We start from the raw sequence: 144,179 nt of genomic DNA on the forward strand, positions 1-144,179 counted from the left end.
CCATATGGGATGCTGGCACTGCAGGCCATGGTTTTAACCTGCTGCACCACAGCCCTGGCTCCTATTCTAGGATTTTTTATCTCTATTTAAATTACAGAATCTGACTGCCAATATTCACTAAAAGCTGCTAGAATTTTGTCTGGGTTAACATTCAATATGTATTAAGTTGAGGCGATGGAATTATCTCTCCCAATTTATTACAATACTGGCTCTTCTAATCCATGGACTTGATACATCTCTTCAGATCATGCAATTTTCTACTGTATTCAAATAATATGTAAATGACATAATTTTATATAATTATATGAAATTCTATGATTTTATACAATTACATGTAAGTTATACAATCTGTGGGTTAAAGAATATTTACATAGCATCAAAATACATATGGGATACTTGCAGTTGAATCTCCAAAAGTTGTTAAAGACTAGGCACTAAAACTTGTATGCATTACTGAAGCAAATTAAAGAAAACTTATATAAAGGGAGAGACATATAATGTCCATGTGTTGAAAGACTCAATGGTAAAATGTTAGTTTTCCCCACATTGATCTAGTGGTCAAGAGTCAAAAGAATATCAATTAAATTCTTTAAAGGAATTCTTGTAATAATTGATAACCTCAATTTAAAATTCATATGCAAATGCAAAGGAACTAAAATAGCTAAGAGAATTTGAAAAAGTAGACTACAGTTGGAGGATACCACTACTTGGTTTTAATATTTATGGAGCTGCTGTAGTGATGACAGCAAGGTACTGTTATAAGGGTAGACTGGATTAGTAGAACAGTGGAGCAGAACAGAACGTCCAGAGACAGATCCACACTGAACTGACTTTTGATAAAGATGGAGATACAGTCAGTGGAGAAATGACCTCCCTTCCAACAAATGGTTCTGGAACAATTAATCAAGTTAACTATGATATAAACCTTATATCACGTAAAAAATGGAAAATGTGTCAGAAAGATAAATGTGAAAAACTCCAAACTATAAAATTTAATTTAGAAACTAGAAACTTTGTGAGCTTTGATGCGGCCAAAATTTTCTTAGATAGAAAATCACACAACCTATTAAAGAAAGAATTGATAAATTGGACTTCATATAGATGTTAAACTTCTATTCAAAAGAGAATGAAGAGGGGCTGGTGTTGTAGCATATTGGGTTAAGCTGCTGCCTGCAGTACTAACACCCCATGTGGGTGCTGTTTCTGAGTCCTGGCTGCTCCACTTCTGATCTAGCTCTCTGCTAATGTTCCTGGGAAAGCAGCAACAAACCCAAGTCCTTAGGCCCCTGCACCCACATGGGAGACCCAGGTGAAGCTCCTGGCTCCTGACTTCTGTGGCCACTTGGGGAATGAACCAGAGATGGAAGACATCTCTCTCTTTCTCTGTCACTCTGCCTTTTGAGTAAATAAAATAAATCTGTTTTTTAAAAAAGAGAATTACAACAAGTAACATAAATGGGGACATATTTGCAAATTTATTATCAGGTAAAGGAATTGCATCCAGAACTTGAAAAGAACTCCTCAATAGGAAAAATAAAACATAGTCCCCTTAAAAATTGACCAGAGATTCAAACAGACACTTTATCAAAGAAGCCATGGGAACATCAGCAAACACAGTATCTTTATATGAAGTATTTGCAAGGATGTGGAGGAAACAGAATATTAATGGTACAACCACTCCAGAAAGTCAATCAGTGGTTTCTTTAAAAGCTTATGATAACCTGTCATATCACCCAACCATTCTACTCCCCTATGTTTACCCAGGAGAAGTCAAAGTTCGTGTCCATACAAAGATTTGCCTCTGAGTATTCATGGAAGTCTTATTTGTAGTGGCCAAAATTGGAAGTAATCCAAATATCTCTTCAAAGATGAGTAGAAACACAAATTGTGGCATATCTATAGGATGCAATGCTCCTTTGCAATAAAAAGGAACACACTACTTACTTAGGTAACTACATGGATGAATCTCAAGATAATAATGCCAAGTGAATGAAGATAGATTTTTAAAAAGAACATATATTATGTGATTTTAACTATATATAAAATTTTAGAAAATACAAATGACTCTACAGTGATGAAAGATGATTGGTTGTTGCCAGGAACCATGTGAGGAAGCAGTGACAGGGAGAGAGGGAACACTTGAATACTTTGGTATTTTATATTCTATATATAAAGGTACTTGAGGAAACTCTTGGAAGTCTGGATATATTCATCATCTTGGCTGGGTTGATGGTTTCACTGGAGTATATATATATATGTCAAAATGTATCAAATTGTATCCTTATTTACAATCTTCACAAATCATTATAAAAATGAATCATTTATATAGTTATTTATGACATTTGTTAACTATCTCACAGCAAGACACTTACCACTATATTTCCCTTTTTTATTCATTAATTCATTGAGCAAACATTCAAAGTGTCAGACATCAGGGTGCTAAAGAAACAAAGATAAAATTTTCTCACTAGTGAGACAGAAAACTAGCATATATGGAGTGCCTATTATATAAGAGCTACTATTTGTTCATATATCCCTTCATTCGCTTTGTATAAAATAGAAGACATACATTTGCATATACACTTATTTTACAGATGAAGAAATTAAGCCCAAAGAAGTTAACGATCAGAGAGCAGCAAGGGGCTGGCACTGTGGCGCAGTGGGTTAAAGTCCTGGCCTGACACGCCAGCATCCCATATGGGCCCTGGTTCTAGTCCCGGCTGCTCCTCTTCCAATCCAGCTCTCTGCTATGGCCTGGGAAAGCAATAGAAGACGGCCCGCATCTTTGGGCCCCTGCACCTTCGTGGGAGACCCAGAGGAAGCTCCTGGCTCCTGGCTTCGGATCGGCACAGCTCCGGCCGTTGCGGCCATCTGGGGAGTGAACCAGCAGATGGAAGACTCTCTCTCTCTCTTTCTCTTTAACTCTGACTTTCAAATAAATAAAATAAATCTTTTAAAACAAAACAAAACAAAAAAGAGCAGCAAAGCAGTCTGAAATCCAGGTTTCTGTTTTTTCAAAATCATGGTGTTTTCCATCCAACCACAATACTGAACTTTTACAATCACACCTACCAAGTTCTGGGGGTAGTGGATCAAGTTCCGAATACTCTCTGAGGAAGTCAGTGAAGGCTTTGCTGTTGGGGTGGTCGTTGGCTAATGCCTTGAGCAGCTCACGAGTCTCTATCGAGGCTCATTTCAAAACCATCAAAGCTCATGATGTTCCCTAAGGTTGTCTCTCATGTTCTCAGTCATATACTAGAGATGCAATCAGCAGCCACCCTGGATGGTCCATACCCAGTTGCAAGAGGGTCAGAAAGTATCCGAAGGTCATCCTGTTATAGGTAAGGTGATAGGGAGCCCAGAAAGAGCAGAAGCAAATCTGTCACCACACCCTCCCCTAGGCTGCCTCTGAAACTCTTCCCACGGCCAATAATCTGAAATTGCTGTCGTAAGGGAAGCCATTGTGCAGAACTGGCAATGGCCGAACACATCCAAATGGCTGCTGACTGCCTCCTGTGATGACCTATAGACCATGATAACACCATTATTGTAAAGTTATGGCTGACACTCCCACTCCCACCATGTGCCTGTTGCCATGACACCTCTGACACTTCCTAAAATGGGCAGTCACCAAATTCCTAGAACTCTTCCCACTTTCCTGGAAAATCCCATCTAAAACATCACTCCCTCTGCCTCCAGATCACATTAAGGGATGGCCCCAGTCTGTCAGGTTGCAGCTCACTCTAGAGGGAGCCAGCACTTTTGGCTTTGCTAATCACTCTTACTCCTCTGCTGCTCTCTATCTATGTCTTGTCCTTGAATTCTTTCGTGCATCCTTTGTTACTCAGAGACGAGAATCCAGACCCTTCAGCCCCGCAACAATCCTTTGCTTCATTTTAATACTAAAATCTCAACCCAGGAAGAGTCTAAGCATTATTCCCATAACACATAACCTATGTTGGAATATGTTTCTCAACTGTGCCTGTGTGCACTTGTACACATCTCTACATGTGATGACAAGACGTTTTCCTCTTACATATTCATTTTTCCCTAAATTAAAAGACAGTCATTTCCTCAGTTTGTTGAAAATCATTCCCTGTGACTTTCTTATTTGTGGCAAATAATCACTATAATCACTTTATGCGACATCCTTTAGGAAGGAAGTGAGCTCATGATTTTGGGTGGGTAGTAGGGCTTGCTATAGTTTGAACAACAGTTGGCTTTCCAATTCATACACATACCAAAACCCCAAGGTCTTATACTAACAGCGAATGAATGCCACTGGAAGAAGAGTTGAAGGTGGGGACTTGCTAAAATTATGGTGTCTAGTGCTGGGCCCAGTGGGAGGTCTTGTCAGTTCCCAACTGAGTCACTTTGTTCCTCAACAAGTTCTGTTTGAATTTTTAATTGATAATTACAGTGGGTTAGAAGCTGCCATTTGTATTTTAATATTTTTAAGCACCTACCATGATGCATGCTAAATTATCTTACATGGATAAATCATTTTTTACAACTCTGTGAGTTACTATTACTACCTCTGCTATACAAAGTAACAGGTTGCAACAGAAGAAGCATGTAAAAGTGTAAAATAAAGGGGCAGGCATAGTGGCACAATGGCTTAAACTACTATTTGTGACCCCTTGCATCCCATGTGAGGGTACAGGTTTGATTTCCAGCTACTCCATTTCCAGTCCAGCCTCCTGCTAATATGCCTGACCAGGTAGCAGATGGTGGTTCAAGTACTTGGACCCCTGCCACCCATGTGGGCAACAGGAACGGAGTTCTTGGCTCCTGGCACAGCCTCACCCAGACCTAGCTATTGCAGGCATTTGGGGAATAAATCAGCATTTGGAAGATGTTTTGTTCTCTGTTACTCTCTCTATTACTTTCAAATAAATACATAAATCTTTAAAAAAAAACACTTAAGCCATAGAAAGTTAGCAACTATACTTCTGAATAGATTTCGTCTTAGAGTTATAGTAAACACCAATGGTGGTTAAGAACAACTATTTGGTAGACTGACACATTCAAACGCGTGTATAAATTATATTCAAAGTCACTTGCAGAAATAAATCAAATTTGTTTTACTTTTATTAGTATTCTTTTCTACCATGGATAACAGAAGGCTTAGCAAGCTTTTACTTAACTTCCAGAATTTGACTTTTGCCTTTGATGTGAAGTATCACCATTTCAAAACCGCAAGCTAAAACCGGAAGTGGTTTGTGCAGCATGATAATGAGGTTAGTTTTTTTTACATAGCACTCCTGACTTTATGTCCTAGGAAATGAAGACATTTAATAGTAGGTTATAGATGTATGCATCAGCATCACTCATCATTACCACCTAAGGCCAGCGATATGCTTAAAAACCCGTATTTAATACTCAGCAGGTGCACATGGTTATGTCCAAGGAATGCTCAATGAATACTTTTTATGATGCTGATGAAGATGATTTACATGACTAAGAGCAGATACTTATTTACTGAAGGCAGTAGTGCAGGATCCAGCTTACAGTCGACGTTATGAAATACACAAAAGCATGATGACCTATTGTCCTCAGGTTCTCAATTAATCATGGAAGAGGGTACTTGTAAAGCTCATGAAAAATGCAAATGGTGAATAAATGGTTTCAAACATTTTTGCACCAAAATAAGTTTATCTTTTAATTCTATTGTCCGCGAAAATTTTGAAGTACCCTCCTACACCTGCTTAAAAAGCTCTTTTCTCCTCTAAAGCTTGGACTAATTCTTACACCAAATGTACACAGGTTGAATGCCATTACATGACTAACTAGACCTCAAAGGTGAAAGGTCATAAAACAAGCTCGATGTTTTTATTGAGCACACTGTCAGTTTTTTCAGTAGCTTATCGGAAGCCACATTTGGAAAATCATCCTGAACGCGCCGCTCGCAGTATTTCACTCTAATAAAGTGTACGTGGCGGGGATTCCCCCTCGGAAGGCGCGTCAATCTGCGGCCCTATGGGCGGGGCCAACCCCACAGCACACTCCCCCCCCCCCCCCCCCCCGGCCCGGCGCAGAATGCGCATGTCTCCCCAGCGAGGCGGACAGTGACCCTGAGAGGTTGCCGTCGCGCAGTGCGCACACAAGTCTTTGCGCGTGCGCAAGCGCTCGGCGCAGAGGCCTGCCGGAAGCCAAGATGGCGTACAAGTGGTCGCCAGGCCGCAGTTGGCGCCTAGTCAGTGTCTGAGCGGGGTGTTTTGGAAGGGGCGGTGGCGAACGCCTTGTCCGCCAACATGGCCCGACATCGGAATGTCAGAGGCTATAACTACGATGAAGGTAGGTGTCAGGGTCCTGCCGAGACGTCCTTTTGGCTCTTCCAGCTGGCATTCCCCCGCATGTGTGAACTGGACAGGGGTGCCAGGCTGGAATTCGGAGGCCCAGCTGGGGCAAATAATAGGAGGTCCGAGTGCCAGCGAGTGGCGTTAGGTTGTGGTTTCCGCCCTCCGGAATGGATCTTTTTTGGGGGGGAGGAGGAGGTGCTGCGGAGCGTCGTATGGGAAGGGCGTTTGGCGAGTCTGGATCTGGCGATGTTTATGCACTCACCCCATGAGCAGATCTCCGATTGTCGCCCCCAGGTTGGGCACTCACTGCCGCCTTTTAGCCCCTCTCCCCGACCCCCCTCTCGAAAATGTTCGTGAGACGTAACTTACTTGCAAAGACGAGTTGACTTAGTGCTTTAACATTCAGTTGACCTGGTGTGACCGTGTTATTTGTACATTTAAAGGAAAAATGTACACAAGGTATATTCGTATATATTTAGGTCAGAATCTCGTTTGAGCTGATTGAATATTTTTCAGCAAATTTCGAATTGGGGCAGTAAAAACAGATACATATTTTTAAAAAAGCCCAAAGTAGATCACATGATCCCGAGTGTTTACTCAGTTCTTGGCTGGTAATGCTTACTATAAATGCATTTGAAATGGAAATAAAGAGCAGTGTGTAGTAAGGAGGGCATGGGATAGGATTTAGTGGTTTTTAAAAAGTAAGTAGAAGAAAAATGTATGAATGTTCTCAAAGGGTTTAAAAGGAGTTGGAATTAGTTTTAGGAGAGCACATCTCTCTTCAAGTACTGGATAATTACAGGCATCGCCACGCGAGACACAAACTGAGAACAAAAACAATCATGAACGACTGCAGAATAAATTAAAGACCTGTTGCTTTGTGGAGTGCAGAGGTTGTAGTGCATAATATGTTGGTGGTTATTGGCCACCCCAGTAGATTATGCTAGGATGCTAGTGTGCTTTCAGCTTAGTGGAGGGCAGCTAACAGACACCCTGTGCTAGGTTTGGAGGCTGTGAGCTGGTCTGTCAAGTTAATTTTGTGGTGGTGACTTCTGAGTGGTGGCCTTTTCAAGTAAATATTGTAGCGGCTGTAGGCATTACATGTGGACCACTGCCACTTGAGAAATGACTTCGGACTGGGAGACATCTTTGCCCATAGAATATAAAGGGCATGAAAAACTTATGTCATGCTCATTTCTGTAATAGTCATTTATCATTTCCTCAATTCTCACTGAGTGCTTAGAGTGCTGTTCTAAGCCCTGGGGACTGGCAGTGGGCTTTTGAGAGTAATTTAAAGGCGGAGCTAACACAAATTGTTACCAGATGATTAGGGTATGAGGTACTTGGAAAGTACTGATGAAGAGCTGTGGGGGCTACTTAAGTGAGAACCTCAATCACAGTGGCCTGGAGGAGTTGATGCAGGATTTATGTGAAAGAAGACTTTGTAGAGGCGAGGGGCCAGATCTGAGGGAGTAAGTGCCAAATGTCTTTTCTCCTTGTCCAGCCAAGGTCAGGTTGTCATGTTAACCGGGTTTCTTTTGGAACAACTGCTGACATCATAACCAGGTTGTTCCTCTGTAGCAGAGGAGCTCCATCCCCTTTCCCTGCTTGTAAAAGTTCTCCTCATCTTCAGAATCCAGTTTATTTCTCCCAACTTAAGCTTTCTCTTGGACTTAGAATACTAATTTAAAATTTTCCCAAAAGTGATATAACCTCCTGAGAGTTTGTGCTCTGCAGCCTAGTGGAGCTTCTATTTAATTCCTACTTTGTTTTTCTTTGTAATTAGGATAGTACATTACATGATTGCCTCAACTACTAATTTAAAAATCTCAGGAAAGCAAAATCCATACTTTATTTTATATTTACTCCAGTGTCTGGCACAAAACTTTCCATCTAGTAAATACTCCAAAATATTGTTGAGGAAAAGAACCACTTTACAAAGATTACTTGAAAAGAATTCTGTTCATCTTTTACATTATGACACTTTATGGTCATTTTCAGTATTGAGAAACTGACCTAGTAAAAAATATTTTATTGCCTTTAATACCTAAATACATGTATTTGTGAATGATGTCTCATTTACTAATAACTTGTCACTTATTAACTTGTCTTTTGGGCATGGTATCCCTCCCGTATGAGTACCATCAGAAATTAACTAATTGTTTCCTGTGGAATTGATTTGGATATTGTATTCCTGGGGACCTTTCCCCTGCCACACCACTCTCAGTTCTAGTTTTGTTTTTTGTATGTGTGTTCCCCAGTTGCTTGGTATTTCTCATGCTGAGCACTTGTCATGTGGTTGATGATGCCTATTTCCTTGTCTGTGTTCCAGTCACATTTTGGTTTGGAGAGAGTTGGGAGGGTGCTCACTATTGTATCACGGATGTGTCTGGTAGTCCCTGACATAACATGAGTATTTGTCAGATGAATAAGTGAATACATTTATGTAAATGTATTCATGATCCTTGTTAGTTTTTATTGGTAAGTAGCTTGATTCATTAACATGTAATAAAATAAATATTAATTTAGTGCCAAGTAGCTGCTTAAACCAAGTCTTTCTCTGAAGAAGCTGATAGGCTCATGGAGTGAACTAGGTGTCAGTGCTTTGAAGACACTGAATTGGAGAAGTGTGCTAGGGGTAAAGGTGGCAGGGAGGCTCACTTCTTACTGGTGTCTTCTGTAAAGAGATGACATGAAAGCTGGGACCTGAGCTGGAAGAAATAAAGAGCCTTGGGAAAATCTGATCAGCAAGCATATTCCAGTCATTAGAGAGAAAAGTCGTTAGTCATCAGTGGAGTGAGCACACTGAAGTTTAAAGAGACAGGCAGGTTTATATAGAGGTTACCCAGCTCCACAAGAAGAGAAACTGCTCTCATTGTACATCCTAGGCTAGTCAGTTCTATGGAAAGAGCTGCTTTGGTTATTGGAGAGCAGTTAGTGAAAACTGGGGTGGATTGCTTGTTTCAGGTCTTTGTCAACACTGGAAAGACAATTCAAGTATATTGTTTGTAGGATTAATTTTTTTATATGAGGTGAAAACTTGGAAAAATTTGTTAAAACCCACTTGGTTTAAAAACTGAAGAGCCATGCATATCTTTACTTATATAGAATGTCAGTGAATACTTTGTGAGTGAAATTCTTACTTTTTGGAAAAATAGACATTTCAGGTTCCTTTGCTTTTGATGAACAGTTTATTTGGGAGAGAATTCAGATACTTCCTCACTAATAAATATAGAAAATTATAAGTGAATTTATCTCTTTTTTTTGTTTCAGATTTTGAAGATGATGATTATTATGGCCAGTCTGTGGAGGATGATTACTGCATTTCTCCATCAACAGGTGAACTTTATTTAAAAAATTTTTTTTATTTATTTGAAAGGCAGAGAGAGCAGACAGAGATCTTCCATCTGCGGGTTCACTTTCTAAGTGCCTGCAATAACTGGGTCTGAGCCAGGCTGAGTTTAGGAGCCAGAAACACAATCTGGCTGTCCCACACGGGTGGCAGGGACTCAAGTATGTGAGCCATCTCCAGCGGCCTGTCAGGGTGTGCATTTGCACCTAGCTGGATTGGACGTGAGAGCTGAGTTTCAAACCCAGACACTCTGAAACAGGATACTGGTGTCCCAATTGGCGTCTTAACTGTTGGACCAAACACCTGCCCCTACAGGTGAATTTTAAGAAATATGATTTTCATGATTTGAGTTGTCAAAATGTCAAGTAGATACTTTTGTCATTCTAGGGTTAGAGTATTCCCTAAGACTGTAATACGTAACACTTAGAAATATAATTTATGTTAATTTTTAAATGGACATAAAGAGTTCATCCATGAGTAGAATAGAAAGTCTCGATTCTATCATTTAGTTTTAAACATTTTGAAGAAAATGCTGAAGATCATTCTTTTTGCAGTATTCTTGGTAGCACTGTATTCAATGGTAATTTAAACATTTATTATTTATTTGAAAGGTAAAGAGAAAGAGAAAGACCAACAGAGATAGAGAAATTTTCTATGTGCTAGTTCATTCCCCAAATACCCACAGTAGCTAAGGGTACACCAGACTGAAGGTAGGAGCTGGGTACTCAATCCGAGTCTTCCATGGGTGGCAGGTACCCAGGTACTTGGGCCATCACTGGTTGTCCCCCAGGGTGCACATTAGCAGGAAGCTGGAATTGAGCAGAGCTGGTGTCCCATTTGGCATCTTAATTATTATTCCAAATGCCTGCCCCTAAAATGCTAATTTAGTCAATAGTGAAAGTTTAAAGTCTGGAGTCTGTGGAGCAGTTAATTGTGTATTACCAAGAATCTTTTAAATATTAGAAATTGTGAGGTGTTTTGCCTAGACTTTTCTTTGTGATCCTGTGGTGGTGTTTTCTTCTTCTTTAAGTTGTCACATAATAATTGTACATATTTATGGGTACAGGGTAATAATATTTCAGTTTACTGTTAGCTGTCTGATAAATGAACCAAATACATTTCAGAATTCTGTTAGAGCTGAGAGGGATTTAGAATTCGAATTCCTGTGTGATTGATTCCACATCAGAGTTTTATCTTCTATCTTATCTGCTTAAAGATTTCTTTGCTACTATATCAGGATCTGTATAAATTCTTTCCAGCAAAGAGTGAGTCTTTGATCCTGGCCTTTGGCTTCTGCATTTTCCTAACAATACAGTTGTCTTCAAATTTCAGGCTACTATATATACAGTAGATGAAAATACCTAGTAACTTAATCTGGCTTTATTTATTTATTTTTTTAAAGATTTATTTATTTATTTGAAATTTATTTATTTGAAAGTCAGAGTTAACTCACAGAGAGAAGGAGAGGTGGGGCGGGGGGTCTTCCATCCACTGGTTTACTCCCCAAATGGCCGCAATGGCCGGAGCTGTGCTGATCCGAAGCCAGGAGCCAGAAGCTTCTTCCAGGTCTCCCACACAGGTGCAGGGCCCAAGGACTTGGGCCATCTTCTACTGCTTTCCCAGGCCATAGCAGAGAGCTGGATCGGAAGTGGAGCAGCCAGGACTTGAATTGGTGGCCCATATGGGATGCTGGCACTGCAGGTGGTGGCTTTACCCACTATGCCACAGCGCCGGCCCCTAATCTGGCTTTAAAAGAAGGTGCATGTTACCCATAGTTGAGTGTAGCATAAATACAGGTATACTTCAGAAAGTTCATGGAAAATGGGATTAAAAGATAAGCTTATTTTGGTGAGACTTTGTTAGAAATGCAATTTTAAGGGCCCCCACCCAGCAGTCAGAAAATTTGGGAGTGGCACAGCAGCTATTCACTATTTATAGCATGCATTGAAAATTTTTGGCTTAGAAGACTCTGTGACAAAAAATATCCTACACGGAGGATCTCTGTGAGACCTCAGAGGAAAGAAAGGGTCATCAAAGAAGGAGACACTCTTCTCTGAAGGGAGGGGAGAATATCCCCTTATGGCCATGTCCAAATACCGACGGAGTCTATGGTCACAAAGGCTTCCATAGCCTTAGCAGCCCATGGCAAGAGCCTCGGTTGATCACTGATGTCATAAAAAAAGAGTGTTAATTGTTAAATGACCAACAGTTGTCACTGTGCTCTTTCTCCTCATGTAGGACCTCTGTCCCTAATGAATTGCAATATGTGAATCGACTGTAAATTTTCTCCCCAAACGGTACTCTATATATATTGTGTGTGTGGGTGCAAATTGTTGAAGTCTATGCTTAGCATGGAGTTGGTCCTCTGTATATAAAGTCATACTAAAAGTGAACCATAATGAAGAAGGAGATGGGAGAGGGAGAAGCAGGTGGGATGGGAGCTGGGGGCGGGGATAGGGGGAAAGAACCACTATATTCCTAAAGTTGTATCTATGAAAAAATGCATTCATTTTATTCATTAAAAAAACCCAAAAAAGTCAAAAGCACCTTCAGGCTGGCACTGTGGTGTAGGAGATTAAACCTCTACCTGCAACACCAGCATCCCATATGGGTGCTGTTCATGTCCCAGCTGCTCCTCTTCTGATCCTGCTCTCTGCTGATATCCTGGGAAAGCAGTGGAAGATGGCCCAAGTGTCTGGGCCCCTGCACCTGTGTGGGAGACCTGCAAGAAGCTCCTGACTCCTGGCTTCTCATTGGCCTAGCTCTGGCCATTGAGGCTGTTTGGGGAGTGAACAGTGGAAGGAAGACCTCTCTCTTTCTGACTCTCCCTCTCAAAAAAAAAAAAAAAAAAATTTAAAAGAAGAGCATCTTCAATTATAAAAACAATTTTTTTTTTTTTGGCTTAGGACAAGAGTGGTAGCACTGGATTTGGAAATGGATTCAAGAGAAAATTTATAGGAGTTGAAGTCTACAGGATTTGGAATTTGGTTGAATATGGTTTGCATAAGACTGGAACCCTTTCTATAGAGAGAGAGATAGCTGAAAGGCACTTTATTATTGCAGGATAATGCAGTCATATATCTAGGCTTATGTGGGGACATAGCATGCAGTCTTGAGTAATGCATTGATGAATAACAAGGTTAGACTTTCATAGGTTGTCATTTCTGAGGTGTGCTTTAATGACCTAGCTTTCTAGATCAGGGTTTATCCATGAGTCTTAGCTTTTGATGTGTGTCATACCTATGGTTTGTATTCTGGACAGTCCAACTGAAAGTTTGTAATTCTGAACAGTCTCATTCTAAGAGTTTGTTTTGTACCAAGAATCACTGACATTGTCAAAGCAGGAGATAGTTGAGTTTGGAGTTTCTTCTGTTGACAAACTGGTATTTTTAACGCAGTTTGTAATTTTGGATTTTTTTTTTTTAATCTATCTATTTGAAAGAGTTAGAGGGAGAGAGAGAGAAAGAGAGATGGATGGATCTTCCATCATGCTGGTTCTCCCTGCAGATGGTTGCAATAGCCTGGCCTGAACCAAACAAAAGCCAAGGGCAGGAGCTTCATCTGGGTCTCCCACATGGGTGGTAGGGGCACAGACATTCATTCAGACTTTCTGCTGCTTTTCCCAGGCCATTAGTATTGAGTTGGATTGGAAGTGGAGCAGCCAGGACATGAACTGGTTTGGGATGCTGGCGTTGGCATTGTAGGCCAAGGAGACCCGCCATGCCACAGTGCTGTCCCCTGGATTTTTTTGTTTCAAATCATTTATAATATAGTGATATCAGATCAGACTTGCTTTCCTGTTTAATGATATATTTTTCCAAAACATGTGAGTAGTTTAAGAAGCATGCTTTCGTGGAGGATGGCCCAAGTGCTTGGGCCCCTGCACCCGCATGGGAGACCTGGAGGAAGCACCTGGCTCCTGGCTTTGGATCGGCGCAGCGCTGGCCGTAGCAGCCATTTGGGCAGTGAACCAACGGAAGGAAGACCTTTCTCTCTCTCTCACTATCTATAACTCTACCTGTCAACTAAATTAAAAAAAAAAAAAATGCTTTCTGTTCTCAAAGAAGCAACTAATGTCGTTTAAGACGTGATGAAATTCATGGTGTCATGTGATAATTGGATGACTTTACCAATTAATATAATTTTTTCCCTAAAATTCTGCAACACATACATATGCTTTTGAATTCTGTTAAACACTTTTTCTGATGGATAGGTGATTTCTAAACATAACAGCTTTTTGGTTTCCTTCAGAAAGATTTCCTTTGTTATTGAGCACTGAGTATATGTCAGAGAGTGAGGATAGCAAAAAGCACCTATATATTAAGCTTTATTTGAATGGTTATGTATTTTGTTTCAGCTAATATGACTTGAAGTTATTCTTACTTGGTCCATTCCAATCTAAAACCTTTGTTAAACATCAATTTATGTATAAGAAATTTGTTAATTTCTTTGACATAAGGCAGCTTGTCTAAAATGCCATTCAAATAGCTTGTCATAACAGTTGGGTAGATAAGAAACTAAGGCATCTGGGAAAGCTTCTAAAAGGATATGGGATGGTTCTGGTAAATTTGTGAGTAAGAATGATGTCCCAGTAGAGTCCAACACTTGTCAACCAACGGCTTTTAAGTGAGGCTTGTTTTCTAGACCTGAATTCATGCTAGTTGCAACAGGACAGAGGGCTAGGAAGAGAGATAAGAGCCAGGGTGTTTTAATAGTGTTTAATTTGGTTTGTACTGTCAGTCTATTGGAGGTTACTTAGTACCTTTTAGGCAGGTAACTGATGATAGAATACTGTAGAGTGGACTACAAGTGGAAGAGCTTGTAGGCCAGTGGTTTGTAATATTCCCTGATGATATAAATCAACTGTGAATAATTCTTAAAAATACAGATTGCCTGCTCAGTTTCAGCACTACTCAATCAGAATCTTCAGGGAAAGAAGCCTAGAAAGCTATTTTAATGAGTGTCTCACAGATGATTTTTATTTTAAGATGTTTAGAAAGCAATTTTGGATAGTTTCAGGAAATAAATATTGAATTCTTTGAACTTTTGTGCTTTTCAAAATACCGTAAATCTATATTTAAAAAATTGTATTTGAGAGGGAGAGAGGGAAAGTGAGAGAGAGAGAGAGAAGGAAAGAAAGAAATCTTCTGTCTGCTGGTTTACTCCCCAAATGCCCACAACAGCCATGACTAGGCCAGGCCAAAGCCAGAAGCTAGGAACTTAATCCAGGTATCCCTCATGGGCTGCAAGGAGCCAACCAGTTGAGCCATCAATCACTGCCTCCCATCAAGAAGCTGGAATTGGGAACAGAGCTGGGATTCAAACCTAGACACTCTGATATGGGATACTGGCATCTCAGGTGCACCGAATGCCTGCATCAAAATGCCTTAAATTTAAAGAGTCACAATAGATGTGCATTTTTTAGAAGGCATTTCCATCAAAGTTTGTGATTTAAAAGTTGTATTTATTGTTTTTCTCATCATTGTTATTCTCTTTGTTTTTATTATATTTCTTGCCTTTTGGGCTTTCATTGGAACTTCAAAAGTTTGGACTACTTTTACCTTCTTGGGAGCTATTTTCCTAGCAAACCCAACCATTTCTACTTGCAAAACAATGGCCCAAGTCTCAGTTGAATTTATGGTGTTTGGGTTGTTGGTAGTAGGAATACTGTACTCCCCAGCCCCAAAAAGTAGCTCCTAGGAGGTACAGTAGAAATCTTAATTGAGAACTTCCTCTTGTCTGTCAGTATTTCTCAAGTGAAACTTGTTGAGGGAAGCATCTGCTTTCTTGGCTCACTTGATATTTTTATTTAAAAGTTTTATTTATTTATCTTATTTGAGAGGCAGAGAAGAGAGAGACAGAGATAGACGGAGAGAGACCTTGTATCTGCTGATTTATTCTCCAAATAGGAGAATGGAACTCAATCTGGACCTCCCATATGGGTGGCAGGGATCCCAGTAGTTGAACCATCACTTGATCCTCCCAGCGTGTGCATTATCAGGAAAGTAGAATCTGAAGTGGAGCTTGAATGTGGACTTGAACCTAGGCACTTCAATATGGGATACAGGTGTCTCAAGTGGTATCTTAACCACTGAACCAACTACCCATTCCTCACTTAGTATTTTGGTTTGTCTTAGATTTCAGTTTTCTTCTTCACAGTTCTGAGAAGAAGTTGAGGAAAATATATTTTCAGGCTAAACTGAATACAGTTTATTAAACCTGGAAAAACATTTTGTAGATCATTAGGCACAAAATGACCCCACTTACATTTTTAGTACTATTATATTTTATTAAATCTGATGTTATGGACTGTGAGGCATATCATTATTTTACTGACCTTCAAAACAAAAGGCTGTTGCTCTAGGATTACATTGTAATGAGATGGTATCTGATGGTAAAGCATATTTCTAATTTTGAGATTTTAAAATGTGAAGAAAGGAGTTCTTTTGGAGAATTTATGAATGGGGTGACTCTTACTATTTAGGCATACTGACTTTATAAGATAGTGTTACTACTACTTTGAAAAACAGGGATATATATATACACACACATATACATATTTGTAAGTGAATATGTGCATTCTTGAAAAACTTTGTGTTCTTCTAAATTATATACTAAGAATAACAACTTATGGCAAAAGATAGGATTAGGACTGACTGCTTATCTATAGAGTACCTACAAAAACAGTAATTATCTTAAAAATGCTTGTATGTTTGAAAAGATATGTAACTTCCTAATAAATATTCATTAAATAAAAGACTTTACATTAAAAGAAAATGAACGCTTGATAGAAGGACCTGGAAGAAGTGTTGGATCTAATGAGTAATGTTGCAAAGGTCAAATGCACCCAGGCCTGGAGAACCGTGTAGTAAAGGGTTCCAAAAACAAGGCACCTGAAGAAATTGAGCCAAGCGGAAGAATGTGAGGCTATGTAGAATTATAGTATCATCAGAATTACAGTATAATATTACAGTTTGGTTGGTGTTATTGGATTTCATATCTGCTACCATTATGTGGTGAGAAAAAAACGTTGAATTGTTGGGGGGAATATTTCATCAACTAAAGCATCTTCAGCACCCTCATCATTCCCTTATTTGCCAGTTAGTATGAGAAAGCATGTATTTAGCAGAATAGGTTGAATTGCCTTCACTGCTCTATTTTTTTTTGTTATTCTGTTCTTTTCCCTAGATACATTCTCCCCTTTAGGTTTTCTGAAGTGGAGCTTGAACGTAGGACTTGAACCTAGGCACTGTAGATTAAGCTTTATTTGAATGGTTATGTACCTTTTTTGTTACAGCTACTGCAGTGTTCAGTGATTGCTTAACCATCTGTGCTTCTGTGGCACTTTTTTATTCAATTGACTCTTCAAATAATTTCATTTTTCTTCTTTGCCTTTCCTGCTAACCTGACTAGAAAGCTCTTATGCCATGGCCTTCTGAGTTTAGGTGTTACACATAGGCTATAGGTTCATATTTTGTGTATTTTTAATAAATTTTAAACATAAATTCTCTTTCATAAGTAATGGCTTCTGTGGGGAGCAGCCCGGACTGGACTGAGTTACTGGAATTAAGACTTATTCTATGCATCTGCTCTCCCACAATATGGCGCTGGGAGAGAAGTAAACAGCTTCCGCACAGCTGCCTCCAGTTCAACCAATAAACTGTAGGACTTGCTCCTGATTGGAGAGCAGCGTACTCGGCGTGTGGGCAGCCGAGTTGGGATTGGCGGAGGAGGACTATAAAGGAGGAGAGAGACAACATGCACCGGGAACATCTAAGGGGAACATCTAGCTGAAGGAACACCTGTGCAGCCCCCGAGAAAAGCCGGCCGGCGGTGTGCCGCTCCCCTGCGGAAGTGGGGAATGTGGCCAGGGGGAACTGCCCTTCCACGGAGGTGGAAGGGATAGTAGCCAACCCGGGAAGAACCAGCAGCAAACCCGGGGAGGGCCGAGCAGACGAAAGAACAGCGCAGGGTCCTGTGTCGTTCCTCCACGAAGAGGGGGAGCGACATAATGGTGCCGTGACTCGGATATGAAGCCTAGGCAGGGCTTGGTGTCGTTCCTCCACGAAGAGGGGGAGCGACAGCTTCCTGAAAAACCGTACAGAAGCCAAATGTGGGAACTCTTAAGCAGCATGTTACATGATCTGACAGAAAGCTAATCATTATAAAATCCCTAATAAAAACTTGCCTTTTGTTGACAGTTTCTGTCCTTAATATATTCTTTAATTTTATTCCTTCACAACTGAATATTGTCTTCAGAATTGAGTTCAGTGGAGGTGGAAACATCAATGCTTGTATTTCGTTTATGATACTCCCACATATATGGACACCTTGATAATCTGTCTTTCCTCTTTTTAATAAAATACATAATATTCCAGCTATATTTTGAGAGATGGCACTGCCAGTATTGCAGAGTCACACACATTGATGTCTGAAGTCAAAGGTAAATATATGTCATTCATTAGTTTATAGTATCAGTGTGGGACTGAAAGCTTAAATCGTTCGAAGTTTAAGACCTAGGTTTTTGGTGAACTTTTGGACTCAGGGGGAGTGAAAATTAGCCTAGTATTTTCTTAGTTATGAAAACAGGAAGTTTCTTATATCATGTAAAATATTTGTACCAGAGAAGAGAAAATTTCAGGCAGCACAGAAAAGTAGGCAAGGATGAGGTAAAAAGCTAATGAGAAATGGCTATATTACAGCATTCTTTAATCATTTTATATTTTAGCTGCTCAATTTATTTACTCACGACGTGACAAACCTTCAGTTGTTGAGCCTGTAGAAGAATATGATTCTGAAGAACTGAAACAATCTACCAACTCTCTTTCAAACCATCAGCTAAGTGGAATTGATCAAGGTATAGTGTAGAGGTTGTGTGTTGTATGTCTTCACTGAAAATGATTAATAACCAAATCTACCAGACTGTTTCAGTTTTAATTTGTAATTATTCCTAATTGGACAGTAATGATACAAATTATATCTTTAAGAAAAATTGTTTTGTTAAGTATATAATGTCAGTAGTATATTTAACTATGTTGTTGAAAAATTGATTGGCTTTGTTTAGTAACTGTAAGTTTTGGTTAACTGTCCCATTTCATTTTTATCATAAGAGAGAAGCTCCAGTGATTTGTTATAGGAACATCAAAAAATTTTGTTTCATAAGCTGTATGGTGGAGCAAATGATTAGTTTACAGAAATTCTTTTACTCACAAAGATACTAAGTGCCAAAAGGCTAACAAAAAAAAAAGTTTAAGACCATAGTAGACTTTTATGTGTGTCCTGATTTTTCACATCCATGTAAATTTCAAGATAAGAGCTTTTAATTTATGATGACATTGGTTCTGAGTTTATTTTCAACTCTGTTGAATTAGCAAAGATATTTATATTTTTGCTTTCTTCTCAAAATATGACATTTGTCAAACATTAGTGAAGCCATAGGTTGATAGCAGAACCAAAATGGCATGATACAACAGGAATATCATCTGCTGATAGTGTACAGGGCTGAGGTGATTTGTTCTTTTCTTTGGAGTGTGGCTTTGTTCTGCAAGTATTTTTAAATTAAAAATTTATAATAATTTCAAAATAGAAAAAATGTAGGAATATGAATTAATCTTTGAATAAAGTAGTAAAATATCAGCTGCTAACCAAATCAAGAAAAATGGGAAAAAAAGCATAAATGCACAAAATGAGAAAGCAAGTAGTGAAACAACAGATGTAGAAGAAGTAGAATTTCCTTATCAACTCTGAAAATACATTTGAAAATCTAGATAAAAGTGCATAGAGGAACTGTCGTATGAACTTCTCAGTAAGACTGAACTGTATTTTTAAACAAACATTATGGTTAACATGGGTGAAAAGGTAGGGGTAGAGTAGACGGAGAGGGGGAGGGAGGGGGGAGGGAGGGAGAGAGAGAGAGAGAGAGAGAGAGAGAGAGAGGTCTTCCATCCGCTGGTTCACTCCCCATATGGCCACAATGACTGGAGCTACGCTGATTTGAAGCCAGGAGCCAGAAGCCAGGAGCTTTCTCTGGGTCTTCCCACGGGGGTGCCGGGGCCCAAGGACTTGGGCCATCTTCCACTGCTTTCCCAGGCCATTAGCAGGGAGCTGGATTGAAAGAGCAGCCTGTACTGGAGCTGGCACCCATATGGGATGCTGGCATTGCAGGAGGTGACTTTACTCGCTACACCACAGTGCCCGCCTCATAAATTTTTTATTTTTAAGATGAATATTTATTCTTAATCTACTTACTCCCTTCTTAATAAGGATTTCCTTGTTATTAGATTGATTTGCTCATTTTTTAAAAATTTTATTTGGAAGACTGAATTACAAAGAGATCTTTCATTTGGTGGTTTACTCCCCAAATGGCCACAACAGCTGGAGCTAGGTCAGTCTGAAAGCAAGAGCTTGGAGTTTATCTGGGTCTCCCACACTGGGGGTTGCAGGAGCCACCGCACTTTGCTGTTCTCCACTGCTTTTCCAGGCACATTAGCTGGTAGTTGGATCAGAAGTGGAGCAGCTGGGACTCAAACCAGTACCCACGTGGTTTGCCGGCACCACAGGCAGTGGCTTTACCTGCTACAACACAGTGCTGGCCCTAAGAATGTTTTTAGTTGACTTGAAAAAATTGAAGTTAGCTTAAAAGAAAATTTAAGGTAATAATATAAGAAATGTAAGAAATATACTTAATTATTCTTTGGTTCACTAATAAGTTAGAATTAGTCCCACCCTTATTTCTCCCTTCCTGAATTTATGAAAAATGATCAGTGCAGATACCATCATCATCATCTGAAATTAGAAAGTACTGTGTGTATTTTTCAACCATTAGTATTGTTCTGGTTATATTTATCCTTATTACTGTAAAGTGTATATAGTTGGTACATTTTTGAACATTGGTATTATGAGACTTTTATTATAGTGATTTTATTTATTTACTTCCATTCCACTTGAGAGGCAGAGCAACAGAGATCTTCCATCTGCTGATCCACTGCTCAAATGACTGCAATAGCCAAAGCTGGGCCAGATGAAAGCCGGGAGCCTGGAATTCAATCTGGGTCTCTCATGTGGGTGGTAGGAGCTCAAGCACTTGAGGCATCATCTGCTTCTTCTTAGGCTTCATTAACAGGAAGCTGGATTAGAAGTGGAGGTTCTGGAACTTGGACTGGCACTCAGATATGGGATGCAGGTATCCCAAGTGACTGCTTATCCTGTTGCATCACAACACCCATCCCTATAGTAATTTCTTAATAAATGAAGTTATTCCTGTGATTTAGGAAAATAGGTGTTTTATAGATAAAAATATGATCATTATAATTAATTTTTGCCAAAGAAGTTAAATATCTTAGTATGGTTTCAGATCCTTTTGTCAGATTTGAACATGGAAAATTCCTTCATGGCACCATTTAGTTTTGATCATTGTTTTTAGGTTTTATCATTGTTGTTGGTTTTTTGATCATTGTCGTCTATTTTAGCTCGTCTCTATTCATGCCTTGATCACATGAGAGAGGTACTTGGAGATGCTGTGCCAGATGAAATACTCATAGAAGCAATTCTGAAGAACAAGTTTGATGTGCAGAAGGCTTTGGCGGTGGTTCTGGAACAAGATAACCTACCGAATTTGAAGGACAAGAGAGAGAGAGTAGTAACTACGGGAAAGACAGCAAAAGGTATGCCTTTACTACTTCTCTGTTAATTGTTTTAAATAGTTAATACTTTGAAAAGAGGTTTTAATTTGCTTGAGCTGTTAAGGAAAAAATTTAAATTTCTTGAGCTCTTCAGAAAATCACGCATGTTACAGTTAACTCTTGAGATTATCATTAGATTTTCTAGTTTGTAAATTTTTAAAGCTGAGTACTGTGTTTCTTTCCCTCTATTGAAGCCTTTTTTTTTTTTTTGTTATTTTACTACTTGTTTTCATAACTACCAGAACTTAGGAAAAATAAAATCAGATAAAATAAGACATTTTTTCTCTCATGTTGGTTCAAAATTTATGTTGTTTTTTAACTGTAATGAGATAGGAGATGGAAATTAGTAGTTAAACAGTTAATGTTAAAAATCTCTGTGTGCTTATATCATAAATAAAGATAATTTTATATACTATTAAATATCATAAAGATCATAACTTACTAGTCCTGCATTTCATAGCCAAATTTTAAATTTTAAATTTTTAGGATTTGGGGTTGAGTTTGAAAGCTAGTGGAAGAAAGAAGGAAACTATTGAGTGATTGATACTGTATTAGTCCTTACTGAGTTGGTGTTTCTTTTACCTGAGGGCTAGATATTTGCTATAACAAAAGTTGCACACAATCTGTTACCATGAATTAACAGTGTTTTTTAAAGTGCAGGATGGGGCAAGGATATGTAGTTTCAGTTGCCCATTATGGGAATGTTTGTTATATGTCATCTGTATTAACAGTGTATTCAGATCACAGTAGACATTACAGAGTGTTTTTGTTTGCTAGTTTATATTTAATGCATTAAAATTCAAAAGAAATTGAACCTAATTTTTTCAGAATTTTGAATCTGAGACAGCCTTGATTTAATGTAATTCTGGTAAAACTTCACATTGTTAGATTCATTTAAAATCAGAATTTTTTTTAAAAAAATTATTAATTTGAAGGGCAGAGTGACAGGAAGGGAGAGACAGAGAGGATCTGCTGTTTCACTCTCTAATGTCCACAACAGCTAGGGCTAGGTCAGGCCGAAGCCAGAAGCCAGGACCTTCATCTGGGTCTCCTACATGGGTGGCAGGAATGCATTGACATTGATTGACTTGGTACTTACATTTGTATGTCAGTGAACAATTAGAAGGTCACTTTAGATTGCTTGATGGTATGTAATATTCCTTTATTAATGTTTTTTAGAGTGTTCACTTAATGATCAAGTATCACTTTATTATATCATAATCAGAAGAAAGCATTTAGTAATTAAATGCCTCATTTCATGTTTCCTTTTGGTTGCTGTGGCTGTCCTCTGCGTATGTTAACCTGTTCATCTGGAAATTAATGGCTCTTGTAAGGTAAGGAGTCTTATTTTCTTCCTCTGAAGTTTCAGCTGATGATGGTCAAAATTCTTACTTTCAATCAGGAAACCATTTGAATTGCAGTAGCAAACCCTTTGATTTTCCTAGTTCTGTAGCCAAATGTGGATTATATCATAAACCTTCAGTTGTACCAAGTCACTATTTACCCCATAGAAAAAAGAAACTTGACAGGCCTCAAAGTGAGAAGAAACTAGAATCATGTAAGTTAACAAGAGAGCTTTCAGTAGCTGACCTAATTCATGATATACCAACAGATTCTTATAAAAGTCCGCCATCAGTCAGATTGTCATCCACAGATAGTTTGGAAAATCTGCTTTCAAAAAATCCAGATACTGATTTGTTGAGACATCATGTGTCCGAATGTGTTTCCAAAGATGATTCTGCTTTCAAAGGAGTCCCAGACTTACAGTCCTTAATGATAAAGAGTACACCACCTGATAATTCTGTATTAATTCAAAATAATTTACTACCTGATTTACAAAACATTCCAGTACAAAGCAATTTAGTAAGTTTAAATAATCATTTGCACTTAACTAGCTCATTGGAAAATATGACTCTTGATAATTTAAATGCTAGTAAAGAGACTGAAGTTGCAAGTGTTTCTTTAGTTGGGCCAGGTGACAAGAATCACATCTTAAAAGAGGACAATTCACAGTTGCCCCAGCGAGAAAGTCCATCCCTAGCTGAACTGTTTCAGGAGAACAAAGGAAACAATCCAAGTCACTGTTTTACTTTATCTGATCTTTGTAACCAGCAGTCATCTTCCAGTTTCACAGATCTAAGTTTGGGATCCTTTCCCCTGTCACAGCTGGCAAATCGCTGTCAGTCTTCAACAGGAATATCAGAATTAACAGGATCTCTCTCATCTTTGGCATTTCATAAAGCTTCTCCCACAAGAGACCTCGAGAATTTGTCACTTTCTGATTTGATTGCAGAAACCATTGCTGTAGACAACTCTCAAATTAAGAAAGATTCCTTGGAGCTCAGTTCATCTGAAATGAAGTCTCCTGGGATAGATTCAAATATTGATCTTAGTGTCCTCATAAAAACATCAGATGTTGTTCCAAAACCTATAGTAGATGAATTGGTTGCTCCAACAGCAGGAGCTAAAGTTCTAAGTTCAAAGTTAGGAAAAACTTCCAGTTCTGTTAAAGATAATAAGAAAAACAGAAAAGGCTCTCTGACTAGAAAAATACCCTTTTCTCTCTCTTGGACCAAGGCCCTTGCTGCTAGACCTTCAGCTTTTGCTTCGACACTGTGTCTTCGTTACCCACTGAAAGGCCGCAAGCAACGCACCCTTGACCTCTATAAGACTTTTCTTTATAGTAGACAAGTCCAAGATGTAAAGGACAAAGAAATGAGTCCTCTTGTAGCAATAACGCCATTTGACTTCAAATCAGCTTCTCCTGATGACATTGTAAAAGCTAATCAAAAGAAAGCATTTACTAGAGAATAGTAACAAGGAAAACTTGATTACTGTTGTAGAGCTTTTTATTTAAAATTAATTTACTCTTTATAGGATCACTTCATAATATGGGATTCAGGTTGTGAATTTTATATTAAAATTGTCTAAGTCAGTAGGTAATATGTTTTTGCACTGAAAATTTTTTTTTAACTCTATCTTTTAGTGATAACTGGCTCCAAGTTGATAGCCTATAATGAGTGTATGTTTACAAAGGGCATATGAAAACTTGATATTGTGAAATCAGACCTCAGATATATTTGTTTGGCATTCAACTTTATAAGTTTTACAGTGAGATACTTTCTTTTATAAAATATTTTTGTGCTTTGTTCTTAAAAAAATGCCAACACGAGATTATTCTAGTTTAGTGTAAGGATTATTCTTCTGTGTGGCATAACATAGCTGAGATAACATATTTTAAATATTATTGATATCATTCCTAGTTTAATTATTTTTCTGTAGGTGAATACTAAAATTTTTCTATTAGAAAATCTTTAAATTCCTGACTTTTAAGAATACCATGGAAGTTGTTGAAATACATTTTGATGATAATAAAATGAAAATCTTTTAAGGGACCATGTAAATATTGAAGTTGGATTAATTCAGAAATTATTTTTATACATTTTCAGCACTGTTTATCCTAAATGTACACTTTAAAATAAAGACATAGAAAGTGTTTTCCAGTATGGTTGCATGTTGTTTGAAAGATAATTTTACCAAATCTCTTTAAACTTCTTTTTTACATTAAGTAATGAAAAGTGAAGTTCTCCTGTTTGCTACTGAAAGCTTTGTGCCTTGTAATGGTAAAGTTTCAGCAACAGCCAATCAAATAAGGGCTCATCTGGTCAGTAGAATAAGAGTCTCATTCATTTCTTAGACCTAGAGCACTGGTTCTCAACTAGCATTCGGAAATCACTGAGGGTGGCGGGAGGGGAATGTTTTTAAAACACAGGTGCTGTGGCGTTACTCTAGGCAGTCCCTGTGAGATGTCACCTGGGAGTGTATGTGCTCAAAATGATCACCAGGTGATGCTGATGTATAATTAAGCTTGAGAACCACTGCCTTAGAGAAGGTAGTCAGTTTAATGAAATTACTAGTACTAAGGATAATACTAATAACATAGGATCAATTTGATTAATAATTTCTAGAAATTAGGAATACCAAAGAAAGTTGCCAATTAAGAATTATGACCGTTTGCATAAAATAATGCATCCAGTTAATATTTCTTGCCAAAAATAGTAATATTGTAATGAAAGTAAAATAGCCTTTTCCCAGTGCAGAAATATTTTTCTCTGGCAGTCTTTTCACTATACGTTTCATCAGGTTTTTTGTATTCCTTCTTGTTTTGTTTATTTCTCAGAATGACATTCCAGTAATTTTAGCTCTGTGTGATGTTTTTTTATTTAGTATTCTGATGGGAAAAGTTAAGGTGGCATAGTATATCTTCATTATTCTTGACCAAACACTTCTTGATTTCTTGTGATGTCTTCAGATTTTGTTTTTAATTGCTATTTCCAAGCACATAATACTGATGTTAAAGAGACCATAAAAATAACAAGCTGTATTTTATGATCGATTTTAAAATTTGAATTACCCCAACTGCTGAGTTTGTTTTTCTAGTCTTGAACCTTGATCAGACATTTTGGTAATTTGGAGCTATTAGTATATGACTCATCAACTAGATTTATGTATGTGCAGTCTCTAATTTAGAAGTGGATCGTATTCTAAGAGTTTGTAACTGACAGTAATTCCTGGTAGATTAAGTACCACATAAGTGGTCCACTTTGCACATGAATTCACAATACTTATTTAACACATATTGAAGTTGAATAGTGGTATTATTTTACCTTCTTGTGTAACAAACTCATTTTCAAGTGGAAACATAGTAGTTTTTAAGCCATGTAGCCGACCTAGTAGAGTGAGCTGGGTCTCCCTTTAATGGCTGATTAGGATTGTAAGTACCATTTATGAGATGTCTTTCTGTGGGGAAAAAATTCTATATTACAGGGTGGTAAGGGAAAGCAGCAGTATTTTAGATAGGAGCAAGTGTTTGGTGTAGTGGTTAAGATTCTGCTTGGGACATCTGCATCCCATCTTGGAATGCCTAGGTTCAAGTCCTGGCTCTGCTTCCACTTAGCTTTCTATTAAGGTGCATTCTGGGAGATGGTTCAAGTAGTTGAGTTCTTGCTACTCATGTGGGAGACCTGGTATAAATTCCCAGCTCCCTGAGACAGCTCAGTCCTGGTAGATAAGAGCATTTGTGGAGTGAACTAGCAGGTGGGAGAGATATCTCTGTCTGTCTCTTCTCTGTTTTTCAAATAAATAAATAAAAATTTAAAAAAAAATTTTTAAATAAGTTTCCAGTGTCCCTGTTTTCCTTCTGGCCTGTCATGCTTGTACATGACAAACATTTGCCCTGTTGACTAAGGAAATGTTGAGATTCAGAGGGTAAAACCAAGAAGACCCCTTCTTCTGCCAGCATTGGTCCTTGGCCTTTCATGAAAGACAAGTGCCTTGTTTGTTAATGGCTACATTCTTTGTGACAGTGAATGTTTGTTCTAAGTACGTATTCTGTTCTAGCAGCTGTTTATTGACTGACTACTGTTGTAGTTTAGGTATTGTTTGTGTTATGATCAAGTGCATTAGTGTTTTACTTTAGGAATATAATAATACCTTACTTAGATTCTGAATCCTATAAGTCACAGAAGATTCAAAAACTCATTTTTGCTCCTCACTTTTTGTTTTTGTAAAAAAACTCTCATGTTGTCCATAACTGTTCTTTCCTGTTGCATTCTAAAGTGTTTAGTTTGCTTTATAATTGTCAAGATTCTGGGTTTCATTTCTTAATAGAACATTTTCTTTAACATTTCTTTCCTTTTTTTCTTTTTTTTTTATTTTTTTTTATTTTTGATAGGCAGAGTGGACAGTGAGAGAGAGAGACAGAGAGAGAAAGGTCTTCCTTTGCCGTTGGTTCACCCTCCAATGGCCGCCGCTGCAGCCGGCGCACCGCGCTGATCCGATGGCAGGAGCCAGGATCCAGGTGCTTTTCCTGGTCTCCCATGGGGTGCAGGGCCCAAGCACCTGGGCCATCCTCCACTGCACTCCCTGGCCATAGCAGAGAGCTGGCCTGGAAGTGGGGCAACCGGGACAGAATCGGGCGCCCCAACCGGGACTAGAACCCGGTGTGCCGGCGCCGCAAGGTGGAGGATTAGCCTATTGAGCCACGGCGCCGGCCTCCTTTTTTTCTTTACTCTTTACTACTTTTCCTACTTAAGAAACTGGTATCTCACCTTTTTCCTCTCTTTAGTTTTGAATTTTCCTTTCTTGAATTTTTTAATCCTCTTTCTTTTCATACCAGTAGTAATAACATTTTTGGTATTTTATTTTTAATATTTAGTACTTAGTGGAAGGTCATGCCACAAATTGTTATGTGAAGAAAGAACCAGTAGGGTGCTTTTCATGAAGAAGGAAGCACATGAAATAAATCTACTTAAGGAAAAAAATATTTCTTATATGATTACTTACCTTTTAAATTGACCCTAAATGTATATGTGAGCCATTGGAAAGAAACAAGTACACATTATATATTGAGAAAGAACTGTGTATCAGCAAGTTTTCTGTTTTGTGTTATAAAATCACCTATATAATATCTCAGAAATTGTTTTCTATTAACTTATATAAGCAGAACATTTGTAAACAAAAAGTGTTGACTAGACAGGGAAGGATAAATATGAATTTCTGTACTACTTTTCTCTTACCCTGTAGGCATGTAATTACATAAAGCTCAGTTTATATAGTTGTATAGTTTTAATTTGTAGATTATAAAAGGTTGGTCATATTTGGAATATATACATGAATTTTTGTAAAAGATACATTGAAAGAAATTATAATTCTGAGGCTTTCTTAAACCAGTGTAAAAACATAAATTTGTCCTCTAGGATTTTTTATATAAACTTGATGTTTCAGAGTGATATTTTAATAATTTATGTTGACAGTACTGCTTTAAATGTTTCTATAAACAAATTAAAAAACAATGACCTGGTTATGAAGAATTTCTTCAAATATACGTGTCATTTAGAATTCTTTCTTTCCACAGGGTAAGAATGTATGTATTTCTACTTTTTAGGAATTACGTGGAAACACTATTAAAGTGTAGGTTATGGTAAATATTGGTAATGTAATTGCAGAGATGACAGGTACAGTTGAAAAAATTGATAAAAGTACACATTTCTGACATTGACATGCCTGATTTATAATGCACAATTTAAAAGAGGGAATTTTAGATACAGGAGATACACCAAGATGAACAAAAATATGATTCTTACTTACAAGGGGAGTGTACAGACATAATCACATAAGCATACTCTTGTTTATTACAGAGTTGTATGTACGACATTACCTTCTCCAAAGCGGACATCTGTGTCTTCCTCATCTGAGCTGCCAGCTCCTCCTCAGTTTCCTATGTTGTTGGTTTCACCATCCTCCACTTGCCAACACTTGAAACCTAGCATCATCTATGATTTGTCTCTCCCTCACCTTCTACTTACAGTTGATTGCCTTTTCTGTTTTTTTCTGTTATTTTCTGTTATTTCTACCTTGTGTTAGTAAATGTGTGTGTGTACACGCACATGTTCATGCAAAGACAAGTGTAGTCACTTGTTATTTGATGTAGTTATATACAGTCACTGAGAACACTGGGTTAGCCAATACTGAACCTTTGCTTCTTCGAGAAATGGAGAGCTAGATTCCTAGTAGCCTGCGGTCTTAATATTTTCATTAGCCAATCAGTACATAACCTTGTTTTGTATGTGCCTATATTTAAAAATATTTTAATTATTTAATTCAGGTTAATCTGCAATTTTGAAAGCTTAAATTCTCCAAAATCTGAACATTTTTTAGTGTTGATGGTAAAATCTAGGCAAATATCCCAAGATCCAAAAAACAAGTGTGAAACATTTCCAGTCTGAAGAATTTCAGATAAGCGATATACAGTCTGTATGACTGCAAATCTGTGGTGAGTGGTATTAAAATAAGTTGAGCAAGTAGGTGAATTCACAAATGTGGGATACACTAATAATGAGGATCATTGTATATCTTAGTCCATTATTTTCTCTTTTGTTTTTAGATTTTGTTTATTTGAGAGGTAGAGTTACAGAGTTACAGACAAAGAGAGGGAGAGACAGAGAGAAAGGTCTTCCATCTACTGGTTCATTCCTCAAATGGCCTTAATGGCTAGAGCTAGGCCATCTGAAGCCAGGAGCTGGGAGCTTCTTCTGTGGACTCCCACAGGGGTGCAGCGGCCCAAGCACTTGGGCCATATTTATTGCTTTCCCAGGCCATAGCTGGGTCGGAAGAGGAGCAGCCGGTGTCCATATGGGATGCCAGTGCCACAGGAGGAGGTTTAGCCTGCTATGCTACAGCCCTGGCTCCTACTCTCCATCTTTATAGCTACTTTTTCTCTCTCTTTTTTTAAAGATTTATTTATTTACTTAAAAGAGTTACACAGAGAGAGGAGAGGCAGAGAAAAAGAGGGAGAGAGAGAGAGGTCCTCCATCCGATGGCTCACTTCCCAATTGGCTGCAACAGCTGGAGCTGCACGGATCTGAAGCCAGGAGCCAGCAGCCTCCTCCGGGTCTCCCATGTGGGTGCAGAGGCCCAAGGACTCAGGCCATCCTCTACTGTTTTTCCAGGCCATAGCAGAGAGCTGGATTGGAAATGGAACAGCTGGGACTCGAACCGGTGCCCATATGAGAAGCTGGTGCTTCAGGCCAGGGTGTTAACCCACTGTGCTACAGTGCCGACCCCTACTTTTTCTGTTAAAGGCATTAAGTTTTGACAGAATTACTGAAACTAATGTTTAGTGATTTTTCATTTTATTTTCTCCTAAAGTGTTGTCTATGCTAGAGCCAGAAATTTTCAGTTTTCCTGTCTAAATCCTTTTCTTCTCTAGGCCTCTATAATCTGTATACTTCCCAAATTTAAGAATTCCATGCCCAGAAAGCCTGTCACCCGCTGAGACACCCCACAAAGGGAGGAGGGAGAGGGCCCATAATCCAGTGCATAAAAACTACTGTCTGAATCCAGACTGGGCTCTTGGTTCTTCCCTAAGACATCCACCTGGTCTGTCAGGTGTATTTCTTTTTAGTCAGCTTGGTCAGCTTACTGCTAAAACAAAACAACCATGTACCGTGCTACCTAAACCCACCCAAGAAAACCTTCCAAGTTTCTGCTTCCATAATTGTCACCTTCCTTCTCTTCCTCTGCCTTTTAAATTGTAGTTCAGATATTACGTATCCTAATCATGGGGTAAGGGAACCTTTATGTGTACCCCTTTGTTCACTGTACTCCTCTTATTACTACCCCACTCCATGTGAAATTGTAACCCCTTACCCCCCAATTTTTTTTTTTTTGACAGGCAGAGTTAGAGAGAGACAGAGAGAAAGGTCTTTCTTCTGTTGGTTCACCCCCCAAATGGCTGCTATGGCCAGTGCACTGCGCCAATCCGAAGCCAATCCGAAGCCAAGAGCTAGCTCACCCCCCATTATATATGGACTCTTTCTCTTGTGACCTTGCTTTATCCTTCATAGCATTTCACGGTATCATCTGGCATTGTCTCTGTGTTGTGTATGCGCTTGTTTTTGTCCTACTGTTCCCCATGTGCCCTCGCTTCACCATGTAAGTTCTGTAAATGCAGGAATTTTGTGTACTCACTACTGTATCCCCAGCATGGAATCTGTGTAGTATTTATATGTAGGAAAAGACTTAAAGTCAAAAGTGAGTCTCTGTATTTAGTAAAGTCCCCCACAATCTTATTTCCATGAGAAAGCCACTTTAAACAATTTGTTTATTCTGTTATTCTAGGAACATTACTTCTTTGTTAAATGTATATGAACATGTATACATATTTTTACCCAAATGAGAGGATACTATAATGCTTCTATATCTGTATCACTTAGTGATTTTGTGCATTCTTCACAATATTTAGTCGTAGGGGTCAATCTCATTCTTCTTCAGAACGGTAGAATTCTGATTGTGCCATCATTCATTTTAACAACCCCCATTGATGAACATTTTTAAATGTTTGTAGTTACTGTGGTTAATATAAAAATGCACATCCTATATTTCTAATAATTGAATTTCTGGGTTAAAATTTTTGATCCTGTCTAATTGCCTTTCATAAATAAACTTGTACTGTTTTCCTTCCCACTAGTTTGTATTTCCGCTGGAATTCTCACAGATAATCTTTTCATTTCATTTTGATTTATAAGTGAGGCTTAACTACCTTCTCATACATTTAAATCTACTTAGATTTTTTTTCCAGAATTTGTTGATTTTAATCATTTTCCTCAATTTTAGTGATATGTGTGTATAAGAATCTGTAAACACATACATCCAATATACAAATGAGTGGGTCTTCCAAAAGTTCTTGGAAGTGTGCGTTATGAAAAATCTTTGTGTAGATTTCAAGAAATTTTTGCTCCAAAATAAACTTACCTTTTAATTTTATTTTCTACTGATTTTCTGAAGTATCCTTGTATTTACATACTAAAGATATTAGTTCTTTTTTTTTAAAAGATTTATTTTTATTTATCCGCAATACAGAGTTACAGAGAGATAGAGACAGAGAGAGAGGTCTTCCATCCGCTGGTTCACTCCCTGAATGGCTGCAACAGCTGGAGCTGCGCCGATCCAAAGCCAGGAGCCAGAAGCTTCTTCCGGGTCTCCCACGTGGGTGCAGGGGCCCAAGGACTTGGGCCATCTTCTATTGCTTTCCCAGGCCATAGCAGAGAGCTGGAAGGAAGTGGAGCAGCTGGGACTAGAACCTGCGCCCATATGGGATGCTGGCGCTTCAGGCCAGGGCATTAATCTGCTGCACCACAGCGCTGACTCCCAGGATATTAGTTTTTAAAAAAATACTACATGCATGGAAAATATTTTTTATTTTGCTTTCCAGTTTGTTCTTAGATAATTTTTTAGAAGATGTATTTTAATTTTTATGTATTGAAATTTTTTAGTCCTATGGCTTTTTATTTGAAAATGCTGCTCTGTTACAAGTTGTTAAAAAAAAATTTACCATTTCTTCTAATACTGTTGACGGATTCATTTTCTTACATTTGTACCTTTAATACCTGATATTAAGGACTATTGTAGGAATATACTTTCTCTGCTAACATTTTCCTTCTTTATGGAAAGGTAGATTTATCAAAATACCTTTTTGTTGAATTATACATGTTTTTGACATTTACTAAGTTCTTCTTTGTTCATCTGTGTGTTTTAAAGATCTGTTCTAACCTTTAAATTACTGTAGTTTTTTGTTCCTGTTTTTTTGTTTGTTTTTAAGATTTTATTTACTTTAAAGGCAGAGTTACAGAGAGAGGGAGAGAATGGAGACAGAACGATCTTCCATCTGCTGGTTCACTCCCCAAATGGCTGCACCGTCCCGGGACTGGCCCAGGCCTAAGCCAGGAACCTGAAACTCCGTTGGGTTCCCTCATATGGGTACAGAGGCCCAAGTGCTTGGGCCATCTTCTGCTGCTTTTCCAGGTGCTTTAGCAGGGAGCTAAAAGATTGGAAGTGGAATCGAACTGACGCCCATATGCAGTGTGCCACATTGCAGGTGGTGGCTTAACAAGCTGTGCCACAATTCTGGCTCCTCCAATTAGGTTTAAAATTTAGTAGGCTGTCTTATTTTGTTCTCGTCTTTTTTACAATTTTCTTAAGTTATTTCAGATGTCTGTTTTTCCTATAAGAGGTTTGGAAACATCTGGCAAAGGTTATGGGAAAAAAAGCCAGTTGTTTTTATTGGGATGTTTAATGAGATCAAGAGATTGTTTTTCAGGGAAGAAATACTGTCTGTATGGATGCCAAAGACCTTGCATACCATTAAAGAGATTATTATTATCTTTTAGAATTTCTAGAATTGATCTAGTTTTGTAATACTCAATTGGACTTGGTGGGTTATTTAATGTGATAAATTTTTATTTGCTAGCATTTCATTTAAGGTGATTCCATCTTTTTTAAAATTAGTTTGCAGTTGTAAATGTGTGCATACTGTTTCTTGGATTTTGGTTTCACTTGGGCTGGCGTATGGAAAATACAGAAAGTTTTTCTTTATTCTCAAAAAGTTAAATAGCATTGAAATGATTCATTTCATGATGGAATTCCTCTTCCTGAATAGTTTAGAGTCTGTTTTAAAAGTTTTATTTTTCTTAGAAAATCACCCATTTCATCCAGGTTGACTTACGTATTAGTTGAGCATTGTATCAAACATTGTCTTGTTCTTTTAGGTTTTTCCACACCTGCAGTTGGTTGCCCTATTCATATTTTATAGATATTGTTTTTTCTCCTCTGCTCTACCTACCCCCGAATTTTTCTTAGTTATTGCCATGCAGTTGATTTCCCCCCTCACTCTGTGATTGGCCCCTAGATCAGATATTCATTCCATTGGTTTTAATTCATTGCTCCATGAATTGGTTTATAAATTAAAACTTAGCTATATGTAGGATGTTGGAATTTGTTCTAGCAATTTAGGCTAGTTCTTTTGTATGCCTGTGAACTTAATGCTGCTATTTGTCCTTTTCTGCTTTGACTTCGGTTAAGCAGAGGCTGTTACATTAATTTTCTATACAGAAGTTGAATTTTGTTTGCAACCTTTAGCTAAGGAATTTCTCCAGTAGGTGCTTAGCTACTTAAAAACAAAACTGTTCTCAAACATTCATCATTAGACAATAGGAATTTTTGCTGGTTTTGTAACCTAAAATGGATAGGCCGTTGAACATTCCACATACAAAAATTTTGTAGGGTAGTGGGGAATAGGGGATCTTTAGTATTTATTTTAAAACAAAGCAAAAGAATTTCTTGACTTTCCACAAAGATTGTACTCTTCAAAGTTATACTTTGTCCTCCCCCTTTATCTCCTGAGATACTTGTTCATATTACCTGCATATTGTCAAGATTTATGGCATTTTTATTTTATTGTATCCTTAAAATATCCTTAGTTGTAAAGCACAGTTATTTTGGAATTGAGTTCTTGTGATTAGACCACTGATTGACTTGACTTGTCATCTGGTTCAATTCCTCTCTTTCTATCTACCCAAAGTATGCATGTATAAAATACTTCCTGAGTTATTAATATTTGAAAGTGGTTTTCTGGTCTATATTTGCATAGCTTTGAGTCCCTCTTTCTTTCCTGGAGGGTGTTATAGATGTTGCTCTGTCTTTTCTATTAGTGCGCCTTGCTAAGTAGTCCCATTCTGCTGCCTCTAATTTGGTTTTTATTTCTGTAGTAGCTTCCCTGCGCTCCCTCAGTTTTTCTCTTTTTAAACTCTACTGGTTTACTTTTTAACCTTTTTTCCTGTTGTTTTTAATCATCTTTTCTTTTATCTTCTGTTTCCTTTTTGAGAATTGGTATCTTTGCTCTATTTGATATTATACTTTCTCTTTCATATGTTGTATATTTTTCATCTTCTTTTTTTTTTTAAGATTTATTTGAATGGCAGAGTTACAAAGAGAGAGAGAGAGAGACAGAAAGATCTGTCCGCTGGTTCACTCCCCAAATGGCTGCAACAACTGGGGCTGGAATAGACCAAAGGCACCAGCCTGGAACTCCGTCTGGGTCTCCCACATGGGTGCCAGGCCCAAACACTTGAGCCGTCTTCCACTACTTTCTCAGGAGCAATAACAGGGAGCTGGATTGTAAGTGGAGCAGTCAGGACTGGAATTGATGTCTTGCAGGCAACAGCTTAACCCACTGCTCCATAACACTGGCCCTTTCATCTGTTTTAAAATTATTTTCATAATTTATTATTGGGTATATTTCTGTAAGCTTCTATGTCTTGTCCCGTTTAAATATTTCTCAGGCTTTAAAAGGGGCCAGTTTTCTTCCTGATAGCATTGTACGAAGAATAATGTGGGCAGGAGTGTGGAGATTGAGCTCTCTGAGTATCTTAGACTCTTGAACTTGTTGTATGCTGTTCCCTTAGGTCATACTTCAGCAGTTTGTTAGCATTCCCCTTGTTTCTTCCTTTTTGAGGCAAAATACGACCTAAAAACTAACAAGTTAAATTCTCTACTGAGGATTATTATTGTTATTTATTTATTTATTTATTTATTTGAAAGGCAGAGAGAGAAACACACACACACACACACACACACGGGGACATAGTGGGGAAGAGAGACAGACAGACCAGGACAGAGAGAGAGACAGACCTCCTATCAGCTGTTTTCCTCCCCAAATGCTGGATCCTGGACCAGGCTGAAGCTGCTCAATCCAGGTCTCCCGTGTGAGTGACAGCAACCGAAGTACTGGAGCCAACACCTTTTGCCTCCCAGGGTGTATGTTAGCAGGAAACTATAATTAGAAACAGATAGGGATTTGACCCTAGACTCTCATATGGACTTTTAAGTATCCCAGTTGCTAGGCCAAATGCCTGTCACTTCCCAAGATTTTTATAATTTCCTTGTACTTGATGTGAGTAGGTCCTGAGATTGCTCCTCAGCCTTCACATTTCTCTGGATCTTGCTGTTTTCATGGTGGCTGTTGCCTTGGGTCTTCAGAGATAGGCCGTCACTGGTGGAGAATGGTGCCTTCCTGGCACAGTCTGCACTTGTAGGGATCTTGGTGTTCTGCCAGTTCAATCCACGTTTCTGTTTGGCAGAAGCTCTTCATAATCTGTGCCACTTTTCACTTGAGGAGAATTGGAATAGAAAAGACTTTGTTTTGGCCAGCAACAAGAATTAATAGGCTAATCCTCCGCCTGCGGCCCGGCACACCGGGTTCTAGTCCCGGTCGGGGTGCTGGATTCTGTCCAGCTCTCTGCTGTGGCCCGGGAGTGCAGTGGAGGATGGCCCAAGTGCTTGGGCCCTGCACCCGCATGGGAGACCAGGAGAAGCACCTGGCTCCTGGCTTCGGATCAGTGCAGTGCACCGGCCACAGCGCGCTGGCCACAGCGGCCATTAGAGGGTGAACCACCGGTTAAGGAAAACCTTTCTCTCTGTCTCTCTCTCACTGTCCACTCTGCCTGTCAAAAATAAATAAATAAATAAAACACTTTGTTTTGCCTTTTTAAAACTGGATGCTTTTTTTCCTAATGGCAGTTTTCAAGTCTGAAACTAGATATATATGAGAAATTTACGAATAATCTCTTTCTGGAAATAGGATACGATGAACTTTGTACTAAAGGATTTGAGGGTTGAGTATAATTATTCCACTATCCATATCAACCTGATGCTGCTAAGCAGTCTAGAAGAGAATGTACTGTATTTCTCATTAGGGGAATTTTGCAGTATTTTTGTACAGTTTTGGAATGAGAACTTTATAGTATTGATATAAAAATTAGCCTTTTATGGCAACAAGTTAGGACTAATTTCTAAATATACTGAATGTTAATGTGTCATCTTAATTTAGATAACTTTTTAGTTAATTATGTTAATATATATAATGAGAGTCACAAGTAGCAGATACATATAACCTTGGAATATGTTAATGTAATTTGCTGTGCATTCATATTAATGTACTGCCAAAAGAACATTTATTTGGGGAGCAAATGAAAATCTTGACAGAAAAGTATTATGAATTAAAATTTTATGATTAGTCAACATAACTGGAAGATAATTTTTAACAGAATATGTATAATATTCATATGGGAAGTAAAATTTTATGATTACTATTTAGGCTTTTTTCCAATATTGGGTTTAGTTTGAGTCTTTTATGGAAATTCATTTATGTTACAAAAGTTAACATTGAGAAAAAATAGTTGATCCACAAATCTGGAAAAAGAATCATGTAATTTTAGCATTTTTTGTGGTTCTCAAAGTGATATTTCCATTGCTTCACAAATTAAGTGTCTGATGTCTGTTTATCATAATCAGATCATTAAAAGAATTGGTTCTTTAAAAGTTGTGCATGCTCTAGAGAAGTATACTTCAATATTTTACTTTTTGGTTGAGTCGCTGTCTTTGATAAAATTTGCTGCAAGTAACCTTGGTTTTCATATACTGGTTAAAAATCTGTCCTGCATAATTTTTCTTTCCCTTTGAATTTCATCTACTTTCCCTTTAAGTGAATCTTTTCTTTAGAGAAATACAGTCTAATTTTGTATAGTGAGGATATAGTTACTTTTTCTAGCAGTGTTTTCCTATTTTCACAGAATTCACCGTTGGTTAAATAAACTTTATTTGGTATATCTGTATATTATAATTGAGATTTCTATACAGTATTCCCATATTCAGATGATGATTGTCATACGTTTGGGTCTTAATGGCAGGCTGTTCTCTAGAGCAGATCCAAGACATTAGAAAAAGATAAAACAGATTTGTAAACAGTTGGAACAGGTCTCCACCCTCCCCCTTGTGTTTTGTGCTGTGTGTCAGTGTTTCTCAGACATCACCAGAGTAATAACTGGCAAAGATAGTGAACTTAGGTTTTTATGAAGAGGTGCTTCTTCTTTCTCCTCTCAGATCAAATGTGTTAAAAAGTTTTTAATGTCATCCTGGAGGTAAATCTCATGGGTAATTTGAAAAGTCTGTTTTACAAAGAAAGATTATTAATGTGAAATATTATGAATACTTTAAGATCTATATGAACTTCTCAATAGTGCACTTAAAACATGTTTCATTGTACTTTAATTCTTTTTTGTAACTAAAGTAGACATAATTAAGTACCAGTGTTTTTGGTTTCTCCTTTAAGTATTTTTCTTTGAAAAAAATTTTTTCCTCTAACTTTTCCATCACTGAGTACTTTGGTTCAAGCATTTAGAGGAATTTTATATTTCTTATACAGATAACTTCAAAATTAATTGACTTTCTCGATTTAAAATTATGTGGGTTTTTTTTTTAAAGGAAGTGGTTTATTTCACTGAAAAAACTCAAGCAGTTCAGAATGTTTTCAGATATGTGTTAAGATTCTCTTTCTATATACACCTACACTGGAAAAACTGAAACACTAATTGCTTAATTTAAAATTATTTGCTTTAGCATCTCATGACAGATATCGTCTTCGTGAATAGCCAGCATCATATATGAATTACATTAATGGTAAATACAGAGTGTTCTTTTAATTCTAATTACCTTGCTTTTGTTTTTAATGTTAAAATTACAACCAGATTTTACATATGTATATATGTATTTGTGTATACTTTCTTGTTTTATTCAAAGATAGCAGTGGATCCTCTTACTAGATAATTTTTGAGCACTTGTATGCTAAGCATTGCTAAATAGCAAGGGACAGCATAGAGGGAGGTGAAAAATACAGTTTTAACTAGTGTTTATTGCTTGATCCTTCTTGTATCAGAAAAATGGGCTAGACATTGAGGATATAACATTAAAGCATAGATTTTTCCCTCCGTATAGCTCTGTATAGCTCCTCAGAAGCTAGCTAGCTCTCTGGTTTAATAGAATTATCAAATAGAACCAAGATCTTTCACTCTGAACATGTTAGCTGCTTCTTTTTTCTTGGCTACGTGTCAAGTTTTCTGTTCTACAAGATGCTGCCTCTCAAGAGAAGACAGGGAAGTGCATTAATATGTTGGATACTAACTATGTGTCATGCTTTGTATTTGGTTATTCTTTTTTTTTTTTTTTAATTTTTTTTTTTTAAAGGCAGAGTGGACAGTGAGAGAGAGAGACAGAGAGAAAGGTCTTCCTTTGCCGTTGGTTCACCCTCCAATGGCCGCCGCGGCCGGCACGCTGCAGCCGGCGCACCGCGCTGATCCGATGGCAGGAGCCAGGTACTTATCCTGGTCTCCCATGGGGTGCAGGGCCCAAGCACTTGAGCCATCCTCCACTGCACTCCCTGGCCACAGCAGAGAGCTGGCCTGGAAGAGGGGCAACCGGGACAGAATCCAGGTGAAAGAAGTTGAGGCTCATATGAAATAAATGAATAGCTTTGTTTTATATGGGTTTTATGAGGCAAATTATAATTTGAACAAAATTCTTTGGACATCTAATACTTTTTTTATTGTTTCATGTTATTTCCTTGCAGCAAAATTTTATGTGCAATAATTTAACCTCTTGGTGTTTGGAGATGAGTATCCTAGTCCTGTGTTATCATTACTGAAGTGTCCAAAAATTTTCTTTGTACCTGTTTCTTAACAAAGAAGCTTGTGATTCCTATATAAAGAATTGTGGCCTCAATTTCTTCTTTTTTCTTTTCTTTTTTTTTTTTTTACTATTATTAAGTTTTTAAAAATTTATTTGAAAGGCAGAATAACAGAGAGGAAGGGAGAAGCAGATCTTCCATCCATTGGTTTATTCCCCAAATGGCTACTATGGGGTGGACTGCCCAGAACTTCATCCTGGTCTCCCATGTCTGTGGCAGGACCCCAGGCTCTTGGGCCATTTTCTGCTGCTATCACAAGCACATTAGGAGCAGCTGGGACTGGAATCAATGTTCAAACAGGATGCCAGTGTCGCAGGTGATATCTTAACCCTTGGCATCCCCAGGTATCAATTTTGAAATCCTTATAAATTAGCAGTACTAAGAAATGAAGTAATTTTTTAGTCTGTTTAAATTTCAAATTACTTTTGTGGTCTTAGTTAAGTTACTTAAAACAACGATTCTATTTGGTTCAAAATACTATAGAATTATTTTTATGGTTGCTAGCTTGATGCCATTTTTAAGCACCATATTAAATAAATAATAGTGTTTATGGATAAAAACAGAAAATTCAAATGGATCAACATAAGAAAGAAGCACTTATTTAATACCATTATCTAGAATTTAGAGATAATTAGCATTTTGATGGCATTTAAGCAATAACTGGCAATATTAGCATTTACTGTACCCCAAATATTGTACTAATTTTATGTGTCTACCATCTTAGTTAATATTCATAATACTTTAAAGATTTATTTAGTTATTTATTTGAAAGGTAGAGTGACAGAGAGAGAGAATATCTTCCATCCTCTGGTTCCCTCTAGTTGGCCTCAAAGGCCAGGACTGGACCAGGTGGAAACCAGCAGCCAGGAACTCCATTCTGGTGTCCTCCAGTGGATGGCAGGGACTCAGGTTCTTGGACCATCTTCTCCTGCCTCCTGGGCATGTTAGCAGGAAGCTGGATCCGAAGCAGAGTAGCTGGATTTCTGAACTGGTGCTCTGATATGGGATGCTGATATTGCAAGGGGCGATTTCACCCATTGCACCACAATGGTGGCCCCTAATGTTCACAATAGTTAAATAGGGGAGAGATGATTTTTTTTCCCAGTTTTATAGTTGGGGGATTTGAAGCTCAAAAATGACTCAACATCTTGTCTGAGATCACAAAATTAGTAAATGGGGGAACCAGCATTCAGAGCAATATGTTTTGACTATCGAGGTCCTCATTTTTATACTGCACATATGTATCTATTTATAGGGTATTTTAGTCCCCCCCCCTTTTTTTTTTTATTTTTTGACAGGCAGAGTGGACAGTGAGAGAGAGACAGAGAGAAAGGTCTTCCTTTGCCGTTGGTTCACCCTCCAATGGCCGTTGTGGCTGGCGTGCTGCGGCCGGCGCACCGCGCTGATCCCATGGTAGGAGCCAGTTGGCTCTCCTGGTCTCCCATGGGGTGCAGGGCCCAAGGACTTGAGCCATCCTCCACTGCACTCCCTGGCCACAGCAGAGAGCTGGCCTGGAAGAGGGGCAACCGGGACAGAATCTGGTGCCCCGACCGGGACTAGAACCCGGTGTGCCGGCGCTGCAAGGCGGAGGATTAGCCTAGTGAGCCGCGGCGCCGGCCTTAGTCCCCTTTTTAAAAAGTGAGGTTGTAACTAAGTTTTTAAAAATTATTTTAATCATGTACCATAGTAAGTGTTTTTAATTTTTAAAATTTTATTTTTTGTTGTAAAATACAATGAAATCTACCAAGTTGGCCATCTTTAAGTATACAGTTCAATAGTGTTATGTATATTCACACTGTTGTCTAACCGGTCTTCAGAGCTTTTTTCATCTTGCAGAACTGACCTCTACTCATTACATAACAAGTCCCCATTCCACCTTCTTTCTAGCCCCAGCAACCAATCTTGGGCCTTTTTTATACTGGGTAACATTGCTAACATTATTTTTATAGTGAACAGTTATATACCACCAAAGGATTTTATATTTGTATCAAAGTTTTTATTCATTTGTGACAGAGTAAGAGTCAAAGATATATTACGCAGTTTTTCTTGAGCCCACTGTAATGGCAGTCATCTATATGTCCCTGAAAGTTCTGTCCATGGTTCACTGGGCATGCTGTTATAAGTTGGCATTGCCAGGAACTTATTTTCCTTGAGAAAATAGTCTACCTTACAAGCTTCTATGAAAATTAAAATAATTCTGGTGAAACAGTTAGCACAATGTCTTATACATGTGAAATGCCCAAGAAGTGATAACCGAACTTAATTCAGTGAAGCAGTGTTCTTTTATTAAGGAACTTAAGGACAAGTGCTGTAAAATGGTGGATTGTTGGGTTAATGTCTGATGAGTTAAGGCATTCAAGTTACTTTCACTGACTTATTTGGTGATTTTTAAAATCATTCATGGTACTTCAACAGAGGCCCTTTTTGGGAGATTACTTGTTGCTCTTTTCTTCATTTAACCACTTTTAAAAAAACACTTTGATACATATTATTTAATATAATTATGCATAAAAATAGATGTATACAAGGAGGAATTTTTAATACGTTTTATATAATAAAAGGCATGCTATATTTTCTTTTATAGCATACTGTCAAGTAGTTTAACCTACTCTTTTTTTTTTTTTTTGTGATCATATATTTCATGATACAGCTGTTCTGTGGCTCATTCAGCACTCCCCATATTGAAACTCATTGGTTTTTATTTCTAGTTTTTGCTTCTGTGAACATGGCTCTTCATTTACGGTCCTTGTACATATCTTTACAAAGTAGGGCTTTTTTTGCTGGGAGAGACCTCTAGTGAAATTATGAGTGGAAAGGTGTACTGCTTAAGTAGATACAGCCATTGCTTATGGAAAGTATTCCTCTTAGTAGTTTTCTTGACTTTGGACAGTCTGAATAAGAGGTGGGCATCTCGTTATTACACTACTTTGCATTTCCATGACCATTACTAAGTTGAGTAGTTTTTCATATATTCATTTGTGATTGAATTTTTTCTCTAAGTTGCTAATTGTTTGCATTCCCTATTTTTTAAATTGAGTTGTCTTTTATTTACTTTAAGCCTGATTGTATTATAGATATTTACCTTTTATTAATCATATGATTTTCCCATTTTATCTTTTTTTTTAAATTTATGATCTTTTTCCTGTAGGAAAACTTAAACCCTTATGTCATCATATATATCTTTTATTCTTACCAGTTTCCAGTCTCAGATTAAAAATGAACCTCTCAGTTATACATATTCTCAATTTGCTTTTGAAAAATTTATTGCATACATTCAGAAAATTTAAGCTTAATTTCACTTTTGTGCCGGGGTAAGGGAGGATGGTATTTATTTTTTTCCCAGATTTTCATTAGACTTCTAAGAATACATCAGCTTGTGTGTTATGACTGGTAGTGTGTGATACAGCAGAAGGGGATGGTAGCTGTGAAATTGGAGAAATATTTTGCAGCTTAGCTCTGCCATTTGCCATCTCTGTGACCTTTGTTGTTAAGCTATGAGATTTTCTGAGATTTGGGCTTATTTCTTCTTTGAAATGATGATAATATTATGGACCTCAAAGTTAGTATGATTTTTCCTTTTACTTGTTTCTGTTATACAATGGTGCTTCAAAAAGCTCTTTGAAAAAGTGGAATTATCAGATTTATTTTGATGCAAAAAATTAGTAATCAATATGTAGTTTTTTCGTAGCACATTTCCCATGAACTATTTGAAAGCCCTTTATTTAAAACTGTTAATTTCCCCTTCTTTCCCTTTACTGATGGCTTTAAAATTCATTACATTTTACTCTGATATTATTTCTGGATATTGGTGTCATTACTTAAAACATCCAGAAATGACTCTTGGCCCTGCATACGAATTCATGATGGCATTGGGAGATGGTCTATTGCATACTGTATATTTTTTTAAATGTAAATTTGTTTAGGATTGTTCAGATATAGTTGCCTTTTCCTGTCTTTAAGGTTGTGCAATGTCCCAATTTAGAATTTAGAAGAGGAATTGAAGATGAGGTTGAAATGTACACTGAATTTATGAAGGCCTGTGTAGGTATGGTTTACTGCCACTATAAACAGAGCAAATGGCATCTGCATGAAGAGAAAATTGATGAAATTTAGTGTCTTTTTAAAATTTGAATAATACAGTTTTTGTTCATCTTTAGATAGTTAGAGCACTTTCTTGGAGTTTTTGGCAAGGTTCTTGTAAATTCTTTGGTTCATTTCCAGGTCATTTTTATTTCTCTTGAACTTTCTTCTGTCTTCAAATGCCATGTTTTGTAACTCTATGAGTTGAAGTTGGAGATTCTCAATGCTGATTTTCACAGTAATTTAGAAGAGCACAGCCACTTGTGTTGCATTGCTGGGATTTAGATTCTAGCTAAACCAACTACTAGTAAGCTGTATGACCTTTAGCAAATTAACACCATGCCACAGTTTCCACATTTGTAGTAGAGTAATCATTCTTATTTCTTAAGGTGGTTGTGATGTGAAAGAGATCGTATACTTGTATATGAAAGTATTAACAGCATTTCTTGACACATAGTGGGAGCTTGCTAAATTTGGCTTATTCTGTTATTGGGAGCTATTTCTCAAATTTGCAATCTTGGTTTTGCCCACAATTTTATACTGAAAGGATAAATGGGATTTGTTAGTGAGAGGGTCAAGAATAAATATTTCCAGGAATGGGGATATAGATGGAAATTCCAGAGGGAGTTTAGCATAAGTGAAACAGAAAGCTTTTGGCAGAATGCTCAAGTACATCAGTGAATTTATTTAGTGTTTTTATTTTTGCTATTGAAGGATTTATATTGTTTCCTTATAGCAAAAGGGCTTCGTTTTGTTGTCTACCCTATTTCTGGGCTAACAAGCAAAAACTTCAGTCACAGCAATAATAAAATAAAATGTATTAAATAGATTTTTTAAAGGGGAAATTATTAGTACCTTGGTATTGCCTTTATTCCCTATTGAACTAAAAGGAATTCTTATTGCTGTAAAATATATCATATTTTAAGTTTATTGTATGTGTCTATAAATTTTGTATACACTACCTTTGTTCATAATCCAATTTAATATACAGGTTGGAATCTGTTCACTTAAATTTGTTTTTAAAAATTGTTGGTTTGATAACATAAAATTGAAACATAGTTCCAGTTCACCTTTTTTGTTTGCTTGTTTTTTCTACTTTTGTGTAATAGAAGATGGGTGCCACATGCTAAATTAGACACAGGTTTTGCTATGAAGGTATTTTAAAGTGAATAAAATAATTCATGCTGAATAAATCACAGCCAGAACACTGATTCTCTTGAAGGAAGTGGTTTGTTCTGGGTAGCCAGGTTGGTGTGCTTTCAGAATGTACATCTGGGAACTAGATTAAATTTTAGTCAGATTCAGTGAAGTGATTTCATATTTGAAGTGGTTATTTTTCCATTGAAAATCTAACACTGATTTCTTTGAAATTTTGAAAGTCTTAATTTCTTATATGTATAACTATACGTACTGACATTTTGAAACATTTATAGGAAAAATGATTGATGGTGAAAAGTATGCTTACCTGGAAAACTTTTTTTTTAATAACTGTGAATGTTTTTAAACCTAAGATGTTTTGATCTGAATGACTTTAAATTGTGAATTTGTCTCCCACCGAGTCTACTGTGAATTCATTTGAATGTATCTATATCATATAAATATTTAAAAAGTCCTCCTTTTGAAATATTTGAAATTATATACTGCAATGTCAAAGTAATATTCTTAATGTAGTTAAAGGGGAAAAAAGTCACTCCTGATTTTCATTTCTAAAAGCAACAATCATAGTTTGTGTTTTTAATTTTTTTCTATTTTTTCTTTGTTATTTCAATTGTATATACAATTTTTTACCCCCTACTTTCCTTCCTTATACATACCCACACACATATACCCACACAGGAGATTTATGACAGAAAGTTCATGGGCAGTTGAATTAAAAGATAAGTTTATTTTGGTGCAAAAAATTGAAAGTTATGCATATGCAGGGTCTTCAAAAACTTGATGGAAAATGTGTGCTATGGAAAAACTGCATGGATTTCAAATACACACTTCTCATGAACTTTTTGAAGGCCCCTTGTATGTATGGAGTTCAAATTTTTTTGAATTGTTATTTAATTGAAAGGTGCAGTGATAGAAACAGTCGGGGAAAAGAGAGTGCAAGCAAGCTTTCATTTTCTGGTTCAGCACCAGATGCCTGCAGTAACCATGGCTGCGCCAGGCTGAAGCCAGGGGCCAGGGACTCCTTCTGTGTCTCCCATGTGGGTGCAGGGGCCCAAGCACTTGGCCATCTTCCACTGCTTTCCTAGGTGTATTAGCAGGGAGCTGGATCAAAATTGGAGCAGGCAAGACCTGAACTGGTGCTCTAGGATACTGACTGGCATTGGAAGTGGCAGCTTAATATACACTGTGCCACAGTGCTGGCTGCTAAAGTTATCTTTTAATTCCAGTTTTCTATGAACTTTTGAAGTATCCTCATGTATACACACACACACATGTAGAATTGACTTTTAGATCCCAATTTGCTTCAGAGAATGCCTTCAGAATATTGGTTAAAAGTATTAAGATAAAAAAGGCACTTTTTATTTAAAACAGAAACTGGTGTTTTGTATTACATCTTTGTAAGTACTACTTAAATTAGAAATTACTCAACACCACATATTTACTTTTTAACATTATCCTTTGTAATATTTCTCACATTTAGTTGTGGATTTTATGTAAAAGGGAAAAAAACCCCTTCTTGATTGGTTTGATTGAATTTAAGAATGTTATTTCCTAGATAATAGTTTTTATCGTCTGTTACTCTATTTTATATTGTTAGTATTAAAATGTTAAAGTGATTTTTGTTTGATGTTATTTAGAGATTAAGGCTTTATATGAGTGTGGGAGAGATTCTCTCAGAATAGGCCAAGTAGTTATTTTTAAAAATAGGATTAAGAGAGAGAAGCCTGAAAGATGAACTAAATTAGTTTTTTGACTTGAAGCAGATTTTCAAACATCTTTTTCATTATGAACCTGAAATCAGTCAATAAGAACCTGGTGGTTATGATTTGCAAAGCATGTCCATTGGTGTGGACAAGTTGTTTAATTTACACGAGCCTCATATCTTAATCTGTGAAATTCATTTTATACCAAATAAGAAGTTCTCAATCTTTTTTTCTGTCCCAGTACATCTGAGAGAGAAAACATTTGTCAGCATGAGTCACAGTAATTTTTAAAGGAGCAGTCACAGTAATTTTTAAAGGAACAGGAGCAAAGAGATCCCCTGAGCTGAGAATCACTAAATTAGAGAATATGTGACTTTTCTCTGTGTATAAAATGATCTGATTTGACCAGGTATTTGAGTGCTTAGCACCTGGCACTGGACCGGATGTTGTGTAAAATGCAAAAAAGTAACCTGGAGCTCATAGGTTAGTTGAGGGGTAAGACTCATGCTCTCTTTTCCTTATATATAATAAAGACAGAAAATAATATATGCTGATGGCATGAAGATAGTAGTAAAGATCTTTGACATTCACAGACCTTTGATTTTGATCTGGAGCTGTCGTTTTTAGCAATATGGGATTTATTATATGTGATCTAAAATTGATATCTTTTTCCTACCTCCTAAAGTCAGCATGAGCAAAAGATAAAGAGGACACTGTCTTGGTGTTTATTATTAAGGGAAAACAGCCCAGCCTTCTAATTGCCCCTTTCTTAAGCAGAGAATAGTCCAACTGCTAGACTCTGATCTTACTAAATTCACAAAATCATGCTCTGGACAATGCAATAATATTTTCTAGAGGCACTCGATTAGCAGTATTTATATATACAGAACAGCAAAACGATCTCGGTTCAGTCAGAAGGGGAACACTACTTCTATGAGGTCCAGAGGAGGTGCAGCCCTAAGACATGGAGTAGAAGGGGGCCGGTGCCTGGGAAATAGCCTGAAGAAAAGAAGAGCATCATTCCCACTAATCAGCTTTATGCTCTTTGGAAATTTATTTAGATTTTCGTCTGTAAAATGATGGCCTGAACTTAATGATCTCTGAAGATGTGACTCCTCCACCCCCAAATTCCATGCTGTGTGAATCTCGATTCTATGTAAGGAATCTCTAAGAAAGATGATTCCTTATTTTCTGCCTCCTTAATTAAGCATTGGAGTTCTTTCCTTGGCTGTCTTCTCACCCTTCATTTTCTGTCAGCTGTCTAGGTTTCTTGTTGTATCATGTGTTTTAAAGGTACCCACATTTCTATAAACCTGATTATCCAGCTGTTTGTGTATGTGTGTGTGTGAATTTCTTTCCACATGTTTTGAAGGATCTCAGACTCATTAATAGCATCTGAATTAGAATCTTAGCAGTCATTGAGGTTCCTATGCCTTCCTAACATTTAATTCATCACCATGTCCTATTAATTCATTTTTTATGCTGTGGTACTTGGTTAGCTGCAGTCATTGTATTTGTAGTCTCCTATGAAACCTTAATTTCCCTATCTCCATTTTCTTTCCATCTTGTCTATCATGTTGTTACAATGAATCCTGTCAGAAAACATATTTCTCACCTGTGTGTCCTTAGTGCCAAGAACATGTGATAATTTAATCTGCAATACCCTATAAAGACCCAGGATAGTATTTAAGAAAATCTTTGGTAGCAGTCCCCATCTGTTTCAGAGGTGGAAGCGGAGTTCCTGCGTGGACTGCTATAATTTTGCAGTGGATGAAAGGACTGTCGTAACAGAAGCAGATTTTGGCCAGCAGACTGCTCTTAGTTCCTTGGAGAGCATTCTTCATTTGCTGATGGCACCACCATCTGCTCTTTGTTTCTTGGCTGAAAATCTGGGGATGATTTTTTTCTATTACTTCCTGTATCCATTTAGATACCAAGAATTCCTGAGTTTGCCTTGTATTTAAATATCCCTTTCTCTATCTCCATCGTTTTAACCTTAGGTCAATCCATAGGATTTGTTGCATGTCTCCGTTCAACAATTTTCTGACTGCTTTTGCTTCAGTCTTGCTTTAAAAATCCATTTTCTATTTTTTGGCCATGAATTTTTTAAAAACACAATATGATATGCTACTCCAATGCTTAGATTCCTTCATTTACCCTCTTCATGTCTCCAAATCAAGTTTAGTGCCCTAAATGTCACATGACCTTAAACGAGTTCTCACTTTTCTAATCTGTATTCTCACCACTTAGTCTCCTTCTTTGGGTCCAAGCCATGATGATCTTTGTAGTTTGTCCTACTCCTTGATGCCCCTTTTTCTCTTCAAAATTCATTAGGAATATTCCGAAGGCCACCTTCCCTTATTCTTCCAGTTGCGGGTGGTTTTGTACCTTTCCGGTGCACTTCATTTGTCTGCATTGTAACAGTTCACATTGTATTTGTGTGTTAACTCTATTTAGACATATGATTCTTGAAGATTGGGATCATGTCATTTTCTTTGATGTATTTGTTCCAGTATCTATTTCTGTCACACAGTTGACATTTTGCTCATTCCCATCAAGAATAAATATGTGATTATGCTATAGGTTCCATGGTGTCAAATGAGAAAAACAAGAAGAAAGTTGATACATTAGTGATATCAGACACTCCCCAGAATGTGCATTCTATTGGTGGAATGAAGCATAGAAGTACTGAATATATTCCAGACATTTCCCTAAGCACTTCACATGTATTGTCTTGTTTAATTCTCCTAACATCCCTAGTAGGAAAATGCTAGTATAATTTTATAGATGAGAAATCTAGACACAGAGAGAAGGTAAGTGAGTCACTTGAGGCCATGTGGCAAGGCATGGCTCCCAATTCAGGCCATGTAAAGGCAGAGTCCATGTTTTACTACTTTGCCTCACCTTTAAGTGACAGGCGAATTAGAGGCTTTTGATGGAGAATGGTTATTGTGTTTCTTCTGCGGGAGCATGAAAGTATGCATGAGAACTTATATATATGTTATTCTGTTGCTACTTACATATAGGAAACAATTCAGTAAAACTTTGTGTAATGAACCCAAGAGTCTTTGATCATACTATGCTAAAGTTGGCCTCTGTGATTCATGCATTATCAAGATGCCTTGACTTCCTTATATTAACGACAAATATTCTTGCAATAAAATTAGAATATAATTTTCACACAAGTAATAAAATTTGCATAGAACATGGAAATAGCATGAGCAGTGCCATGAATGTTAGAAAAGCTTGAGTTTTTATGGCAGAGAATTCCAGTCTGTTCATGGGAGTAGCAAGGAAGAGATGGGTGGTTGAAAGGTAATTGAGGTTATTTTGCAAAGGACTACACATAATTAGATTTTTTGTGTGTAAACAGTCACACTGAATATATTTTATCAGGTTAGTGAAGAGGAAGATAGAAACCATAGTGTACAGAGAGAGGCTAGTTTGCCGAGCTGAAGGTTGACAGCACAGAGACACCATATCAGACACTATGGACACTGTCCTAAGGGCCTGGCCTATGTAGGTGGGAAAGGAGAGGACACATTTGAACAAAATTAATGGAATTAGTATTAATTCAATATAAAAGTTGTGAGAAACAGAAGAATCAGAAATAAATGACTCCAGAGTTTCAAACTTGTCTGGATAGGAAAAGAATATTAAGGATTGTTGGGTTTGTGGGCAAGGGGATGAATTTAGGAGAAGCTGCATGAATCTGGGGTGGTGCTTGTATGAAGTGTGTATACAACTCTTGCTAATTACCCTTGTAGAGCAGTAGTTCCTAATTGGAGGTAATTTTGTTCCACAAGGGACATTTGGCAATGTCTGGAGACATTTTGGGGAAGCTGCTAAACATCCTACATTGCAGAGGACAGCACCTCACCCAACCCTGTCAAAGAATTATCTCATCCCAAATGTCAAGAATATCAAGGCTGAGAAATCATGGCTTTGAGAATCTTATGTGTGCAGGATCAATTGTACCATGAAATTCTCATCTAGTAATTGAGCACATGTCAAAGAATGCACATTTACACTTCCCTTTTAACTTTCACTTTCATTCCTTTAGGAATCTTTCTTTCTTTCTTTTTTTAAAATTTATTTGAAAGCATTACAGAGAGAGGTCTTTCATCTACTAGTTCACTCCCCAGATGGATGCAATGGCTGGAGCTGAGCCGATCTGAAGCCGTATGCCATATGGGATGCTGGTGCTTCAGGACAAGGCTTTAACCCACTGCTCCGCAGCGCTGGCCCCAGGAATTTTTTAGAACACTGAAAGAACTGTTGAAAACTGATGATGTTTGTTTATTTAGCACTCAGAAACGTGAGTAGGAGATATTCACTATATCAAATACTTGCTGAAACAGAGAAATTAAAGTTGCAGTTGTCAAAGAGCCTTGCAGTTTGAATGCGTTGCTTGATACACAGAACAGTTTAGAGTATTGCTTGCAGCTATGAGAGTTTGCTGAGTATAGGGTTGTTACTGAATGTTTGATTAGATAAGCTCTGTTCCTTTGTTTTGTTTTAATTTATTTGAAAGGCAGAGTTAGAGCCAGAGGGAAATTATCTTCCATCTGCTGTTTACTCCTCAAATGGCCACAATGGCTGGGGCTGGTCCAGTCTAAAGTCAGGAATCCAGAACTCCTTCCAGGTCTCCCATGTGGGTGGGAGTACTTGGGTCATTCTTTGCTGCTTTCCCAGGCACATTAGCAGGGAATGGATCAGAAGCAGAGCAGCCAGGACTCAAATGGGTGCTGCAGTGTGGTTTGTCCCAGGCAGCAGCTTAATCTGCTGTGCCCCAGTGCTGGCCCCTGTACATTTATTTCAAAGCAAGGTCTTTTTTAGTGGATGTTTTCAGTAATATGTTGTGTTGTTCAGAGTCATTGATGTAGAGAAAAAGTTGGATTGTGATATACCAATTCCAAGTGTTATTGCTAGGGTTTTACCTTATTGACTTCTGAGAAAAATTGAGACTCTAAAGAGTAATGTTTCGCATTAGATTTTTTAAAATGTTTTTTACTTTAAAACATTTTTATTATAAAAGTAATTTTAGTGTAGAAGTATATAAAGTTTGAAATGAATGTTACACTTTCTCTTTCCTAGTATTACTCTCTAGAAGTGATTATCTTTAAAAGTTCACTTACATGCTTTTGAACTTTTTAAAGCCAAAAGATAATGACAGGAGATCATAGTTATATAATACTGCTATTTTTTTTCTACTTAACGTATCAGGGTTATCTATTTATGTCTGTGGATCTTTTATATTTGTAGCATACTAGTCCATTGTTTGGATGGATCGTGATCTATTTAACCATTCCCTTTTGATATATATCTAAAATTTGTTTAGCCATTGCAAACAACACCATGCTAAACAATCATATGTGATTGCATAGTATTATTAATATTTCTGTAGACCACCATTATCAGAAGCATAGGGTACATAGTAAAATTGTTGATTTTGTCAAATTTTTCTGTGCTAAAGGTGGTACCAGCTGCACTCTTGCCAGTAGTATCAGATGGTGCTATTTTATCCCTTTCCCTTGGCAACACTAGATGCTCATGAGAAGTAGAAATATTTTTTATTCCTAGTCCTCGTGTCCTCTGTCTTCCATTTCTTCCTCTCCTCCCTCTCCCATCTCCTTCTTCCCTCCTCTGCCACTTCTTTCTTTGACTTGTGTTTGTTGAGCTGCTGTATTTCTCACTCACTCTCTCTTTCTGAGTTGTTTCTTCCTCTTGGTTTGCAGGAACTCTACCTTTGTTAACAACTTGCATTTATATTTTCCCCACAGACTTAGTGTTTGCTCATGGCATCTTTAATCAGGGGGAAAATTTAAATTTTGGTATTGAGCTTTTCAGTCTTCTTTACCTGAAGATTATTAATATATTTATGTCTTTTTACTTTATCTTCATATCTTTAATTAATAAGGAATTTCTATATGATACCCCATAGACATGTGATAGAGCCTTTTGTTCAAATGAATTGCTAATATTCCCAGTACAATATGTTGAATAACCTATCCTTTTTTCACTGATAGGAAACACATCTTTCCATACCGAATTTCTATAATTATTAAAATGTATACATTCCTATTCCTATATATTTTCCATATACTTAATTCCTATTAGTTCCTATATACAACATACATATAAATATATTCTTGTTAAGTGGTCCATTTGCAGAGATCTGTTCCAATTCATTGAGCTATTATTGTGCCATTGCCAGATTTTAGTTTCCTCCAGCTTTATATGAGATCTTGATATCTGGTAGTTCAAACTCTCTTAACTAATTTAGATTCATTCTTTTTTTGTTTGTTTGTTTTTTTTGTTTTTGTTTTTTTTTTTTTTTTGACAGAGTGGACAGTAAGAGAGAGAGAGACAGAGAGAAAGGTCTTCCTTTGCCATTGGTTCACCCTCCAATGGCCGGCGTGGCCGGTGCGCTGCGGCCAGTGCACCGCGCTGATCCGATGGCAGGAGCCAGGTACTTATCCTGGTCTCCCATGGGGTGCAGGGCCCAAGCACTTGGGCCATCCTCCACTGCACTCCCTGGCCACAGCATAGAGCTGGCCTGGAAGAGGGGCAACCGGGACAGAATCCGGCGCCCCGACCGGGACTAGTACCCGGTGTGCCGGCGCCGCAAGGCGGAGGATTAGCCTAGTGAGCCAAGTACCCGCATGGGAGACCAGGATAAGTACCTGGCTCCTGCCATCGGATCAGCGCTGGGCGCCGGCCGCAGCGCGCCAGCCACGCCGGCCATTGGAGGGTGAACCAACGGCAAACGAAGACCTTTCTCTCTGTCTCTCTCTCTCTCACTGTCCACTCTGCCTGTCCAAAAAAAAAAAAAAAAATTATTGGTCATTCTCTCACATTTACTCTTCCAGATGAACCTCAACATCAACTTGGCATGTTTTCCCCTAAAATAGTCTCATTGGATTTGTACTGTCAGATCATTCTTTTTTTTTGTTATGTACTCTTGAAACTCATTTGCATGACACTTACTTAAAAACACTTGAGTTCAAAGCAAGGTAAGGTACTTTGTTTTGCTGTCTATATGTGGCTAGGTGGGTGTTTGTTTATTTTATCTTTTTAAAGATTTATTTATTTATTTGAAAGAGTTACAGAGAGGTAAAGGCAGAGAGAGAGGTCTCTTAGCCGCTGGTTGCTGGTTTACTCCCCAGACGGCAGAAGCTGGGCCAGTCTGAAGCCAGGAGCTTCTTCTGGGTCTTCCATACAGATGTAGAGAACCAAAGACTTGGTCCATCTTCTGTTGCTTTCCCAGGCACAGTAGCAGGGAGCTGGATTGGAAGTGGAGCAACTAGGACTGGAACCAGCACCCATATGGGATGCCAGCACTGCGGGCAGCCGTTTTACCCTCTATGCCACAGCTCTGGGCCCCAGTGCATGTTTATTTGAACACTTGATCCTAAACTCAACTGGAGTCATTTAAAAACTAATAGAATTAATGGGTGCAGAAATTTCCAAACCTTAATGTTACTGTAAATGTTATTGTAAAGCAGCAGTTTTTTTTTTGTTTTTTTTTTTTTTTTTTTTGTTTTGTTTTAAGATTTATTTACTAATTTGAAAGATTTACAGAGAGGCAGAGGCAGAGAGAGGTCTTCATCCGCTGGTTCACTCCCTACATGGCCGCAATAGCTAGAGCTGTGCCGATCTGAAGCCAGGAGCTTCTTCCAGGTCTCCCAAGTGGGTGCAGGGGTCCAAGGACTTGGGCCATCTTCCACTGCCTTTCCAGAAAGCCGGATTGGAAGCGGAGCAACTGGGACTTGAACTGGTGCCCATATGGAATGCTGGCACTGCAGACTGCAGGCGGCGGCTTTACCCACTATGCCACAGTGCTGGCCCCAAACAGCAATTTTTTTTTTTTTTTTTTTTGACAGAGTGGACAGCGAGAGAGAGAGACAGAGAGAAAGGTCTTCCTCTGCCATTGGTTCACCCTCCAGTGGCCGCCATGGGCGGCGCGCTGCGGCCGGCGCACCGCGCTGATCCAATGGCAGGAGCCAGGCACTTAGCCCCGTCTCCCATGGGGTGCAGGGCCCAAGCACCTGGGCCATCCTCCACTGCACTCCCGGGCCAGAGCAGAGAGCCGGCCCGGAAGAGGGGCAACCGGGTGCAATTATTTTTAATTTAAGAGTTTTCTTCCAAGGACATTATTATACAGTGATAACTTAAAGGACTTTTTAGTTTCTTTTTTTTTTTGAGAAGAATTTTTAGTGCCCTCACAAATTACATCATTGTGAGGGAGATGATATTTTGCAAATGTGGTAAACTCAGTCTTTTGAATATTCGATGATGAAGTCAAGGCTCAAGTTCTATGAATGTTCTGGTGGGAGAGCCTTGGAGTTCCAGACATACTAGATGCATTAGAAGTGATTGCTTCTGGGTAAAAGATAGCTGTAGGATATAAATAGGATTCTAGGGCTGAAGTTTGAGGACTGCCTGATTAAAGACTTGGTAAAAAATAGAGGAGTTCTGGAATAATGAGACATGGCAGCATATTTTATGGAAAAATCATTATCACATAAGTTTCTATGATTTTTCTTTTACCAAATCTAATTTGGCTTTCTGCATTTCTAAACAGTTTGAGTAATTATTCTTCCTAAGAACATTTGATACTTTTTCTGTTTTACTTTGCACTTATTAAACAAGAAACGGAGTCCTTAAACATAAATTTATAAAATATCTTTTTTGAAAACTGTTTCATTAGAAGTTTTAGTTATATAATATTTAAAAGTTTGTCACCCACTCTCCAGTCATTTTTAGGGTTTTTGTTCCATTGACCTCCATAGATGCTTTTTGTTTTTCATGTAATTTTTGCCTCCTTACTTTTCAGTGTGGTCAAATATTTAATTTGTTAAGCGTTCTATAATTACTCAGTTACACAGTTTGAACTTTTCTTGCTTATGGTCTCTGTAACTCCTCTCCATAACTTCTATGACTTCCTCAGAACAGTGTATAAGCTCTTTGAGAGCAGCCACCTTATGATTCGTCTATCTAGCTATGTCCCAGGCCAAGGTTGTGTGGCATCTGGCAAGTCAAGCCTTTTAAACCCCAGTTTCCCTAAAACAAAGGGAGAATGGTGGTATCTATTCTGCATGTTGCTGTGACCATGAAAGCACTTTGCAGAAGAATGTATGAAAGTGCCCAAGAGAATGCCAGGTTGGCTTACTAAAGTCTGTATCTCTGAATATTATGGCTGGTGGTAGGTGTAAGAAGTGAGTAGAGAGTAAATTGAGAAGGTAATTGTCTGAAGATGAGATCTAAGATAGCTTGTAAAACCAGTAATGGTTAACTTGTGACTTCAAAATTTAAATCCTTAGGGGTCAGTCATTAAACTGTTTATATTGAATGCATATTATTGGCATAGCTTTTGTTTTGTGAGCTGTGAACTATGTGAACATGTGTATCAGGCACTTCCTGCCTTCAAAGAATTAGCCATCTTATAATAGTGAATGTGCCTAAAGACCAAAGGAGTGAGTTGGAAGAGTCAGTCAAGGAGGAGCAAGCAGAGGGTTTCATTAGATTCAGCAAGAGTGTGAGGCTAGAGAGACATCGCATTGTATCATTTACATAGGAATATAGACGTGGGGGGGGGGGACTTCATGACAAGAGACTTAGATCATTTCATGTTCAAGAGAAAACCTAGACACTGGACACTTCTGTTTAGATGTTAGCCCTAGAGACAAGCAGAGGAGCCCTGGAGGCAGCAGCTGATCAAAGAGTAATCACTAGGAAGAGAGGCAGTCAGTTTGCAGTTGTGCTTGACTGCAGAGGTAACAGGAGTGTGAACAAAGTGAACTGGACAGGCAAGTCTGAAGTCACTTCACTTCTTTGTATATAAAATAAGCAAATTAGACTTGTTCAACAGGAGGGCTGTTTTTCTGGTTGACTGAAAAATTTAATGAATGAGCAAGTCTTCTCTATTCTAGTAGAGACCGAACACTAATAAGCAGTGTGAATTTTCAGAATGCATGTCTCTGGGCTGACCATGATTTAATGGTGGGTATATTTTAAGAGCTTGGTCTTCTTTTAGAATGGACATTTTACTTTTACCTCATAAAAGGCTGTTGGATTTAAAGGATGCCCTAGCAGTTTGAGAAACATGCAATCACAGAGCTGGAAATCATTCAAGTTCAATTCATTATAAGAAGTGAAAATTTCATGTACTTCACTTAAAGTTCAGAAGAAACTAGTTCATTAATTTAAGGGAACTGTTTTAAGCTGTTAGAGAACAGCTAATTAGTGTCAGGACAGGGACCAGAATCCAAATTACCATTTTTTTTTATTCATTCTTGCTGCCATATTTTGGGACCTACTCAAAATTTCATGCTCAATTTCTTGAGATTGTTATACAGTGAATGGACTTCATTTGGTTGGAGAGTATGAGAGAACACACAATAAACATTTTATATTTTTTTCATTTTTCCTATGATGAATTTGAATACATACATATGTAACCCTTACTGATCTGTGACTGATGATTTTAGTCATTAGTTATTTCTGACCCATGTCAATAGTTTTCCTGCCATCTGGCCGATGCTAGTTTTGAAGGGGACTTTATAATATGGCTGGATAAGAAGAATGACATCACCTTGCTGCTCAGTGGATAATTGTGTTCTTGTTTTTGACTATGGATAAACATCAATAATTAGAATTCAGATATTTCCTAAATAGTCTAAGCAAAGGTTATCTCTGAAAGGGAAGATTGACTTCTCCCCTCTGCTTTGACATAACCAAAGTTTGGAAATGTTGCATCTTGGGTTTGATATCTGATAAGAATCACCAAAAAGAAAACAATATATTTATTGTATCCCTGGAAATCACATTATTTTTTCTCTATGCTTGGGAGATTTTTTTTTTTATTTTTTATTTTATTTTTTGACAGGCAGAGTGGACAGAGAGAGAGAGACAGAGAGAAAGGTCTTCCTTTGCCGTTGGTTCACCCTCCAATGGCCGCCGCGGCCAGCACGCTGCGGCCGGCGCACCGCGCTGATCCGATGGCAGGAGCCAGGAGCCAGGTGCTTTTCCTGGTCTCCCATGGGGTGCAGGGCCCAAGCACCTGGGCCATCCTCCACTGCACTCCCTGGCCACAGCAGAGGGCTGGCCTGGAAGAGGGGCAACCGGGACAGAATCCGACGCCCCGACCGGGACTAGAACCCGGTGTGCTGGCGCCGCTAGGCGGAGGATTAGCCTAGTGAGCCGCGGCGCCGGCCAATGCTTGGAAGATTTTTTATGCCATTTTATGGCCTACATTTTTAAAGTGAAAATTGTAGAATTTCATTGGACTAAACATAAAATAGAAGTGGATTAAGATATGTTTTACATGCAAAATAGTTTGAAGATATTAAAACACGCCCTGGCCTGAAGCACCAGCATCCCATGTGGGCGCCGGTTCGAGACCCAGCTGCTTCACTTCCAATCCAGCTCTCTGCTGTGGCCTGGGAAAGCAGTGGAAGATGACCCAAGTCCATCCAGCAGATGAAAGACCTTTCTCTCTCTCTCTCTCTGCCTCTCCTCTCTCTGTGTAACTCAGACTTTCAAATAAATAAATCTTAAAAAAATAAAATAAAAAATGCCTGAAAGGGAAGTTAGAATTAGTCCTTGAAGAGCCTGAACTGAGATAGTTTCCTGCCTTCCAATATTTTTCTCCCTGTTCTTTTGATAGCAGAATCCCCCATACTCTTCTTGTTTTGTTCAGTGTGTCTCCTCCATTACTCCCAGCGTGTCCCTCCCCCATCCCTCCAGTATCATCATAGCGCTTTAAGAATCCTCATCTCTTTAACTAGTTTCCTAGCATTTTCTTCACTTTCTTGTTTTATTTCACTTATAGCCTTTCAAACCTCAGAGTCTAGATGGGCAACTTTGTTCTGTTTCCTGCCTGTCCAGCGTTATTAATCTTCTGTTCTTTTTTTCCTCTTAATCTCCGCACAGTTGAAGTTCTTGTTTTTGACCTGAGCCAGCCTTTGTTAGTCCCCATTACTGTCATCTACTGAACAGCCTCAGAGCCACTTCTCCTTATTCATCAGAGTTCAGCAGTTGTCTTACAGTTTTCTTCTTTACTCTGCTCTTTATGAACATAGCTGACTACTGCCCCTCTGTAGAAAACAGCAGCAAATCCAGCACGCTGGACTTTCAGTAACTTGACTACATCATATCCAGTGGTCTTCCCCACCTCATCAGCAATTCACCATAATTCCCTTTCCTTCAAAATCACTAATTCGCACATCCCGTTCTGATCACAACTATTTCTAGCTATTCTTATACCTATAGATCCCTCTACTTTCTCCTAGTATTCTTCATTTGTCACTTATTATTTTTAAAAAGTTTAGATTTTATGATTTTAATCTTAATACCTGGGGTTTTTTTTGAGGGGGGGAAGGAGTATTTCAGCTAGCCTGTTGCTTTGTCCTTGCACTTGTTAGCTAGAACAGTTAATGCCTTCTCTCTGTATTTTTTTGAATGGTTGAATCTTGCTAGAGAAAGTCACACAGAAAAGTGGTTTGATTCCATTAATAGATTCATTATCAAAAACTTAAATTGGCCCCCAATATTAACACTTTTCCTAAATCATTTTTAGTGGTAAACTTTGTTGAACAATTATTGAAAATATTACTTAAATTTTTTACCTCCCTTATCCACCCTAAGTCTAAACCAATAACTAATGGCTGTGTTGTAGAGAAAACAGAAGCCACTCTTTTAGTTCCTAAAAATACAAATCTGCCCTCTTCCCAATAAGTCTCCTATTCAATTTCTGCCTGTGCTTTGGATCTCCTCATCTTTTTTTGTTTGTTTGTTTGTTTATTATTATTTGATAGAGTTAGACAGTGAGAGAGGGAGACAGAGAGAAAGGTCTTCTTACCGTTGATTCACCCCCCCAAAATGGCCACTATGGCCAGAACTACGCCGATCCAAAGCCAGGAGCCAGGTGCTTCCTCCTGGTCTCCCATGCGGGTGCAGGGGCCCAAGCACTTGGGCTATCCTCCTCTGCCCTCCCAGGCCACAGCCGAGATCTGGAGTAGAAGAGGAGCCACTGGGACTAGAACCTGGCATCCATATGGGATGCCGGTGCTGCAGGTGGAGGATTAATCAAGTGAGCCACGGATCTCATCTTCTAATCTGTTTCTGTCTTCTCAGAAACTTAGATATTGATGATCTTTGTTCCTAATATGTTCAACCATGCCATCTCAATATCACTTTTTTCATCAACTTGATCCCATCTTCCACTTTTATTACCTTTTTACTACATTCCTTCCTTTCCAGCCAAACTTTTTACACAAGTTGTTTTTACACATCTACAGCCTTATCTGAAGATCATGGGGTAGACTTGACACAATTTTTTGGATTTAGAAAAGGATTAACATACACATACTAGACATGGTGTAATTGCCCAGTGATTGGTGAAGTACTCTGTAATCAAACACATTACTAATTTTTGCCCTGAAATATGTAGCTTTTTACTTCAAATGGGATAAAGACTATAGATAAAATGCTTCATGTCAGTCTGTGTTACATTTACTTCCAAATGAGTTATTAAAAAGCCAAAAAAAGGGAGCAAAGGTGGTACAGCAGGCTCAGCTGGTCACTTGGGACTCCCTCATCCCTTATCATTGTGCCTGGGATCAGGTTCTACCTCTGCTTTTGATCTAGTTTTCAGCTAATATGCCTGGGAGGCAACAGTTGATGGCACAAGTACTTGGGTTTCTACCACCCACATGGGAGACATCAGGCCTGGCCCTGTCCTGGCTGTTGTGAACATCTGGGAAATGAACCAGCAGATGGAAGATCTCTTTCTCTCCACTCCCCATCCCGTCACTCTGCCATTCAAGTAAATAAATAAATAAGAATAAAAGAAAAAACTAAAATGTTGTTATTGCAGTGTCTTGGGGTATAAAATTATAGAAGAGAAGTGGTGGTGCCACCGGTGTTGTGGTACAGTGGGTTAAGCCGCTGCCTGCAATGCTGACGTTCCATATGAGTAAGGGTTGAGTCCCGGCTACTCCTGATACAGCTCTCTACTAATCCACCTGGAAAAGCGACAGAAGATGGCCCAAGTCTGTGGGCCCCTGCCACCCACATGGGAGATCCAGATGAAGCTCCTGACTTTTGGCTTCCATCTGGCTCAGCTTCAGCTGTTGTGGCTGTTTGAGGAATGAATCAGTGGATGGAGAATCTCTCTCTCTCTCTCTCTCTCTCTCTCTCTCTCTCTCTCCTTGTCTCTCCCTGTCTCTATGTAACTCTGCCTTTCAAATAAATAATCTTCTTTAAAAAAAAACCCTCAAAAACAAACAAAAAGTAGTGTATATATACTTTTGCCTCTTTTCTTATCTTTCTTACATTTTAACATATTCTGGCTTTTCTTTCCCTCACGTCTTTCAAATGACTCTTGCTAGCTCTACCCCAGACCTTTATCTAAAGTGCTTATGTCACCAGTGAATGTTTTCAGTACTCATCTCAACTGACTCAGCCTCAGATCTTGGTGATGCTACCTTCATCAAATGCTCTCCTCCTTTAGCTTCCTTGGTGCTATCTTCTGTTGACTTGCCTTCACCTTGTTGTAGGTGCATTGTCCCCTACCTTGTGATTAAATGCTGGGATGCTTCCAAGATCTTGTTCTAGGACCACCCCTCTTCTTATTCTCTCCCTTGGTGATCTCATCTAGATCTGTGTCTTCAACTGTTGATTATGTGCTCATGAATCACAAATATGTGCTCCAGCTGAGGCCTCTCCTTTGAGCTTGACCAGTGTGTTGAACTGCCTACTTGATGTTTCCTTTAGAAAGCCTCACATGGTCCAAATTCCCAATATTTCCCACCCCTAATCTGTGTATTTTCAGTTGTTCCTTTACTTTAGTCTTCCTTCTCTATTTCTTCTTCCTCCTCTTTCTTACCTCATTTTGGTAGTCCCTGTTGATTAGCTCAGAATCTGAGATACGGCCTCAATGTCCTGCTGGGCCTGCCCAACTCTTCAATTTCACTTGGTGCCCCTTCTGCTCTCCCTGGTTCCGAAGCACTGCAAGTTCCTCCTCTAAGGGCCATTATGGCAAGCTACTCTCCATGTTTGAAATGCTTTTCCTTTCTGTACCACTTAATTTCCAATTTTTTTTGGAAGATTTTAATTTATTTGTTTGAGAGACAGCTAATGAGAGGGAGAGGCAGGGAGGGAAAAGGGGGAGGGGAGAAAGAAAAGAAATCCTTCATCTGCTGATTCACTCCCCATATGCCTGCAGTAGTCAGGTCTGGGCCAGGCTGAAGCCAGGAGCCAGGAGCTCCATCTGGGCACGTTAGCAGGAAGCTGTATTGGAAAGGTGGGGTACCCAGAATTCAAACCAGGTACTCTGATAGGGGAAACAGGTATCTCAGCCAAAGGCTTAACCTGCTTCACCACAAAGCCTGCCCTGTACTAGTGAATTTCTACTCATTTTGGTATCTTACCTCCAATTCTTGCTTTCCTAGGAAACCTCTCTCATTCATTTACATTATCAAATCTTATGGCATCATATATAAATTCTTTGATACTAGTGACATTTATAATTTTATGGTTTTTGATTATTTGATGTTTTCCTCACTACACTGTAGACTCTTAGCACAAGTACTATGTCTGCTGTTGTTCACTCTTGTGTTTCTAGCGTATGGTAGTCACATAGCAGACATTTTGAATGAGTTCTGTACATTATCTCTTTTAATTATTTAGTAGTTTCTGTTTATATGTTTACTATTATAGCAGATGCATTTTCCATAGTTTTATGTAGATCCAATCCTCATGATAATCTTTTTGCAGATTATAAAAATTTATTAAAAAATGATTATAAGGATCAAATGCAGTAAAGTCTTTCATATAGTTCATAATTCATTTTTCTGAATTCATTTATTCAACAGTGACCTTTCACCCATATTGTTTATAGATGTCATGTATCTAACTCAGTCTAGTCTTGCATGCAAGTGAAATATATACAGCATTCACCATTCAGCAGATTCTCAACTTGTTCATCAATTTATAAATCTCACAGGATTAAAAATAGTTTAGCCATCTGCTAACTGACCAAACAATTTTAGTATTGTGAAAGGGTGTGGTAGGAGAGGGAGGAATAGGGTCTAGGTGTAATGTCAGAACAAGGCTTAGTGCACAAACCACCTTGTGACCTCTTAATACTGAAACTTAACAGTCAGTTCAAAATTAGGAAGAGATTTGGTATAGGTTAAGCCCAGGAGAGTCCTGACAATAGGGGATTTCCCAGAGTAGAGTGATAAAGGAATCTCTTTCAGCATTTTAATCCCACTGATTTTTTTTTTTTTTAGAGAAAAGACATGTGTTTTTCAAGATGTGAAATCTGTGAAAATTATCATCATCTATAATTTAAATACTATATAATATGTATTCTAAAAGTCAATTTTAATTAATTAAACTTTTATGTTTTATTCCTTAATTAGGAAAATCAGTAAATTCCCAGGCATCTCGAAGTGAATCTGAAATTGTGCCAAAAGTTGCTAAAATGACAGTATCTGGAAAGAAGCAAACTATGGGATTTGAAGTGCCTGGGTAAGATTTTAAGTTTCCTTCCCTGTTTTGAAATCAGTATTGTCTCCTATTGGTCTGTAAGAAAGAGAATGTTTCAGTTTTACATACATTGAAGTATCCCATGTCTTCAGTATAACTTAGTACAAAGAGACAGGTTGAGAAATTAGGCTTGATTCAAGTTTTATTTGTATATTCCTTACTCTCATTGTCAGTTTCCTCACATAAATAATTTGTAGCCACTTTAACATTACAAAAAAAACAACCTATGATTTCATGAAATGTAGCATTGTGAGACAGGGAATTTTTATACCACTAGGTGGCACAGGAAAGCAGGGTTTTGGGAGTTACATGTAGTCAGTGAATCATGGAATCACTAGTTAAATTTTTTAATAATTAAAATAATAACTCTAAAATTTTCATATTCAGTAAAATGAACCATGGTAGAAAAGACAAAATGAAGCATACATAGAATTTCAGAGGTCTTATGAGCTGGGTAATAAATTGTATTTTAGTAGCATTTGATTGTTCTTTCTTATCACAGCCTCTAGAATTCTCCCAGGGAGTTTTATAGACAAAGGAATTGGTTTGCTTGAGGCTCAGAAGCATTATTTGAAATTATTAATTTTAACCTCTTTAAAATTTTCAATTTTTAATCATTCTCTAAATCTGTAATTTATAAGCCATGCATTTTGTTTGCCAAGAGGATCAAAAAAAAAAAAAAACCAAAAAACATTGTTATCAACTATAACAGTAGAGGGTTTTCTTAACATCAAGAAATATAAACTTTGTAGGCTTATTTTTTCCTCTTTATAGCATTCTTTTTTTTTTTAACTTTTATTTAATGAATATAAATTTCCAAAGTACGACTTATGGATTACAATGGCTTCCCCCCCATACCGTCCCTCCCACCCTATAGCATTCTTTTAAGTAAATTAATGGAAGTATCATGAATCTTGATTGGAAAGGCTCAGTGTTCCTCTTTTTCAGTTTTTGGATTTTAAAAAAGCAGAACTTTATTCACTAGATTTCATTTAGTGAGAGAAAGGACTCTATATAGGACATAGTAAGCGTTCAGTTTACATTATCAATGATTGCTTGAAAGAAAAAGATCATTTTTATTTTGAGTAAGCTGGTAAAATAATTTTGAATTCTGATGTAGTCATAAATATCCTAATTAGTATCTTTTTTCTTTCTTAATTGAGTTGAGGAATCCTAAATTCCCTTTTTATATTTATGTCTTGAGTACCATTTAATTCTATTATGAGATTATTTACATTGAGAGAGGAAAATAAAATAAATATATGTATTTCCTTATTGTAAAGATTTTATTTATCTTTGTAGTTTCATTTCTTTATTTGAAGGGCAAAGTAAAAAAAGAGAGACAAAGACATCTTCCATCTGCTGGTTCACTCCCCAAATGCCTGCAGTAGCCAAGACTGGGCCTAGCTGAAGTCAGTCAGTACTCTACCAGGGTCTCCCATGTCTTTTGCAGGGACCTAAGTCCTTGAGCTACCACTTGCTGCCCCAGGTGCATTAACAAGGAAGCTGGATCAGAAGTAGAGCAGGAGCATTAACTTAAGCACTCCAATGTGAGTTGGCAGCATCCCTTGCTTAATGGCTACATCCAATGGTCACCCCTGTTGTAAGGCTTTTATCGTCTTAATGCAAAAGGTTTTAGAAGTCTTAGAAAACAACATACAAAGGAGCCCAAATTCGTTTCCAAATTAAAACTAAATTCATAGGTATGTAAATGAATAATTATTAAAATAATGAATAACAAGTGATCAAGACATAAAAATAATCAATACAAATTAATAATATTGAAAATGCAACTCTGTTTTTAACAAATGCAATGCAGGTGGTTCGGAAGTTTACCAGATTATGTGCTTCATGAAGACAGGGACTGTTAGTGCTCAGCATTGTATCCCTTTCAAGGACTAGTCATTTAATGTTTATTGATCACAGTCTTTGGAAATGTAGTATGAAAATTAGAGAAAAGTCTGTGAGTCAGTATTTTAATGTGGCTCTGTAGGATAGGAGAAGTCCTCAAAATGTGACAATTTGTAGTTAGAAATTGAGATACTCAGAAATACTTTGTAGTGCCTAACACAATTAAGCTATACTTTTTTTTTGTCTTTTTCTTTTTTCCAAGCTATACTTTTTTTTTTTTTTTAAGATTTTATTCATTTATTTGAGAGGTAGAGTTACAGACAGTAAGAGGGAGAGGCAGAGAGAAAGGTCTTCCATCCACTGGTTCACTCCCCAGATGGCCGCAACAGCTGGAGCTGAGCTGATCCGAAGCCAGGAGCCAGGAGCTTCTTCCATGCGGGTGCAGGGGCTCAAGTGCTTGGGCCATCTATTGCTTTCCCAGACCATAGCAGAGAGTTGGGTTGGAAGAGGAGCAGCTGGGGTTAGAACAGGCACCCATATAGGATGCCAGTGCCACAGGCAAAGGATTAACCTACTGCGTCACAGCACTGGCCCCTCCACGCTATAGTTTTATAGAATTTTTTTGAGAGCTATAGTAAAGGCAATATTTAGGATGTTCTGGTTTAATCTCAAGAAAGCACACAAAGGGGCCAGCATTGTGGCTCAGTAGGTTAAGCTACACCTGTAATGCCAACATCCAATATCGGAGCACTAGTTTGATTCCTGGCTGCTCTACTTCTAATCTTACTCTCTACTAATGTGTCTGAGAAGGCAGCAGAAGATGGCACAAGTGCTTGGGCCCCTGCCATCCGCATGGGATACCCCAATGCAGTTCCAGGCTCCTGCCTTCAGCCTGAGCCAGCTTTAGCTGGGAATGAATCAGCAGATGGGAGAACGAACTCACTGTATTTCTCTTACTCTCTCAAGAACTGTGTGTGTGTGTGTGTGTGTGTGTGTGTGTGTGTGAGAGAGAGAGAGAGAGAGAGAGAGAGAGAGAATCTGCCTTTCAGATAAATACAATAAATCTTAAAGAAAAAAAAGAAACGTAATGAAGCACTTTTGAGTAGATTTCAGCATTGTTTCTACATGTGATTCTCAATAGTGACTTACTAAAAAAAGGATAATGCATTGCTTAGAAGGAGCTGAAAAAAGAAAGCTTTTCTTCACTAATACTAAAAACAGCCAATATTTTTCTAGAAAATTCATGTAAATAAAAATGATTGTTCAAAGGCCGGCACCTTGGCTCACTTGATTAATCTTCCACCTGTAGCGCCAGCACCCCGGTTTCTAGTCCCGGTTGGGGCACTGGGTTCTAGTCCCGGTTGCTTCTCTTCCAGTCCAGCTCTTTGCTGTGGCCCGGGAGGGCAGTGGAGGATGGCCCGAGTGCTTGGGTCCCTGCACCCACATGGGATACCGGGAGGAAGCACCCGGCTCCTGGCTTCGGATCGACGCAGCGCCGGCCGTGGTGGCCATTAGGGGAGTGAACCAACAGAAGGAAGACCTTTCTCTCTGCCTCTCTCTGTCTATAACTCTCTGTCTCTGTCTCTCTCTCTCTCTCTCTCACTGTCTAACTCTGCCTGTCAAAAATAAATAAATAAATAAAAATGATTAGAGTATTGCATGTAGAACAAATACATTTAACCTTGTAAATCTAAAATATTAGCTTCTAAGAATCCTAAGAAGAAAGATTAAGCCTCTAAATTTATATGTAAATAGTTCTCTTTTTGGGAAGGTGATTTAGAAAAACAAGAGATTAGTCATTTTATAGTATTAGATAAGATTACAAAATTATGCCAGAAAGCATCTGAAAAACATTCAACTAACTTCATTCTAGTCAATAATTATAGACCTGAACCCAGAATAGCCATTTTTAAACCTTAAGAGGTTTTTCAAATGAAGACATCAACTCTTGCATCATAATGTAGAGAAGATTTTACTAAGTGTAGACTTACCTAGCATGCTTTTCTAGTGATTTTGGCCATATCCCTCTAATGCTATCCAATTTTAGTGAACAAATATTCAGTTTACCTGATATTTACTTCAAAGAGAATGTTCTTCTGAAAGTGAGAGAAAACCAAACCATTCATGTTGTAGAATGTAAATGATCCAGTCAGATCTGTGTTTATGAAGCTCTTTCCATCCCAAATATCCCCTCTGAGGGCTGCCTGAAGTGGAGGGTGAGCTGAGCTTCAAGTCCCTCTGTCAACGTATTGGGTCTGCTGCTGTCTGTGTTCCGTCTCAGATTGAGTCTTAACTGTTCCATGAAGGAAAAAAGTCTGTAGCGAAAACACAAAGAACTAAAGCCTGAGACTGAGTGATTTCTCCCAGGTCTGATCGGAACCCAAGCATATGTCTTACCATTCTGGTAGACTACTTTTGTTGTAATTTGTAGTATTTCTGTTTTTTAATATTCTGAAGACATAGTTGTCATGCTTTATTTTTTAGAACTAGCTGTTGTTGAAATATGTGCAAATTATAATCAAAGGTGGAAGTTTGATTTTTCTCAATTCAGCCTATTGGAACCCTTTAAAAGTATAGGAATGTTTTCCACATATTAAAATTTTTTTCCTTGTAGTTTGAAGTGAAGCTGATTTATTTATGCAGTGCTAAAAAATGAATACCTCAGTTGGTTATTGGAGACTTGGAAAAACAAAATAAATAAGAATGAAGTTGCAAATAAAATTAATGTGCCTCTTTTCCTAAGATTTAAGAAGAGGATTAATTTCAAGCATAAAAAAATGCTGTAAGAGGGAAAAACTAATCTGTTCTTTTTTTACTGTGAACAAAAAAGAAAATGTAGTCTTGAGTGATTTTTACATACTGTTTTCTCTGTGTACTGCTTTGCTTGCCCCATGTTGAGCTGGATATAATTGGCTTTATTCTTTTTTCAAAAATGATTTTTTAAAAAAGATTTATTTATTTATTTGAAAGTCAGAGTTACACAGAGAGAAGGAGAGGCAGAGAGAGAGAGAGAGATGTCTTCCATCCACTGGTTCACTCCCCAATTGGCTGCAACGGCCGGAGCTGTGCCAATCCGAAGCCAGGAGCTTCTTCCGGGTCTCCCACTTGGGTGCAGGGGCCCAAGCACTTGGGCCATCTTCTACTGCCTTCCCAGGCCACAGCAGAGAGCTGGATGGGAAGTGGAGCAGCCCATATGGGATGCCGGCACTTCAGGCCAGGGCATTAACCCGCTGCACCACAGAGCCGGCCCCTTGTTTATTTTCTTGAAAGGCAGAGTGACACAGAGAGAGGGAGAAACACAGAGACAGAAAGAGGTCGTCCATCTGCTGATTCATTCCCCAAATGCTGGCAACAGCTTGGACTGGGTCTAGCCAAAGCCCGAAGTCCAGAACCCAGTCAGGGTCTCCTACACACATGGCAGGGACCCAAGTAATGGAGCATACCACGCTGATTCCCCGGGTATGCATTAGCAGGCAGCTGGGTGGCAGGTGCAGGCAGGACTTGATCCTGAGCTCGCCCACATGAGATGTATGTGTTCCAGGCTGCTCTTAACCCACTGGGTTAGCACTGGGACTGCTTTCTGTGGGGAGTAGTCAAAGAGCTAATAGAGAACTGAAATCAAAGTTTACTTTTAGAGGTATCAGCATTGTCAAGGAATGAATAAAAAAAGCCTGATTGTCTTGTCTCTATATATCTGAATTCCTCACTAGGTTCTAAGCTTTTGGGAGTAGTGGTGAAATCTTTCATTTGTATACCTTTTGTTAGTATATATGTGCCTAGTATATGTTACAGTTTTTAATAATCAAGTTTACTGAGTTAATAAATTAAAATACCTTTGACAGAAATATTAAGAAACTGTAGTCATTTAGTGATATCTCCCTTAAAGTTAGCATTTGAGCAAAAAAGATTTTAAATTAGGGGCAAAACTTTTTTTAATGCTAATTTTATCTGCAGTAACGTGGTGCCATAAAAAAAAAACCTCCTTTATACCTCCTTTATGCCATCTTTTTTGATAGGATTGATTATATGACCAAGGCTTGGACTTTAAGGTTTAGTTAGTTTACAGGATTTTTTTTTTTTCCTTTGATAGAGTATTTTTTTCATCTGGGATCTTCCAGTTTGTATTTGTGTGATTGGGTCTAGCTTATGCCATCCCCCTTTTAGCAAACTCTAACCACTTGGCAGAGGCATTTGGGTTTGAGGTGTAAAGAGTTATGGAAAAAAAAGGACTCATAAGTAGAGTCGGCTTAAAACAGTGTTTTCCTAACTGCTTTCTTTAGAGTAACTTCCCAAGAGAATGGTCATGGTTTCCACACACCTCAGAAAGGTGACGATACCAGCAGTGCTGCTTCTGGTGGCGGTCTGGAGCACACGGCGAAATCCGCTCCCGCGCCTCACGCGGGGCAGGTGTCGGAAGAACAGAGCTCCCCGGCGGCGCTGGTGAAGAAGCCCGGCAGGCTGCGGCAGCAAATCGATGTGAAAGCCGAACTGGAGAAGCGGCAAGGAGGGAAGCAGCTCCTCAACTTAGTGGTCATTGGTAATGCCCTTTGTGCCTCCAGGTTCGCGAGCCTCACTGCCTTGTGGGGCAGCCCCGAAGCTCTGTGTTCCTCTGTGGGTGTAATGGACAGAAAGCAAGGAGCTGTTGCATCATAATGGCTTCCTGGTCACCCTGCGGAAATGATGCCGCGTTTCCAAGGAGGCTGGTGGACCTGTTGCCGCATTTTCATGTTGTGCACATTTTGAGAATGGCATGTCTTATTGAAAATTTTAATTTATAAAAATGAGGGAAATCTCCCCCTCTAAAGGGACATGCCCCCCCCACCCCGCATTTAGATGTTTTATCTGTCGTTTGTTAAAAATTGGTATTCAGTATACTCCATAAACACTGCAGTGAACTATTGAATTACACTGTCATGCAACGCCTCAGTGTGAACAGCTTGTGAAATGTGCCTGGTATTAATCTTGAATCAATTTTCCATAGGTCATGTTGATGCTGGGAAAAGTACTCTGATGGGCCATATGCTTTATCTCCTGGGTAATGTAAACAAAAGAACTATGCATAAGTATGAACAGGAGTCTAAAAAGGCTGGCAAAGCTTCGTTTGCGTATGCATGGGTCTTGGATGAGACTGGTGAAGAAAGAGAAAGGTAGTCACTATATTTCAGAATTTTCAGTTTGAAATGATATAGTCTTTTTAAATTAGTAATATGTGTTGAATATATGAAACATGCCATGAAATACTTTAGGGATTTTATATTCAGAGAGAAACTTCTAATTATCAGAGAGAAGTATTTCTTGTAATTTTCATTATAAATAGCTTCTTTGTACTCTCCCAAATTCTATGAGAATAAATCAAAGCTAAAACAAAAAACACATAGAAGTTAATTAGTAAAAACCCTAAGCTAATTATTCTATGGGAGAAGATCCTGTTACTACTTCCCTTTATGCCTGATTGCCTTGATATTGAATTTAAATTATGAGTTAAGACTTAATTTTATAATAGGTTGTAAAGGAAAGGCAACAGTAGTGAACTCTCTTCTTTCAGGATCAAAGTGACCATTATATCTAGATTACCACACTTACTTATTTTATACTTTAAATAAGTAATTAAACCCATAACCTGCCACTGAGATATAATTCAGTCAGTTACTCCCTTCTGTCTTTGTTACTATGTTCAATGCTAATTTGGTGAGGGGAGAGGTGGAAATTCTAGCAGGAGAATACAGCCACTCATATACTTCTGGCTAAAGTACAATATTTCTTGTAGTAGTGATATGTATTATTTTAGGGCTGTAAACGGTGGGAGAACCAAGGGCACCTTAGTGATTAAGTGTAACTGTTTCAAAATGATGACTAAATTAAATTGCATTCCCCCAATTTCCTCAATCTGAGTATAATTAGAGATATTTAGATTTCTATACTTTTTTCATGGATATGTTTATTTTCTCATAGTCTTGGATAACCTGCATTATAATATATAAGGTAATCATTGGTAAAACTGGTCACAATGTTCCTTAGCTCTTCTAATAAGTAGGACTTTATATCATAGCAGGTTTTTATCCCCTTGTAAGTGTCTTATAAATTCTGTATAGCACCATGAACCTGTTTTCCACCTTGGTAAGAAAAATTAGCCGGACAGCTGCCAGTTTTTTGTAAACAGTAGAATTGTATATGACATCAGTATTAGAAGCATACATAATTTCTGCTTGTCAGCCCAACAAGCAGATTGTTAAAGTATATGGCTTTTAGTTTTCTTTGTGTCATCTAGTAAATAAGAGATTGGAGACAGTATAATTTGAGTGCAAATAATTTGGTCGAATTTAATTAATTTGTGAATTAAGCTGGCAAGTTAGCTAATGATCTGATTCCTATAATCATCACTCATTTTAGGGGTCTTTTTTGGATGATGTTGCTGCTTACTGACTGTTGTACTTTTACTGCTACTAGTCTTCGGTTTCTCAGGATGATACTATTTTTAGAATATCCCTTTATTACATAGATTAGTCATGGTTCATCACTATTCTGAAATGCCGTGATCCATAGGTTATTTGGAGATTATTAAGGAGAACTATACCTCACTTTGGCCCATCACTTCAGATTAAACTCAGATGCCATGACTGAGGAAACCATAGTCACCTGACTCTGAGGGGGGACCTGAGTTCATTAGAATCGTTGGGACTCGTGAAAATGAAAGAGAGGGCTGTCATCCACTGCTTTGGATGATGCAGCGGGTACTACGATGATTGCCCACCCGAGTTCCTCTTCTAAGTTCCAGAGGTCAAGAGTGATTCAGTGACCTTGTGGACCTTCCCTCAGCTTCCCTATAATCTCAATCTACATTCTTGTGACTGAAAAGAGGCGTTCATTGTGTCTGGTCTCCAGAGGAGATGGAAAGGCACACAAAGTAAACTGCCATTCATTTCTCTCAGTTTTTAAAAAGTTAGGTCTCCTTGGATTCTCCATATTTTCTAAATGCATTACTTACTGACTAACCTTGCAAATGAGAATTTCACAAGTTTATTTGTATAAATAGGTGAGGTATAACCATGAAACATAAGGACATTACCTGTTGATAGTGATGAGTTTTCATGTTGTCTTTTCTCATGTGCAGTATTTATTTTCCCCCCACTAGAGATGTCCCCATATATTTTTCTTTATTTATACTTCATACTATTTCTTACTAAAACATAAAAAAGCAAGGAAATGGGAAATAACAATCCTTTTGATTGAGTTCTTGCTGTATCCACAACCTTGTTTTAATGCCATAGAAGTATAATTGTATTTAGCAGAAATTCCAGCCCTAATTGATACTTTAATTATTCAAAATAATGATTTATGTAATAAAATTCGCATTGTTACTTGTCAGCCTATAGTTTAATGATTTAATCCATAGAACTCTTGTTTTATATAGTGCATTCTAACAATGTTTTGTTTTGTTTAAGGGGAGTAACGATGGATGTTGGTATGACAAAGTTTGAAACCACAACCAAAGTTATTACATTAATGGATGCTCCAGGCCATAAGGATTTTATTCCCAATATGATTACAGGAGCAGCCCAGGTACTAGGTATTTCCTTAATGATGGTGCACTGTTTGACTGTACATAAAAATTCCTGATTCTGAGGTTATAACTGAGATTTTAACTTCTAAAATATTTTAATATTAATAATTTTAAGTTTAAAAATTTTGGAAGAAATATTGTGTCTTTCATGATTTCTCTATGTGTACTTTATAAACAAAGAAATGTGTAGAAGCTAATAATTTCTGTATAGTAAGAATAGTGGAAAAGTACTTGATGAAGTGTAGCTTTGTATTCTATTTAATAAATTGAAGTTAGTATTTCAAATCTGCCTTATTTTACTCAATATATACTCAGTTTTCTATTTTTAAATTAAAAGCACTTTTACTTACTTATTTTTATTTGAAAGGGAGAAAGGGAGAGGGAGAGAGAGAGAGAAATCTTCCATCTGCTGGTTCACTCCCCAAATGCTTATAACATCTAGACTGAGGCCAGACCACAGCCAGGATCCAGGGACTCAATCCAAGTCTCCCATGTTGGTGGCAGGGACTCAACTTCTTGAGCCATCACCTGCAGCCTCCCATGACGCACATTAGCAGGACACTAGCATTGGATATAGAGCTGGCCCTCGAACCCAGGCGCTCAATATGGGGTGTGTGTGTGCTCCAAGCCTCATCTTATTTGCTGCACAAAACACCCAGCCTTTCTGTTTTTCAAACTAATTTATGCAGAGATAAGTAAGTTTGAGGGTCCCCCTCCAAGTAGTTTATTTGTTTATACTAAAAAATGCAATTGGCTCCCAGTTTCTTTTGGCTCCTACCTGTGGATTCAACCAATGCACATGGAGAATATTAAAAAAAAAAATCTGTACCCAAGACATGCAGATTGATTTTCCTTGTTATTGTTCCCTAAACAATATGGTATGACAGTTCTTTACATGGCATTTTCATTGTATTAGGTATTGTAAGTTATAAATAGATGACTGACTTGGGGTATATGGAAGGATATGCAAATACTACACAATTTTATGTAAGGGACTTGAACTTGGTATCTGAAGGGATCCTAGAACCAGTTTCCTGAGGATGCTGAGGAATAACTATAACTTACAGTTTTTAAATTTAGATCACTCTTAAATGAAGGATACTGGAAAAAAAATACCCAAAGATAAGTAACTTTAAATTTAAATAGTAGAAGCAGTGAAAATAGCAATATAACCATATGGCATTGATTTCTTTCATAATGGATGATTATTGAAAAACATGAAGAATTAACAAATTGGGCTCTGTCATGTGGCAAAAATGTGACTTTAAGCAGTTGACTATTTTCAGAGTTCCATTCATTGAAAGGGAATATTAAGGGCAGGCACTGTGGTGGTTAACCTGCAGCATGGGGGTATCTGCATCCTATTTTCTGAGTCCCACTTTGAGTCTCGGCTATTCTGCTTCTGATCTTGCTTCCTGCTAACGCACTCTGAGAGGTGGCAGATGTGGGCCCTTGCCACCCACATGAGAAAACTGGATGAAATTTTGGGCACCTGGCTTAGTTCTGGGCTAGCCTTGTCTATTTGCAGGCATTTGGGGAGAGAACCAGATGATGAAAAATAAATAAACATTTAAAAGAGAATGCATATGAACACTTGTCAACCTAAAGGGATGCTGTATGAATAAGTATGGATATGTTTGAAGATCAATGAGAAATTATTTGTTTCCATTTTAGAAAGTTGATATATAATCTTAAGATTCTGGACTGAATTTGATAAAAGTTTGAAGTATAATCACTTATACTGAATACCTAATATGGACTAGACACTCATGAGACACTTTTTATGCATTTAGTTTAATATAATCTTCATAAAATTTTATATATTTTTCTCATTTTTAAATTAGTATACTTGGATTTACCAAAGGATACAGTTTAGTTTTAGTTTCCCTTTACTTCGTTGTATGTGTGTGTGTGTGTGTGTGTATGTATTTCTTTGATTCAATAAATATTTATGGAATATCTGGTAAGTACCAAGTGCTATGGTAGGAGTGTTAGGAGTGAATGACTACAAAGCACATTTGGATAGTTTAGTGGGAGAGGCAAACACTAGAACTAGTAGTTACAGTAAATGTTTTACCTTAGTGTCCAGAGTTATGATAAAGATAATTTATTCCGGGGCTGATGCTGTGGTGCAGTGGGTTAATGCCCTGGCCTGAAGCGCTGGCAGCCCATGTGGGCGCCGGTTTGAGACCTGGCTGCTCCACTTCTGATCCAGCTCTCTGGTATGGCCTGTGAAAGCAGTAGAGGAGTTATTGGGCCTCTGCACCCCCGTGGGAGACCCAGAAGAAGCTCCTGGCTTCGGATCAGCGCAGCTCTGTCCGTTGCAGCCAATTGGGGAGTGAACCAGTGGATGGAAGATCTCTCTCTCTCTCTCTGCCTCTCCTCTCTCTGTGTAACTCTGACTTTCACATAAATAAATAAATCTTTTAAAAAAAAAGGTAATTTATTCCAAATTTCTTATAGAATTAGAGTAGAAAGGAGTTTTAGAGATGACCTAATTGAGTTCCATAAAACAAAGAAATAAAAAATATAAAGTAGCATAGTGTACGAAATGCTGTGGTGGGATTTTGGGGAACCAGAGAGCATGCTACCTCTTTTCAAAAATCACAGGGTAGGAAGGTAAGACAGAGAAAAACAAAAAGGCTAGCAGATGCACTGCAAGAAGCACATACACTGTATACATTATGAGATCACTTTATATGCTTGATCACAAAAGCCTTTCTTGGAAGTGTATAGGCATTCAAATTCCCAAAGACAGGAACCATTGCATAGGAAGTATTTTAATAGAGAAATTACCCAGTAATTTTTTGGAGATGGTTTTAGGATATAAGATTCGGTAGAATATTTACAAAGCTTAAGTATCTTGATATAATTCAATACATTTCAAATGTTAACCTAAGAAGGTAAATACAGTTTTACAGCTTCAGCAAAATCTAATGAGAAGGAGATTTATAATTATTAAACATGAGATTTGGATGCTTACAGGGGGATACTTTATGTAATAAACTATTATTTAGCGCCCTGGGGTTTATAACCCAGAGAAACTTGACAATTTACCCGAGGCATGAGACCTTTAGTGGCTGCAAGTCACTTTTCAAATCTATTCCAGTTTTACTTCTAATTAACAATCTTTGATGCAAAGAGCTGGATCTCATGGAAAATATTAGAGTTCAGAATTATAAATTATGAAGGATAGAAATGATTACTTCACTGAAGAATACAAGTAAAGCCGAAAGAGTATTTGAGTAAGAATAAAAAGAAAAACAAATAGAAATAATAGTGTCAATTGCTCTACCCTCCAAATCATGTGGATACTTTTAATGTACGCTATAAAGCTTAAAAAGCAAAGTATCATAAATTATTGACTGACTTCATGACCATTTCATTTGCTGTTATGGGGAGGATTATGTAATAATGTATGTGAAATGCTTTAAAAATAGACAGCACCAACATAAAGTGTCACCAAGGACACAAAGAAAACTAGACTCTGTTCTCCCCCAAAGGCCAAGCAGTTAATGATGGGGATAGAATAAAAGAGGACCTTTGAGAGAGAGTGAATTTCATGTAGCTGTCAGAGATAACTAAAGAGAGGAATCCTGCATTTGCTCATTGGTATCCTGGATTACAGAAAAGAGATTTTATGAGAACAGGTATACACACAAGGCATGTAGAAGAGAATGAGGATTTTTTTTTTAAATGTCTTGACAATGCATTGGCAGTAATTAATTGATAGGAATGAAAATGAAGGAAGATGTATGGTTGTACAAGGTATTTTAAATTGGAATTTGTAAATGCTGCACAAATGAAAGTGAATCACAAAGAGAAGGATCTACACAAAAGACTAGTGAGAACCTGCAAATCTAGTTTCCATAAGGCAAAGAAGGAAAATGAGCTAACAAAAGGATAACATTTTTCTTCTTTCTTGTGTGTGTAATTTGAGTCTGAAAGGAGAAATGTCTTTTTGATTCACACAGTGGCTCACAGAGCTTTGAAACCTTTGTTATATGAGGTTCCTTTTCAGTAACTATGGAGGATGAATAATTCTCCGATGAATATCTTTGTAGGTACATAATGATTTCTAAGATAAAGTCCTAGAGATGGAATTGATGGTAGGTAAAATCTGCATAATTGTAAGGCTCTCAATTGTTACTATGAAAATGCCTTCTAGAAAGCTTGTGCATAAACAGTGCCATAAACTTGTGTGGAATGCCCATCTCACTGCACCCTCGCCTACAGTAAATCATTCTGTCTTTTGAATTCTCAACAATGTGATTTGTAGAAATGGAAGGGCAGGAAATATGTCAGTGTATTTTTAATTTTCTTTTTTTTTTTTCAGTGAATTTGAACTTTTTAAATGTTTGCTGGGCATTTTGTATTTCCTTAGCAAATTACTTGCTTTTGACCTTTAACTAGCTTTCTACAGAGCTGTGTCTTTTTTCACTTGGTAGATTTCATATTAAGATTATGACTTTTACTGTATATGTTATAAATATGTGTCTCTGTTTACTTAGGAATTAATTTTATGTATTTCTCCCTTCATCTAGTATATTTTAATTGTTCCATAATCAAATATGGACTTTTAAAGATTGTTCTTTGTGTCATTATTTTTGGTGCCATGCTTTATAAATTTAATATATCTGTGGGATTCTTTGGTTTGCTTTGGTGTTTGGTATAAGGTTAAAGGTCAGGTTAGGGTCTGCCTTTAAAAGTAAAACCTACACAATTAATTGAATAATTTATCTTTTGAATTAAAATACTGTGACGTTATTTCTCAGTTTGATTATTCTTTTTTCCTTAGGCAGATGTAGCTGTATTAGTTGTAGATGCCAGCAGGGGGGAGTTTGAAGCTGGATTTGAGACTGGAGGCCAGACACGAGAGCATGGCCTTCTGGTCCGATCTCTTGGAGTGACACAGCTTGCAGTTGCAGTCAACAAAATGGATCAGGTATTCAAGGGCTTTGTTGGAATTCATTTTAGATGCTAACTAACGTTATTCTGCCCATATGGAAGACCTCAGATATGACTAATCTACATTTTGTTAATCAAGCTGCCAGATTTTGAAGAATACGTTCACTATGCTCTCATTAAATGAATACAGTATTAGTAATTTTTAAGCAAGAAAGGTGTCTTATTTTCAAAATGAATTTTTAAAACTTTAAAGTTTTTATTTGTAAAATAATACATGTTTATTGTGATGGAATGAAAATGTAAAAACTGCAAATAACCTCTATTTCCAACTGTCTTTCCTCCTAGATAACATAATTTTAGTTTGCATATCCATTCAATTTATTTTTATAGGAAATAATCTTTTTCTGTATAACATTGGCTTGTAATGTTTGATTATCTGCTTTTAAGAAAAAAATAACAGTACTATTGCACACACTTCTAAGTAATAATTATTTTTTTGTATTAATTAATAATTCTTGGGCAAACAGATTGATTATATGGCTTTGTTCTAGTCTATTCTAAAGGCATTATTTATCTAAATAGTTCCCTACTTTTGACCATTTCCAGTTGTTTCATGTGTGTGGAAATACTTTATTCTATGCAAATTTCTGGGTCTACACACATTTACCTTTTAAGACTTGCTGAATATGATCAAAATACCTTTGAGAAATGTTCAGGTTATTTGTTCTTGGCACATATAATTTGTTTACTTCCCCAAATTCTTAGCAACATTGCTGTTATTAAAACTTGTTTTCTAATTTGATATTCAAAACATAAAGATTTATATTTATAAAAATATAGTCTCATAAATACATTAGCACTTGAATATATCTTGAAGGTTAATCATTTGCTTTGGGAATTTCTTGTGTAGTTTACTCACTTTTAATTTTGTTTATGATGTGTTTTGGACACATATTTAAAATATTTTCCTTTGACTTTTTTCTTTATACTTAAGATATTTTCTTACCCTGGGATACTCACCTATATTTTCTATTGATTCTTTTATTCATTATTATACATATTTAAAAATTTTTTCCTAAGCATTTTAGTATGAAAAACTAAAGAAAACTTGAAATAATTTTATAATAAGTACTCATTTTATATATACCACTTAAGAGTCTACTACTTACTTGCTTGATCACATTTTTCATTGGTCCATCTACTTTTTATCTGTCGATTAATCAATTTTTTATCTGTCCATTAATCAATCATCTTGTTTGGCATGCATTTCCATGTAAGTTGGAGACTTTAGTACACTTACCCCTAAACACTGCATATCCTTGTCTTTAGGATTTAATTATGTATTCTTTTCTAGTATGTTTGTCTGGGGTGGGTTCAGAAATTTTATTTGAACAGTTAACCCAAGCACAGTTTAATAAATTATTCACTTTTTCTCCCCCAAATTTGAGATTACTTTTAGCATACACATGTATAAAAAAGTTCTAAATATATTGGACATTATTTCTAAGCTTTTTGTTTTAGGAAAATTATTTTAGGTCATATTTATAGTAAGACCTGCTATTCTGAATTTGAATTTTGATGGATTTTAATCTTAATATTTATATTTTATATAGCTTTATTTATATTTTATTGCAGAAATTTAAACTTTATATGTCATGTTCTGAAACATAGTTTTAAAAATAAATTGGATCTTTGTCAGGTTAATTGGCAGCAAGAAAGGTTTCAAGAAATTACTGGAAAACTTGGGCACTTTCTTAAGCAAGCAGGTTTTAAGGTAAGAGAATTTTAAATCTATTTAATAGTACGTTTAAGTCATCTTATTGATATGAGAGAAGAAAACCAGCCGGCGCCACGGCTCACTAGGCTAATCCTCCGCCTGCGGCACTGGAACTCCGGGTTCTAGTCCCAGTTGGGGCACCAGTTCTGTCCCAGTTGCTCCTCTTCCAGGCCAGCTCTCTGCTGTGGCCAGGGAGTGCAGTGGAGGATGGCCCAAATGCTTGGGCCCTGCACCCACATGGGAGACCATGAGGAAGCACCTGGCTCCTGGCTTCAGATCCGCACGGCACTGGCCATGGTGGCCATTTGGGGGTGACCCAATGGAAGGAAGACCTCTCTCTCTCTCTCTCTCTCTCTCTCTCACTGTCTAACTCTGCCTGTCAAAAAAAAAAAAAAAAAAAAAGAGGAAAACCAATATTCATGGTTATATATTTTTTTGCTTACTTCACTTTGGAAGGAAAAATTGTGTTTGCTTTGGATTTTGTTTAAGTAAAAGACTTTGCCACCTGTTAAATTATAAGATAGTGTAGATTTGGGGAGATCACCGAAGAATGTGGAAGCCTGTAGAAAAGAATTTCTACAGCAAGACTATAAAATGCTTATTTAACCAGATAAAAATGTATGAGTGTTTTAGAATAAATATTCATGTTTCCCACAAACATCACAAAAGTTGGAAACTATTGGATCAGACTTTTGTACTGTAGTTCTGTGATTTTTTTTTATGCATTTGAAAAGTACATTGTTGTTGCTTTTGCAAACTTGGTGCAGTTCTGGTAATGATGAATCTTTTTTAACTTTTTAAAAACACGACTGGGGTGGGCTTTGAGGTGCAGCAGGTTACATCACCACTTAGGACACCCACACCCCTTGTTGGAGAGCCTGGTTCGAATACTGGCTACTCTGCTTCCAATCTAGCTTCCTGCTCATGTGCATCCTGGGAAGCAGAAGACAGTAGCTTGAATACTTGAATCTCTGTTACCTTTGTGAGAGACCCAGAGGGAGTTCCAGTCTCCTAGCTTTGGCTTGGCCCTGCCCTGGTTGTTGCAGGAGTTTGGGGAGTGAGCCAGCAAATGGAAGATATCTCTTTCTGTTCTTTCTGCATTACCAATAAAAAATAAACAAACATTTGAAAATAAGATAGAAGCATCACTGTATAAGCTTCATACTTCCATTTTTTTTCATAGGAGAGTGATGTAGCTTTTATCCCTACAAGTGGTCTCAGTGGTGAAAACCTAATCACAAGATCTCAGTCAAGTGAGCTCACAAAGTGGTATAAAGGACTATGTTTATTAGAACACATTGGTAAGTATTCTGCCATTCTAACTTCAATGCATTATAAATGATATTAATGACAATTTTAAAGTTCTTTATTGGAGACAGTAATGTGTATGAAAAACGATAGGATTCAGGGTAGGCGTTGTGGTGCAGCAGGTTAAGCTACTGCCTATAATGCTGGTGTCCAATATCAGAGTGCTAGTTTGAGTCCTGGCTACCCAGCTTCTGGTCCAGCTCCTTGCTAATGTACCTGAGAAGGCGTGGAAGATGGCCCAAGTGCTTGGGCAGAGATTCAGTTGGCATTCCTGGCTCCTGCCTTGTGCCTGGCTCAGTCCCAGTTATTGTAGCCATTTGCAGAGTGAACTAGTGGATGGAAGATCTTTTTCTGTCTGTTTTTTTCTCTGTCTCTGATTCTGCCTTTCAAATAAATAAAATAAATTTTACCAAAAAATGCATAGGATTGATAGTCAACAGGCTAAGTTCCCTGTTTTGAAAGCATGTGGTGTGACATGTGAATACATTTCATAAATTACAAAGCATTATGTAAATAATAGTTTGCTATTAGTATTTATAAAAAGTGATAATTTTATAGAACTGGGAATATAATGGATTCATTTGAATGAGTCAGGAAAGTTACATTTTGAATTCAGTCTTGATTTTGTCCTTTTCCCTCTAGATTCCTTCAAGCCTCCTCAACGATCCATTGATAAGCCTTTTAGATTATGTGTGTCTGATGTTTTCAAAGGTGAGTGCTACTACCTTCACAATCTCCCTCTTCATGGCTCCCTCTTTTCCTTCTCTCCTCCTGTCATGGCCTGAATTCTTACATTGCCTTCACATGCTCCTTTCTGCATGCCATATAGGATCACTGTCAAGTTAATCTTAAAGTGTACAGTTGTACTCACTTAGTTGTACTGTTCAAAGAATCCTTCGCTTCACTCAGTGTTCCCCATCTTATACTCGTGTGCCACACTTAAGTAAACCCGCTCCTTTATCTTTGTAATCTTGTAATTTTTTTCTCTCATTAAATCCCTTTAGCTTTCATGTCCTCCAGCCAAACTGGATCATTCACAATTTCTTAACTACATGGATCTTTATTGTCACTGTGCATGCCCATATTTCCATGTTTTGCTCTTTTTTTTTAAACTCATCTCTAACAGTCTGCGTCCAGTTAGCAGACAGATATCACACATTGGTAAAGAGGGATATTTAGTATAAAGAATAGCTAACTATGAGAAAGAGGAACTGTAAGATACAAGGAAACTCTGTATGGTATGCCAACACTAAGGAAGGATAAACTCACAATGGAGAAGATGTTCTAATAAAAACCCAACAATGTAAGTGTACAAAACCCTACCTAGAACACTATAAACAGGAAGCAGAATAAGATCTCCATAAATTAAAGGATGTGATCGTTATATCATCGGATAACCAATACTGTTAAGATACTAGTGGCCCCCAAATCTCCATTACACAGAGTAGGCAATGATGAGTGATTTTGAAGTTGATCATCAGTAAATTGATAATAGAGGCTACAGAGGACCATGTGGAGTATGCTTACCCACACCCATCTCCCAAGCTGTGTTCTCTCTGCCCTTTGTTATCATTGCATTTTCCATGAAGTATTGCAGTTGTTTCTGTGCTGTGTATTTATTTTACCCAGACTGTGAATTCCTTGAGGATAAGTACTGTCTCTTCTGTATCCAAATCTGCAGAATTCACTTCAGTGCCTTCAACATAGCACATGCTCAATAAATTAACAAGCAATAAATGAATGAAGGTACTTTGAAAGAAATCATACAATGAAATTGACATTTATCATCAGTAGCTTCCAGTGTTCTACTAGAGAAAGTGATTTCCAGAATGCTCAATATCCATCAAAAATGCAAGAGATAGTTATTTTCTTTTTTAATTAAAAATGTTTGCTTACTCTACTTTCTCATCTCTTGTTCTCTCTTCATACTGTTCCCTGGCTTCTGTCTGTACTCCTTCCCACTAGTGTGTTCCTGCTGAGGTCAGATGACCTCTTGGTTGCCAAAATTAATAGACACTTTCGTTCTTTCTTACTTGAACTTGGCATTACTCTGAGGCTGACAGCCACATCCTCATTGGAACTTTTCTCTCTTAATTTCAGTGACCACATTTCTCCTGCTAGTGTATTTCTCTAACTTCTCTTAGGACTCCTCGTTCTCTCTCTGAAATGATGTTTTTTGTTGTTGTTGTTTTTTAAAAATTTACTTGTTTATTTGAAAGGCACAATTGCAAAGAGAGAGAGAGAGATTTTCCATCTGCTGGTTCACTCCCCAGATGGCTGCAATGACTGGAGCTGGGCTGATCTGAAGCTAGGAGCTAGGAGCTTCTTTCAGGTCTCCCACGTGGGTGCAGGGGCCCAAGGACTTGGGCCATCTTCTACTGCTTTCCCAGGTGCATTAGCAGAGAGCTGAACTGGAAGTGGAACAGCCAGGGCTCTAACCGCTGTCCATATGGGATGCTGGCACTGCCGGTGGCAACTTTATCTGCTATGCCACAGCACCTGCCTCCTGTTGTTCTGGCTTTCTTATCCCATATGCTCTCTTTGAAATGACATCCTTGAGTTCCTCTGTGTCTCACATCTTGATCCTTCTTAAATCTGTGTCTCCAACCCAAACCTGTTCTCTTACTGTCCCAGCACATGGATCTAACTGATGCTGGACGTCTCCCTAGGGGCATGCCCCTGGGGTATCATTCTCATGAATTTGGTGTGCTTAGTGCCCCCTGAAATAGAACTTCTCCACTGGTGTCTATAGACACTTCACATTCACCAAGGCTAAGATGGATCTTGTTCCTTCATTTCCTTTCTCACAGTGAATGCAGCATTTCACATTTCTCCCTTTTTTGTCATTATCCTTTTCTCAGCACTCCCCACGTGTCATTCCTTACTCCTGAATTTCTGAATTCATTCCTTTGCTTTGGTCAGTTTGTAAGTTTCCATCGGCTTCCATTGTAACACAGAAACACTATTATGTCACTTGTTCAGAGTTCTTTATTGGTTTTCCAGCATTTAATAGCAGGATGAAATTCAGACCATAAGTGTCATTTATGAGCCCCTTTTGTTATTTCTCCCTTGTCTAATGTGTTTCCTCATGTCTTGCTTTTCCTTCTTTATTCCATTTGTCCCCTGGCCCCCAAGTGACACATGGCTGTTAGCACATCCGTTTCCTGGGTGGGCAGTGTCTTTCTTCTTCTTCCTACTGGAAACCCCCTCAGGCTACCTGTAAGAAACTCCTTGTCCTCCATCAGAGTGCCTGATGAAGTGTACATTGGCCCCTTCATGGAGTCTTTGGAGTACCTTTTCCTGTTACCATTATATATTTTAAATAGGATTAGCCTCAGGTAATGCAATTGTTTTTATCTTCACTAGTGTGAACTCCTTACAGATAGGGACGTATAGTGCCTGGTGCTTAGTAATAACTCAATAAATACTTGAGAAAGGAATCAACTTCCATTTTTTTATAATATGAATATTTTTATTTGAAAGAATAAAAGAATGTGTCATGCCATATTTAGTAAAGCTATTAAAGATTCTGAAGTGATATTAATTACATTTAGTATTATTTTCATGTAACCATACTTTGGAACTAAATATAATTAATAATATCAACAGAGAAGATTGTTGTATGAACCACAAGATTTTGGCCTGTTTTGCAGATCAAGGATCTGGATTTTGTGTGACTGGTAAAATTGAAGCTGGTTATATCCAGACTGGTGACCGACTACTAGCAATGCCTCCAAATGAAACTTGCACTGCAAAAGGTATTCATCTGCAGAATTCTTTTGCTAAACAAGCCTTAAGTTGAGGCAGCAGATTTTTAAAAAGTAGTTTAGTTTTAACTCCAAAGTAAATAAGGTCTTAGTGAAATTGTAACTGACTGTCAAAGTGATACTGACTGTTGAAGATTAAAATGTGAAAACATTAAACGATTTTTTTCTGTTGTGACTATTTGTGTATATATGTACATAAGCACTCTAACTGTGGTAGCATTCTTTTTTTGACATTGATTAGAGAAGCCTAGTTAGGGCTTAACCAGATGTTAACCAGATGTGTGCACACCTGATGGATGCATTTAAGATCGTATTCTCTAGAAATCTGATCCCAGTCTGACTCTTAACTAGGCAGTGGCAGTGCAGGCTGCTACTGCCTTGTTCTGGAATGTGTATTTCAGAGCAACAGTAAGTTAATAACTTTGAGCCTGTTTATACCAAATGTGTGTGTGTGTGTATGTGTATGTGTGTGTGTGTATTTTGCAGGAGGACTCAAGTAAGAAAGTAAGATGCAAATGCGGAAAAACCTAATGTTGAAAAGAGAAATCAAACTACAGAGATCTAAAATGTGTCTATGTTTTTCATGGTGCCTTATAATCATTTAGCTTTTTCTGCATGCATGTTGTTATTTTTGAAATTCGGATTGAAAGTTTATAATTCTGTATTTACCAATCTGACTTCAACTAAGCATTTGTCTTCAATGTAAAACTCCAGATCTGTTTTATACTATATAATTATTTTTAACAACTTTAAGTTGAAGTATTAATATATTGGAAATGTTAAAATATTTTAAATTTTAGTATTTCCCTCTTTTAATTTGTAGAACTGTGCCCAACTACTGTATAAAAATTTTAATGCATATTTTGTTTGAATTAATTTGCTTACTTTAAAAGCAAATTTCTTGCAGATTATAAGAAATTAATAAATATCTGATTAGGTAAAAAAGTTTACTCTACATCTAAGGATGGGGGAGGGAATGAAAACCAAATGTTTCTAAAAAAATTTATTTACTTGAAAGGCAGAAAGAGCCCGAGAAAAAGGTAGGTATCTTCTGTGTGCTTAGTCAAATGACATCAATGGTCTTGGCTGGACCAAGCCAAAGCCAGAGCCAGGAATTCCATCTAGGTCTCAAATCTGGGTGGCAGGGCCCTAAGAACTTGGACTTTGGCCATCTTCCACTACTTTTCCCAGGCGTGTTAGGGAGTTGGACTGGATCTGAAGCAACCAGGACTTGAACTACTCATATGGGATTCAGGTGTTAACAGGCAGCAGCTTAACTCTCTGTGCCACAATGCTGGCCCCTGCTTTTCTTTTTTTAAAGCACTCAAGAGCTACAATACTTTTTTTTTTAAACAACAACAAAAAGAAAGATTTATTTACTTGAGAGGCAGAGTTACAGACAGAGAGAGGGAGAGATAGAGAGAGGTCTTCCATCGTTGGTTCACTCTCCCATTGGGTGCAAATGGTTGGAGCTGAGCTGATCTGAAGCCAGGAGCCAGGAGTTTCTCTCCAGTGTACTACGTGGGTGCAGGGGCCCAAGGACTTGGGCCATTCTCTACTGCCTTCCGGGGCCATCAGCAGGGAGCTGGATCGGAAGAGGAGCAGCCAGGACATGGACTGGCGCCCACATGGGATGCCAGTGCTGCGGGCAGAGGCTTAACCTACAAGGCCACAGCACTGGCCCCAAGCTACAATACTTTTAAAATGGTAGTTTGTTAATGAGTATTTTTGAAAATAAGATTTAAAAAAAAAATCAACAGTCATGAGTTAGGATTGCCATACTAAAATTATCACAGACCTCAAGATTGGTTCCCTGTGACCTCTAAAATCACTATTTGATCCCCTCTGAAAACCCCCTATTCTTCTCTCATCTTCTCTATCTCTTCCTACTGAGAAACTGAAAGCATTAATTTTTTTTAAAGATTTACTTATTTATTCTGATAGAGTTACACAGAAAGAGAAGGAGAGGCAGAGAGAGAGGTCTTCCATCCATTGGTTCACTCCCCAAATGGCTGGAGCTGAGCTCATCCGAAGCCAGGAGCCAAGAGCTTCTTCCAGGACTCCCACGTGGGTGCAGGGGCCCAAGGATTTGGGCCATCTTCTACTGCTTTCCCAGGCCATAGCAGAGAGCTGGATTGGAAGTGGAGCACCCAGGACTAGAACTGGTGCTGTGAGGTGGAGGATTAACCTGTGCCACAGTGCAGGCCCCGCAAGCATTAGTTTTGATTAGTGGTTCTTAAAGGAGAAGCCCTATTAGAAGGGCTAGAGCAGAAGCACGCTCCTGCTTGCGAGTCAGTCTCCTAACTTAAATGGGAGGTTCTAATTCTCAGTGTCTAGCCCTGTTGCTTTTCTCTGGTGTACTTGATTGTTCCATGGCTCTCTAACTGGTGCTGTCTCAAAAAGGACAGAGTCTCTGCCACCAAGTAGGAATTCCAAGTTATTTATTCCACTCTCCTAACATATCAAGCTCATGGAGTGTTATAAAAGAGCCTCTTTTTGTAATGCCTGTGCAATGAGAAAAGTCCTTAGGATAAACGTAGATGGGATAGACAGGATTTGGGGAAAGAATACCCAGGAAAAGTTTGTATTGTTAACTGAACTTCTGTTGTGAAAGTTCTAAGAATATGAAGCCAGTATAATGACTGTTGTGTGTTTAAAAATAGCCAACTCCTGTTTTCTATATTTCATAGCAAGTGTCAGATATGATTGTTTTAAATATAAGTTTAAAATCTAAATTTAATTCATTGATATTTAGCTAACATTCCTTAGTACCATAATTGCTAACATTTTTGGACTAAGAATCTCTTCGATACTTGAGGAAAAGTTCTTTTCAGATTAGTGCAGATGAAATTCTGCATAACAGTTTACCTTGTCCTAGAACTCTCCTTGAATTCCCTGAGACTCAGACCCTATCCTTTACGAGCATGCTGCATGGGGGAAATTGGTATTCTCAGAGCATTTGGATGTGTTATAATTCACTGAAATAATGTCACTTAAGAGCTGTTTTACAATGGTTGGTCTCTACATTTTTTTCATCCAAAGGCCTAAATTCTGGGCCAACATTGCAGGGCAGCGGGTTAAGCTGCCACTTGAAATGCCAGTAACCCTTATGTGAGTGGCGGTTGCAGTCCTGGCTGCTCTGCTTCCCATCTAGCTCCTTGCTAATGTGCCCAGGAAGGCCCCTGCACCCATGTGGGAGACCCCGATGGAGTTCTTATCTACTGGCACCAGGTGTGCACCTGGCCCAGCCCTGTCTGTCGCAACCTTTCTCTCTCTCTCTCTCTCACTCTGCCTGTTGACTACATCTTTAAAAAAAAAAAAAAAAAAAAAAAAGATGGGGGAGATGAGTTTTAGTGGAAGGGAATTTAACGCATGGATGTTCCTAATAAAATACGAAAATACATAATAAAGGATCTGGATTTTGTGTGACTGGTAAAATTGAAGCTGGTTATATCCAACTGGTGACCGACTACTAGCAATGCCTCCAAATGAAACTTGCACTGCAAAAGGTATTCATCTGCAGAATTCTTTTGCTAAACAAGCCTTAAGTTGAGGCAGCAGATTTTTAAAAAGTAGTTTAGTTTTAACTCCAAAGTAAATAAGGTCTTAGTGAAATTGTAACTGACTGTCAAAGTGATACTGACTGTTGAAGATTAAAATATGAAAACATTAAACGATTTGAAAAGCCTTTCAATAAGGTAACTATATGTTATGCTTGGGATCTGCTCTCCGGGACTGTCTCCAGGATGCTCTCTAGATAAATGAGCCAGTGTCTCTAGGTAGAGTAACTTCGGAGGCCACTTTAAACTTGCATTTTCTTGCTACTATTTCCTTAATCTTTTTTTTTTTTTCGTATGACCAGTTATCAATATACAGGTCTCTGGAAAAGGTTCTCTTTGAGTCTGACGTAGTTCAGATGCTAAAAAGACCATCTGAAATTCAGATTAAGCACTGGAATACTTACGATGAGAAATAATCAGGAGTCAGCCATTTGTGGGCACTTCGTGTTTAGTGGTATTCTAGAAGAGTCAAGTTGAGAGGAAGTGTGTTTTCCTCAACGCTCACAGTTACATTTCTCACTCTCAACTCATTCATATTGAAAATGATGAGTAGTGGCTGATGAAGCACAAATCACCCAGCTCTTTTGGTTGTTATGGTTTAATATTGAGGTGTTTCACTGTATTCTTTGGTTCTTACTCATTTCCAGGAATCACTCTGCATGATGAACCTGTCGACTGGGCTGCAGCGGGTGACCATGTTAGCCTTACTTTGGTTGGGATGGATATCATCAAAATCAAGTGAGAAAATGAGTTTAAGCACCCGTTGTTTTGGAAATGTGCATCAGTTTTGCAATCCACCAACTCAGTTTTCTATCTGACTTAGCAAAAGATAATACTAGTACAATTGTAACGCAAAACCAACTTAAAATTGCAATTCATATAAGTCAGCAGACATACATGGCATGTTCTTTGAAAGAAAGCTGTAATATATGAAAATTAAGGTTTCTGATGGTTTAAAGCCATACCTTACCTCAGAAGAAAGTATTAATAAAATCTCTGATTTACTTAATTGTTTTCATTTCTTTGTGTTTTTAGAGATATTCCTGTTGGATGTCAGTTTGTCACCCAGCTACCTTTCTTCTTTTTTGTTTTTTGTGGTTACAGTGTTGGCTGCATATTTTGTGGTCCCAAAGAACCGATTAAAGCTTGTACTCGTTTCAGAGCCCGAATCCTCATCTTTAATATTGAAATTCCTATCACTAAAGGATTTCCTGTAAGTTTCAAAATATTTTATTATTATTTTCATAAATTTAAGGTAACTTTATCCTAAAACATAACAACTTCTTTTATCAATGGTGATGTTATATTTAGTTAATTTAGTTATATTCAGTTAATCTCTTTACTGTAATCCAGAAAAACACAAAATTAGAATTTGAAAAATTTTTTTTTTATTTTGATCCTTGAGCCTAAGGACTTTTTCAAAGCGAGATTGAGAAGATATTTCATAATTAGTACAATATAGACTAATAATAGCAATAAAATTCATCCAGGGAAAATGGTAAATAACACTTTTACTCTGTTCTGAAGTTTACCTAATATTTTTAGGTATAACATGCTTATTTGCAGTTTTTGTGATTACAAAAGCAGTGGATTGCTTTATAAAATTGCAGAAAACCAAATGTACAGAAAATAAGATTGTTCTATATTTATATAATTCATAGACTGTATTTTAGCACATTTTGTGTGTGTGTATAATCCCTGACCTATGCATGTATTGATATTTAGCTGTATTCTGGGTATCCTTTACATATGGTAAATTTAAATTTTGCTGAAGGAAGTTATTCAGACCCTGAATCTGATGTTGGTTTCCAGGTCATCACTGACCAGTTGCATGTATGCATGGGATTGATCTTTCAACTTTTTAAAGTTAGTCATAGTGTTTTAGATGTTGGAAATAAATTGATTTCACTCATCTAAATTCATTTTATAATTATACACCTTTATTTGAGATAATTGTATACTTTGCTTACAGTCATGTATTTCTGTGTAAATCTGAGCATATAAAATCGTATTTGGAGACACTAGTTAAGTACTTTTATAATTATATTCCATTTCTTGCATACACTAAAAAATAAAGGTGCCCTTTCATAAACATTGTTATAATTGAAGATATTTAATTATAAACCAGTTAAAACTTGTGTATTGGATCAGCAGGTAACCACTACCCTTTAATAGATTGTGAGCGCATGGAACTCATTCATAGAAAGCGGTGTGTCCTGCGCGGAGAAGGTGGAGAGCTTGCTTACTGCATGTTCTTACTCATGCAATAATAGTGTTTGCCAATGGAGAGGTGGAGAGGTTAAGAGTTCAGCAGTTACTTTGAATAGTAATACTGTCTTCCTGTCTACTGTAGTTTCTTAAAAATAAGCATGAATTGAAAGTATTTCAGCATTACTTTATGACATTCTACATGCAATATTGATTCACAAATACCAGGATGAAATAAGTTTCAGAAAAAATAGTCATACTCTGTCAATCAACCCACTCTCTTTTGGAGGGAATAAACTAAAAAAAAAAGTGGGTTTTTGTAGCCAAGAAAAGGCTGCCTAACAATTAAAATGTCACCCTAAGAACTAATTGCTTAATACTGTATCCATGCTTTTAAATTCACCTTCATTTATATGATAAAGTCAATATTTTTTATGAGGAAAAACAGAAAAATGGATTAAATTTTAACTGACTTTATATTTGATTTTTTTAAAAAGTTTATTTATTTATTTATTTATATGAAAGGCAGAGAGAGAGAGATCGATCTTCCATTCTCTGGTTCACTCCCCAAATGGCCACAACAGCCAGGTTTGGACCAGGCTGAAGTCAGAAGTCTGGAACTCTATCCCTGTTCCTACATGAGTGACAGGGGCCCAAGTACTTAGGCCATCTTCCTCAGCCTTCCCAGGCACATTATAGGAAGCTGGAGCAGAGGATCTGGGACTCCAACCGGTGCTCTGATATGGGATACCAGCATCGCAGGCAGCAGCTTACCCCACTGTGCTACACCACCAGCCCATTGACTTATTTATTTATTTATTTATTTGCTATGGTAAAATATGCATAACATAAAATTTACCATTTTTAACCATTTAAAAAATATAATTTAGTGGCATTAAATGCATTCACAATGCGTTACCTCTATCCATTTCCAGAACTTTTTCATAATCCCAACTCAAAATCTGTTCCCATTATCAAGTTATTTAACAACTTTGCACTGTCCCCTCTCCCCATGCCCAGGTAACCACTGTTCAACTTACTTTCTATTTGGTGTCTATTCTAGGTCCCTCATGTAATGGAATCATATACTATTCATCCTTTTGTATATGGCTTATTTCACTTAGCATAATGTTTTTAAGCTTCATCCATGTTGTAGCATGTAGTTAGAAATTTCATCCCTTTTTATAGTTTTGAAAAATTGTATTTTATTATTTACTTTAATATTGTATATTTTTAAATTATAAATTCTTTAATCATGGAAGCAATCTTTGTGGTTATCAGTACCTACATCACTTTTAACTGCCTTACGTGTCATAATATTCCTTCTTGTACGTAACAAAACTCATACTGAAGAATCAGTTTTGACTGGCAAAAGCAGATTTCTTGAACTTGTCTGTAAGTTGAAACACGAACGCTGTAATCCCATCCTTTCTAAGACTGATTAACACTGCAGTGTGTGTATGTAACAGTTTTATTTGTCCATTTGTCTGTTGGTGGAAGTTTGGGTTGCTTCCATCCTGTGAGTATTATGAATAATGCTGCTATGAAAGGGCTGTGCAGGTGTTTGCTTGAGTCCTTGCTCTCAGTTCTTTTGGACATAGATCCAGGAGTGGGATTGCTGGATCAGTGGTAATTCTGTGTTTGACTTTTTGAGGAACCACTGAAGTGTTTTCCACAGTGGCTGCGCCATTTTACATTCTTACCAGTATTGCACAGGGTTCTGTTTTCTCTACTTCTTTATTTCTTTATAATGCTTACCTTCCATTTTTCTAGAGATTTTTTTATTAAAATAATAGCCAAACAAATCGATATAGTGTGGTTTTGATTTGTGTTTCTCTAATGATAAATGATGTTTAGCATTTTTTTCATGTGCTTCTTGGACATTTATGAATCTTTGGAGAAATAGTTCTTTGCCCATTTTTAAATTAATGATTTCACTTTCACTGTGTTCTTTATATGCTCTAAGTATTCATCCCTTATCAAGTTTATAATCTGAAAAAATTTTCTTCTAGGAGTTACCTTTTAATTCTTTTCATACCCAAAAGTTTTAAATTTTGATGGAGTTCAGGTCATTTTTTCTTGTCATTTTCTGTGCTTTTGGTGTCACATCCAAGTAATCGTTGCCAAATCCAGTGTCCTGAAGCTTTTGCCTTATGTTTTCATCCAGGATTTGTATGGTTTTAGTTCTTATGTTCAGGTTATTGATTGGTTTTGAGCTAACTTCTGTGTACAGTATTAGGTAACTCTTGATGTTCATTCTTTTATCTGTGGATGTCCAGTTTTCCCAGCACAATTTATTGAAAAGACTCCTTTCCCTAGCGAATGATCATGGCACCCTTGTTGAAAATCAGGAAACCATACATTCGTTCAGACTTTTAGAAGGATAAACCTTAAACCTAGAGGTTTAAGGAAAATCACAACTTACTTTGCCACCTAACAGATTATGTAGTTCATTATACTTTATTGACCCTAAACAAGTGGATTCTCAAAACAGCACATGATGGGCCTGGCGCCGTAGCACAATAAATTGATCTTCCACCTGTGGCACCTGCATCCCAAATGGGCGCCAGTTCTAGTCTTGGCTGCTTCTCTTCCAATCAAGCTCTCTGCTGTGGCCTGGGAGGGCAGTGGAGGATGGCCCAAGTGCTTGGGCCCCTGCACCCACATGGGAGACCAGGAAGAAGCACCTGGTTCCTGGCTTCAGATCAGCATAGCTCTGGCCATTGCGGCCATTTGGGGAGTGAACCAACGGACTGAAAACTTTTCTCTCTGTCTCTCCCTCTCATTGTCTGTAACTCTACCTCTCAAATAAATAAATAAAATCTTTAAAACACACACACACACGAAGCACAGACTCCCTGCTCTGATCTGACACCCTTCAAGCTAGTGTGTTTCAAAATTCAGAAGTGTTAGGATTTTAGAAAGGTAAATGCCCCATGCATATTGTGTTAAACCCCTGACAGAGAAGGGGGCAACTTCCTGCAATCAAGCACATCGATGTGTCTGCACCACAGCTTGTTAGTATCATCACTGAGATCAGTAAGACTTGCAAATTGCTTCACTTCTAGTCCATATATTCTACATATATTCTATTTAAAAGGGTTTATAAAAGACTATAGAGACAACTTTAGCTTTTCTGTCTTTTGGGGTTTTGGAGTCACAGATAAGGGAATGTGACCTGTATTAGTGTTGTCTCTGCTTATGGAGGAGAGAGTGGAGACGCTGAGAGGTTATGATTTTTTGAATATCCAAATGCCTAAGCCAGGACCCCTTATTCATCACCTTCACTCTGAAGTCCAATCCATTTTTGTTTTTAATATATTACATATACATATGTATAGTTTTATTTATTTATTTATTTTTGCTGTTGTACCATGCTACAGATTGTTTCGAATTATGAATGATTTTGGTTATAAGAGACTACTTGAGAATCTTCTTGGAAAAATGTAATTAAAAGATAAAGTTTATTTTGTTTTTTTGTTTTCTTTTTTTTTTTTTCAAGATTTTATTTATTTTATTTGAAAGTCAGAGTTACACAGAGAGAGGAGAGGCAGAGAGGGAGAGGTCTTCCATCCGACAGTTCACTCCCCAACTGGCCGCAACGGCCGGAACTACACTGATCTGAAGCCAGGAGCCAGGAGCTTCTTCTGGGTCTCCCACGTGGGTGCAGGGGCCCAAGGACTTGGACCATTTTCTACTGCTTTCCCAAGTCATAGCAGAGAGTTGGATCGGAAGTGGAGCAGCCGGTTCTTGAACCAGCACCCATATGAGATGCCGGCGCTTCAGGCCAGGGCGTTAACCCACTGTGCCACAGCACTGGCCCCTATAATGTTTATTTTGATACAAAACTATTTTGAAATCCATGCATGAGGGATCTTCAAAATGATTATGGAAAATTTGTACTAAGGGAAAACTATGCGTGGATTTCAAAATATTTTTACACTGAAAGAAACATTTTTTAATTATATTTTCCCACAAACTTTTTGAGATATCTGCACATATAATGTGAATTAGAATGTTAAGATTTTCTCTTTCTACCATACCTATGCTGTAGACATATTGCACACTAAAATCTTGTTAACTGAATGAAGATGGTCAGCCTATGTATGTTCTGGTTTGAATTAGGACCCATATAAGCCTTAGCTTCCTCTTTTATAAAATGAGAAGTTCCATCTCTGTGATTTCTACAGGCCCCTTGGTAAGCTGAAGTGGGAAGAGCTAGTGTAAAATTCATCTCAGAAACATAGCATCATGGCCACATTAAATTATCAGTTTTTGATAAGAATTTTCCTTACATGTGAAACATGGACAATAATCACTAACATAAAAGGTCATCAATTAATTAACTGTTTTACCATGTGCCAGGCACTATTTTAAAATAACATCTGGATTTCCTTGTTTTAGTGAGAAGAATGTAAGGCTGGGGATTTGGGGAGGAGAGGATTGTTTAAGAACTTGCCCCAAATGAAAGTGATTTGCATGCAGATCTGTCTCCCATACAGATAAAATTTAATGTTATTATTATTGCTGAAATTCAATGAATGCCTTCACCCATTATGTCTCATTGTTCTATATATAGGACACCTATAAGGACACTATAAAGACTTAAATTGAGCAGTAAATATACCGCTTATAACTTTGAAATATTTTCAGAATTGAAAACTTGGGACTTAGTGGGTTGGTTGCTACTGTATATGATAGTATCGCCTTCCCTCATTTTTAGGATGAAGCCGTTCACAGTTGTTGAACATTGCTGTGCCAGGCAGTATCTCTCATCCTATTGAATTCCCATCACAACTCTGTAAATGCCAGCACCATTGGGATTCAATCCCAAGTTCCGTAGTACTGTATGTAATTATAGCAACAGTAACATCTGTTGTAAATGATAAATTCTCTTAATCTTTACAACAACCCTATGATAGTGTTATCCTCTGTCTTTATAGAGGAAGAAGCTGATAGGAAGCTTATGCAGTTGACTAAAATGTACACAGTACTTGGTGGGGTAGAGATTTGGCCTTCCCCTTGGGGTAAGTGGAGCAACCTCCTGATAGAGCGGTGGGACTTAGGGGAAGCAGTTGGAGACCCTGAAAGCCTGCAAGCAGTGCCCTGAACTGGATAGAATTAAAGGAAGCGCCTAAAGACAAGGTGGCCGGTGCTGCAGTGACCGGTGGTTAGTGTTAGCAATTTTTGTTTCAGGTGCTGTTACACTACCAGACTGTCAGTGAACCTGCTGTGATCAAACGCTTGATTAGCGTCTTGAACAAAAGCACCGGTGAAGTCACGAAGAAGAAGCCCAAGTGAGTGTTTTAGTGCAGAAATACTAACAACAATTTAAGTGAATTCCCTTCACACTGATCCATTTGTATCATTCGTGGCAAAGGAAATCCATTTTTCTTCCAGAAATTATGTTTTCCAAGCATTAGACTAAAACAAACATAAAAACAAATATTTAAGCTCATGTTTATGTGTGACTACTTGGTATAATTTCTGTGTTGTGTACTGTGGTAGGAGATGTGAATGGAAATTAAAAATGTAAATATAAATTCATATATATATACATACATTTACATGATAAAAATAAAGGCATTGAAAACACCAGGCCTACGTTTGAACCATGCTATTTTTTTTTAAGACTTATTTATTTGAAAGAGTTACAGAGAGGCAGAGGCAGAGAAAGAGAGAGAGAGAGACTTCCACCTGCTGGTTTATTCCCCAAATAGTAGCAATGGCCAGAGCTGAGCTTATAGGAAACCAGGAGGCCGGAGCTGTGAGCTTTTCAGGGTCTTCCTACACAGGTGCAGGGGCCCAAGTACTTGAGCCATCTTTTATTGCTTTCCCAGGCCATAGCAGAGAGCTGGATCAGAAGAGGAACAGCTGGGACTTGAACTGGCGCTCATATGGGATGCCGGCACCACTGGTGGAGGCTTAGCCCACTATGCCACAGTGCTGGCTGCAGGCCTACATTTTTAATGATGAGTTTGAATTATGTCTAACCACTGATTCCAGATTTCAGATTCACGCTTTTCTTACCTTGTCACCTCCTTGGTGAGGTCCTTCCCTACGCTAAGAGGACAGTGACCTACATGTTGTGTAGCAATGCCTTTTTCCCCCCTTGGAAAAAATCTTTTTCTTCCTGCTCAGAGCCCACCTGGAGCCATCAGCTGAGGTGGCCAGCATGTCAGTCCCTCTGATTATCACTTAATATCCAGGTCTAGGTGTGGACAGTGTGCCTCTGACTGAGAAAAGGTCGGCACTTTGCACAGGAAGTACTTCTGTAAAGTTAAGCACCGTAAATAAAAACAAAAGACGCAAGACTAGATGTGACTATTACAGCATACAGGTTTCTTACCCTGATTCAACTAAAGGCTAGGCACAGTTTGGCTTGACTGCTTCAGCTTTGGGGTTTTCCTCAACTTCAACCCCATGGGGAATCCCACCCAAAATCCCCCATTTTCAGTCCTGGGGTGTTCCTCATCCTCTGCACCTGCATGAGGGGCCAGAGGTGATGGGGGGTGTTAGAGGGTTGGCTGCAAGTGGAGAGAGAACCCCCCCACTGCTGGGAACCCACACTTGCTCTCTGTTAGGAGGAAAGGGCTTCTTTACCTTTCTCATAAAGGTGGCTCTTTATTTTTGACCTGAGCCCGTAGCTTCTAACGTGAGTGTCTCAGGGTGTTCTGAGAGACGTGTTGTCACTATGTGACTAACAGTTCTAGTCAGAGTGCTTTCATATGATTTGTAGTCTCAGCACCCGTATGAAGCAGCTAGCAAAGTGGAACATGTGGCAGAGGCAGGATTCTAACGCAGTCCCTTGTTTAAGTAAACCGTATTCTCATGCAGGAGCCAGGTTGTTTGACCCAGGCAGTTGATTTGGAGAACTTTCAATCTGAAGTTTTACTCATTATACCTAAACCTGAGTTGTGCCCTCACTGCTCCTGTTACAAAATCCTAGCTCAGGGGTGCTAGGGCTTCCTGTATTCTCATGCTAGTTTTCCCTGTCACCTTACTGGGAGCTTTGTCCTTTTCTCTATGTTGCACCAATACCATTTGACCTCTCCTTCATTTCAGTTCAGGAACATCATAAACCCTTTTTTGCTTTATGCAGACTGGAAGTGAACTTTCTTGACAACAAAATTTAGCATAAGTCATGAATATATTAGTTGTTCTTGTTCTTAAGGAATTAGATCTAGGGTTGAAATTATCCAAAGCTGGGACCAGCACTGTGGCGCAGTGGGTAAAGCCTCTGCCTGCAGTGCCGGCATCCTACATGGGCACCAGTTCGAGTCCTGGCTGCTCCACTTTCCAATCCAGCTCTCTGCTATGGCCTAGGAAAGCAGTAGAAGATGGCCCAAGTGCTTGGGTCCCTGCACCCATGAGGGAGATTTGGAAAAAGTTCCTGGTTCCTGGTTCCAGATTGGCAGAGCTCTAGCCACTGTGGCCATCTGGGGAGTGAACCAGTGGATGGAAGACTTTCTCTCTCTCCCGGCCTCTCCTTCTCTCTCTGTGTAACTGCCATTCAAATAAATAAATCTTAAAAAGAAAAGAAATTATCCAAAGCTAATATTTGAAAAATTTGATTTTTTTTTAGAAACTGATTGATCTGTCCCTGAACTAGTTGTCCACAGAATTTGTGATTTCTGTCCCCCATCCTTCTGGAGGACATCAAAGTTAAATTACAGAACACTTTCAAAATATGACCCTTTGGAATGTCTCCTTCACAGGGAATGTAGAGCTGGGGCCCATGATTGGGAATTTTTTGTGTGCTTGTATCTTTGCAACCATTTCTAATCTGGCCCATGCCTCAGCCCCTTTCATTTCCTGTAAGTATTATATGGTGAAAAAACCTCTTAAAAGATTTTGTCCTAAACCTCTGCTATATGAGGAATATGTGTGGAGGTTAGGAGGGATGTGGGAGGAGAGAGTACGAATTAGAATTTTACCAGAAAAAAGACATAGAACATTGCATTAATACCTTCTTATACGATTTAACCTTAATTATCACTTTATTAAATAATGGAACTTTTCAATTTCTTGAGGGAAGGAAGGGGAAAGAATTGATTAGGACAACTAATATTTTAGGTTAAAGAATAGAGTTGCATTTGGAAGGGTGTGTGTATGTGTATGTGTGTGTGTGTGTGTTGAGTGTGAAATGTTTATTTTTCAGGTTCTTGTTATTACAGTTATTTCCTCTATTGCTTATCCATTTGCTCCTTTTTCCCCCTCCTTAAAAGGTTGTTGACTAAAGGCCAGAATGCATTGGTGGAACTACAGACACAAAGACCAATAGCACTGGAGCTGTATAAGGACTTTAAGGAGCTGGGGAGGTTTATGCTACGCTACAGTGGTTCTACGATAGCTGCTGGTGTCGTCACTGAGGTATTGGAAAGTGACTGGTTTTATATACATGGCTATGATATCTAGTTTTTACTTTGAAAGAAGATTACTGAAATGGCTTAAGGGAAACACAATTAAGGTATTAGGATAAGAAATTAAAACTATATTAAACGATAAGAAAGAAAAAGTTTGATCTTAGACCTATCTGTTGTGAGAGGTGCACGCTGTGTTCTCCACCAGTGCTTCTGCTCCAGATGAAGGAAGTCTTGAAAAACCAGGCTGTGGCATGCAGTCCAAATTACAAGAGTACAGGCTGCAGGAATCGAATTCATTGGGAGTAATGATTTGTTTAATAGAAGAGCCCTCATTTGTTTTCATGAAAAACTGGTTAACATCTTAGTGATGTTTCTGAAACCTGTGTACTATATATAACGCAAAGTTCAGTTGAGTTTTGGGAAAATGACCAAAACTTAACCAGGAAATTTCAATAATTTAAATTCTACACTACCATAATTAGCATGAATCTTATGAATATTATATTTTAGAGGGGACTTTATTAATTCATGATTGTTTTCTGCATCGAATGATTTGATTTATTTAATTGGAGAAATACTTTGAAAACAGAGCTTAAATTGAGTCAAAATTTATTCAGTTACACATGTAATCATATAAAATCTATCTTTTTAAGGTTCTAAGGCACCAAGAGATATGTACATCATTTGTGTAACTCTGTGTGGAAGGCAGTATAGGGTGGAGACAGACAGAGCGGGCTCAGGGTTCAACTGCCCATTGATGTTGCTGCTCTACCCATTCTAGCCCCACAGGAACATTTTCCTGTAAGTGTATTCATTTATGAACATGGTATTATGGAATCTGCCTCCCAGAGTTGTGAAGTCTGTGCAAAGAAAGCACTTGGCACAGTAATTGGCACATGTAAAGCATTTAGTACATGTTAGCTAGTTTTGTTGTCAACAGCATCATTTACTTTATTAAGTCCTTCTCTGGGTTATAAAAATAAGAGAGTTTCTGAAGGAAAATAAAATATTATAAAGTAAACCTTAGAAGTAGTGTGACTGAGGAGGAGAAGAAAAAGTAAAATGTTATCTCTGAATATAAAGATCATTTCGCGGCCGGTGCCACGGCTCATAAGCTAATCCTCCGCCTATGGTGCTGGCACCCCAGGTTCTAGTCCCAGTTGGGGCACCGGATTCTCTTCTGGTTGCTCCTCTTCCAGTCCAGCTCTCTGCTATGGCCCAGGAGTGCAGTGGAGGATGGCCCAAGTGCTTGGGCCCTGCACCCGCATGGGAGACCAGGAGAAGCACCTGGCTCCTGGCTTTGGATCCGCGAAGTATGCCGGCTGTAACGGCCATTTGGGGGTTGAACCAACAGGAGGAAGACCTTTCTCTCTTTCTCTCTCACTGTCTAACTCTGCTGTCAAAAAAAAAATCACTTCGCTGTCATTTTCCCTTTCTTTGTTCTGGTCATGCAGATGATTAAATTTTGCTGTTTTTTTAAATTTACAGATAAAAGAATGATGGATCCGAATTTCAGAGCATCTCCAAATACAATGAAATAACTAACCTCAGGATTTAAAGAATCCAGTTATTCATGTAAAGGAACAATGTGTACGGATAAATTGATTTTTTTAATTGGGGAAAAAATTAAAGATATAATTAACTGCAAAGAAGTATATTAAAAATCACTCCCACAAAAAAGTTGCCAACTGAGAAAGAAAGTCTAGTGTGCTTTCATTTGAAAAACCAGCTTTCCCTTCGAAATGTTGGTGAATGGATTGACTTTGCTGAGATTTTATGGCAAGTGTGAGAAACAGTATTAGAAGATATAATTATCATGCAATGCACCCTTCTTCTGGCAGACCACAGAATATTTGCAGTTTTCTCTTTTGATTCAACTGAACTGCACACATTTTAAGGAAAAGTAATTAAACTGGGATTTTTGAGGTTGTTGACATTTGAACTGGGCCCCTTTTTTTGTTAACTCTAAGATTTGCTAAATGTTATAATAAAAGCATTTTGTGTTGAGCATACATATGTTCCTCCAACAAGTAAACTTTTGAAAGCTTAATTTGGAATTAGTGGAAGCTGTTCCTTTCGCGCCCGAGACATTATTTAAGTTGTAAAGCCTGCTAATAAAATACTATAGTCTGAGCATAATGCACAGTATGTTTTGTTCCTTGGACGTCCATGAGAGACTCTGCCACCCTTGTCATCTGACTGGGGTGTTTGTTCTGTTTCTTGACTATTTCACATGCATTCTTGCTTTTTTCCTACCAGCAGATCAATTTAGGTCTCAGCCTTTCCTAACCATAACTGTGTCCCCAGTTCTCACTTTCAGAATTACATACGTGATCTGAGGCACACAGATCTCACAAAGCTTAGAGATTCGGTGCACTATGACTAAGAGTCAAGTGTTTCTTTCAAGTTTCAACAACAAACCCCAAGGTTTACATATTTAGTAAGTGTGCAGGGTCTTCACAAAGTTCATGGAAAATGTGTATCATGAGAAAATTATGCATGGGTTTCCATTTTTTTTATACCAAAACAAACTTATTTTTTGATTCAATTTCCCAGCAGCCTTTTGCAGTGCCTTCGTATTTGTTGAGTTACCTCCCGGGCGCAGGGAACTTGGGAGGAGACCTAGTCTGCAGCTGAGCCTGGGACTCTCAGGGAGTTTTATAATTTTTTAAAATCAGAAAGCGGTGTGGTTTATTCACACCATGCACAGCTTACCATGCACAACAGGATTTCTTCTTAATTAAAGAACATCACCCATATGGAAGAGTGCACAGCTTTAATGTGCCGATCAGTGAATGACCGCCAGGTGAACATACATACCCATACGGTGTGCTTCCTCACTGAGCAGTATTTGTCACTTCAGAGTGAACTTGCTGAGATAAGGAAGTGTTTCACTCATGTATTCTATTCATCAGAACTTGAACATATACATGTGACAGAAACCTAACTTCAGGTGACGGAAGCAACAAAAAAGTTTTTGCCTGACAAGAAGCCCTAGCTTTGTGTCAGTGCAGACTCAACAGCTCACAGTGTCAACAGAACCCTTCCAATGCCAAGTTCCTAACGAGACAGCGATTCTGTCCGCACTTCTTCCATCCAGGGAGGGGAGAGCAGGCTAAAGGAAAGAGCGTGTGTTTTCCGGAAGTCCTGGACTAGGAAAGCTCCTTCTTGGCCGCAGTTGAATTGTGCTGCTTTTCCTGGAACGCCCCTGCAGTTGCTGGTGAAGTGAATGTCCGCAGAGCACTTAGCTGAGACGGTGAGATTCAGGGTGCTGTTGGGAGAGGAAAGTGATTGGGACAAGGAGGAGCAAAACCAAGAAAGTTCCACTCTGTGTGTTATGTAAGGACATGGCAGAAGTAAGAGTTTAACTTCAACAAATAGTAGTAGAGGGAATTAATGAGTTCGTCCATTTCTATGTCTATGTCCATTTCTATTTAGTTGTGATACTGCAATCTTTTTGTTTACATTGTGTTTGCGGTTGCCTGTTGGTGAAGGGAGGAGTGAAGTCACTTAGCTGACCCACTGTATGGGAGGAGCGCTGGCAGTGGAAAGCTGGGGTTAATCAAGAGACAAAGAGGGGCTGGTGTGGTGGCACAGGGGTTAAACTGCCACTTGCAGGGCTTCCAGCTGCTCCGCTTCCAACCCAGCTCCCTGCTGATGCGCCTGGGGAAGCAGCTGATGATGACCCATGTGCTGGGGCCCCTGCACCCGCCTGGAAAATCTGGATGGAGTGCCATGTTTGGCCCTTTGGGAAAAGTGAACCAGCAGATGGAAGAACTCTGTGTATCTCCCTTTCTCTCCCTCTCTCTCATTCGTCCTTTTATTTGAAAGGAAATCTTAAGGAAAGGAGGAGAAAAACAAAACAAAACAAGAACAGCAGGCATGCCCAAGCTTGGTTGTGATCTGATTTCTTGGCCTGACTCTTCCATCTACACTTAATAATACATCCATTTCGTGTCATTTTGCTTCACATGCTTGTCCTGACTTCCTTTAAGCTTAGTGGTGTCCGTGCACGGATAACTTTGTCCTCTGCCCTTGACTGTACTGAGGCTGTAATGAAGAGTATAAGGCCACCACAAAACACACCAAACACTGGCGTAAGGGAAAGAGTTTAGTGGGGGAAATCCGACAGTCTGGAGGGAAGGGACGAAGAAGGAAAAGAGGGAGAGCGGAAGAGACAGAGACAGAGATGGATGTCAGGAGACAGAGTGGAAGAGAGGAGGGGAGAAAACGACACGTGTCCAGGAGCAGGTCCTTTTAAAACTTCAGTGGGGAGGGGCAGGCAGGGAAGTAGGAGCCTCGAATCCCATTAGGATGGGGGTGGAGCTTGACACCAGTGGTTGGGCCACATGGCCACCTGACTTCCAGCAATGGCTTGGGGGGGGGGGTGGTACAGCCTAGGATGGTGTCAGGTGTAGATCCTACCATAGATAGGACTGCGCAATTTTCCTAACAAAGAGTTGCCTCTAGGGTTAACCTGGGTTGGAAAGTACAGAATTGCATTTTCATTTGTTAGTGTTTTTTCTCACACTAATTTATGATAATATTTGAGCCTCTCTAGCGTGAGAGATGTTTTAGACTAGAAGTGTTTTTCTCCTATGAAAATGCAAATCAGTATTTTCGATTTTGTTAAAACACAATCATATTCACTTCAGATAATTTGGGGAATACAAAAAAATATAGGGAAGAATAAAGTTCACCCAGAGTTCCATTACCGCAAAATAACTGGCTTTTTTTTTTTTTTTGAGATTTAAAAGTATTTATTAGAATCAAGGACCTCCAGCCAGAGTGATGTGGAACGTGGCTTCCAAGAGAGGAAAACCCAAAGGGAACTGGTGGCAGCCGGCTTTAAGTACAATTTGGAAGAAAAAAAAAAAAAAAACTTGAGGATTAGATTGGCATTCAGTTACCAGTCGGACAAAAAACATCAAAAGACCTCATTTACAGTTCTCTGTCCTGTCTAAGGGTGGGGTAGATAACTTGTTTTCACAATAAGCTGTGAGCTCTTAAGGAGCTCCCTTGCTATTCTCATGGTAAATTTGGAGATTCCAAAGGTAGGAGAGCAGGCTGTGTTCTTGCTAAATTTAAAATTTTGGGGAAGAAAGCAAGTATTTTACATCCCAAATTCCAGTGGAATCCCTTGACTTTTAACCCATCTGACTCCTTTCAGTATAGTGGGTTAAGGCACCGCCTGCGACACTAGCATCCCATATGGGGGCCCGTTCGTGTCCCCGCCACTCCACTTCAGACCCAGCTCCCTGCTAAAGCACCTGGGAAAGCAGCAGAAGATGGGCCAAGTACTTGGCCCCTGTCACCCACATCAGAGACCTGGATGAAACTCCTGGCTTCAGCCTGGCCCATTTTTGCGAGTGAACCAGCAGATGGTAGATCTATTTCTCTGTCTCTCCTTTTCTCTCTGTAACTCTCTTTCAAATAAATAAATTAAAAAAAACTCCCTTGCTTCCTTATTTAATTATGCACCTGCCATATTCCAGGCAAGTAAAAAACTGTGGAGCTCAGATTGTCCTCGGGCTGACAGTCCAGCGAGGGGAAAGGGTTTCCCAGGCCAGTGAAGTACAAGGAGTGATGTCGGGAATGACCCCCTAAAATCTACACCAAAATGTGGCCCCTTAAGGCTCCCCAGAAGCGCCATCTGGGATGCCACGTGTGCTACTGGAATTTGGGTGCTATACGATATCAGCTTATACTTATCAATAAATCCCCAATATTAATAAGCCTGAGAGGGTTCTTGCCTAATATTTAGAGAAGAATTTTAAATACCGGCACAGATAAACAAGGCAGCATGGTACATTTTAAGCTTTTATTTAGTAAGAAAGATGCATAGGAGAGTGAGAGCTTTATTTAAGAGAGAGAGAGAGGTAAATCTGGGTTCATACCAAGCACCAGGAACCAGCCACATGGAGGAGCATCTAGGCCAGGAAGCTGAGGGGAGTGGCCCGAAGGCCAAGAGCCCTGGAGGCTCAGGGCTACAGCAAGCCCCCTCCTGGCAAGAGGCCAGGGCCGAAGAGAAAGGCTGGACACACAGTGTCTGGCTTTTAACCAGCTTCCAAAGGGGTGTGGTTAATTAACAAGATTGGCTGGTGGGCACCCAGGTGTGGCCAGGTAGGGGCATGAGGTCACACAGGGGCGTGGCAAAGGCGTGGTCTTCCAGCTCACAAACCTAATCAATTTTAACCTGTATGCCTGCCTACTTTAGGAGGATTAACCACATGAACGCATCCAGGAAGAACATAGCTTGAAGACAAAGCAGGAGAAACAGGTGAGGAGGAACTTCTGTAAGTGCTGGTAAACCTTATATAAAATATTTATCTGTGTCAAAGAGATTCAGCTTGTCGATAACCTTCCCCTGCCAATTCGGGAAGATGGTATATGAGAAAGGAGGTCAAGTTTTCCATCGGCAAAATCATCCAGCTGGGCAGCGTTTGGTGTCCACTGGCAGAAAGCCTCACTGCCAACGACAGACCCTATCTAACTCTGATAAGAAGGTCACACTGGTTTGAGTGCCACAATGCCATCAGAACTGGCACAAACCAGCAGGGCCCCACACTGAGGCGAGGGCGGGTCCAAAAGGAGAGAGGAGCCCAGCTAACCCCAGGACTGCTTGTGCTGGTCTTTCTTCCGATGCCCACTGCCCCATTTTGAAGTCTTTCTTTCCTTGACTAGGATGACCCCCAAGCCCAAAGGATTCGAAGATGTGTGCATTGCAGGAAAGAAAGCAGCCGTCAGTTGGCTGCCAAGAACTCCAGCACTCAAGTGGACAGGTGGTTGAGGGCTTCCCAGCACTTGGCATGGAGACTTTTCTTTTTATTCAAAGGTGATTAAGAAATACAGTGCCGACCTGTGGAAAAGTGTGCAGTACAGGAAGAGTAGAATAGTGTTCTGAGCACATGGAAGCAAGACTTCTCTTTCAGGTTTTCTGCAGGAAGAAGTTTTCTTTGGATACCTGCTGTGTGGTGCCTGTAAGAATGTTGGCCATGTGGAGAAAACAGTTGGAATGGCTTAGGGGAGATTACATGGGAACCTACATCGTGACAGCTAAATTCATGTACTCATTGCAGACTTAATAGATTAAGCTTGAACAAAATGGGATTGGTGACAGAGAAAACCGACCTTGGAAACCCATTCTTAGAGTGCACAGAGGTGAGTCAGCAGACTCCAGGTCAGCTCGTGAAGAGAGAGCACCCTATTGTGCGCAAAGGTCACAGAGAGATTATAACTGCATGCTCTGTTAAACTTTTAAAATATTTAAAACAAACCTTTGAAGAAACGTCAGGGCTGTGACTCAGCAGGTTAAAGTCCCAGCCTGCAGCGCCGGCATCCCATATGGGTGCTGATTCGAGACCCGGCTGCTCCTGTTCCGATCCAGCTCTCTGCTGTGGCCTGGGAAAGCAGTAGAAGATGGCCCAAGTCCTTGGGCCCCTGTACCCATATGGAAGACCTGGAAGAAGCTCCTGGCTCCTGGATTCAGATTGGCTCAGCTCTGGCTGTTGTGTCCTTTGGGGAGTGAACCAGTGGATGGAAGACCTCTCTGTCTCTCTGGCTCTACCTCTCTCCATAGCTGTCTTTCAAAAAAAAATAAAATAAATTAAAAAAAAAAAAACACCAGAAATGATTAGCCAGCCTCCAGCAGTACTGCAGCACTGAATTCCTAAAGACAAAGGTATACAGGAGCAAAATAGCTCCGAGTACCTACGGGTAAAACTCTTAACTCCCAGGGATTTTAACACACAATACATTTTAAATGAATTTATGCAGCTAGGCTGCTGCTGAGAGAGGAGGCTAAGAATCCCAGCAGGCGAAAGAGTGCATGGGTGGCCGGTGCCGCGGCTCACTAGGCTAATCCTCCACCTTGCGGTGCCAGCACACCGTGTTCTAGTCCCGGTCGGGGTGTCAGATTCTGTCCCGGTTGCTCCTCTTCCAGGCCAGCTCTCTGCTGTGGCCAGGGAGTGCAGTGGAGGATGGCCCAGGTGCTTGGGCCCTGCATCCCATGGAAGACCAGGACAAGCACCTGGCTCCTGCCTTCGGATCAGCGCGGTGCGCCGGCCCCAGTGCGCTGGCCGCAGCGGCCATTGGAGGGTGAACCAACGGCAAAAGGAAAACCTCTCTGTCTCTCTCTCTCACTGTCCACTCTGCCTGTCAAAAAAAAAAAAAAAAAAAAAAGAGTGCATGGGGAGGCAGGATGGAAAAATACTCAGATCATTCCAATTCAGGATTGGGGAGGTGGTGGTGCAGCAAGCATCGTTGGTTAGTGTCAGCAAAGACCTCCAGGACACAGCTGTCGTCAATGTATGACTGATGCCGCAGCAGACACGCACACCACTGGGGAACGCGGTGCTTCTCAGGGAGATGTGCGAAGGGGGCTTGTGCAGTCTGAGCCCGAGCAGGTAATTCTGAGGAGGGCTCCAGTGAGCCACCCTTTCTTCTGGCGTGAGTGTTGTCAGCAAGAGGGGTATTGTGGGCTTAGCGTCCATGTTCATGTGAGAGAGGAATGGAAAGAAGTTGGAGTTACTCACGTTAGCCACAAGAGGGAGTGTGTAGCTGTTTTTCTGGTTTGCAAATGAGTGTTTTGGTCTGTACTGGCTGTAAGTACAGTGTTTCATTTTGTCAGGACCATGGAGTAATCTTGTCTAGTGACAGAGCTGAGAATTGTTAACCAGCAGAACATTGTGACATAGCCATGGATTCCCAGGCCAGCTCTTTGCTGTCAGAACTGCTTTTTCTCTCTCAGTGAAGCTATTCAAATATATAGAAGTAAATTTAACAACAACAAAAAAAAGTAAATTAACTGTATAGTTGTAAAGTATAATGTAAAACAAAAGAATGAAATAAGTGAATTGAAGTATACCTCCAAATATGACATAAAATATGAGGAAAGGAAATGTATTAAATTACTGATAGTCTGTGAGAGGAGTATATTATTTTGTTTATTATTCTGATAACACATAAAACAAGTTTTAAGAATGTTTAGGAGAGCCACTAAATAGAACGAATAAAAGTATTCATGTCAGTGCAAAAGACAAAAGTGAAAGACAAGAGAGACCTATTTTGTACAAAACAGTTAATCAAATGAAGACAAAAGATTGCAATTATTACAGTAAATGAAAATCTGTATTTTTCTCTTTAAAAGAGGGACGCAAGCTGCAAAACTAAAATTTACCAAAAAAAATGCCAATAATAGAAACACGATTGAAAGAAAAGGCACAAATGTGTGGAGGAATGAAAAAAAAATGATCAGTTAGTTGGATTCTACCTCATGCCAGGCAATTTTCATACAATAGTTCATTTCCTTACTTATTTTATATGTTTTCCCCAAGGTTGTGATTTCTTAAAAAAAAAAAAAAATTGAGCAGCAGACAAACAGAGCTGCCATCCACTGATTGATTCCCCAAAGGCCTACAACAGCTAGTGTTGGGCCAGGGCCAGAGCAGGGAGCCTGGAACTAATCCAGGTCTCCACCTTTGTGGCAGTGATCTAACTACCAGAGCCATCACTGCTGCCCTCTAGGGTCTGTGCTGGCAGGAACCTGGAGTCAAGAGCCAGCGCTGGTAATTGAACACAGGTACCCGGATATGGGTCACAGACATCTTAACCACTAGCCTGAATGTTTGCTCCCCAGACATGCTTTAAAATCAACCCATGCAATGTTTAAAAGTGAAAAATCAATAATTGAAACTATAAAACTGGTATTAAATAGATCAGGTACACCTAAAAGAAAAAATAAGTGATTTGAAACAGATCATAAAATTTACCCAGGATACAGGACACAGAGAGAAAGATATGAAGAGAATTCATGTTGATTAGAATGAGAAGCCTTGTAGAAAATTTAAAGTATGACAGAGTGGGAACAGAGAGAAGAGGTATACAACAATATTTAAAGTGTAAGTAGCTGAAAAATTTTCAGAACCAATCATGAAAGACGTGAATGTACAAGTAAAAGCAGCACAATATATTCCAAGTTTGGCAGATAAAAAGAAATCCGCATCTAATTACACGGCAATGAAAACTGCAGAATACCCATGGCTAACATCCTGAAATGGGTCAAGGAGAAAAGTCAAATCTCCTACAGAGGAACAGAAATTCACAACCAAAACAGAAAACAGAAGTAGCAGGGTTAAAGAAAAGGGTTAAAGTCTGTACCAAGATTAAGAGTTTGTTCACCCATGGACTCTTAAAAAAAATTAACAGCAGAAAATGCTACCCATCCAAAGCTCTATCTCACCCCCTTTGCTGCTCTGCCAAACTAGACTAGGTCATTTACATAAACTATTTATTGATTATGGTTCTTGAGGCTGCGAAGTCCGAGAGGAGGGTGCGGGCAGGTCAGCTGGCTGGTGAGGGCTCTGCACTTTGAAGATGGCACCCCTGGCTGCATCTGCACAGAAGGCCTGGTTCCCTGAGGCCCTTTCATGAGGGCACGGACTGCATCCATGCAGCAGGACCCTCATGGCCCCTCATAGTTCACCTCCTAAATCCCCTGCTTCTTGATACCACGAGTGCATTGGGTGTTACATTTCAACACGAGTTGTGTAGGAACATAAGGAGCAAACAATAGCACCCTGTTTGGAAAAGAAAGGTTTCCCGGCTCCTGTGGCCCCGCCAGGCTCAATGAAGAAGTGGATTTATCATAAAGAGATAGATTCAGACACTGTTGAGTAGATTCCAGTGTTTTGGTGTAGAAAGTTAAGCCTGTGCCTGCACTGTTCACATCCTACAGGGGTGCCTATTCAAGACCTGGTCCAGACCCTGCTGCTCTACTTTCGATGCAGCTCTTGGCTAATGCACCTGGGAAAGCAGTAGAAGATGGCCCAAGTCCTCGTGCCCCTGCAGCCTCGTGGGAGACCCTGAAGAAGCTCCTGGCTCCTGGCTTTGCACCAGCCCAGCTCTGGCTTTTGAGGCCATTTGGGAAGTGAACCGGCGGGTGGAAGACCTCTCTCTCTGACTCTCCTTCTCTCTGCCTGTAACTGTAACTCTCAAATAAATAAGTAAATCTTAAAACACACACACACACAATTAGGGGGAGACGTAGTCCTAATGTTCTATAGCACAATAGGGCAGCTGTAGTAATTAATTATACATTTCAAAATAATTGGAAAAGATTTTGACAATTCTCATCACAAAGAAATGATAATATTTGAGATAGAAATGCAAATTACCCTGATTTGATCATTATATGATATATACATGTGTTGAATTATAATACTTTATCCAACAAGTAAGTGCACGTGTTGTATAGCAATTAAAGTATAAAAATTAAAGAGGGAAGCAATGATATTTGCTTCATATAAGATTGTTTTGTGGAGCAAATGAGTAAACTAATGAAAAGGACTTGCCTCAAGGCCTGGTATTTGATCAGTATTTGAGCAATAAAATCATGCACACAGAAGCCTTTTGAAGAGTCTAAGGGGCTGTGTGCTATAAGTGGGTGTCAGTTCAGCACCTTATTGCTTATTTTCCATAAAGTCTTGGAAGCCTGACGCATATTTGAGGGCTCCCTTGGTTCTGAGTTTGGAGACTGGGAAACTGAGAGTGGCAGGTCTCCTCCCACTTCCACTGAGTGACAAACAAGGATATAAAGACCAGAAGAGAGGAGAGGAACTCAGAAGTGGGGGCAGCTGGGTGACTGAGGGGAAAGGGGAAGGCAGAGTTTTTCCTTACGATGGCTGCGACAGAGGCACCTTTGGTACTGGAAAACTTCATAGGCGGAACATTTGTACCTTGCAAGTCTTACATAGATTCTTATGACCCATCGACTGGAGAGGTGTATTGCAAAGTACCCAACAGTGGCAAAGAAGAGGTGAGTATATTCCCTCAGAGGCAACCGAATTTAATATTTAAGACACTGGAATATTGTGGGGAAACTAATTTCTGAAGGCAAAGGGAGGTGGAGGAAGGTCCAGAATTGTTAAACATCAACAGAAGGAAGATTGTGGTTCTACGAAAGTTCGTCGTGTAACCGGGTATAGGTGGTAGACCAAATGTTGGGCTATTCTGCCCGAAAGAAAGTTGATTTTCTAACCAGCCTAACACAAGTCTGGATATGTAGTTTTCTTTCTTTTTTTTTTTTTTGGGGGGGGGGCGGGGGCAATCCTGACATTCCCTGATAGAAGTAACACAGTTCTCTAAAAAGAAAACAGACTAAAAACCCCTAGGGCTTAGTTGTAGATTGTTCTCTAATGATTCCTCATGTTTTCAAAATATCTAGTAAAATAAAATCAGTCATTTGAGTGACAAAACTCAAAATCAAATTCCCATAGGTTTTGGGATTTATATTTAACAGCATATTTTTCTTACTCAAAGTGCTTAATGGTAATGGAGAATTAATTTTATTTGGGGAATTTTGTCAAATACTTGAAATAGTTTTGATTAGTTCTCCTTTGTTGCGCAGAGCATGCAAATATAACAGGGACAGTCAGCACAGCTGATGTAGGTATTGTCATCTAATGTCTACTGGGTTCAATTTAGTCTTTTTAAGGCACAAAAAAAAATTATTTAAAATGTAATTGTAGCCATCATATGTAAATATATATTATAAGCAAAGTTTCCATAAGAATAGTTTTTTTCTGGATGGTTAATATTTCAGGCCTGTCTTGCATTAAAAAAAAAAACCTTTAGACTTTGGGTTAAAGTTTGCAAACATTGCTTAATTCATTGGTTAAACTGTAAACCTGCATATTTGTTTGCTTCACATGACCTAAAATGTGGAAAATCCAGCTTTGCATATTTCATTTCTCCATACCCCAGAATGTCTTCCAAAGTGAGGTAAGAAATGATGAATCTGGCAGATTCCAGAGAAATCTTGTCTGCACCCACAGCATCATGCCTTTGCAGGTTACAGGATGAGTTCGGATGCACCTGCTAACGCAGTCAGAGGTGCTGCCCACTGCCCGCAATCCAACTCGCTGAGAGCCTATCGTGTCCCATTAATTAGTTCCAGTTTTGATCACCAAACCACATGGCCAACTGTCCAAAAAGTCACTTGCGAAGAAATGGCTGCTGGTGCTAACAGGAACTGCCACTTACTCCGCGCTGGTGAGGCGCTTCACATTCAGCTCACTGAGCCTTCAACAGGGCTTATCCTGAGTTTCAGCTATAGCAACCTAGAAATTAGACTTTGTCACCATGCTGACTTTACAGAGGACGGTGTGCTAAGTCTTTCATCTCTGATGCCCGGATCGACGGGCATGCATGCACACAGGTGTGTGTGTGTGTGTGTGTGTGTGTTTTGGCACATTTGCATTACAGCATTGCAATCATAAGCACAACTTCGAGTCAGCCTGCCTGGCTTCAAAGCCCAGCTTTCACAGCTTGGTGTCTGTGACCTTGAGTTAGAGCTGAAGCTCTTTGTGTCTCAGTCTCCTCATCTATAAAATGGGGGTGATAATTCTAACACCTAATTCACAGTGCTCTGGGGATGAAACAGACTAACACATGTGAGGCCTCTGGTGCCTGGCATATAATAAATGCTTAGAGAATATTAGCTTATACTAGTATTATTGTATATAGTAGATTTATATATATATGTGTGTGTGTGTATATATATATATGTATATATATATACACTCTATACAGACCAAGACACATAACCGAAAACAACTTAGGGGAGGTGAATGGACTTGAATTTCCCAAGTAGCACAAGGGTCCTACACATACGTTGACGGTGGTAGGAATGAACGCTCCTCTTGCTGGCTGCAGGGGGCTCCCCATGGCTGCAGCTCACAGTGGGATCACCAAAGCCCCCATCTCTTCCCACACCCTGGCTGTGAAGCCGAGTTTCTGGTTTGCAGGTGAAGCCACTGTGTCTCCAGGAATTTCTAATTAAGATGAGCGTCATCTTATACCTTACTTCAGCTCGGCTGAACGTGGCTTTGGTCCATGAGGAGGAAAACAAGGAGCTGTGTGGGTCTGGCCTCGCGTGAGAGGGCCAGCAGGGGCTCAGGGGCTGGGTGCTGTCAGAGCAGGCGACTGGAGAAGGCTGCAGGAGGCTGCCCCAGGGCGTGTGGAAAAGCAGCGCACCTGAGCCTGGCCCAGCGGTGCAAGAGAGATGCGAGTGACTGTCTACTCTGGGCGCACGTGGCAGACTTGGGAGGGATGAGCCACCTCTGGGAAACCATTGCTTAGCCACCGCCAGAGAGAGGAGAAAGCCGACGCTGGGAAAATTCACTGTGCCTGCGTCACATCTGGGCAGTGAGTTGGCCCTGCCCATGGCTCTCCAGGTATTGAGTATTGTTGCCTGTTGCAAGCAGCTCCAAAACTAGGCCCCCAGGATTTGTGCTCAGCCGCCACCGACCCCTCTTCCCCCTCTTCTCCCAGAGGCCTCTTTGATTGGGTGGAGCTCGGCAGGGGCCAAGGAGGTGGTTCTGTCATAACAGGTGAACCTCTCCTCTCAAGGGCCAAGAGCTCTGGGTTTGAATCCTGATTCTGACGCTGATTATCTGCGTGACTCAGGAGAGTGACTTAAGTTTCTTGGGCCCCAGTTGCACTATCTGTAAAATGAGCATAGCCAACGGCTGTTAACAATAATTGAATGGAAAAATAACCATTGCAGCCACATACATCTTAATTACAAATCATTAAAACTACAGTAGTTTAGCATTCATTTTTTTTTTAACAGGCAGAGTTAGTGAGAGAGAGAGACAGAAAGAAAGGTCTTTCTTTTCCATTGGTTCACCCCCAAATGGCCGCTATGGCCGGCGCACTGCGCCTATCCGAAGCCAGGAGCCAGGTGCTTCCTCCTGGTCTCCCAAGCGGGTGCAGGGCCCAAGGACTTGGGACATCCTTCACTGCCCTCCCGGGCCACAGCAGAGAGCTGGACTGGAAGAGGAGCAACTGGGACAGAATCCGGCGCCCCAACCAGGACTAGAACCTGGGGTGCTGGCGCTGCAGGTGGAGGATTAGCCTAGTGAGCTGCGGTGCTGGTCTAGTTTAGCATTCTTAACCATTGGTTTGAAAAAGGTATAAGACAAAGTTTTGCAAAACTGTATTTGCAGTAATACTGAAACACACATGCATTTCTTTCTTCTTTCTTTTTGTTTGCATTTTAAAGTTTAGCTCCCACATATTAGGGAGAACATGCGAGATTTGTCTTATTGGATCCAGCTGATTGTCTATATTCCCACTAGAGTCTTTTGCTTTTTACTTTTTAAACTTCTTATTTGGTGAAGTATTGAGAAATTTTAAAATTAAGCAATTTTATAATGTTATCTCAAAAACTGAAAAGGGAGAAAGAGTGGGAGGGAAGGGAAAGGGAGGGAGAAAGAGATAAAATCATTAAGTTCTTAGAATTCTATCTACAAATCACATTGAATCTGTTAAAAACTAATTAAAAATTAAAATTAAAAAATATATCATCATTATGTGGAAAAAGATAACACAGTAACACTCTCAATACAGAATTTTAAAAGGTATGAAATTAAATAAGATATTTTGCATTTTCTCTTATATATAAAAATTAGATGATAAATATTGAATCAGATTTGTCATCCAAATGGGTAAATGTCCTCTCTCCTACAATATTCAAAAATGACTGTCTGGAAGTAGTGAAAATGCATAGCCATTAAGATCCAAACAGTTGTTTTTCTGTTTGTCTGACTGCCACGTTCTAGGTACCTTTGCTGAAACAGAGTGCTTCTCTGTGTTGTTGTGTATTAGCTTTTTGTTAATTGAACAAAATAGCCAAGGCAGGCTACTGTATAAAGGAGAGAGGCTTACTCTGGCTCATGCTTCTGGATGTGCAGAGATGAGGGCCCCCATCGGGCCATGGCCTGTCTGCCAGGGTCCTGAGGCGGGGCAGGCAGCACAGGGTGGGAGACAGGAGCTCCTGGGGCTGTGTGGCTTCTCTGAATGCTGGGCTCCACCCTCTCGACCTAATCTGCTCTAACCACTTCTCTACAAAGCCCCCCCCCCCCCATTCCTCTCCCCCTCTTAATAGCATGCACATAACCTCAGGGCTACGCACTCCTGCCCTAGCCCGGGGAGGGCCCGTGCCCTGCAAACCGCAGCACCCTCTTTGGCCATGGGCGTACACATCTGTGTCTTCTACTGTGTGGGGATCTCAGCTCGGGGCCATGCTGAAAAACTGCAATCAGGCAGAAAAAATCTTCAGGTGTGTAGGGACCTGTGGCTTCCGGATTCCTCCGGCCCTTCAAGAAGCAGCAGCACTCCCTCTCTTTGCTCCTCTAGATCGAGGCCGCCGTGGAGGCTGCGAGAGGGGCCTTTCCTGGCTGGTCCTCCCGGAGTCCACAGGAGCGCGCTAGGGTGCTGAACCAGGTGGCGGATTTGCTGGAGCAGTCCCTGGAGGAGCTGGCGCGGGCGGAATCCAGAGACCAAGGTGAGAGCCCTGTGCGCGCGATCTTTCTCTAGCAGAGCCGGGCTTGGTGCAGGTGCCTTCTCAGGCGACGCTTACAAAAGCTGTGACACAGCACGCAGCTGCCGGCCCTACCCGGCCTCCTTCCACTCGATCAGGTGCGCTCTCGCCTCTTCAGCGCCCTGGATGGGACGCAGGACCCCTCAGCCCGTGCCCTGAGCTCAGCTCATTTCAGTCTCCTCCTGGGAGCTGGGACGCGCGTGGCAGCTGAGGGGCGAGCAGGAGGAGCGCAGCTGTGTGCCTGGAGGACACGCAGTACACACCACGTGTCTGTAAAGTGGTGTGTGTGTGTGTGTGTGTGAGAGAGAGAGAGAGAGAGAGAGAGAGAGAGAGAGATGGGCAAATCCAGCCAGTATTTCCCCCCTCTGTCGCATGCCCGAAGCCTGGTGACTGTGTCGGTGACGCGGTAGCATCGGCAAATTCGTGGTGAATTCTATGAAGCGCTCACTCCACCAAGCGAAGATTATTGTCCTTAGGTTGGAACCCCGGCCGCCTTTTTTAGAAAGATTTATTGGTCTGAAAGCGGAGTGGACAGGAGGTGGAGACAGAGAGCTCTCTCATCTGCTAGTTTACTTCCCAGATGGCCGCAGCGGCCCGAGCTAGGCCAGGCGGAAGCCAGGGGATTCCTATAACTTCATAGACAATACTATCTATTCTTGTAAATGTCATTATATTTTATATGAGTTTATATAAATGTATGTTATTATATGTTATACATGATCAGTGTGTGTGTGTGATGCAGGCTGGCCCGGGCTACGCTGGGGTACGTGTGGCAGAAAGCAGGTGGACGGAGGTGAAATACACCCACAATAATGGGGCCGCCTTCTTCCAGGGAAAACCGTCACCTTGGCTAGAACCATGGACATTCCAAGGTCGGTGCAGAACTTCCGGTTCTTCGCCTCCTCCAGCCTGCACCACACGGCCGAGTGCACGCACATGGACCACGTGGACTGCCTGCACTACACCGTGCGCACCCCGGTGGGCATCGGTAGGTGCAGATAGACGGAGATTCTACGGAATGGAGCTCCGGGAGCAGACGCAGGACACGGAAGGAGCCGAGTTTTTCTGCTTTAACTGAGGCTTTGTCAGCCTCAAATGCCTGTTTGTCTTCTTTGGGTCACATTCCCTATTTACTCCTAGAGCATGATCTTGGAAGATCATGCGCAGAGTACATTCATTCCAGGACGTTTTTCCTACTTTGAGAGTGCTTCAAAAATTTCATGGAAAAATGGTATTACCACATAAGCTTATTTTGAGTCAAAAAGTGCTGACATCCATGCATTGTTTTTTTCATAGTATACATTTTCCATGAACTTTTTGAAGACCCCTTGAATTCATGGGTTTCAAATTTTGGGACATATTGAATGTATCTGTTAATTCCATTTTCTACACACATTTTGAAGCACTCTTATATAATTAAAAAATAATCTATTTCCAGAGAGTGTAGTGGTTGTTTCTATGTGCTTATCTGAAAAGATGGAATAAAAGTTCAATCATAGTTATATATACATTGATATGAATTAAATAAATTAGTAAGTGTAGGGCCTTAAAGTAATGCCAGGCACATGGTAAATATGGCTCGACAGAATGATTCACTTCCCTTAGTCATTTGTCTCTTTGGGGAAACTGATAAATATATATGCAATGACTAGAACTGTCCACTTGATGTCACTGTTTGCCCTGATAAGAAACAATCAGCCTGCTCTTGCTTGTTACTTCTTGTGAATGTTAAGTTAAAAGGGAGGAAAATGAGACATTTTATTGCATGGATTCTTTGAGCTCTTCGGAAATCATATTTTCAAGAACATTAGAGAAACCTCTAACTTCTGTCTGAAAAAGTATGCTGATTTGTTATGCTACAAAAATCCTCTAATCTCCCCTGAAGAACAGTTTTTTTCAATGGGAAATTAGTAATCTAAATTATATACTTATTTTCATAGCACAGGCTTGAGGGCAGAGTATCAAATGAGCCAAATCCATTTCCTTGTTCATAAGGTAGATTTTATATTTGTGTGTTTTATGATTGGAAACCCGGGCAGTTTCAGACGATTGCAGGGAGTCACACTCTAGATGCTGGTAACCCTGACAGGTGGGAGTCGACAGAGGATTGCTACTTGAAAATCTTCTGGGGCTGGGCATTGTGATGCAGTGGGCTGAGCCACCCTTGGGGCACTCGCATCCCTTATCTGAGTGCCTGGGAGAGAGTCCCACCTCTGCTTCTGCTCCAGCCTCCTGCTAATGCACCCACATTAATCTTCTAAAAAAAATGTTTACTGGGACAGGCATTGTGGCACAGTGGGTTAAGCCACCATGTGGGATGCCCACATCCTGTGTTAGAGTGCCTGGGATTGAATCCCACCTCTGCCTTCCAGTCCGGCTTCCTGCTCGCTAATGCACCCTAGCAGGCTGCGGGTGATGGCTCAAGTACTTGGGCCCCTGCCACCCACAGGAGACATGTGGATGGAGTTCCAGGTTTCTGGTTTTGGTCTGACCAGAAATCTGGGGAGTGAATCAGTGGGTGGAAGATCTCTTTCTCTCTCCTCTCTCTCTGTTACTCTGCCTTTCAAAGAAATAAAAGTAAATTTAAACATCTTTGAAGAAAATCTTCTGAGTAGTCTAGGTGGACAGCACAGTGTGGACATCAGAACTCTCTGGCCTTGTGGAGAGGAGAGCCCTACCAGGAACGTGCAGAACATTTGTGCTCCCATTTTACGACTTATCCTGTATAGCTAGGAATTTTATGTCCCAATTCACAAAAGATTAGAAACAGGTGGAGAAACTTGATAGAAGAAATAGCAGCTGGACAGCGTAATAAGGTGGAGGGATACATCTTTCATTAGTTTATTATTTTTAAAGATTTAATTATTTATTTGAAAGGCAAAGTCAGAGAGAGAGAGGGAGAGAGAGAGAATATTCCATCCACTGGTTCACTCCCCAAATAGCTGCAAAGGCCAGGGCTGGGCCAGACTGAAGCCAAGAGCCAGGGGCCTCATCTGGATCTCCCACATGAGTGCAGGAGTCCAAGGATTTGGGCCATCTGCTGCTGCTTTCCTAGGCCATTAGCAGGGAGCTGGATGGGAAGTAGAGCATCCGGGACTCGAAGAGGCACCTGAATGGGATGCCAGTGCCTCAGGCGGTGGCTTAACCTGTTATGTTGTGATGTTGGCCCCGATACATTTTTTATTTTACTTTATTTTTTGATATGCTTTTTAAACAGCAAAATTCAGCTAATGAATCTCAAAATGTATCACATCCTGGAACGGAATAGTGAGGGACCTTTTAGTCCTGGACCTTACGTTGTGCTGTTCATGGTTATAATTGTAAGCCATCTAAAAATGAGTGAATTGTGTTGATATTACTGTGCTTTAAAAAGTACAGTTGTGCAAATATGTTTTTAAAGATTTCTGTTTATTGCAAAGAGAAAGAAAGATAGGGGTTAGGTTGGAGGAGAAAGGAATCTCCTATCTGCTGGCTCACCCCCTCAAATGCCCACAAAGGCCAGGGACGGTCCATGCTGAAGCCAGAAGCTAGACACGCAATCTGGGTGGGAAGGACCCAAGAAATCAGGCTTTGCTGACTCCCAGGGTGGGCATTAGCAGAAAGCTAGAATTAGAAGCAAAGCTAGGATTTGAACCGGGGCATTCTGACATGGGATGAAGGCAACCCAATGCTGAATTAACCGCTGAACCCAGTACCCACTCCATTTATAATGTTTTTTAGAAGTTACCTACAAATGCAACTTGAAAAGGTACTGCATTAATAGCCCCTTGGGCCTGTCTGCCTCCGAGGGGCGTGGCTTCCTGGACAACGCTTCTTCTGTTCTCAACCCTCAGCTGGTCTCATCAGTCCTTGGAATTTGCCTCTCTACCTGCTGACTTGGAAGATAGCCCCGGCCATTGCTGCCGGGAACACGGTGATAGCCAAGCCCAGCGAGCTGACATCCGTGACTGCCTGGATGCTGTGCAGACTTCTGAACAAAGCAGGTAACGGCGGGTGTGGGGTGAGGGGGACACAGGGTTTTAGCAGAGTTGCATCAAATAGAAACCTTCTGTACAGTAGTGAAGCGGCTTCCAGGGGCATTGCTGGGTGTGGACGCCTTGATCCTTTTTTTTTTTTTTTTTTTTTTTTTTTTTAAGATTTATTTATTTATGCTGGCGCCGCGGCTAAATAGGCTAATCCTCCGCCTGTGGCACCGGCACACCGAGTTCTAGTCCCGGTTGGGGCGCCGGATTCTGTCCTGGTTGCCCCTCTTCCAGGTCAGCTCTCTGCTGTGGCCAGGGAGTGCAGTGGAGGATGGCCCAAGTGCTTGGGCCCTGCACCTGCATGGGAGACCAGGAGAAGCACCTGGCTCCTGGCTTCGGATCAGCGCGGTGCGCCAGCCGCGGCGGCCATTGGAGGGTGAACCAACGGCAAAGGGAGACCTTTCTCTGTATCTATCTCTCTCACTGTCCACTCTGCCTGTCAAAAAAAAAAAAAAAAAGATTTATTTATTTATTTGAAAGCAGAGTTACACAGAGAGAGAAGGAGAAACACAGATTGAGAGAAAGTTGCGCTGATCCGAAGCCAGGAATCAGGAGCTTCTTCCAGGTCTCCCATGTGGGTACAGGGATCCCAAGGACTTGGACCATCATCTACTGATTTCCCAGGCCTTAGCAGAGAGCCGGATTGGAAGTGGAGCAGCCGGGTCTTGAACCAGCGCCCATATGGGAAGCTGGCACTGTAGGTAGCAGCCTTACCCGCCACACCACAGCGCCGGCCACTCCTTGATCCACTTTTAAGAAGTCTCCTTCACCCACAGTGTCCTCTCACTGCTTCCTCCCCTCAGTGCCAAGACAGAGCTACTGCAGGATTGTCCCGGACCCCTGGGGAGTTGACTGGCAGCCCCGTGAGAGCAGAGCTGTAGCATAGAAGTGTCTGGGTCATACCACAACATGTAGCCTGCCCCAGGTAGCATCTTCAATAGTCAAGCTCACCGGCTGTCTAAACCACAGGTTAATCTCAATGTAATAACAATATTGCCAGGTGCTCCTACGGTTTCTGTGGCTGTAGAATACCTAGGAGACACAGCCCATTTTTTTTTTTTAACTTTTATTTAATGAATATAAATTTCCAAAGTACAGCTTATGGATTACAAAGGCTTCCCCCCCATCACGTCCCTCCCACCCCCAACCCTCCCCTTTCCCACTCCCTCTCCCCTTCCATTCACATCAAGATTCATTTTCGATTCTCTTTATATACAGAAGATCAGTTTAGCATACATTAAGTAAAGATTTCAACTGTTTGCTTTCACACAGAAACATAAAGTGAAAAATAATCAATGATTTTTTAAATGATGATGAAATCAGATCAGACCTATTGTCATGTTTAATCCCAGTGAGAGTCAAGTTGGGAATTAATAATTTCTTTCTTTCTTTTTTTTTTTTTTTTACAGAAGATCAGTTTAGTATACATTAAGTAAAGATTTCAACAGTTTGCACCCCCATAGAAACACAAAGTGAAATATACTGTTTGAGTACTCGTTATAGCATTAAATCTCAATGTACAGCACATTAAGGACAGAGATCCTACATGAGGAGTAAGTGCACAGTGACTCCTGTTGTTGACTTTACAAATTGACACTCCTGTTTATGGCATTAGTAATCTCCCTATGCACCAGTCATGAGTTTCCAAGGCTATGGAAGCCTTTTGAGTTCTCTGACTCTTATCTTGCTTAGACAAGGTCATAGTCAAAGTGGAGGTTCTCTCCTCCCTTCAGAGAAAGGTACCTCCTTCTTTGAAGACCTGTTCTTTCCACTGGGAACTCACTCACAGAGATCTTTCATTTAGGTGGTTGTGTTTTTTTTTTTTTTTTTTTTTTTTTTTTTTTTTTTTTTTGCCAGAGTGTCTTGGCTTTCCATGCCTGAAATACTCTCATGGGCTTTTCAGCCAGATCGGAGTGCCTTTAGGGTTGATTCTGAGGCCAGAGTGCTGTTTAGGACATCTGCCATTCTATGAGTCTGCTGAGTATCTCGCTTCCCATGTTGGATCACTCTCCCCTTTATTTATTCTATCAGTTAGTGTTAGCAGGTACTAGACTTGTTTATGTGCTCCCTTTGACTCTTAGTCCTTTCATTATGATCAATTGTGAACTGAAATTGGTCACTTGGACTAGTGAGATGGCGTTGGTACATGCCACCTTGATGGGATTGAATTGGAGTCCCCTGGTATGTTTCTAACTCTACCATTTGGGGCAAGTCAGCTTGAGCATGTCCCAAATTGTACATCTCTTCCCTCTCTTGTTCCCACTCTTATGTTTAACAGGGATCACATTTCAGTTAATTTTCAACACTTAAGAATAACTGTGTATTAATTACAGAATTAAACCAGTCATATTAAGTAGAACAAACAAAAAAATACTAAGAGGGATAATGTATTAAGTTGTTCATTAACAGTCAGGGCTGTGCTGATCAAGTCACCGTTTCTCATAGTGTCCATTTCACTTCAACAGGACACAACCCATTTTTTTTTTAAGACTCTTGAATGAGGCAATCCCTCAGTTGTCCCAGATTTGGGAAAGCTGATCGAATATGGCCTCCTACCAGCACATCAAGGATTTCGTGTTGGCTTCCGGTCCTCTTTCTGGTCGTAGTTTGATGGTTACCCCCCCCCCTCCGCCCCCCTGTGTACATTCCTGACTTTGCCCCGCCTGACCCCGTGGTGGTGTGCGGAGGTAGCAGGCAGGCAGCCCCAGCAGGTGACCTGTGGGAAGGCCCTTGCTTTAGGTCCCTCAGCTGACTGTTCCCTAGGCCAGGGTGGGGATGGTAGCTGCGAGCTGGGGGCGGACTGGCCGTCCTCTGTCTGTCAGCCTCTTCTGCACTTACTGCCTCTCAGTCCACAGGGAAGCTACTGCTGACCACTTCCATGTCCACATGGTGGGTGCTGGGAAGAGCCCATCTCCCCCTCTCTTTTCTGGGCACCTGTGGGGAGCAATCCGGACTAGACTAGGTTACTCGAATTAAGACTTATTCTATGCATCTGCTCTCCCACAATATGGCGCTGGGAGAGAAGTAAACAGCTTCCGCACAGCTGCCTCCAGTTCAACTAATAAACTGTAGGACTTGCTCCTGATTGGAGGAGAGCAGCGTACTCGGCGTGTGGGCAGCCGAGTTAGGATTGGCAGAGGAGGACTATAAAGGAGGAGAGAGACGGCATGCACCAGGAACATCTATGGGGAACATCTAAGGGAACCCGTGCAGCCCCCGAAAAAGCCGGCCGGCGGTGTGCCGCTCCCCTGCGGAAGTGGGGAATGTGGCCAGGGGGAACTGCCCTTCCACGGAGGTGGAAGGGATAGTAGCCAACCCGGGAAGAACCAGCAGCAAACCCGGGGAGGGCCGAGCAGACGAAAGAACAGCGCAGGGTCCTGTGTTGCTCCTCCACGAAGAGGGGGAGCGACAGGCACCTTTTCTTGAAGTAAAAACATGCACCCTAGGTAGGTCTCAGTGGGGCTTAGCCGGGAGCAGAGATACAATTCCAAAAGCTGACACATGGCACGATTTCTGGCCCCATTGCAATGCAAGCCTGGAGGAAGAGAGACAGAAATCAGCTGGCAAACCTAGTAGCCCTGTAGACACAACACGATTGTGCACATGAGTTTCTCTTTGGACACCACATACAGCTTCCCAAGTTTCCAATCCAGTTCTAGCAGGGATACCGTACACTGAGCATCAGTTCAAATTTTTCCTTTACTTAACAATTACTTCTTAGCCTGATGACTGTTTTTCAATCTTATTCTACCTCAGTGTACCCATGGGTGAAGAGATAGTGACAGTACTTCCTATCTGAGAGGGTGCTGTGAGGGCGAGAGAGGGGACAGGACTGCTGGCGATGGCTGGCCCACAGGACGCACCCAACGAACGTGAGCCTTTACCAGAGTTCTTTGGACCAAATTAGGCTGTGGCACCAGGGATACAATGGAGAACAGAAACCAGACACCATTGTGCCTTCGCTGGCATCCCTTCTCATTCTGGACGTGGACGAGTGCTTGCAGAAAGCACAAGCCAATACATCTGGGCGCAGGGCAGGAGGTTCTGGTGTTCAAAGAGCAGGGCTCCTGTTCTTGGTTGACGTTGGTCCTGGGAGGCCGGTTTTAGAGAGTAGTGGTTCTGCCCCTATCATGGGGCTCTGGACTTCCAACTCAAAACAGCCTCCCTGGGGAGCCTTCCCCCACTCCTGTGAGCCAAGTTAGTTCATCTCTTCTCTGTGCCTGTGCGGCATTTATGTATGTATTTCATCCCACGCTGTGACTCCTGGATACCACATCGGAGCAGGGCGCTGCTGCCCCTCTGGTCTTGCCCTGCGTTCTTGGCCCCCAAGGCCTTGTAGGTACTGTGGAATGAATTACCTAGGATGTACTCTTACCTGCCTTGCTCCAGAACAAAACACTCAGAGAAATTCCACTTGGCGGGGCCTATAGGCAGGGGGTGACTCTGTAGTCTTTGCTGTTAAACTAGAGACAGACATAAAAGTTCTGTCAAACCTCCCAAGAGCTTCCCCCACATACACCCGCAGCCGCTCCACGTCACCTGCAGTCCGCATTGCAGCGAGGAGAACTGCCGGCACTAATACTATTTCCTATGCAGGTGTTCCTCCAGGTGTGGTCAATATTGTGTTTGGAACAGGGCCCAGGGTAGGTGAGGCCCTGGTGGCCCACCCAGAGGTGCCCGTGATCTCCTTCACTGGGAGCCAGCCCACAGCTGAGCGCATCACCCAGCTGAGTGCTCCCCACTGCAAGAAGCTCTCCCTGGAGCTGGGGGGCAAGAATCCCGCTGTCATCTTTGAGGACGCCAACCTGGAGGAGTGCATTCCGGAAACCGTCAGGTCCAGCTTTGCCAACCAGGTATGTCCTCCGGGGCCCGCCCCCTCCCTGTGGCCCTGTCAGGCGGGATCCGTTTCATCACAGGGTGAAGCCCAGGAGTGACAAGGTCCATCCGGCCCCATTTCAGTTGCAGGAGGCTCGGTACCCCGCGTTGTTCTGTCGACTGCCCATCTGACCCCAGCGTCGACCAGTGATCTCGTGCACTCACGGTTTCTGTTGAGCAAGCTCCTCTGCTTGGGTTTCACACTTTTTTTTTAAAAAAAATTTATTTATTTATTTGGAGGTAGAGTTATAGACAGTGAGAGGGAGAGACACAGAGAGAAGAGTTCCATCAATGGTTCACTCCCCAGAAGGCCACAACAGCCAGAACTGTGCTGATTCAAAGCCAGGAGCCAGGAGCTTCTTCTGGGACTCCCACGTGGGTGCAGGGGCCCAAGCACTTGGGCCATCCTCCACTGCTTTCCCAGGCCACAGCAGAGAGCTGGGTCGGAATAGGAGCAGCTGGGACTAGAACCGGCGCCCATATGGGATGCAGGCACAGCAGGCGGAGGATTAACCTACTGTGCCATGGCGCTGGCCCTGGGTTTCACACCTCTCATCAGGTACCAGCCACAGGCAAAATGACTGATTTTGCTGCTCCATGCTTCTCTATTCCTTGATCCACAAAGTTGTCCTGTCCCTTCTTACCATCCCAATGTCTCCTTTGCAGTAAATTGTGTTCTCTCCTGAAAAGTATCTCCAGTGCATTCACACATGAGTTAGAAATATCCAAAATGGCCTAGAGCAGCTTTCTCTATGTGGAGTCTGTGATGAGCTTCAGGGAGTCTCCTGGCATTGTATAACAGATGTTTGTTGAGTGCCATAGTTTCAGCAGATCCTTCAAGGCCACAGCATCCAAAGGGTTAAGAACACTAGAGCAGATCAGCTAGACAGCAAATGCCTGCTTTTGTGCAGTATTTTTTGGCACTGATGCTTAGAAGGCTTTTCTCCAAAGGACATTTCATTTAAGCAGAGAATAAAGACTTAAGCCAAAGACTTAGAACTTCCATAGAAGGAAAGCAGAGGGGAATGAGATGGGGATCTGTACTGACCTAACTCAGGTCATATTGGCTCTCAGGTAGCCTTTTGAATCTCTATCTTAAACTGTTTTAAAAATGTGTAAAGTTTCATTTTATTTGAAAGGGAGTGTGAGAGTAAGAATGACAGCAAGAATGAAAGAGAGAGAGAGACAGAGAGAGAGGGAGGGAGAGAGGGAAAGAGAGAGCGAGCGCATCCATCTACTGGCTCACTCCCCAAATGCTTGCAACAGCCAGGGTTAGGCGAGGCTGAGACCGGGACACTGGAATCCACCTGGGGCTCCCGCGTGGGTGGCAGGGATAAAATTACTTGAGCTTTCACCTGCTGCATCCCAGGGTGCACATTACTGGGCAGCTGGCATCAGAAGTGGGAGAGCCAGGACTCACACTGGTCACTCCAACGTGGGGTGTGGGCATCCCAAGTGGCACCTGAACGGCTTCACCAAACACCCGCCTCTGAGCCTGTATTTCTTCATCAGTAAAATCATCTGAGCAGTAATGATGCCTCCCAACAGGATTTTTGTGAGTGTATGGAGAAAAATAGAACTTATAATGTTATTTTCGTAATTATACTTGTAATTATTTCTCTCCTATCATTCCTAGAGGAAGTGGTAGAAAGGGTTTCTGGGGGCAGGTGTTGTGGTACAGCAGGTTAAGCCATTGCTTGGGAATCAGCAGCCCATACTGGAGTGCCAACTGCCCTGCTTCCTATCCAACTCCCCGCTAATGTGCCTGGGAAGGCAACAAACTATGTCCCAAGTGCTTGGGCCTCTGCCAGCCATGTGGGAGACCTGGCTTTAGCCTGACTCAGCCCCAGCCGTTCTAGCCATTTGGAAGTGAACCAGCAGATGGAAGATATCTCATTCTCTCTGTCTCTCTCTGCCTTTCAAACAAATAAATAAATCTTTAAAGAAAAAAGAAAATATTTCTGGATCAATAGACAGGCAATTTTATGATATAGCTAATTCAATCATTAAAATAAGCACCAAGTGAGGCCGGCGCCGTGGCTCACTAGGCTAATCCTCCGCCTTGCGGCGCCGGCACACCGGGTTCTAGTCCCGGTCGGGGCGCCGGATTCTGTCCCAGTTGCCCCTCTTCCAGGCCAGCTCTCTGCTGTGGCCCGGGAGTGCAGTGGAGGATGGCCCAAGCGCTTGGGCCCTGCACCCCATGGGAGACCAGGATAAGTACCTGACTCCTGCCATCGGAACAGCGTGACGCACTGGCCGCGGCGGCCATTGGAGGGTGAACCAACGGCAAAGGAAGACCTTTCTCTCTGTCTCTCTCTCTCACTGTCCACTCTGCCTGTCAGAAAAAAAACAAAACAAAACAAAACAAAACAAAACAAAAAAAAACCACCAAGTGAACCATTTACCCAAGTGTTTTGATGGCTTAGAGAGATGCGAGGGACAAACTTTGTGACTGAGAAATGGAGGTGAGAGCGCGTGAGGTGAACTCTGTGTTCAGGCCAGGGATTGCTGACCTGGGGATCTGGGCTGTGGACTTCCCAGCCCCAGAATCAGGCTGGATTGAGTTTGCCCAGGGAGCCTTCCTCTGGGGTGGAGGAGACTGTGGGGGTGGTGTCTTTAAAATGTCAATGGGAAAAGGGACATGGACCAAATGAGTTGGCCAATTCAGGGCAATAAATAGGTTTGAGGTAAAATAAGTGCAGCAGCTGATTACGTAGTTGAGTGATGAGTTCCAAGCGGTGCAAACTGCTTTGCTTTTCTGAAGGATCTGTGCGTTCTTGGGGTGTACTCACCCAGAACCTCAGTCGCTCACCATACGGTGGAGAAGCTCATCCCCCACAGGAATAGGATGAGGGAAGCACCTGCACAGCTGGCACTCGCTGCGTGATGCTGTCCTTCTCGCCTTGCCTCCAAAGTCGTCTTTCCAGGGGTCTTGGTATCACCCATGCATTTTTGGCCCGAGTAATGGAAATTCAGTAAAACCCTCAAGTCATTTTATCATGTCTTCCTCCCCGACAAGGTACAGGGCACTTGTGCAAATGAAACCATCATGTGTTTGGACATTCACCAAGCCAGACATACCGCTGTTTAATGTGGACAGTGAGCCTTGGTCCGAAACCCAGCATAATTAGAAGCTTTCTGTTTTCTAGGATTGTCGTGTATATCGTGAAGGCCCAATACAGATGTGATGAGAAAGCCATTTAGCTATGGATTTACTTGTCCTACATGCACAAAGCTTTGAGATGTCAAGAACCATTGCTGGAGGCTACTACACGCCGTATTCAGTTGACTGAGAGGCTTGCTAAGGACCTCTCGTGTGAGCACCAGCATCTCGACTTCCTCCTCCCCTCCCCCCAGGAACCCAGGCTCTCCCTGGAGCTTATGTGTCCTTCCAGGGAATACAGTTACTATCTGCTCTGTGGCTTGGGCCAAAAATCTAGGGCTCATCCTTGTTCTTGCCCTAAACCCCACCTCTCACCCTCCCACCTTCCCGCCGATTCTGTCTTTAACACGTATCCCAAACACCGTCTCTTCTCCACTGCATCGGTGCCAGTCTCTTACACTTTGGGAGCTCCATGCTCCTGAGAGAATCTGTTTAATCTGACAGATCCCATAGTCTCTTTCCTCATTGCTGCCGCCCTGGTCCAAGCTACTGTCACTTATCTGGACTTCCAGAACATTCTCTTAACTCTCCACTCTGTTCCCACTCATTTTTTTCCTTTCTATTTTCCAGCTGCCAGAATGATCCTTTTAAAATGTAAATCCGATCGCATCCCCCTGCAGCTTAAAACCTTCTATTATCTTTTCATGATACAGAGAATAAATTGCAAGCGCCTCCAGAGCCCACAAAGCTTGTGATCTCGTGATGTCACCTTGCTTGCCTTCGACCTCCTCTCCTACGGGCTCCTGTCCTTGCCTTCACTGACATTCTCGGCCCCACCCACCTCCTTGTCTTTCCCGACATTCCCCATGCTTGTTCCCCCCCCACCACCACGCAGGTCCTCCATTCTTGCTGTGAGAATCTCCCCCTTCAGATCTTTGCCTGTCTAGCTCCTTCCCATCAATCAAGACTTCCTTCAATCATCTTCTCTTGGCAAGCAGCTTCCATGGCTCCCATTAATCAAGTAGCTGCCCTCCCACCAGTTGCTATTTTCATCCTGTGCTTGATTTTTCTTGTATTGCTTTGAAAACTATGTGGAGTTATATTATTTATTGAGCTTATTTACTTTTCTTGTCTTCCCTGCAAGACTGTGTGTCCCATATGACATAGCACTGTGTGCCATTGTTCCATCTCAGTGCCTGATACTCAGAATCCCACGGTGAGTGATCCATGAAATAGGGTGTGCTCAAGTCTTGTCATTGTCCTCATTCCTGGCAGGGTGAAGTCTGTCTCTGCACCAGCAGGATCTTTGTCCAGAAGAGCATCTACAGAGAATTTTTAAAGAGATTTGTAGAAGCTACCAGAAAGTGGAAAGTTGGCATTCCCTCTGATCCATCGGCCAGCATGGGAGCTCTGATAAGCAAAGCACATTTGGAGAAGGTAAGAAATCTTTGCCATGTAAGTTTCAGAAAAAGTTCTCATTCGAAGTGCAGCTCAGTGCAGGCACCACTCACATCAGGCTTCAAAATACTATTGATTCCTACCCTAGCTTTGAAAAGTGATGACCCTTGAGAACTTGTTTTTGGATGTGGGTCTGAACATTTGAGATATGAATATGCAAGTGTAGTTCATGTTCAAGTAGCATTCACGTGAAATTAGTAAACTTAACAAGAGGGTAAGAAGATACCACCAGTAGATTGGAGAAGACACATTTCAAAACATGGAGATCAGCTAATGAGGATGGTGTGGCTCAAAAATGGCAGAGAATTCCATAGGCAAGTTTGCCTTTCTGGTTTATAACAGATGGAAAAATGAGCACAAACAATGCAAATTGTGTGGGCGATAGCCAGTGAGGTGACCAGTGGTAGCCCATCTGATAGAAACCATTGGTGGTCTCTGAGTGATTTATGGAATTCCTATCTTTCGGGTCATTTTAATTCACCAGCAGATGTGACTCCCAAAATAAGTCATAGATTTTGCAATTAGAAGGACCTTGTTTTTAGCTGAGAGAACTGAGGCACACCAAAGAGAATGCTGTTATTTGAATGATTTGTGTCCCCCTCAACTCATGCAGGAGTTTAACCCCTAAATGCTTATGTTAATAGTATTAAGAGCTTGGAAACATAGTTCTACAGCTGTTTATAACTAGGACTTTGGAAAGTGATTAGATTGGGTCATTGGGAGTGGGGACTCCATGACCAAATCCTGGTGGCTTTATAAAGAGGGGGAGGGAGACTACACCTGTATCAGTCAGTTTTTCATCCCTATAGAAAAATACATAAGAAAAGGTACTTATGAGAGGAGGAGGATTATTTTGGCCCACAGGTCTGGAGGTTCACAGTGCAAGATTGAGTAGGCCCTGTTGGTTTGGCATCTGTTGAGATTGGTGGAAGGCAATGAGAGAAATGTGCAGAGGAAGGATCACACACATGGTAAACCAGGAAGGAGATAAGGAACAGCTGGGCTCACCTCAGGCTTTTATAGCTAATGCTTTTGCAAACACTGCCTTTTGATGGCATGTCCCCAGGGACATAAGGACTTCCCTCTGGGACAACTTCCTAGATACCATAATTCAGTTGAGTTTGTATTCTCTTTGTTTCACCAACTTATGACTTTGGAAATTCTCCATCTGTGTAAGTGTGGGAGCCATATCCTATTCAAACCATACCATTCTTCCCCGGCTCCCCTAAAGTCCCACCCTTTGCATATACAGCATACAATCAGTCCATTCTAACAGTTCCAGAGTCTTAACTCAGCCCAACATTAGTTCAAAAGTTTAAAGTCCAAAATCTCATCTGAGACCCAAGGCAAGTCTGTAAAAATCCAAGTCGCATTCTTCCAAGATACAGTGCTGAGACAACCATAGGGCTTACATTGCCATTCCAAAAAGGAGTGACAGATAAGTAGAAAGGATTCACTGGACTAAAGCAAAGCCAAACACTAGAAAGGCAAGCATTAAATTCCAAAGCTTCGCGTCTGGCAACCTGGGCACATTGTGGCAGGGGCAGCCCCTCCCATGCACTGCAGGAGGCGACAGCCCGTGCTTCAGTTCTCATCAAAGGTTGGGCTCTTGTCTCTGCATCCCCACCGGGCATTGCCACTGTAGGGACTCTGCAGCAGCTCTGGCCCCACATTTCTGCTTGGCATTGCCTTAGTGGAAGTTCTCTGAAGTGGCTCCAACCCTGAAGCAGCTTCCTGCCTTGGCCCTCTGCCCACGTGGCTGCACACAAATGTCTGGGCTTTCCTGGGCAGGTGCACATTGCTGGTCACTCTGCCTTCTTTGGGTCTCCACGTTGACTGCACTCCCACACCTTCACCGGGTATCATCCCATGAGGGTCTCAATGCAGGGGCTACAATCCTGCAAAAACCACTCTGCCTGGCTTCCCTGCTTTCCTTTGCAATCTCAGTGAAAGCCGCCATGACCCCATAACTCTTGGATTCTGCAGATGATGCTAACGTCAGCTACTAACAGAAGTTGCACCTGAGCCTGCTTAAACCAGGGCTGCAGTATCTTTTTTTTTTTTTTTTTAAGATTTATTTTATTTATTTGAAAGACAGAGTTACAGAGAGAGATGGATACAGAGAGAGAGGTCATCCATCTGCTGGTTCACTCCCCAGAGGGCCGCAATGGCTGGAGCTATGCCGATCGGAGCCAGGAGCCAGGAGCTTCCTCCGGGTCTCCCACACGAGTACAGGGGCCCAAGCACGTGGGCCATCTTCTGCTGCTATCCCAGGCCATAGCAGAGAGCTGGATCGGAAGAGGAGCAGCCAGGACTAGAACCAGTGCCCATTTTGAGATGCCTGCGCTCCAGGCCAGGGCTTTAACCCGCTGCACCACAGCGCCGGCCCCGCTGTAGTAGTCTTGGCGCACTTATCCAGCAAGCCCGAATTTGGAGCTGGTCCTGGGCAACAGGAGCTCTGGACTCTTTTCTGAAAGGATTCTTCCCTGGAAGATCTTTGAAACACATTTGTGCTTCTAAACCTCTGAGCCTGCGGTGGGAGGGGCTGAAATGCCTTCCTTGCCATGGTGCGACAGAAGCTCGGTTCCCGACACGGTAACCACCTCCATCTGTCCTGTTCCTGTCAGCATTCTGGCCTTCTGAGCCCTCACCAGAATTTCCCCTGACGTTCTGCTTGCTGCATTTTAGGCTTTTATCAGCCTGCTCCTCCAAACTCTCCCAAACTTCCAATCTCAAAGGTTCTTCCGCATCTTCAGGTATGGTTATGACGACAGCCTTTTTTTTTTTTTCTAGTATCAATTTTCTGTGTTTGTTAGTTTTTTTTTTTTTTTTTAAACAGGCAGAGTTAGACAGTGAGAGAGAGAGAGAGAGACAGAGAGAAAGGTCTTCCTTTTTCTGTTGGTTCACCCCCCAAGTGGCCACTAAGGCCGGTGCATTGCGGCCAGCACGCTGATCCAAAGCCAGGAGCCAGATGATTCTCCTGGTCTCCCATGCGGGTGCAGGGCCCAAGGACCTGGGCCATCCTCCACTGCCTTCCCCGAGCCACAGCAGAGAGCTGGACTGGAAGAGGGGCAACCGGGACAGAACTGGTGCCCCAACCGGGACTAGAACCCGGGGTGTCGGTGCCGCAGGCGGAGGATTAGCCTATTGAGCCGCGGCACCGGCCAGTTAGTTTTTTGTTGCCATAACCAAATACACAAAAGAAGTTACTTATGGAGGAAGGAGGTGTATTCTGAGTCATGGTTTTGGAGGTTCACAGTCCCAGATGTGGTGGGCCCCATTTGCTTGGTATCTGATGAGGCTGGCAGATGGCAATGGCAGAGGACATGCAGAGGGAAGATCACTTGTTAAGACAGAGAGCAGAGAGAGAACAGCTAGGCCTGGATCAAGCTTTTATAACCAAGTCTCTCACAAGAGCTACCTTCTGATGTCATACCTCCCATGATCTAAGGACCTCCCTCCAGCTCCAGGCCCACATCCTAGACATCATAATTGGATTGAATTTCCACCTTCTTGGAACCATCAACGTACAACTTTGGGATTAAACTGTCTGCCTGCTTTGGGACTCACATCTGATTGAAACTACAGCAACACAGAAAAGAGAAACAGGTGTACTCCACAGTGTGCTGCAGCCAAGGCAGCTCCTTGCCAAAGCCTGTAGGGTGCTCTTTGCACTTGGAATGTCCAGAACTATGAGTCAAAAGAAACCTCTCCTCTTGGTAAGCAGCCTGCCTTAGGTATTTTGTTGCAGTAAGGAAAGAATGACTGACGAAAGAAGACTGTCCTCATCAGTCGGCAAATGAGGAAAAAGAGCCTTTACTTGGGTTTGTAGGGATCTCTGATACTGCAGAACGCATTGGCAGATTTGTTACATTTAACTTTGAACTTCACAACATTGTGAAGCCTAGATGCAGGTAGATGGGAAGAATGCAGTGGCTTGATGGTTTGTTTTTATTTCTGCTATGTTCTTAGTGGACTAGAAAGCATGGTGCAGGGGGAAGAGGTGTTGAAGGCTTCAAGAGGGAGGGGAGGGCATGGATTATGTGGTAAGAAACCAGGAGAAAGGGTGGGGGAACGACAAAGCAATTAGCAAGGTAACTCCAAAGGCTCATTTGAGGTTATGGTTATTTGTATAGAAGCCAACTAGCATGGGCGTTTTCCTCCAGCCAAGTCTACCTACAAATCTGCAGGTGCTTAGGCAGCTGTGCCAGAATGTCCATGGGGGCCCACAGTTGTGGACGTTCTCCCCTTCACAGAATGAGGACTCACCGGGTGCAAAAGGCTCACGTTGTCTCTGCCCTCTGGCTGTTCCAGGGTCTGTAGGGTTTCTAGGGCCGCATGCCTGCCCATCCACATGTGAGGGTGACAGGTGGAAAACAGCTTCAGTTCTCTCCTGAGTGCTTCCTGGGAGGCAGGAAGGGGCAAAATGGAAGTTAGCACCAGTGAAACAATTCAAAATATTTGACTTTTCTCTATCAATGATTTGTGGTGGTGGTGGTGGTGGTGTGTGTGTGTGTGGAGAGAGAGAGAGAGAGAGAGAGAGAGAGAAAGAGAGAGAGATTGATGCCATACATAGACTCACATGGGTAGCCATGGTTTTTCTTATCTTACTCTAAGTATTTGTCTCTACCTAGCAGCATAATGAACCCAGGTCATTGACAGGTTCAGCAGGTTCCAATGCATTATAATTACCATGGGCTTTAATAAAGCATTTAAAAATATTGTCCTTGCTTGACCAACCACAGGAGTCTTCTTTTATTATTTATATTTTAAGCTTTAACATGTACGGAACTTACAACTGTTGAAAAATTAAATGTTCAGCATGGTAATGATTCACGAACAACACTAACACTAATGTCCTGGCATAGGTAGCACGCTGTACGTATTTAAGACATGCAGCACTGGATAGACCAAGACAGGACAGGGCACCCAAGCGGGAGTGACTTCAACCCTGGCAGGGCTGTGCTCCCACAGTGCCCTGGTAAGAAGGGTCCTGAGTCCCCGCCGACATTTCTGATTTAGCCACGTCACCCCTTAAGCCTCGCTCTCACATCAGGATTGTTTGTCACTGGCTGAGGTGCCTCATGTTATGTTTGGTCCCAAGGTCTTTAGAACGACCCAGGAAGCTGTCTATAGAGGTCTCACTTCCGTTGTGACCTTGCCCTCCCTGCGTTCTGGCCTCCCTTTTTGCTCAAAGATCCCAGGCACATTCCTGCTTCTTGGCCTTTGTTTGTTGTTCACGCTGCCTGGAGAGCGCTCCCTGCTGCTGCTTGCTCGGCCTGTCTTAGGTCAAATGTCACCTTCTGATGACACCTTCCCTGCCTGTCCTCCCCCCAAACCACACCCTTTAGAGCATCCTCTCCCTTTCTTTTTCTCCATGGTTCTTAATGCCATGTGGTGTACAATATATATTATCACCCCCTACTACCATCTTCTCTTGATGAGAAGCAAGCTCCAAGTTCAGTTTTATTCCTGCTGTATCCTTAGACCCTAGAAAAGCTGCTGGGATATAGTAGGCACCTATCTGTTGGGCAAATGACTGAATGGATTCCACACTGTGAGTCCTGGGTACAGAGCACCTGCCAACTTCAGGTACCTATTTCCTTGAATTCTTTTTGATCCTTGGCGTAAACTCCCCAGACCTTCCAGCTCAGTTCTGGGAAGCTCTGCTGTCCCACCTTTAGGGAGAGAAGCAGCCCGATGAGTGCAAACGTGACCTTTTCAGACATGACTTCTTCAGGTCCCCGTGTCACACTGTCGATGGAGGCGGGAGGGCAAACCCTCTGCAGCGGTCACCTCTTCCCAGAAAGCCCTGGGGCTGCGTGCCAAGGGAGGTCTGGCTGCTCATGCTGCGCTCCAGTCCTCTCATACCTGGGTACTGGGTATCGGTCTTGTCCAAACCAAATTAGCCCGCAGAGACTGGGCTTTGTGTCCGACCCACTTTCTGTGTGATTGTCACAGTAGAGAGTGATGCAGTTGTCACAGAATTCAGTGAGAATGTGAAGAAGGTGTTTGGGAATGACCAAGGGCCAGAGACAGAGATGTCCAGCATGCTGCAAAGGCAGGTGTGGCTTCTGGGCGCCCAGTGACTCTACAAGATGTGCGGGAACTTTATGGGATTCTGTCCTCATGCAAAATTGCAAAGGATGCTTTTGCTTTTTCAGAGGTACTTTTTCTTTTTTATATAGATTTATTTATTTGAAATGCAAAGTTCTAGAGAGAAAGCAAGGGATGAGGATAGAGAGAGAAATAGAGAGAGGGAGAGAGAGGGAGAGAGGGAGAGAGGGAGAGAGGGAGAGAGACAGAAAGGGAGAGAGGGAGAGAGAGAGAGATCTTCCATCCACTGGTTTACTCCCCCAAATAATGGCAACAGCCAGGGCTGGGCAGGCTGAAACCAGGAGCCAGGAGTTCCATGTAGGTCTCTCAGTTGCGTGACAGGGGCCCAAGTACCGGGCCTATCTTCGCTGCCTTTTCTGGTGTGTTAACAAAGACTGGATCAGAAGCAGAGCAGCCAGGACTTGAGCTGGTGCTCATATGGGATGCTGGTGTCCCAGGTGGTAGCTTAATCTGCTGCACCACAGTGCCAGCTCCTTTGTTTCTCTGTTTACTCTCCTGGTGTCTTCTCCAATTAGGCACTCTGGAGAATCTGGCTATGTGGCCTTCCAAGGATGTAAAGAGAGAGAGAATTCTGGAGTGTTCACAGTGAGACCTGAGGAGGCACAGAAGTTCATAGTTCAACCTCCATTAAGGCAAGGCACCAGGCCTACGTAGGGCCTGCTCTGACAGTTCCCTGTCTACTTTTCTCAGATTAAAAACAAAATTGACATACAGAGTGAGGGGTATCTCTGAGGTCTCAGCTAGTAAGTGTCAGATCATGCACTATCTCTTCTTCCTCATTAAATTATCCCAGGGGCTACATTCCCAGACCTCCAGTGGATGCCTGAAACTGTGGATGGTACTGAACCCTGAACACAGCACTGTGATGCAGGGATGATCAGTCTGATAACCAGTGTGGCTACTAAGTGATTAATAGACGGGTAGTGCATACAGCCCGGATACACTGTTCAAAGGATGATTTATGTCCCTGGTGGAATGGAGTAGGGCAGCATGGGATTTTCGTCATGCTATGCAGAAGATGTGCAGTTTAAAACCGATTTCTGGAATTTTCCATTTTATGTATTTGGACCTTGGTTGATCATAGGTAACTGAAATAACAGAAAGCAAAATCACAGAGAAACGTGGATTCCAGTATCTTTGTCATCGCCATCATCACCAGCATCAAAGTTACAGCTGCTGTTCAAGAAAGGACCATTGGGATGAGTGTTTGGTCTAGCAGTTGAGTCACTGCTTGCAATACCTGATTTATTTATTTTTTTTGACAGGCAGAGTGGACAGTGAGAGAGAGAGACAGAGAGAAAGGTCTTCCTTTGCCGTTGGTTCACCCTCCAATGGCCGCCGCTGCTGGCACGCTGCGGCTGGCGCACCGTGCTGATCCGAAGGCAGGAGCCAGGTACTTATCCTGGTCTCCCATGGGGTGCAGGGCCCAAGCACTTGGGCCATCCTCCACTGCCCTCCCTGGCCACAGCAGAGAGCTGGCCTGGAAGAGGGGGCAACTGGGACAGAATCCGGCGCCCTGACTGGGACTAGAACCCGTGTGCCAGCGCTGCAAAGCAGAGGATTAGCCTAGTGAGCCATGGCGTCGGCTCTGATTTATTTTTAAAGATTTATTTTATTTAGTTGAAAGAGTTACAGAGAGAGGCAGAGATAGAGAGAGAGGTCTTTCATCTGCTGGTTCACCCCCTCAGATGGCCATAACAGCCAGAGCTGAGCTGATCCAAAGTCAGGAGCCAGGAGCCTCCCTCAGGTCTCCCACATGGGTGCAGGGGCCCAAGGACCTGGGCCCTCCTCCACTGCTTTCCCAGGCCACAGCAGAGAGCTGGACTGGAAGGGGAGCAGCCGGGACTAGAACCGGCGCCCATAGGGGATACCTGCACCTCAAGTCAGGGCTTTAACCCGCTGTGCCACAGCACCAGCCCCGAGATACCTAATTTCTATTTGTACTTCCTGGGTTTGACTCTCAAGCCTATTTCAATTCCAGTTTCTTTTTAAGGTCATACCCTGGGGAGGCAGCAGGTGATCTCTCAAGTAGCTGAGTCTCTGCCACCCACGTGGAGAGCTGGGTTGTTTTCCTAGCTCCTGCCATTGTGGGCATTTGGGCAGTGAACCAGCAGGTGGGAGCAGTATCCCTCTCTCTCAAATAAATAAAATAAATGACTAAAACAAGACTTACTATGTGCCAGGCATTGTGTGAAATAATTTTTATATACATTATTTTATTTAATGTTTGTAAGAGCCCTAAGTGACAGCATTAATCCTATTTTTCCAGATGGGGAAACCAAGGCATAGACCACTTAAAAGCTCCCAACTAGTAAGTGGAGAAACTGAGAGTTGAATACCTTAGTGTTCCCAAGACCACTCCGTTAACCTCTGTGCTTTAGTTTTATGTTCAAAGGCACTAAGTATTAACTATCCCTTATCATCGAAGGAAAAGTTTTATGATAGTAATTTCTTACTTTTGAAGCACAGTACCAGACATAAGAGTTTTTTTTTTTTCTTCTTCAGATTTTACTGAAAATCTTAGTTCTTGATCTACAAAGGGAAATACCATTCTGTCATGCAGTCTGACGTTCTCTAGGATATAAATTCAATTTCATGTGAGACACCTTATACATTAAGCATTTTGATATATTCACAATTTGGACATGGACACATCCCTTCCTCTTTTATTTTCCTGAGATAAAGTGTGTGCAGTAGTCTGCCCTTGTCTGGGGCTTTGCTTCCTGTGGTTTCAGTTAGCCGTGCTCAACCACAGCCTGCAAATATTGAAGGTATTTCAAGGGAGAAAGACCACATTCACATTGCTTTTATTGCAGTACACAGCTATAACTTTCTATTTCATTATTAGCTATTGCTGTTAATCTCTTACTGTACCTGATTTATAAATTGCATTTTATCACAGGTATGTACCGATAGAAAAAACCCTGGGGCATGTAGGGTTCAGTTCTACCTGTGGTTGCTGACACCCATGGTTGTCTTGGAATGTGTCCCTTGGGGATAAGAGGGTGTTGTAATCGCGTTTAGATATGATAAGCTAAAGCAAAAGCATGCCTCACACTGTTCTCAATATCTACACAAGTCCAGCACTGCTCCCAGGCAGCACGTCTAGAGACCTCTCTGTGGACTTCCCTTCCTACAGGTCACCCATTTTTTGAGTCTTTTAGTTAATGTGGGTGTGTGGTTTCAAAAGGATCAAGAGAGTAGGGGAAAGAGAAGTGCAGACCTAGTTTATTCTGTAGCCACACACTGGAATAGGGTAAGTTCTGGGAAAGCTTTGAGGTCCTTGTGGATGCTGGCGGAGAGGGTAGAGTGGAGGGGAATACAAATTGGTGCCAAATGTTGTATTTTTAAAAAAGTCTTTAACTTTGAGGCTTATTAAGAATTCTGCAAACTGGAAGGAGATTAATAATAGAATAGCATTAGTTATTCTTTCACATGGCAAATGGACAAATATAGTTCTGCATTCACTGTGTTGTACAGAGGAGTCTTAATCTAATTCTGGGGCAGAATGCTCAGAGAGAGAAAGGATAAGAAGGAATCTGAAACATTATTTCAAAACTGACCTTGCCTTTGATTTATTACTCAACTGCTCTTCTAGCCTTTTAATATTGAGGACTATTTTTCTTCTGTTCTTATGCTTATAATACCCCTTTGGGTAGAATAATGTATCTATCATTGGGACTTCAGCAAGACTTCCACATAAACATACACATACATACATAGTTATTATAATGAGTTATTTCTACAACCATTTATCTGTTGCTATCTCTGAGCCAAGGGGTTAACTTATTATATAACTTATTTCCCATTATCATTAATTATATATTACCTAGATGTATTTTCAGAGTATAACCAGTAATGAGACCAGAAATTAAACATGATTATTTTAGAAGTGCAACTATTGAGAGAGATCCTGGCCTTTACCTAAATCTTACGTATCATTGACTTCTCATTTTCTATAATGGACATAGCTGCTTCAAATGGACAAAATATTCTTTTGTGTATTTAACTGCAAAATAAGCCCAAGTGTGAATTCTAGCTTTATTGTTTATTAGTGCTAGGAACCATTTTTCTACTTTCCGAGGCTCAATTATATCATCAGCAAATAGGGGATAATAATAGATAAAAATAGCTAATAACATTGGGAGAGAATCAAGTACGAATGTAGGAAAAGCACTTTGCAGAGTGCCTGGCACTTAGACATTAAATAAATGACTTCCCTCCTCTATGTAGGAGGGCTCAGTGCCCACATGACGGTTGGAACAATTCTGCACTTGGGCTTAACAGCTGAGTGATGAGATAATGAACCCTAGATTTCTTGGCCATGACCTTAAGTCTCTTTCTGATGATTAGAAATACTGAATGTTCTGCTGCTTTGTGTGAAGCCGGAAGGTGACATGTTGCTAATTATGGTTTTTGACCACCCAGGTCAGAAGTTACATCGAAAAAGCCCGTGCTGAAGGAGCTCAGATTCTGTGTGGGGAGGGCGTGGATAAGTTGAACCTGCCCCCCCGAAACCAGGCCGGCTACTTTATGCTTCCCACGGTGATAACAGACATTAAGGATGATTCCTGCTGCATGAAGGAGGAGATATTTGGCCCAGTGACGTGTGTCGTCCCCTTTGATAGTGAAGAGGAAGTGATTAAAAGAGCCAACAATGTTAAATATGGCCTGGCAGCCACGGTGTGGTCAAGCAATGTGGGGCGCATCCACCGAGTGGCCAAGAAGCTGCAGGCCGGCTTGGTGTGGACTAACTGTTGGCTCATCAGAGAGCTGAACCTGCCTTTCGGAGGGATGAAAAGTTCTGGGGTAGGAAGGGAAGGACTCAAGGACTCCTATGACTTCTTCACTGAAATCAAAACCATCACTGTGAAACACTGATCTTCGCCAATGGAGAAGTTGTCATGGCCCACGCTTGGCTGCGGGGAGTTGGTGGCCCCATGGGGTGAATGGGAAGCTGGCGTGAATTCCACCTTGCCCTGACTTGGCAGGATGTTATCTCCAGTTGATCCCTGGTGTTTTGTGTTTTCACTTGCTAGTAAAGATGTGTATCCAGTGTGGGCTCACAAAGGGCAAGACTTCCAAATAGGAAGGCACAAAAAGAAAACCAAACAATCATCCATTTCCTCCCGTATTTTGTCTTCACAGTTTTTTTATCATTTTGATTGAATTTTAGGGATTGCAGGTAATCAGATACCTTTACTATATGGTAAAAAATAAAGTTGTACTGAGTCAAAGACACATTGTTATTTCCTGCCTTTGGGGAGAATGTGGAGGTGGTCTCCTTGTCCACCGCTCACTAGCATGGCTAAGTGATGACCGTACTTCATCATGTAGGCACTGTGAACGCCTATGGAATTTTTCAGAGAAAGCCTGCCTAGTAGACCCTGATGAATGCATTTTTGTAAGGACAAAGAAAAATAAAATAATGACCACTTTGCTGAAAACTTGAAACAAGAGGAAATAGTTTGATCCATTCCTATTGTCAAGCCCAATCGGTTCCAGCTCTCAGAATATGTATCTAATAAGGCTTATAATTTACCACTTCTAACAGAAACTATAAATGGTAAGCGATTTTAGTAACCTATATGATATGTACCTTCCTCTTGAATTATCTTTTTTTAATTTTTTTGTTTGACAGATAGAATTAGACAATGAGAGAGACAGGGAGAAAGGTCTTCCTTCCGTTGGTTCACCCCCCAAATGGCCACTACCTTTGGCACACTGCGCTGATCTGAAGCCAGGAGCCAGGTGCTTCCTCCTGGTCTCCAATGCGGGTGCAGGGGCCCAAACACTTGGGCCATCCTCCACTGCACTCCCGGGCCACAGCAGAGATCTGGACTGGAAGAGGAGCAACCGGGACAGAACCCGGCGCCCCAACCGGGACTAGAACCCGGGGTACCGGTGCTACAGGTGGAGGATTAGCCTAGTGAGCCATGGCACTGGCCAAGTCTCCTTTGTTCTTTAACTTGGGTGTTTCCTACCTTCATATTCTTTCATGATACTGATTGTCTTTCTCTGTTTGTATGTAGTACATCCTTAAGTACCATTTGCAAAATTGGCTGGCTGGTGACAAATTCTTTCAATTTTTGCTTGTTTGGGAAGATTTTTATTTCACTTTCATTTATGAATGAGAGCTTTGCAGGGTAAAACATTCTGGGGTGGAAGATTTTTTTCTCTTAGAACCTGGACCATGTCTCTCAATTCTCCCCTGGCCTGTAGGGTTTCTGTTGAAAAGTCTAGTATTGGCCAGCGCCGCGGCTCATTAGGCTAATCCTCTGCCTTGCGGTGCAGGCACACCAGGTTCTAGTCCCGGAACTTCTCGCTTGCAAATTTTAGGATATTCTCTCTATGTTTTACTTTTGGAAGTTTGACTACAATATATATTGGCAAGGATCTTTTCTGATCATGCCTATTTGGGGGTTTTGCACTTCTGTATTTGGATGTCCATATCTTTCTCCAAACTGGGAGAATTTTCTGCTATTCTTTCATTGAATATGTTTTTCAAACCCTCTGTTTTTCCATTCATTTAAGAATTCCTAAGATCATATTTTGTCATTTGAAGTTATCCCATAGACCTAAACAATTGTTTTTGTTCTTTTTTTTTTTTTTTTCTTCTTCTTTTTTTTTTATCCATTTCAAAAAACTGGTCTTTTAGGTTGGATATTCTTTCTTCTGCCTGTTGTAAGGTCTTCCACTGTATTTTTTGTTTGACTTACTGAGCACTTTGTTTCCAATATTTCTATTTGGTTCTTTTTCAATATTTCTACCTCCATTTGCTGAATTGTTTGTCCATTTCATGTACTGAGATCCAAATCACATTTAACTCTTTCTCTGCATTTTTTGAGTAACCTTAAAATCATTCTTTGAATTCTTTTTCAGGGATTTTGTCAATCTCCCTGTCTTCACAGTCCAAAAGGAATGCATTACTGTGTTCCTTGTGAGGGGTCGTATTGCCTTCCTTCTTCATGTTTATTTGCGTTTCTACATTGATTTTTGTGCAGCTGAGTGGACCCTTGTTTCTATCACTTCTGGAGTTATTAATTTTTTTCTGAAGGCTTTATTGCTGGAAATATGCCTTTGGGTTTGGTTGTTGGAGGTGGAGGAGTGGTCCAAGGCTTACACTTGACCTCTAAGGATGTTTGCTAGTTGAGGCCAGGGAGCTGTGGCCACTATTTGTGGGTAGGGCAAGAGTCCAGACTGACATCCAAGACAGGTGTGGGGGTATCTCTGGTTACAGTCGGTGGGGGGAGAGGATGTTGGAGTCAGCTGGTATCTTTGCAGTCCCAGCTTTTCTCTGTGCCAGGGTGAAATAGCTGATTCACAGTTTAGAGTGAGGTCACAATGCCAGTGCACTTCACTCACCCAGGTGTGTACTGTCTGGAGAGCAGACTCACTCTGCAGTGTGTCCCTGACTCCAATATGAGAACCCTCCCCCGAGTGCCGGGAGCTGGGCCTGCACTATGTCTCTCCAAATGGGCAGGTGCATGTGAACCCAGCAGCAACATGTGATATTTTTTCACATGGTGGAAGGAGACATGGCATGGGAAAGAGGGTGATTCTCAAATCCTATTTCCAGAGCACCAGGGGCTACTCCAAGTGCCTGGTCCCCATTGTCTATCAGCACAAAGCACTGTGTGGGCCTGGGCTCCAGAACCACCACTGCCCTGATGGGTCCAGCTGGAGCCACGGGGCTCAGTCTGCCCTGAGAGAGTGCAGGACTGTCTCAGAGGCCCCTGTGCATCTAGCTGCTTTGGATTATCTTGGTGGAAGTGGAGGCAAACACTAAACTTCTCTACATGACCAAATTGAATCCAAAATGCAAGACCAATAAACTGGTTTTCTTTCTATTTTTTAAAAAGATTATTTATTTGTTTGAAAGTCAGAAATACAGAGAAGTAGAGGCAGAAGCACAGAGAGAGAGAGAGAGAGAGAGATATCCTCCATTTGTTGGTTCACTCCCCAGATGACCGCAATGGCCGAAGACATGCTGATCTGAAGCCAGGAGCCAGGAGCTTCTTCCAGGTCTCCCATGTGGGTGCAGGGGCCCAAGGACATGGGCCATCTTCTACTGTTTTCCCAGGCCATAGCAGAGAGCTGGATCACAAGTGGAGCCGCTGGGACTCAAACTGGTACCCATATGGGGTACTGGGCACTGCAGGTGGCAGCTTTACCTGCTATGCCACAGCGCTGGCCCCAAAGCTGTTTTTCTAAATTGCAAAAATGAACTATGCTACTTACCTATGCTCATCAACCAATAGACATTTTGTTAAAAAATGATTACCAATCAATCAAAGCTTATCAAATATTTGATGTAAGAAAAATACCAAGGTGCATAAAGAAACAATTGGCTGTGGGAGAAATAGAAAGAAAGGAGATAATAAAAACTTGAATTAGTCTCCTCAGAGATATGTAAGAGGGCACTGCATTCAGTAAGAAAAGGCTACTATTAAGAGGAGCAGGCCGAAAACATGCAAGAGGTCTTAAAAAATTAGACATTGCTTCCTTCAATAAAATTTAACAGAATTCAGTAGAATTCAATAGAATTCTTTGGTGTAGCTCAAAACTAAACTAGCAACCTAAGAGATAAAGTGGAGAAAATAGGTCCAAATGTAGAGCATGACAGAAAGAGAAACTGTTGGAAGCTGGAGATGGAGAGTAGATTTAGAACTAATCCAAGGTGAGAAAACAAAGACCAAAGAGGGGACGAGCAGTGAAGCAAACAACAGGGAACATTTCTCTGAAGGAAACAGAGACTTTTCAGATGGAAATTACTCATGGAGAACCAAGAAGTAGTCTGTTGAAATTTAAAAGTTCCCAGTGTGAAGCTTGCAGAGAAAATTGACAGAATACCTCTCCCCTAATAATATTATATATATATTATATATATATAATATTTAGGCTAGTGTACAGTGGGACATGGATTAAAAGTTCTCAGGGAAAATTCTTTTGAATGCAGGTTCTACAGTTTGCTGAAGTGTTCCTGAAGAGTAAAGACAAAACAATATAGTTAGTGATTCAAAATTTCCCCCATTTACCTTTCCTGGTATTGAAGTAAGCAATATAGGGAATATACAGTATAGCAAAAGGAAAAAACAAATCCAACAAACAAAAGAACTGCTCAAGGAACAGAATGAAAAGAAATGTGAAATTATCAGATGTAGAAAGGCCTAGAAAGCAACTGGTGCAAATTAGAACAGGGAAGATAAGAGTTACTGATTAAACATTGTCTTTAATAGGAACATTGATTAAAAATATGTTTAGTATTCTGGAAGATCTTAGATATGTGAAATGGTTAAAGAGAATCAGAATATGCCTTCCTAAAATATGCTGCTTTGGCATAATGATTATTTTGAACTGAAGGCAATTAAGCCAGACATAGTCTTTCCCTATAGTTCTAAAAGTATGTCATAAATGTCCCTTGCTAAGCTTTCCCCTTTTCTTGTACCAGGAAGAGAAATGAAACTGATTATCAAGAGACATATGATACAGGTTATCAAGAGAGAAGACATACAAACTTGGATGCTAATATTTTAGTCTTTACATGCACAAAGGACTTCATAGAAAATAAGACCCAAAGAAGCAACTACTCTTCCTCCCCCAGGGGTGGTGATGGTGGTATACACCATCTTAACAAAAGACAAAATATTGCGCAAAAAGGACAATAAAGTAGCAAAATAGTTTGTGCTTATTAGGAAGGTAAAACGTAGGAAGTTAGGTAATTGGGGGAATCTAATGGAAGATATGGCTTTTTTTAAAAACATTTAAAAAGGTTTTTTCTTTTAAAGATTTATTTATTTATTTGTAAGTCAAAGGAGCTGCACTGATCCGAAGCCAGGAGCCAGCTTCTTCATGGTCTCTCACACAGGTGCAGAGGCCCAAGGACTTGGCCCATCTTCTACTGCTATTCTAGGCCATAGCAGAGAGCTGGATCGGAAGTGGAGCAGCCGGGACTCGAACTGGCGCCCATATGGGATGCTGGCACTGCAAGCAGTGGCTTTACCCACTAAGCCACAGCGCCAGCCCCAAGTCATGGGCTATTTTGCATGGCTTGTTTATGCAGATGTAGTGCTGTCTCTATCTCCACTTGACTCTGAATAATAATTGTGTTACTATTCATATAATAATACATGAATAATCATAATCTTACTAGTATAAATT

The 144,179-nt window shown here is 40.4% G+C and overlaps 2 protein-coding genes across 4 annotated transcripts; both read left to right on the forward strand.

Moving 5' to 3' along the window:
- The first annotated feature begins 6,034 nt into the window (after nt 1-6,034).
- HBS1L (HBS1 like translational GTPase) lies at nt 6,035-100,198 on the forward strand. Of its 3 annotated transcripts, none has more exons than XR_011388512.1 (18): nt 6,035-6,297; nt 9,576-9,641; nt 18,383-18,511; nt 21,123-21,317; nt 62,627-62,735; nt 68,885-69,141; nt 69,586-69,751; nt 72,047-72,164; nt 76,964-77,110; nt 78,773-78,847; nt 80,034-80,151; nt 80,801-80,869; nt 83,812-83,916; nt 88,133-88,223; nt 88,590-88,698; nt 94,890-94,990; nt 97,922-98,211; nt 98,289-100,198. XR_011388512.1 is itself a non-coding variant. In XM_051854308.2 (18 exons), exons 1-18 carry the CDS (start codon nt 6,255-6,257, stop codon nt 99,557-99,559), a joined length of 2,055 nt encoding a protein of 684 aa, XP_051710268.2. In that variant the 5' UTR covers nt 6,035-6,254; the 3' UTR covers nt 99,560-100,198. The 3 variants fall into 3 exon arrangements, 2 of the variants coding, with proteins under 2 accessions (XP_051710268.2, XP_051710269.2); XM_051854308.2 differs by having other exon boundaries at nt 97,922-98,066; nt 99,548-100,198; XM_051854309.2 differs by lacking the exons at nt 62,627-62,735; nt 68,885-69,141; nt 69,586-69,751; ... (9 more) ...; nt 97,922-98,211; nt 98,289-100,198 and adding an exon at nt 22,675-24,831.
- A 9,462-nt stretch (nt 100,199-109,660) lies between these two features.
- On the forward strand, nt 109,661-139,255 carry ALDH8A1 (aldehyde dehydrogenase 8 family member A1). Its single transcript, XM_002714833.5, has 7 exons — nt 109,661-109,874; nt 114,260-114,407; nt 115,276-115,431; nt 118,277-118,426; nt 123,062-123,318; nt 127,719-127,880; nt 138,447-139,255. Exons 1-7 carry the CDS (start codon nt 109,737-109,739, stop codon nt 138,897-138,899), a joined length of 1,464 nt encoding a protein of 487 aa, XP_002714879.1. The 5' UTR covers nt 109,661-109,736; the 3' UTR covers nt 138,900-139,255.
- Nucleotides 139,256-144,179: the final 4,924 nt, after the last annotated feature.

This window comes from Oryctolagus cuniculus, chromosome 5 (assembly GCF_964237555.1).
Source record: "Oryctolagus cuniculus chromosome 5, mOryCun1.1, whole genome shotgun sequence".
NCBI lineage: Eukaryota > Metazoa > Chordata > Mammalia > Lagomorpha > Leporidae > Oryctolagus > Oryctolagus cuniculus.

What these genes read in the sequence shown, in the direction of transcription:
- HBS1L (XM_051854308.2), top strand. Translation starts at nt 6,255, where the DNA reads ATGGCCCGACATCGGAATGTCAGAGGCTATAACTACGATGAAG. An exon ending in CTGCATTTCTCCATCAACAG is followed by an intron (nt 9,642 to 18,382) that starts GTGAACTTTATT and finishes TTTATATTTTAG; the next exon opens with CTGCTCAATTTATTTACTCA. An exon ending in GCTAAGTGGAATTGATCAAG is followed by an intron (nt 18,512 to 21,122) that starts GTATAGTGTAGA and finishes CGTCTATTTTAG; the next exon opens with CTCGTCTCTATTCATGCCTT.
- ALDH8A1 (XM_002714833.5), top strand. Translation starts at nt 109,737, where the DNA reads ATGGCTGCGACAGAGGCACCTTTGGTACTGGAAAACTTCATAGGCGGA. An exon ending in GGCGGAATCCAGAGACCAAG is followed by an intron (nt 114,408 to 115,275) that starts GTGAGAGCCCTG and finishes GCCTTCTTCCAG; the next exon opens with GGAAAACCGTCACCTTGGCT. An exon ending in CAGACTTCTGAACAAAGCAG is followed by an intron (nt 118,427 to 123,061) that starts GTAACGGCGGGT and finishes TTTCCTATGCAG; the next exon opens with GTGTTCCTCCAGGTGTGGTC.